The 129,515-nt window shown below is 47.4% G+C and overlaps 3 protein-coding genes and 2 pseudogenes across 3 annotated transcripts; 2 read left to right on the top strand and 3 right to left on the bottom strand.

Annotated features, from left to right (window-relative positions):
- Nucleotides 1-13,223: 13,223 nt before the first annotated feature.
- Nucleotides 13,224-57,579, bottom strand: LOC144603083 (zinc-binding protein A33-like; annotated as a pseudogene).
- On the top strand, nucleotides 28,610-35,666 carry LOC144602522 (zinc-binding protein A33-like). The gene is made up of 4 exons (XM_078415649.1): nucleotides 28,610-29,020; nucleotides 29,100-29,195; nucleotides 30,122-30,355; nucleotides 35,142-35,666. Exons 1-4 carry the CDS (start codon nucleotides 28,610-28,612, stop codon nucleotides 35,664-35,666), a joined length of 1,266 nt encoding a protein of 421 aa, XP_078271775.1.
- A 10,669-nt stretch (nucleotides 57,580-68,248) lies between the features above and the next one.
- On the top strand, nucleotides 68,249-74,087 carry LOC144602622 (zinc-binding protein A33 pseudogene; annotated as a pseudogene).
- Nucleotides 74,088-110,315: 36,228 nt separating this feature from the next.
- On the bottom strand, nucleotides 110,316-120,396 carry LOC144603078 (zinc-binding protein A33-like). The gene is made up of 6 exons (XM_078416212.1): nucleotides 119,839-120,396; nucleotides 116,718-116,813; nucleotides 116,394-116,627; nucleotides 114,521-114,543; nucleotides 114,319-114,437; nucleotides 110,316-111,034 (listed from the first exon to the last, which is right to left on the bottom strand). The coding sequence occupies exons 1-6, from the start codon at nucleotides 120,247-120,249 to the stop codon at nucleotides 110,502-110,504; spliced, it is 1,416 nt and encodes a 471-aa protein (XP_078272338.1). The 5' UTR covers nucleotides 120,250-120,396; the 3' UTR covers nucleotides 110,316-110,501.
- A 444-nt stretch (nucleotides 120,397-120,840) lies between these two features.
- LOC144603082 (galectin-2-like) lies at nucleotides 120,841-121,406 on the bottom strand. The gene has a single exon (XM_078416216.1). It carries the CDS (start codon nucleotides 121,325-121,327, stop codon nucleotides 120,926-120,928), a length of 402 nt encoding a protein of 133 aa, XP_078272342.1. The 5' UTR covers nucleotides 121,328-121,406; the 3' UTR covers nucleotides 120,841-120,925.
- Between the last annotated feature and the right edge of the window lie 8,109 nt (nucleotides 121,407-129,515).

Here is a 129,515-nt window from a genome sequence, read left to right as displayed (position 1 = left end):
TAGAGGCACGAAACATGTTCCCAATTTTGGGGGAGTCCAGAACGAGGGGCCACAGTTTAAGAATAAGGGGTAGGCCATTTAGAATGGAGATAAGGAAAAACATTTTCAGTCGGAGAGTTGGAAATCTGTGGAGTTTTCTGCCTCAGAAGTCAGTGGAGGCCAATTCTCAGAGTGCATTCAAGAGAGAGCTAGATAGAGCTCTTAAGGATAGCGGAGTCAGGGGGTATGGGGAGAAGGCAGGAACGGGGTACTGATTGAGAATGATCAGCCATGATCATATTGAATGGTGGTGGTGGCTCGAAGGGCCGAATGGCCTACTCGTGTGTCTATTGTCTATGTTCTATATTAAAGAGAAAGTGAGGAGATCTCAGTGAAACACAAAGTTCTACTCGACTTAACAGGCATGATGGGAGGATCTTTCCCTTTCCTGAGGTGTCCAGAGCAGAGGTTATCGTCTCAGAATAGGGAGTAGGTTATATAGGACAGAGATAAGAAGATAGTTCTGCACTCAGAGGATGGTAGACCTTTGGGATTCTCTGCATCGGATGGCAGTGAAGGCTCAGTGATTCACTTCATTCAGTCCCAGTCTACTGCAGGGAAATGGAACCTTCGACCCACTATCTCTATTCCGATCATTTTGCACACCTACATCAATCCCATTGGTTCACAACACGTCAACGCCCTTATATACCTCGCGTGTACAACTGTCTGTCTAAATGACTCTTGAAGTTAGTGATTCCACCTCCTCCAATGGGAGCACGTTCCAGGTATCAACTACTCTCTGTGCAAGAGATTTATCCCTCACATCTATATACTAAAACTCTCGCCTGTTTGTTTGTTTGTTCCTGAACTACAGCCAAAACGGTTCACGATAGCACAACAATTTTAGGCCCAGCTTACTCACCGTCGTCCCTTTGGTGCTAATGGAAGGAGTTTCATTGAAATCAGTGTTATATTTTTAAAGTTATTCACATTTTAAAGTTTAAATCTATCTCCTAGGGAGGGAGGGAGGGTGGAGGAGGGAGGATAAGGGGGTTCAAGGGGATGGAGAAGGATTGAGGGGAAGCTGGAAGGGGAGGTTGTGTGGAAGGAGTGGGGTGGGGGGATGGAGGATTAGAGGAGGGGAGTGGGTAGGGTGAGGGGGGGGGAGGTGGAAGGAGAGGGTGCTACACCAATGCAGTAGAGGTTTGGGCCCACTTGGTCTAGTCTTCTTTAAAACTCCATCCTCCATCCTCTCACTTTAAACCAATAACCTTGTTTTTGGTACCATTAAGATGGGGAACTTAATCTGACTAACTACCCCCTCTCTGTGTCTCGTAAACTTGTAAACTTCTCCGATGTCTCCAAATCAGCATTATTCGAGTCCTTCAATGGAGGCAACTTCCCGGTGAATCTCCTTTGGACTCTCTCCAGCACAGTCACATCTTTCCTCATTTTTAATTACCTCCAGTAAACATTTAACTCCTCAACTGCCCCGCCAATCTAGCCCCCATTTTCACCACCATAAGCAAAAGCACTCAATATCACGCCCGCACACCCATCCGCCCACCATTTCTCCTATCTCCTCTCTCCCAATTCCGTCTGCTTGCCCACGACATATCAGCATGGAGGCAACCAATGGAGGCAACTTCCCGGTGAATCTCCTTTGCAATCTCTCCAGCACAGTCACACCTTTCCCCCTGTATTACCAAAATATAACGACCTCATTTTTAATTACCTCCAGTAGACATTTAACTCCTCAACTGTCCCGCCAATCAAGTCTCCATTTTCACTCAATATCACGCCCGCACACCCATCCGCCCACCATTTCTCCTACCTCCTCTCTCCCAATTGCATCTGCTTGCCCACGACATACCACAACTCTCGCCTCTACCTCGGGAGAAATTATCCGGGAAGGATTTCTGTTGTCCATCTTACGTGGTAGGGGGAGGGGGAAAGAAAACTCCGGGCAAGGTTTCAGTTGTCCGCCCGCCTGTGCCTGAGGCCGAGCGGCCTCTCCCCCGGTCCCGGGGCCGCGCTGCCCGAGTCTCCCCCCGACCCCCGGGGACTCTCTGATTCTCTGCTTCTCCCCCCAGTCTCCGTCACCCTGGATGTGGAAACAGCGCATGCGCTGCTCGAGGTGTCTGAGGATCGGAAGAGGGTGAGACTGACCGGGACCCGGAGGAGTCTCCCTGACACCGGGAAGAGGTTTACAGGCAGTCTGTGTGTGCTGGGATCGGAGGGATTTACATCGGGGAGACATTACTGGGAGGTGGAGGTGGCGGGGAGTGAGCGCTGGAGTCTGGGAGTCGCCGCAGAGTCTGTGGAGAGGAAGGGAGAGCTCACACTGACCCCGGAGACTGGAGTCTGGAGCATCTGGCGGGTGGATGACGTGTTTGTTGCATTCACCTCCCCTCCATCCCGTCTCCCCGCCCGTCCCATCCCCGGGAGGGTGGGAGTTTATCTCAGTTACGAGTCCGGGAAAGTTTCATTTTACGACGCGGACACCAAGTCCCATCTCCACACCTTCACCGGGAATAAATTCACGGAGAAACTTTATCCTTTCTTCGGGCTCTGGGATGAAAACCAGTGGCTGAGAATCTGCTCCGGTTCCGCTCCGTGTCAGTAATTAAGAAATTCTATCAATCCTTCACCAGCACCGGGAATATAGTTAAATCACCTCGGTTCTTTTAGATGTTAAACAAGTCTGTTCTGGGAATCGATGACCATAAAATTCCTAGACTGCCGCCTGTGATGATAATAATAATAATGATAATAAATAAATTCATTTAATTGTCCCACACCGTGGAAATTTACAGTGTTGCAGCAGCAAAGTGGATAACAGGAGACATTCATTATAAATAAAAATAAAGACGTATAAATTGTGATCAGTTTACTGTGTATTCCTTAACTGTTACTGTTGACTGGTCTGGTGGGAGCAGTGCTGTTTGTGCAGTCTCACAGCAGCGGGAAGGAAGGACCTCCGATATCTCTCCTTCACTTAAATATACCTGGACTATCTCCGACATCTCCCTCCTGTTTCTGGACCTCACCATCTCCATCACAGGAGACAGACTAGTGACTGACATTTACTATATACCCACCGACTCGCACAGCTATCTGGACTACATTTCTTCCCACCCGGTCCCCTGCAAAAAGTCTATCCCCTACTCCCAATTCCTCCGTCTACGCCGCATCTACACCCGGGATGAGGTGTTTCACACTAGGGCATCAGAGATGTCCTCGTTCTTCAGGAAACGGGGCTTCCGCTCCTCCACTATCGATGAGGCTTTCACTAGGGTCTCTTCTACATCCCGCAGCTCCGCTCTTGCTCCCCCTCCCCCCACTCGCAACAAGGACAGAATCCCCCTCGTTCTCACCTTCCACCCCACAGCCAGCGGATCCAACATATCATCCACCAACATTTCCGTCACCTACAATGGGACCCCACCACTGGCCATATCTTCCCATCCCCTCCCCTCTCTGCGTTCCGCAGAGACCGTCCCCTCTGTAACTCCCTGGTCCACTCGTCCCTTCCTACCCAAACCACCCCAACCCCAGGCACTTTCCCCTGCAACCGCACGAGATGCAACACCTGTCCCTTTACCTCCCCCCTCAACTCCATCCTAGGACCCAAACAGTCTTTCCAGGTGAGACAAAGGTTCACCTGCACCTCCTCCAACCTCATCTATTGCATCCGCTGCTCTAGATGTCAACTTATTTACATTGGCGAAATCAAGCGCAGGCTCGGCGATCGCTTCGCTGAACACCTGCGCTTGGTCCGCATTAACCAAACTGATCTCCCGGTGGCCGAGCACTTCAACTCCCCCTCCCATTCCCAGTCTGACCTTTCTGTCATGGGCCTCCTCCAGTGCCATAGTGGGGCCCACCGGAAATTGGACGAACAGCACCTCATATTTCGCCTGGGCAGTTTGCAGCCCAGTGGTATGAACGTCGACTTATAACCATATAACCATATAACCATAATAACAACTACAGCACGGAAACAGGCCCGTTCGGCCCTACCAGTCCACCCCGACCACTCTCTCTGACCTAGTCTCATCTACCTGCTCTCAGACTATAACCCTCTAATCCCCTCTTATCCATATACCTATCCAATTTACTCTTAAATAATAAAATCGAGCCTGCCTCCACCACTTCCACCGGAAGCCCATTCCATACAGCCACCACCCTCTGAGTAAAGAAGTTACCCCTCATGTTACCCCTAAACTTTTGTCCCTCAATTCTGAAGCTATGTCCCCTTGTTGGAATCTTCCCCACTCTCAAAGGGAAAAGCCTACCCACGTCAACTCTGTCCGTCCCTCTTAAAATTTTAAAAACCTCTATCAAGTCCCCCCCTCAACCTTCTACGCTCCAAAGAATAAAGGCCCAACCTGTTCAACCTCTCTCTGTAGCTTAAGTGCTGAAACCCAGGCAACATTCTAGTAAATCTCCTCTGTACCCTCTCCATTTTGTCGACATCCTTCCTATAATTTGGCCACCAGAACTGCACACCATACTCCAGATTCGGCATAACCAATGCCCTGTACAATTTTAACATTACATCTCCAACTTTAGATAGTCCCTCTGTCCCTCACTTCCCCTCCCCCTTCCCAGATCTCCCTCTATCTTCCTGTCTCCACCTATATCCTTCATTTGTCCCGCCCCCCTGACATCAGTCTGAAGAAGGGTCTCGACCTGAAACGTCACCCATTCCTTCTCTCCCGAGATGCTGCCTGACCTGCTGAGTTACTCCAGTATTTTGTGAAAAAATCGATTTGTACCAGCATCTGCAGTTATTTTCTTATATTATCTTGCAATACAATACAATATATCTTTGCAGTCATTGTACAGGGGTACAACGAGATTGGGAATGCGCCTCTCATACGATGAAATAATTTAATTAATTTAAACAACAACCGCCCAACGAGACAAATTGTAACAGTTTTAAAACAGAATAAAGTGCAAGTAGATCTGTGCCGGTTCACTGTGCGATGTGACCATCCGGCTTAGCAGGGCCGGTTCATAGCAGCTCTGGCCCTGGGGATGAAGCTGTTCCTGAGTCTGGAGGTGCGGGCGTAGAAGGCCTTGTATCGTCTGCCCGATGGTAGAAGTTCGAACAGACTTTTGCAGGGGTGTGAAGAGTCTTTGTGGATGCTGGTGGCTTTTCTGAGGCATCGTATGTTGTAGATGCCCTCCAAGGCTGGTAGCTGTGTTCCGATGGTCCTCTGAGCACTATGGACTACTCGCTGAAGAGCTTTCCTTTCTGCCTCCGTGCAGCTGAGGTACCACACAGGGATGCCATGTGTTAGGATGCTCTCTATGGTGCAGCGGTAGAATGTCATCAGCAGCTGTTGGGGTAGACCAGACGTCCTCAGTGTTCTTAGGTAAAGACTGCACATGATTACAATCGAGCAATTCACAGTGCACACGTAAACGATAAAGGGAATAACGTTTAGTGGAAGATAAAGTCCAGTAAAGTCCGATTAAAGATAGTCCGAGGGTCTCCAAAGAGGCAAATGGTCGTTCAGGGCCGCTTTCCAGTTGGTGAGAGGCTGGTTCAGTTGCAGATGAACATGATAATGGAATAACCATTTAGTCCAAGTTAAAGCCAACAAAGTCCGATCAAGTGTAGGAAATAAAAACTGCAGATGCTGTTTTAAATCGAATGTAAACACAAAATGCTAGAGTAACTCAGCGGGTCAGGCAGCATCTTGGGAGAGAAGGAATGGGTGACGTTTCGGGTCGAGACCCTTCTTCAGATTGGATCAAGTCCGATCAAGGATCGTCCGAGCGTCACCAATGAGATAGGGCAGTAGTTCAGCGCGGCTTTCGATCTGAAAGGATAATTAACGCTAATATCAAAAGCATTTATTATCCCAAGTTAAAGAGGAAATCGGAGCTCGGTGTCTTTGTAGTCACAAGAGACTGCAGATGCTGGAATCTTCAACAAAAGACAAAGTGCTGGAGTAACTCAGTGAGTCAGACAGCGTCTGTAGAGGGAACTGGACAGACGAGGTTTCAGATTGCGACCCTTCTTCAGCTTGTCCGCCTCCTTGTTTCTTTCGCCTTTTCCTCGTCCTCCTAGATTGCGTTCTTGTCACCGGCGCTGCTCTCCGGACGGTGTCCAAATCTGCTCGTTCTCTCGACCTAAGCCCCCGACCACGACCCCTCCCCCTCACCACCTCGCCCCGCTACGCCCCGGTAACTGTCCAACAACCAATAAGAAAGGCAATGGGATGTTGCCTTCATTACGAGAGGATTTGAGTTGAGCAAGGAGGTCCTGCTGCAGTTGTACAGGGCCCTGGCGAGACCACACCTGGAGGAGTATTGTGTGCAAGTTTGGTCTCCTAATTTGAGGAAGGACATTATTGCTATTGCCAGAGTGCTGCGTAGGTTCACCAGGTTAATTTCCGGGATGGCGGGACAGACGTATGATGAAAGACTGGGACTTATGATGAAAGACTGGGACTTCCGGTTGAACGAGCCACGAGATGGCAGATTAGGGTAAGAGCTCCCGACATTTTGAGTTAATATTTACCCACTACAACTCGAATATTTCCAAAACTTTTGTGGCAGTTTCGTAAATATTGTGGGTCAGGATTATGCCTAGAGGAAAGAGTAAAAAGTCGACGCGGATGGAGTTTTTCGACGGTGAGGGGGAGGGGGCCTAGCCGAGCCTCCTCGGCTAGCAGTGCAAGGGAGGACGATGATAAGCAAATGCACCCAGATAAGGAACGAGAGAGAGCGGACCTCAGCCTCATATTGAAAGAGTTGAGAGAGTTTAGAAAGGACAATAGTGAGCAGCTGAACGGAATTCGGGAAGAAATTACTAAGACGAACACCAGAATCGGGGAGGCAGAAGAGAGGATTGACGCGGCTGAAAACAGGCTACAGGTGGCAGAGGACGTGGTGACGGAGTTGCTGCAACTCCAAATATACCTAGATGCCAAATTGACGGATATAGAGAGCCGCTCCAGACGTGAAAATATCCGAATTCATGGAGTTAAAGAGGGAGCAGAGGAGAACTCCCCGTCAATGGTGGATTTTGTGGAAAGTTTGTTGAGGGAAGGACTGGGGCTTCCGGCCGCCTTTAAACTATGGGTAGAGAGAGCGCACCGATCTCTGATGTCGAAGCCACCCGGGGATGCCCGACCGAGGTCCATGGTGGCCAAGTTGTCAAGTTACAGGATGAAAGAGGAGCTGCTTGGACTGGCCTGGCAGAATAGAGGATTTCAATACCTCGAGAAGAGAGTTAACCTGGATCACGATTATGCGCCAGATGTGTTAAAAAAACGGAGGGAATACACTGAAGCGAAAAGAATCCTGAAGGAGAAGAAAATCAGATTTCAAACTCCATTTCCGGCCAAGTTAAGAGTTTTCTACCAGGAGGGAACAGTGGTATATGGATCGGCGGAGGAGGCGACGGAGGATATGGCGAAGAGGGGACTCCCAGTGTCGGTCATCAAACACCCGGAGTCCCTTTTGGAGCGGATCCAGCATCTCATGTGGCGTAGTGCCGGGAGACCGGGGAACCGGGAGAGAACGGTCAGGAAAGTGGATTTCAAGGAAAAGTTACAGGCTTTTAGACGCCAGGACTCGGGAAAATGACTGAACCGAAAGGTTCGAACGGCAGAGGTGACCAATGGAAGCGGGTGAGTCGAGTTTTGATGTTGGGGAGTTTCAGGACCCGTCTCCCATCGGAGGACAGACTTTAAGGCCTTGTTTTTACTCGTTACATTAAACGAGCATGGTATAGGCTATGAACACGGATATTACGTATATGTCGGGTGGACTCTTCTAACCGGGTAGCCGGATAGATGGACAGCTTTGGAACGGAAGAGCCACCGTTAGAAGACGGCCCTCTCCCACCTGTCAGGGGGAGAGGCAACATCTCAAAGCCCTCTCACCATCAGGGCTTTAATAGGATCAAAATCAGGACCCCACAGTTGGAAGTCCGTTTATTTACTTTAGTGTTATTATTGTGTTTTTGTCCTGTAGTTGTTTTTTGGAGGCTGTTTCGTGAATGGATACTGGAGCTGGTATGGTTTATATACTTTTATTTCTTCTACTTATTGGACACTAAATGCAAGCAGTTAAAATAGTAACTTATAATGTGAATGGCCTTATCAATCCTATTAAGAGAAGCAAGATATTAACCAAAATAAAGAGAGATAGAGTCGAGGTGGCCTTTCTACAAGAAACACCTGTCTGAAACAGAGCATGCTAAACTAAAACGACTGGGCCTTAAACATCAGTACTCCTCATCATATAGTGCTGGTCATAGGAGGGGGGTGGCAATATTAATCTCTAGCAATATAAGTTTTGATCCCACCTTTGAAAAGAGAGATCCAGAGGGGAGATATATCTTCATGAGAGGTAATTTAGGCGGCTCATTGGTTACTCTGTTAAATATTTACGCTCCTCCCAACTCGGATTGGAAATTTTTTAAACAAGTGTTTGATTTGATAATATCTGAAACCCAGGGTGTATTAATCTGTGGGGGGGGATCTTAATGTTAGATTAAATCCTAAACTGGACTCTTCAAATGTTCATATAGCTCAGCCGAAATTGATAAATTAAAAAATTAATTTGGCAATGAATGATATTGGATTAATTGATGTATGGAGAGAACTAAATTTGTCAAAACGAGACTACACATATTTTTCTAATCCACATTTGGCATATTCTCGGATTGATTATTTTCTTACCTTTGGAAAAGACCTTCATAGGGTTGTAAGCTGCGAGGTGGGGAGCATGGACCTTTCAGATCATAGTCCTGTGTATTTAAAACTACTTCTTGATCGGTATCAAAGAGACACTTTATGGAGATTAAATACATATGTAATGACTCATATGAAAGAACAGACTAAGAACGATATTACAGAGTATCTGGAACTAAATGACAATGACGAAGTTTCACCTCTGATACTGTGGGATGCATGTAAAGCGGTGCTTCGGGGCAAGATAATAGGATACAGTGCTCACATAAAGAAAGCTAGACATGAAAAGTTAGATCGGCTGCAAGTGGAACTGAAACAACTGGAACAAAACCATAAGGATACAAATGATCAAAAAATCCGAGAACTACTTGTGAAGAAGAAGAATGAAATAAATGATATTTATACAAAAGATATAGAAAAAAAGTTGATTTTTGTAAAACAGAAATATTATGATGGGGGAGGAAAAGCCAGTAAATTATTAGTCAATAAACTAAAAAAACAACAGGCAGAGAACACAATTCATAAAATAAAACACCCTGTAACTAATTTTAGACACTATAAATTGAAGGAAATACAAAATTGTTTTGATATATATTTCAAAAGATTATATTTACAACCTCAAATCAGTGGGGAGAAAATGGAGGATTTCTTTAATGAGATTCATTTGCCAAAATTGACCAGTGAACAGAGTAAGTCCCTTGTAGCTGAAATAACAGAGAAAGAAGTTAGGTCTGCTATAGTACATCTTAAACCAAATAAGGCCCCGGGCCCAGACGGGTTCCCTTCAGAATGGTACCGGGTAATGGTGGACTCATTGGTCCCTACGTTACAACGCACTTTCAATTGGGTTCTCAAAGAGAACATAATACCCTCCTCCTGGAAGGAGGCAGTAATCTCATTGATTCCGAAAGAGGGAAAAGATAAATCTGTATGCAGTAATTTTAGGCCAGTGAGCGTACTCAATCAGGATTACAAAATTTTTACTCACATACTAGCCAAACGATTAGAGTGTTTGCTACCACAAATTATTAGCCTGGATCAGACAGGGTTTGTTCGAGGGAGACAAACCCAAGACAACATTAGAAGGACATTGCACATAATTGACCACATAACAAAATTTAACTTAGAAGCAGTCCTAGTGGGGTTAGATGCTGAAAAAGCTTTTGATTGTGTAAATTGGTCTTTTTTGCTTAGATATGGGAAAGGGAAGGTAATCTGGTTCTAACGGAAGAAACCTGGGAGAGCTTATGTGAGATACACGTTACTTCCTCTGGACTTTAACACTGACTTTGTGGCGACTCCCAAGGGTTGGGCCATGTCACTATCGAACCCCTCGGCAGGGGAATGGACCAGTCCGTGGCGGCCATCAGCTACAGGGATAAAGGGCAGGGGTTTAGAAATGTAGAAACATAGAAAATAGGTGCAGGAGTAGGCCATTCGGCCCTTCGAGCCTGCACCGCCATTCAATATGATCATGGCTGATCATTCAGCTCAGTATCCTGTACCTGCCTTCTCTCCATACCCCCTGATCCCTTTAGCCACAAGGGCCATATCTAACTCCCTCTTAAATATAGCCAATGAACTGGCCTCATCTACCTTCTGTGGCAGAGAATTCCACAGATTCACCACTCCCTGTGTGAAAAAAAACTTTCTCATCTCGGTCCTAAAAGACTTCCCCCTTATCCTTAAACTGTGACCCCCCCTTGTTCTGGACTTCCCCAACATCGGGAACAATCTTCCTGCATCGTTTAGGTGCGATCGTTCTCTTCCAGACCCGACTGGACAAGAGAACAAGGCCTAATACAATATAATACAATACAATCTATCTTTATTGTCATTGTACAGGGGTACAACGAGATTGGGAATGCGCCTCCCATTCGATGCAATAAATTAATTAGCTAATCAGTATGAATTTAAACAACCCAATGAAACAAATTAGAACAGTTTTAAAACAGAATAAAGTTCAAGTAGATCTGTGCCGGTTCGCTGTGCGATAATGGACAATAGACAATAGACAATAGGTGCAGGAGTAGGCCATTCAGCCCTTCGAGCCAGCACCGCCATTCAATGCGATCATGGCTGATCACTCTCAATCAGTACCCCGTTCCTGCCTTCTCCCCATACCCCCTCACTCCGCTATCCTTAAGAGTTCTATCCAGCTCTCTCTTGAAAGCATCTAACGAACTGGCCTCCACTGCCTTCTGAGGCAGAGAATTCCACACCTTCACCACTCTCTGACTGAAAAAGTTCTTCCTCATCTCCGTTCTAAATGGCCTACCCCTTATTCTTAAACTGTGGCCCCTTGTTCTGGACTCCCCCAACATTGGGAACATGTTTCCTGCCTGCTATGGCCCTGGGGATGAAGCTGTTCCTGAGTCTGGAGGTGCGGGCGTAGAAGGCCTTGTATCGTCTGCCCGATGGTCGAAGTTCGAACAGGTTGTTGCAGGGGTGTGAGGTGTCTTTGTGGATGCTGGTTGCTTTTCTGAGGCATCGTGTGTTGTAGATGCCCTCCAAGGCTGGTAGCTGTGTTCCGATAGACCCGCCGAAACACTTCATTTCGGGCTCCTCGCCTTCATTTCGGGCTTATCGACGCGCCACATTGGTGACCCCGACGCTCCATTGGTGTCGTAATGGAGTAAAAACGCAGAGCCACCCCTCCGTCCGCCTCACAGGCCGACCAGGCCCTGTCTCTCGACGCGGTCTCCCGTCAAACTACTGATGTTCTGGACCACCCGGCCTCCGGTCTGGTTTCAGCAGGCGGAGGCTCAATTTCACCTGCGGGGCATCACGGTGGACGACACCCGCTATTTCTACCGCCGGCACCTGCATCCCTCCTGCACGTGGACATTGTGGGGCCTCTCCCGCGGTCCCGGGGCATCACCCACCTCCTCACGGTGGTGGACAGCTCCACACGGTGGCCGGAGGCCATACCGCTGGCCGACACATCCACAGCTACATGCGCTCGTGTGTTATCCGCGCACTGGATTGCTCGCTTTGGGGTGCCGGTGGTCATCTCGTCAGACCGGAGGAGGCCACAGTTCACCTCTCAACTGTGGGCGGCCATGGCTCACCTGTTGGGCGTGCGGCTGCACCACACCACGGCCTATCACCCGCAGGCAAACGGCCTGGTGGAGAGGTTCCTCCGGCAGCTGAAGGCGCGACTCTCCGGCCCGGACTGGATGGTCGCACTGCCGTGGGTCTGGCTGGGAATCCGGAGGACCTGTCCTCATCTTCGGCGGAGCTGGTGTACTGGTCGCCGCTCACGGTGCCCGGGGAGTTCGTGCCCTCGGCGCCAGGGCAGCAGGGACCGCCCTCATCCGCCCTACAGCGCCTTCGCGAGTTGGCAAGCTCGCACCCGTGCCGACATCCCGCCATGGGGCATTCCGCCCACACGGGCTATCGGCCCTCCGGGTTTGCCCCTATGCTTTCCAGCGCCGTGACGCGCACCGGGCGCCGCTCCAGAGGCCGTATCGGGGCCCGTACCGGGTGCTGGAGCACGGGCAGACAACCTGTGTGCTGGACATGGGGGGGTCGTGTCGACTGACCGCGTAAAGCGGGCACATTTGGACATTGACCAGCCTGGGCTGATTGCCCAGCCTCGGCCGCGAGGTCGCCCCCCTTCGCGGCTCCCTCAACCTGTGCCTCCGCCGGCCGACATCCGTACGCGGTCCGGTCGGGTTCTGCGCCCGCCGGTGCGTTTGGTGCCTCCTGTTCTGTGGGGGAGGAGGGGGGGGCTCCCAAGGATCGGGCCATATCACTATCGAACACCTCGGTACGGGAAGGGACCAGTCCGGGAGCGGCCCTTAGCGACAGGGATAAAGGCCAGGGGGTTTAGGGCGCGATCGTTCCCTTGCAGACCCGACTGGACAAGAGAACAACAGCTAATAAAGTCCCTCCCGAAACACCTGGCTCCTCGCCTTCATTTCGGGCTTGTCGACGCGCCACAACTTCCAATATTTTCTGCACCTTCCCATTGCCAACGTTCATCCTTATTCTTCTCACTCCATGTAATTTCTAGCTCCGTTCGTCCTTCCAATCTACACCTCGAAGGTATCACAAAATGCTGGAGTAACTCAGCAGGTCAGGCAGCATCTCAGGAGAGAAGGAATGGGTGATGTTTCGGGTCGAGACCCCACTACAGACTGAAGAAGGGTCTCAACCCAAAAGGTCACCCATTCCTTCTCTCCTGAGATGCTGCCTGACCTGCTGAGTTACTCCAGCATTTTGTGATACCTTCGATTTGTCCCAGCATCTGCAGTTATTTTCCTATTTACACCTGGTCAGTCGGACCTATACCGCCCTCACCCGGATAAAATTAGCGCCACTTCATTATACCACAGACGGGCATTAGAATCAGGGGGAGCCCGGAGCTCAGGTCCCGCCGCCCGCGGCCGCTGCCGAACCCGCTGGAAGGGCGATTGTTTCAATCTTTATATTTTCACAAAAGTAATTTCTGTTCCGTTGCCGGACGCGGTCAACGCGTTAAAATGAACGGATCGACAGCTCTGATTTCTGTAGCAGTTTATTTCTCTCTTCCCACATTTACATTCCCCCTGGTTTTATTTCCGCGCTCACTGGTGTTTTTACGACGCGGAATTTGGGGATTAAATGGGAGCCGTTCAGCGCCGACCTGTTGTCCACCGGGTTTCTGCCCCACAGCCCCTGAGCCCCGCTCCTGACGCCGGTCCCGGGACCCGACCCCCTTCACACACCCGGAGCGGAACCGGAGCAGATTCTCAGGCACTGGTTTCCAACCCACGTCCAGAAAAAAGGATACAGTTTCTCCGTGAATTTATTTCCAGTGAAGGTGTGGAGATGGGACTTGGTGTCCGCGTCGTAAAATGAAACTGTCCCGGACTCGTAACTGAGATAAACTCCCACCCTCCCGGGGATGGGCCGGACGGGGAGACGGGATGGAGGGGAGGTGCCTACATTAACGTCGTTACCATCTCGCCTGATGTTCCAGACTCCAGTCTCTGGGGTCAGGACGCCCGCACCCTTCCTGTCTACAGACTCTGCGGCGACTCCCAGACTACAGCCCTGATTTGACCCGATCCCCACCTCCCAGTAATATCTCCCCGATGTGAATCCTTCCGATCCCAGGACGCACATATTTTGCATAAACCTCTTCCCGGTGTCAGGGAGTCTTCGCCTGCCACCGACATATTGCATGCTCTTACGATCATCAGACACGTGGAGCTGCCAATGCGCTGTTTCCACATCCAGGGCGACGGAGACTGGGGGGAGAAGCAGAGAATCAGAGAGTTCCCGGGGGGGGGGTCGGGAGACTCGGCCTCGGACACAAACGGTCGGCCAACTGAAAGATTGCGCGGGGTTTTAACGTCGAGTGGAGAAGAAAGCCCTTTTCCGACGTGGTGGAGTTGCATTTGTGCAGAGGTGGGAGAAGACGATGGGGACAGCGAGATGTGGTGACGCCCTCAGAGCAACAGAGCCCGGTTCTTGGTTCTTTGTTCCTCCGAAATATTCCAAACGGAATTTATACTGGAGGTGGCGGGGTATGGACTTAAGGTAGAAGGGCCTCTTGGAGAAGAAGAGCTGCCTTAAATTTAGTTGTGTCTGGTTGAGTAACTACAGTAGGGTGAAGACTATTCCATGCTTTAATTGTGCGAGGGAAGAATGAATTGCTATACTCATCTGTCTTGGTAGCTGGTATCTCAAATTGAAGAAAGCCAATGGAATGTTGGCCTTCATAACAAGGGGAGTTAAGTATAGGAGCAAAGAGGTCCTCCTGCAGTTGTACTGGGCCCAAGTGAAACCGCACCTGGGGTACTATGTGCAGTTGTGGTCTCCAAATTTGAGGAAGAATATTCTTGCTATTGAGGGCGTGCAGCAAAGGTTTACTAGGTTAATTCCTGGAATGGCGGGACTGTCCTATGTTGAAAGACTGGAGCGGCTAGGCTTGTATACACCGGAATTTAGAAGGATGAGAGGGAATCTTATCGAAACATATAAGATTGTTAAGGGGTTGGACACGTTAGAGGCAGGAAACATGTTCCCAATGTTGGGGGAGTCCAGAACCAGGGGCCACAGTTTAAGAATAAGGGGTAGGCCATTTAGAACGGAGACGAGGAAAAACTCTTTCAGTCATAAAGTTGTTAATCCGTGGAATTCTCAGCCTCAGAAGGCAGTGGAGGCCAATTCTCTCAATGCATTCAAGAGAGAGCTAGATAGAGCTCTTAAGGATAGCGGAGTCAGGGGTTATGGGGAGAAGGCAGGAACAGGGTACTGATTGAGAATGATCTGCCATGATCACATTGAATGATGGTGCTGGCTCGAAGGGCCGAAAGGCCAACACCTGCACCTATTGTCTATTGAATCGAATGCCCTCGTCTACACCCGATGGGTTTGTGTTTGGTGTAGATGTGGTAATCTATGTCGAGCCGACCATAAAACATTATGTAAAAACAGGTCAAACGGTGGGCTTTACGTCTGTCTTGGAGAGTGTTCCCCCCCAATGAATTTAGAAGTTCGGTAACACTCGCTTCTCTCTCATAGGTATTTGTAACAAAACGAGCTGCCTGTACCTTTGGACACGTTCGATGGAAGAAATGTTTTTATTTGTGTATGGGTCCCATGCTATTCACGTTGTTCCCTTTATCACGCATCTGTTCATTAGTGCTGCTCGATTGTAATCGTGTATTGTCTTTCTGCCGACTGGTTGGCACACAACATAGGCTTTTCATTGTACCTCGGTGAGCCCGGTGATGGGGGACAATGAGCCATATTCGGATGAAGTGGAAGGAACTGAGTGGGATAGAAAGACGAGGAGGAGGAGTTTCGGGATTGCGGGAAGGAGAATCAGGGATGGGAATAATGGACTGCGTTGACTACAAATTGGCATCAAGAACTCCAACAACATCAAACCAGCATTCGGATCGAGCGGATGTGGAGTGGATGTTTACCTAGCAGGACAGTCTGGGATTAGAGCCGAAAGCTTCGGAATAAAAGGACAAATATTTCTAATGTCTTCAGTCACAGGGTGGCGAATCTGTGGAATTCATGGAAGCAAAAAGCTGTGGAGGCCAAATCGATGGATATTTTTAAGGCAGAGAACGACAAAGTCTTGATTAGTAACTTAGTCCTGATAAGGCGTGGAAAAAGGACCTTCGGCTCAACTTGCCCATAGCATCCGCCATGTCCCAGCTACACCAGTCCCACCTGCCTGCGTTTGACCCATATCCTTCCAAACCTGTCCTATCCATCTACCTGTCTAACTTTCTTGAACGTTAGGATAGTCCGTGCACCAACTACCTCCTCTGGCAACCCGTTCCATACACCCACCACTCTTTGTTAGGACACAATAGACAATAGGTGCAGGAGTAGGCCATTTGGCCCTTCAAGCCAGCACCGCCATTCAATGTGATCATGGCTGATCATTCTCAATCAGTACCCCGTTCCTGCCTTCTCCCCATACCCCCTGACTCCGCTATTCTTAAGAGCTCTATCTACCTCTCTCTTGAATGCATTCAGAGAATTGGCCTCCACTGCTTTCTGGGGCAGAGAATTCCACAGGTTCACAACTCTATGACTGAAAAAGTTTTTCCTCATCTCCGTTTCTAAAGGACCTACCCCTTATTCTTAAACTGTGGCCCCTGGTTCTGGACTCCCCCAACATTGGGAACATGTTTCCTGCCTCTAATGTGTCCAACCCCTTAATAATCTTATACGTTTTGATAAGATCCCCACTCATCCTTCTAAATTCCAGTGTATATAAGCCTAGTCGCTCCAGTCTTTCAACATATGACAGTCCCGCCATTCCGGGATTTAACCTAGTAAACCTACGCTGCACGCCCTCAATAGCAAGAATATCCTTCCTCAAATATGGATACTGCACACAGTACTCCAGGTGCGGTCTCACTAGGGCCCTGTACAACTGCAGAAGGACCTTTTGCTCCTATATTCAACTCCCCTTGTTATGAAGGCCAACATTCCATTGGCTTTCTTCACTGCCTGCTGTACCCGCATGCTTCCTTTCAGTGACTGATGCACTAGAACACCCAGATATCGTTGTACATCCCCTTTTCCTAACTCAGATTCCTATTAAGTCCTTACCCCCTCATCTTAACCCGATGTCCTCTGGTCGCCGATTCACTCACTTTGTTTGTTGTTAAACAGGTTTCAAAAATGCAGTCAACGCTGCCGCAATCTCTTCGCTTGCCACGCCCAATATCCTGGAATATGTTGCAACAGACATGGCGAAATACCACTTGGGCATCTTACAACTCAGCGGTATGAATATTAATCTCAATAACTTCAAATAACCCTTGCGTAGGAAGGAACTGCAGATGCTGGTTTAAACCGAAGATAGACAGAAAATATTGGATTAGCTCAGCGTGAAAGGCGGCCTCTCTGGATAGAAGAAATGGGTGAGGATTCGGGTCGAGACCCTTCTTCAGACTGAAGTCAGGGGAGAGGGAGATACAGATATAAGGTAGTGTAAGGTGTGAAAACGAGACAAAGGGGTTGGAGATCAACGAATATGTGGAATCAAAGCAAACAGAGACGAAATGTAATCGGAGACAGTCAGACTGGTTGGAGAACTGGGAAGGGGGAGGGATGGAGAGAGAGGGAAAGCAAGGGTTACTTGAATTTAGCGAAGTCAATATTCATACCGCTGGGGTGTGAAATAGGATGTGCTGTTTCTCCAAACCCTCACTCTGACAGTGGAGGAGGCCCAGGACAGAAAGGTCAGAGTAGAAATGGGAGGGGGAGCTAAAGTGTTTAGCAACTGGGAGATCAGGTAGGCTGAGGCGGACTGAAGAAGGGTTTCGACCCGAAACGTCAGACATTCCTTCTGTCCAGTGATGCTGCCTGTCCCGCGAGTTACTCCAGCATTGTGTGTATATCTTCGGTTTAAAGCAGCATCTGTAGTTCCTTCCTCCACATCAGTTCAGATATTGAACCTTTGTTACCACCGTACACTATCCGTACTCTATTGCCTCGTCAGTCTAGGATAATCTCTCTCAATGCAGTTGCGACATTTTCTATCATCAGTGGCACAGTTCTTTAACATCCCTCCCTATCACATCGGAAACACCTGGATCCTGATTCTTTGAGCTATCTGTCCTTCGCCTCTTATCAACCATGTCTTTGCAATGCCTTCAACATCAGAGATCCCTTTAGTAATCGTGACCATACATTCACCCGCTTCACTGCATTGAAATCAGTAGCTTTTAGCAGATCAACCCCATTGTGTTCATGAAACCGGCCTTGCGTGTCCGTACTTTCAAATGCATTTGATCCACTCTCCACATTGTCCTCAATCTCCCCCTTGCTGACCTACAAGGTTCCTTGGCGAGTAGGGCTGAAGACAATTCGAAAGTGTGTTATACATACGTTGAATCAAGAGGGTATCAATGGAGAGAGGGTTACACCTGTTGGACAAAGGAAGTAATTCGTGTCTGAAGTGCCTCACCAGTCCGGTATTAAAGGTATCACAAAATGCTGGAGTAACTCAGCGGGTCAGGCAGCATCTCTGGAGAGAAGGAATGGGTGACGTTTCGGGTCGAGACCCTTCTTCAGACTGATGATTCCTTTCCCCTGCAACCGCAGGAGATGCAACACCTGTCCCTTTACCTCCCCCCTCAACTCCATCCAAGGACCCAAACAGTCTTTCCAGGTGAGAGAGAGGTTCACCTGCACCTCCTCCAATCGCATCTATTGTATCCGCTGCTTTAGATGTCAACTTCTTTACATCGACGAAACCAAACGCAGGCTCGGCAATCGTTTCGCTCAACACCTTCGCTCAGTCCGCCATAACCAACCTGATGTCCCGGTGGCTGAGCACTTCAACACCCCTTCCCACTCTCAGTCTGACCTTTCTGTCATGGGCCTCCTCCAGTGCAATATTGAGGCCCACCGGAAATTGGAGGAACAGCACCTCATATTTCGCATGGGCAGCATGCAGCCCAGCGGTATGAACATTGACCGCTGTCCCTCTGTCCCTCTCTTCCCCTCCCCCTTCCCAGTTCTCCCTCTAACTTCCTGTCTCCACCATTATCCTTCCTTTGTCCCGCCGCCCCTGACATCAGTCTGAAGAAGGGTCTTGACCCGAAACGTCACCCATTCCTTCTCTCCTGAGATGCTGCCTGACCCGCTGAGTTACTCCTGCATTTTGTGAACAAATACCTTTGATTCCGGTAGTAAATAGACCCTTTACATATAACTGATACTTCAATATCTCCAATGGGCTTTTTTTTTAGGTTTTACCTCTTGTAATGCCATCGGGCACTTCCATGAACACCGTGTTCAACAAAAATGGGTGATCGAACCTTTCAACGGCCAGGGCACCCTCTGCTACTGACAGCGCCAGGGCTTCATCACTCACACTGCATTAATTAAACAACCAGTTAGAAGACCAACGTCCAATGTTTCCTGAGTTATATTACAAAAACAACACAGCGAGCCTCACCTCCTCTTCCGAAGAGTTTCCTCCTGAAATACATAACAACAGAAAGACCAATTAATTTCCACATCGTGACAGCAGGAAGTTCAGCCAAATTGTTACAATTTGCCAACAGATCCCGGCTTCCACTGCTGGTGTAGGTTCTTGACCCAGAACATCTACCAACCTTTACCCCCACCTCTTTGTATTCACTGGAGTTTAGAAGAATGAGAGGGGATCTTATAGAAACATGTAAAATTATAAAAGGACTGGACAAGCTTGATGCAGGAAAAATGTTCCCAATGTTGGGTGAGTCCAGAACCAGGGGCCACAGTCTCAGAATAAAGGGGAGGCCATTTAATACTGAGGTGAGAAGAACTTTTTCACCCAGAGAGTTGTGAATTTGTGGAATTCTCTGCTTTTGCAGTTGCAGCTCCTGGACTGTGGAACAGCATCCCTCTCCCCATTAGAAATGTCCCCCTCCATCGACTCCTTTAAGTCCAGGCTCAAAACCTATTCCTACTCCCTAGCGTTTGAGGCCCTCTGAGGGGGCGCTGTGAACTGTTTATGTATGTGCTGTTATCTTTGTGTGCCATTGTATGTTCGTTTCTTAGTACCTGAACTGATGTGCGGCACTTTGGTCAATGTGGGTTCTTTTTAAATGTGCTATACAAATAAAATTGAATTGACTTGACTTGACCGAGGGCAGTAGAAGCCAAATCACTGGATGGATTTAAGAGAGAGTTTGATAGAGCTCTGGGGGTTAGTGGAATCAAGGGATATGGGGAGAAGGTAGGCACGGGTTATTGATTGTGGACAATCAGCCATGATCACAATGAATGGCGGTGCTGGCTCGAAAGGCTGAATGGCCTCCTCCTGCACATATTTTCCATGTTTCTATGCTTGCAAAAGTTATTTCGCCAGCTTGTGAGGAGATATTACGTGAGTCTGCGTGAGAATTAGGCCCAGTTAACATGGAAAAATATTACTAGCTCAGTGTCATACCTGCTGATCCAGAGTAGAGTGCAGCTGTGCTTGTGTAAGGAAAGCAGTAACTATGGCCCTGGAACAAACGCACCATTTATTCAGAGACACAAGACATGGCGGATTCGGGAGCAGGCATGTACCGATGATGCTTCGGTACCGGAGCCTTCTTGTGTCTTGTGGAGTAGAGGGGGTAGAGCTGGAAAAGAGGGGCAAGGGGAAGGACTCAGGGCATGTCTTGGCAATTGACAGGTGGATTCGGCTGAGGAAGGACGTTGGTGAGATGGGCGGAGATATCCACCGCCGTGGAGATGGGGACAAAGATGGCCTCAGGATTGGAATATGTTCAGGATGAAAGATGGTGAATAGAACAAAATGCTTGTCAAAATTACCGTTGGAATCACTCCCATTCTTGACTGAAATGGCACAGAGGAGGCTGAGGGTGGGTAATGACTGGATCAAGGGAACATTGAAAATATGGTCAGAAGTAGGAAAGAAATTAAAACTGGCGAATTCCATTTGTACGGCCCCTAAAATAGCGATAAACCCAGATTTTTTACCATCTACTATGGACTCAGGGTATAACAATTGGTCAAACAAGGGGTTATTATATATCGCACAAGTGTTTAATGGACAGATCATGAAGTCATTCGAACAACTTGCACAGGAATTTAATCTACCAGCTCATGACTTTTTTATAAATTCCTACAACTACGACATTACCTTCAGAAACATAAGGAATGGGAGAATATTTGTAAAAAACCATCCAAATTAGAGGAACTGTTACGTATAAGAAAATAACTGCAGATGCCGGTACAAATCGAAGGTATTTATTCACAAAATGCTGCAGTAACTCAGCAGGTCGGGCAGCATCTCAGGAGAGAAGGAATGGGTGACGTTTCGGGTCGAGACCCTTCTTCAGACCGATGTCACGGGGGGGCGGGACAAAGGAAGGATGTAGGTGGAGACAGGAAGATAGAGGGAGATCTGGGAAGGAGGAGGGGAAGGGAGGGACAGAGGAACTATTTAAAGTTGGAGAAGTCGATGTTCATACAACTGGGCTGCAAGCTGCCCAGGTGAAATATGAGGCGCTGTTCCTCCAATTTCCGGTGGGCCTTACTATGGCACTGGAGGAGGCCCATGACAGAAAGGTCAGACTGGGAATGGGACGGGGAGTTGAAATGCTCGGCCACCGGGAGATCAGTTTGGTCAATGCGGACCGAGCACAGGTGTTGAGCGAAGCGATCGCCGAGCCTGCGCTTGGTTTCGCCGATGTGAATAAGTTGACATCTGAGCAGCGGAAGCAATAGATGAGGTTGGAGGAGGTGCAGGTGAACCTTTGTCTCACCTGGAAAGACTGTTTGGGGCCTTGGATAGAGTTGAGGGGGGAGGTAAAGGGACAGGTGTTGCATCTCCTGCAGTTGCAGGGGAAAGTGCCCGGGGACGAGGTGGTTTGGTTAGGAAGGGACGAGTGGACCAGGGAGTTACGGAGGGAACGGTCTCTGCGGAACGCAGAAAGGGGAGGGGATGGGAAGATATGGCCAGTGGTGGGGTCCCGTTGTAAGTGACGGAAATGTTGGCGGATGATTTGTTGGATCCGCTGGCTGGTGGGGTGGAAGGTGAGGACGAGGGGGATTCTGTCCTTGTTGCGAGTTGGCGGAGGGGGAGCAAGAGCGGAGCTGCGGGATGTAGAAGAGACCCTAGTGAGAGCTTCATCTATAATGGAAGAGGGGAAGCCCCGTTTCCTGAAGAATGAGGACATCTCTGACGCCCTAGTGTGAAACACCTCACCCCGGGCGCAGATGCGGCGTAGACGGAGGAATTGGGGGTAGGGGATAGACTTTATACAGGGGACCGGGTGGGAAGAGGAACTGTTAATGTCATTTTCAGAGGAAGAGACAAAAAAAGGAGTTATATCAAAAATGTATAAAATAATACAACATGAATCAAATAACAATATGGATGTCAAAGAAAAATGGGGGTTGAAAAATGGGAGGAATCATTCAAAGGAGGACATAAATTAACCAACAGTCCAACATGGAGGGAATTTGATTGGAAGGTGAAAATGCGGTATTTTAACACTCCATCTATAACATCAAAATATAGTAACACATCTGAGCTATGTTGGAGGGACTGTGGAATGGTGGGGGTCTTCACACATATATTTTGGGATTGCCCAAAGCTCTTGGAGTTCTGGAAGAGTGTTCAAAAGGAGATTGAACAGATGTTGGCCATTAATTTCACTTTAGATCCAGCACTCTGTATACTGGCTATACTCCCTGACAATATGAAAGATGGAGAGTTAATTTATCCACTGAGAATTCTACTTTTGATAGCAAAAAAAATGATGACAGTTTTCTGGTAGAAGCCACAACCCCCCAGCATAACGCAATGGAGAGACAGGGTAAAAAAAATCTTTGTCATGGAGAAAATCACAGCAAAAATACAGTTGAAGACAGACGTTTGTTAAAAGATGGCCACCATTAATACAGGCGATGCCAGAACTCTAGTCACCTTTCACTTTTATTTTTATTTTTATTTTTTTTAATTATTTTTTTTTAAAAACTTATTGGTATTTATTTTTACTTATATTACACCTGTTCATCGTTGGGTTAATACCACAGTCTGAAGAAGGGTCTCGACCCGAAACGTCACCCATTCCTTCTCTCCCGAGATGCTGCCTGACCTGCTGAGTTACTCCAGCATTTTGTGAATAAATACCTTCGATTTGCACCAGCATCTGCAGTTATTTTCTTATAATAATAATAATAATAATGCATTACATTTATATAGCGCTTTTCAAACTCTCAAAGACGCTTTACAGGGATTTCTAGAACATACAGAAGTGAATAAATAGATAAATAAGTAAACAAACAGAGAAAGGAGACAGAAGGTGAGGTGATCTTCAGTGGTTGAAGGCAGTGCTGAAGAGGTGAGACTTCAGTGATGTTTTGAATGTGGTGAGTGAGGAGGAGTCTCTGACGGTTTGGGGTAGTGAGTTCCATAGGGTGGGAGCAGCGATGGAGAAAGCCTTGTCCCCCCAGGATCTGAGTTTGGTCCGGATGGGGGCGGACAGGAGATTGGCAGCAGCAGAGCGGAGGGTGCAGGTGGGAGTGTGCCTGTGGAGGAGGTCAGTCAGGTAGGATGGGGCCAGGTTATGGAGGGCTTTGTAGTTCATGAGGAGGATTTTGTACTGGATTCTCTGGGGGATGGGGACCCAGTGGAGTTTGTAAAGGACGGGGGTGATATGGTTACGGATCGGGGTGTGTGTGAGTAGACGGGCAGCGGAGTTTTGAATGTATTGAAGTTTACTGATGATTTTTGAGGGTGAGCCATAGAGGAGGCTGTTGCAGTAGTCCAGACGGGAGGTGATGAAGGCGTGGATGAGGGTTTCTGCAGCTGTGAAGGAGAGGGATGGACGGAGACGGGCAATGTTTTTGAGGTGGAAGAAGGCTGTCTTTGTGATGTGTTTGATGTGTTTGTCGAAGGAGAGGGTTTGATCAAAGATGATTCCAAGATTCCGGATGTGAGGGGAGGTGGATACTGGGAGACCATCAATATTGAGGATGAAGTTTTGGGTGGATTTGGTGAGCGTTTTTGGACCAATGATGATGATTTCAGATTTGCTGCAGTTGAGTTTGAGGAAATTTTTTGAAGCCAAGATTTTATTTCAGTCATGCAGTTTGTCAGTGTAGAGTGTGTGGTGGGAGAGATTGACTTGGTGGAGATGAGGAGCTGGATATCATCGGCGAAGCAGTGGAAGTTGAGACCATGACGGCGGATTAATTGACCAAGGGGGAACAGGTAGAGGATGAAGAGGAGGGGGCCAAGGACTGAGCCTTGGGGGACACCTTGGGGGAGGGGAGCGGTGGGGGATTTACAGTTGTTAATGGAGATGAACTGGTGCCTGTCAGAGAGGTAAGATTTGAACCAGGATAGGGCTGTGCCGGTGATGTGAAAGGAGGATTCAAGTCGGGTGAGGAGAATGGAGTGATTTATGGTGTCAAAGGCGGCGCTGAGGTCAAGTAGGATGAGGATGTTGAGGTTGCCAGCGTCGGAGGAGAGGAGAATGTCGTTTGTGATTTTGAGGAGCGCAGTTTCAGTACAGTGGTTGGAGCGGAATCCAGATTGGAAAGTTTCATACAGGTTAATGGTAGAGAGGTGGTTTTTGAGTTGGGAAGCTACAGCACGTTCCAAAACTTTGGACAGAAATGGTAGGTTGGAGATTGGTCTGAAGTTGTTTGGGATGTCAGGGTTGAGACCAGGTTTTTTCAGAATGGGGGTGACAGCAGCGATTTTGAGGGATGGCGGGACGATGCCAGTGGACAGGGAGGAGTTTATTGTTGCAGTGATAAGTGGAGAGAGAGCAGGAAGGCAGGCCTTGACAAAGCTGGAGGGGATGGGGTCCAGAGAGCAGGTGGCAGTTTTTATTCCTGTGAAGAGGTCAGAGAGGTCGGTGGTGGAGATTGGGGAGAACTGAGGCAGGGGCTGACAGGATAAGGGGGGGCAGGTGGTTTGAGGGGGAGCAGGTGCGTTGGTGGTTAAGGTGCTGTAGATGCTGTCTATTTTGCTTTGGAAGAATGAAAGGAAAGTGGTGCATTTGTCAACTGTGAATGATTGGGAGATGGTGTCCAGGGGGCTGAGGAGTTTGTTTATTGTAGAGAAGAGTGTTTTGGGGTTTCCGGAGCCAGAGTGAATTATTTGAGAGTAGTAGGTGGAGTGGGCATGGGAGAGGGCATCTTTATAGTGCTGTATGTGGTCTTTGTAGGCTTGGGAGTGAATTGTGAGACCTGTTTTGTTGCGGAGTCTTTCAAGTTGACGGGCATGAGCTTTCATCACGCGGAGTTCAGGGGTAAACCAGGGAGCAGAGTGGGTGAAGGAAACTGTTTTGGTTTTTATAGGTGCAAGCTGGTCGAGGCAGGAGGAGAGAGTGCGGTTGTAGTAGTCAGTGAGGTCAGAGGGGCTGTGGAGGTCAACGAAGGGAGAGGCGGACATTATTTCAGAGGGAGGATGAGAGCGAGGTAGGTGAAACAGAGTTCAGCTTGCGGAAGTTTATTTGACGATGATACAAAGCTGGGTGGTAGTGTGAACTGTGAGGAAGATGCTATGAGGTTGCAGGGTTACTTGGACAGGTTGTGTGAGTGGGCGGATGCATGGCAGATGCATTTTAATGTGGATAAGTGTGATGTTATCCATTTTGGTGGTAAGAATAGGAAGGCAGAGTATTATCTGAATGGTGTCAAGTTAGGAACAGGTGACGTACAACGAGATCTGAGTGTCCTAGTGCATCAGTCACTGAAAGGAAGCATGCAGGTACAGCAGGCAGTGAAGAAAGCCAATGGAATGTTGGCCTTCATAACAAGAGGAGTTGAGCATAGGAGCAAAGAGGTCCTTCTGCAGTTGTACAGGGCCATAGTGAGACCGCACCTGGAGTACTGTGTGCTCCATATTCTTGCTATTGAGGGCATGCAGCGTAGATTTACTAGGTTAATTCCCGGAATGGCGGGACTATCATATGTTGAAAGACTGGAGCGACTAGGCTTGTATACACTGGAATTTAGAAGGATGAGAGGAGATCTTATCGAAACGTATAAGATCATTAAGGGGTTGGACACGTTAGAGGCAGGAAACATGTTCCCAATGTTGGGGGATTCCAGAACAAGGGGCCACAGTATAAGAATAAGGGGTAGGCCATTTAGAACTGAGATGAAGAAAAACTTTTCCAGTCAGAGTGTTGTGAATCTGTGGAATTCTCTGCCTCTTGGCTCGAAGGGCCGAATGGCCTCCTCCTGCACCTATTGTCTATTGTCTATTGACCAGTGAGGCCCGTCTTGGAGTCGCGGTGCAGTATTAATGTAAACGGATGGTTAATGATTAGCCTTGACTCGATGGGCCGAAGGGCCACCTAGACTTGACACTGACATCTCCTGAAAAAGGAGGTGTAAAAATTCTGCCGGCAGGTCGCTTCTTTCCTAAAGCAACTTCAGATGGAAACTGAAATAGAGGGCAGTGGAAGCCAAATCACTGGATGGATTTAAGAAAGAGTTAGATAGAGCTCCAGGGGCTAGTGGCATCAGGGGATATGGGGAGAAGGCAGGCACGGGTTATTGATTGTGGATAATCAGCCATGACCACAATGAATGACGGTGCTGGCTCAAAGGGCCGAGTGGCCTCCTCCTGCACCTATTGTCTATTGCTTATTGTAAGAGCCACATACGATAAAGTTCAGATGCGGCACGGTAGTGCAGCGGTAGAGTTGCTGCTTTACAGTGAATGCAGCGCCGGAGACTCGGGTTCGATCCTGACTACGGGTGCTGCAGTGTAAGAAGTTTGTACGTTCTCCCCGTGACCTGCGTGGGTTTTCTCCGAGATCTTCGGTTTCCTCCCACACTCCAAAGACGTACAGGTATGTAGGTTAATTGGCTAGGTAAATGTAAAAATTGTCCCTAGTGGGTGTAGGATACTGTTAGTGTGCGGGGATCGCTGGGCGGCACGGAATTGGTGGGCCGAAAAGGCCTGTTTCCGGCCGAAGGCAGCTGTCCTCCACTATCACCCTGAGTACCGGCACACCACAGGGCTGTGTTCTGAGCCCCATGCTATACTCCCTCTTCACACACGACTGTGTTCCTGCATTCGACACCAACACCATTGTCAAGTTTGCAGATGACACAACGGTGATCGGGCTGATCACCAACGGGGATGAAACAAACTATAGAATGGAGGTGCAGAACCTGGCGGACTGGTGCTCGGATAACAACCTGTCCCTAAATACCACCAAGACCAAGGAGCTGATCATCAACTTCCGTAGGTCACTTAACGGGGAATATGCCCCGATCTCTATCAACGGGGACAGTGTGGAGAGAGTGTCCAGCTTCAAGTTTCTGGGCACTCACATTTCGGAGGACCTAACATGGTCCAATAACACTGCTGCACTGGTCAAGAAGGCACAACAAAGACTGTTCTACTTAAGAACACTGAAAAAGTCTGGTCTACCCCAACAGCTGCTGACGACCTTCTACCGCTGCACCATAGAGAGCATCCTAACGCATGGCATCCCTGTGTGGTACCTCAGCTGCACGGAGGCAGAAAGGAAAGCTCTACAGCGGGTAGTCCATAGAGCTCAGAGGGCCATCGGAACACAGCTACCAGACTTGGAGGGCATCTACAACACACGATGCCTCAGAAAAGCCACCAGCATCCACAAAGACTCTTCACACCCCTGCAACAGTCTGTTCGAACTCCTTCCATCGGGCAGACGATACAAGGCCTTCTATGCCCGCACCTCCAGACTCAGGACAGCTTCATCCCCAGGGCCATAGCTGCTATGAACCGGTCCTGCTGAGCCGGATGGCCACAACGCATAGATCAACTTGCACTTTACCCTGTCCAAAACTGTTTCGTTTCGTTGGGTTGCTGCTGTCTAAATTACCTAAATTATTGCATCGTATGGGAGGCGCATTCCCAATCTCGTTGTACCCCTGGGTACAATGACAATAAAGATATATTGTATTGTATTGTATTGTATTGTATTGTATTGTATATATATGATATGATATGAGATGTTTGAGCGCCGCAAGACATGAACAAAATGTACACATACGTTTTTATTGTTACATACACATTTTGTTACAATTTTTTTATATACATATTAAGAAATGCATGTAAGCAATAATATTTATTCATGTATGCAGTTTTTTAAACTGTTAATTTGTATTAGTTTCAGTAATCACAAAGTACACATATATACCAAATGTTTTCAAAATCTTGACTGATGATTGTTTTAACTATATTGAGCGTATATACGGTAATGAACTACGGGAAATACGGTAATGAACTACGGGAACCTCTAAGAAAAATGTGCGAATTTGCATTTCAGTAACATAAAATGAGACTGCCAAAACTAAAACTAAAAAGGAAAACATTATATTTTTAATGATATTTATTTGTCTTAGTAAATATCAGGTCAAAACATGGAGGAAAATATGAGGAAAAAAGGCAAACCAATAAAATTAGATATTTTAATCAGATACCACCTTACAAAATTAGTCTTATCATAATATTTTTATGACAAACAGACAATGCTACAATCTTTAATATCAGGCTATTAAAGCCGCTATTTACTGCTAGTAGTGGTCTTGTGGGTAACCCCCTTACCCATGACCTCAGTCTTCTGACATTCCTCTGTAACCCTTGCTGACCTGAAATTTATTTAATCCCTCTGCCTCCCACCATTCCCTCCCCCAGCACTAAAGAACAATGCCTCACTCAGATTTAGCATTAAAATCAGGATTTAAATTCTTCAATATTTTTACTAACCATGAACATTAAACTTACGTTTTGTTCCAATGGGGTCTCAATTCATACCCAGTAAATAATTATAAAGCTTGACATTTTTTCTTATTTACCTTTTCTTATTTCTTATTTGTAGACTCTATTGTCTACAAATAACATTCATTCCCCAGACGGCAGCGTGCGCAGTGGACACTCCCATTTTGAACCAGGAAGTGCCGGAGTAAAGATGGCTGCGAAAGACCAGGTCGAGAGTTTGACCGAGGAGGCAGTTTGTCCCATTTGCTTGGATTTCTTCACCGATCCGGTGGCACTGGAGTGTGGCCACTACTTCTGCCGCTCCTGCATCACGCAGAGTTGGGACCGGGAGGCGAGAAACTCCTGCCCGGAATGTAGAGAGGAGTTTGTAGACCGCACCCTCAGGGTGAGTCGGGCCTTGGCGAGACTGGCTGAGAAAGCTCGAACACTGAGCCTGAATCCGCCTCGCAAAGAAAGTAAACTTCGCTGCGAGGAACATGAGGAAGAACTGAAGCTGTTTTGTGAAACGGACCAGAAACTGATCTGCCTGATCTGCAGAGACGCGCGGGAACACAAGTCTCACAACTTCATGCCGATTCGGGAAGCTGTTGAAATGCGCAAGGTAAAATAAAACGCACAATGGCCACTCGTTCACCTGCTTGATTCGTCATTGTCTAACCCCCTTTGCTCTCTGATCCCAGGATCAGGTTAAATCTTCCGTACAATCTCTCACCAAAAAGAAGTCAGAGTTGGAGGAAATGGAGCGGCTGCAGAAGGGGAAGATTTCCGGAGTTCGGGTAAGGCCACTCTGTGCGGAGTTTCTGGTATTGTGTAGTTTTCCCCCCATTTAATGCATAAGGGATAGACTGGATAAATTTGCTGCTGTAATAGACAATAGACAATAGGTGCAGGAAGCCCTTCGAGCCAGCACCGTCATCCAATGTGATCATGGCTGATCATTCACAATCAGTAGCCCGTTCCTGCCTTCGCCGAGCCTGATTTTTTTAGAGGTTTTTAAAATTTTAAGAGGGACGGACAGAGTTGACGTGGGTAGGCTTTTCACTTTGAGAGTGGGGAAGATTCCAACAAGGGGACATAACTTCAGAAATAAGGGACAAAAGTTTAGGGGTAACATAAGGGGTAACTTCTTTACTCAGAGGGTGGTGGCTGTGTGGAATGAGCTTCCGGTGGAAGTGGTGGAGGCAGGCTTGGTTTTATTATTTAAGAGTAAATTGGATAGGTATATGGATGGGAGGGGATTGGAGGGTTATGGTCTGAGAGCAGGTAGATGAAATTAGGTCAGAGAAAGTGGTCGGCGTGGACTGGTAGGGCCGAACGGGCCTGTTTCCGTGCTGTAATTGTGATATGGTTATATGGTTTCGTCGATGTAAATAGGTTGCCATCTGGAGCGGCGGAGAAAATAGCTGAAATTTTGTGAAATTTCGCCTGGGCAGCCTGCAGCCCAGTGGTATGAACATTGACTTCTCCAACTTTAGATAATTCCCCTGTCCCTCTCTTCCCCTCCCCCTTCCCAGATCTCCTTCTGTCTTCCTGTCTCCACCTATATCCTTCCTTTGTCCCATTTGTTTCAGGAAAATGGGAGAGAATTTGATTGATTAGATAATTCTGAGAACCGGGCGCTGATGGGCTATATGGCCACTTATTCTGTAAGCAAACACAAAACAGAAATATATTATGTTAATCTTCAGCATTCATTTGACAGGAAGAGTCACACAGCCTTCAGTCCCATGTCACATCCCAGTTTGCTGAACTGCACCAGATTATCACTGAGAAAGAAAAGTACTTCCTCAAAGATATCCGCAAAGATGAGGAGCGTATTCTAAATCTAATGGAGAAAAATCTTCGGGATATTCAAGAGAATTTAAATTCTAACCAGGAGGAACTCCTGCGTTTACAGGAATGGATGGAACAAAAAGACAGCATGAAATTTCTAGAGGTAAGGAAGTCTATTTAAATTTGCTTATATAAATGTGCACCATCACAAAATGACATCTGATATATTTGAAACAAATTCAACTATGTTGTCTATTGTCTGCATCTGCTGTTCCTTCCTACACATCACTAACATCATATTCAATAGACAAGAGATAACAAGTGCAGAAGTAGACCATGCTGCCCTTCGAGCCAGCAACTCCATTCAATGTGATCATGGCTGATCATTCTCAATCAGTACCCTGTTCCTGCCTTCTCCCCATACCCCCTGACTCCGCTATCCTTAAGAGCTCTATCTTGCTCTCTCTTGAAAGCATCCAGAGAAATGGCCTCCACTGCCTTCTGAGGCAGAGAATTCCACAGATTCACAACTCTCTGGCTGAAAAAGTTTCTCCTCATCTCCGTTCTAAATGGTCTACCCCTTATTCGGCTGAAACGCACACCCTGTCCAGACTATCCTGTCAGCATCGTGTAATTTTTAGAATAATTTTTATACTTCCTTCATCGGTTCTATGTCTGCAATATCATTATTCTTCTCTGTGTGTCAGTGGGGGTGAGAGTGGAGAAATGGGAATTTTTAACAGGTAATAATCTGGGTGAAATTTGTGCTCTCAGTAGTTCTGTCTCGGTCAATTCAGTCTTGTGTTTTATTTATTTCAGGAGGAAGCTGTTCGCAAGCGAAGGTAGGGCATGTTCTTCACTGAAACTCTGCATGTAACATATTTCCTCATAAACATCAATGCACAATTTGTAATCAGCTATTTAATATTTGCAGGATTAGTGATGATGTGAATTCATTGTCAGTGACAGATGGTGCCATAACGGCTGAAAAATTCAACCACCTCTTTTTGTTGAAGGCAGAGTTGATAGAAACGTTTGACTCCTTTAAACAAGGTAAAACATATGGACTTATTTCACTTGGTTTGTGGGACACATTGATGTTTTTATGTGATGCAAATATTGGTCAGGATAAGCATTGAATTGTAATTGGAGTTTCATTCCTGCACCAACCCACTGACTGAGAAGCCTCACGCACACATGGTCAGCTGGAGATGTTAGATCCTGGTACACAGGTAACACAGGAGCACAATAGACAATAGGTGCAGGAGGAGGCCATTCGGCCCTTCGAGCGAGCACCGCCATTCAATGTGATCATGGCTGATCATTCTCAATCAGTACCCCGTCCCTGCCTTCTCCCCATACCCCCTGACTCCGCTATCCTTAAGAGCTCAATCTAGCTCTCTCTTGAATGCATTCAGAGAATTGGCCTCCACTGCCTTCTGAGGCAGAGAATTCCACAGATTCACAACTCTGACTGGTTTTTCCTCATCTGTTCGAAATGGCCTACCCCTTATTGTTAAACTGTGGCCCCTTGTTCTGGACTCCCCCAACATTGGGAACATGTTTCCCACCTCTAACGTGTCCAACCCCTTAATAATCTTAAAAGTTTCAATAAGATCCCCTCTCATCCTTATTAAGGCCAACATTCCATTGGCCTTCTTCACTGCCTTGTACGTCCCCTTTTTATAACATGACACCATTCAGATAATACTCTGCCTTCCTATTTTTACCACCAAAGTGGATATCCTCACACGTATCCACATTAAACTGCATCTGCCATGCATCCGCCCACTCACACAACCTGTCCAAGTCACCCTGCAACCTCATAGCATCTTCCTCACAGTTCACACTACCACCCAGCTTTGTATCATCCGCAAATTTGCTAATAGTACTTTTAATCCCTTCATCCAAGTCATTAATGTATATTGTAAATAGCTGCGGTCCCAGCACCGAACCTTGCGGTATCCCACTTGTTACTGCCTGCCATTCTGAAAGGGACCCATTTATCCCCACTCTTTGCTTTCTTTCTGTCAACCAATTTTCTAACCATGTTAGTACCCTACCTCCAATACCTTGCGCTCTAATTTTGCTCACTATTGTCCTATGTGGGACCTTGTTGAAGGCTTTCTGAAAGTCAAGGTACACCACATCCACCGGCTCTCCCCTGTCCATTTTCCTAGTTACATCCTCAAAGAATTCCAGAAGATTAGTCAAGCATGATTTCCCCTTCGTGAATCCATGCTGACTCTGAACGATCCTGTTACTGCTATCCAAATGCTCCGCAATTTTGTCTTTTATAATTTACTCCAACATCTTCCCCACCACTGATGTAAGATGAACTGGTCTATAATTTCCCGTTGTCTCTCTCCCTCCTTTCTTAAAATTTGGACAACATTAGCTACCCTCCAATCCACAGGAGCGGCACGGTAGCGCAGCGGTAGAGTTGCTGCTTTACAGCGAATGCAGCGCCGGAGACTCAGGTTCGATCCTGACTATGGGTGCTGCACTGTAAGGAGTTTGTACGTTCTCCCCGTGACCTGCGTGGGTTTACTCCGAGATCTTCGGTTTCCTCCCACACTCCAAAGACGTACAGGTATGTAGGTTAATTGGCTGGGTAAATGTAAAAATTGTCCCTAGTGGGTGTAGGATAATGTTAATGTACGGGGATCACTGGGCGGCACGGACTTGGAGGGCCGAAAAGGCCTGTTTCCGGCTGTATGTATATGATATGATGATATGATGATGAATCTATAGAACATTGGAAAATGATCACCAATGCGTCTGCAATTTCCAGCGCCACCTCCTTAAGTACTCTGGGATGCAGACCATCAGGACCTGGGGATTTATCAGCCTTCAGTCCCATCAGGCTACCCAACACCATTTCCTGCCTAATGTGGATTTCCTTCAGTTCCTCCGTCACCCAAGGATCTCTTGCCACTAGAACATCTGGGAGATTGCTTGTATCTTCCTTAGTGAAGACAGATCCAAAGTACCGGTTCAATTCGTCTGCCATTTCCTTGTTCCCCATAATAAATTCCCCTGCTTCTGTCTTCAAGGGACCCACGTTTGCCTTGGCTATTTTTTTTCCTCTTTACATACCTAAAAAGCTTTTACTATCGTCCTTTATATTATTGGCTAGTTTTCCCTCGTACCTCATCTTTTCTCCCCGTATTGCCTTCTTGGTCATCTTCTGTTGCTCTTTAAAAGAGTCCCAATCCTCTGGATTCCCACTCTTCTTTGCATGGTTGTACTTCCCTTTTATTTTTATGCTGTCCTTGACTTCCCTTGTCAGCCACCGGTGCCTCTTACTCCCCTTAGAATCTTACCTCCTCTTTGGGATAAATTAATCCTGCAATTTCTGCATTATTCCCAGGAATACCTGCCATTGCTGTTCCACCATCTTCCCTGCTAGGGCCTCATTCCAGTCAATTCTGGCCAGCTCCTGCCTCATGCCTCTGTAATCCCCTTTGCTATACTGTAATACTGACACTTCCGATTTTCCCTTCTCCCTCTCAATTTGTAGAGTAACTCTTATCATATTGTGATCACTGCCTCCTAATGGCTCTTTTACCTCGAGTCCCCTTATCAGATCAGGTTCATTACACAACACTAAATCCAGAATTGCCTTTTCCCTACTAGGCTCCAGTACAAGGTATATGGATAGGAGGGGATTGGAGGGTTATGGTCTGAGAGCAGGTAGATGAGACTAGGTCAGAGAAAGTGGTCGGCGTGGACTGGTAGGGCCGAACGGGCCTGTTTCCATGCTGTAATTGTTATATGGTTACATGGTTATAATTATTTTAAATTATGAGAGGCATAGACAGGGTTGACAGTCAGAACCCTTTTCGCAGAGTGGAATTGTATGGACAATAGACAATAGATGCCACCTCCTACAACGGGAGCATGTTCCAGGTATCAACTACTCTCTGTGCAAGAGATTTATCCCTCACATCTATATACTAAAACTCTCGCCTGTTTGTTTGTTTGTTCCTGAACTACAGCCAAAACGGTTCACGATAGCACAACAATTTTAGGCCCAGCTTACTCACCGTCGTCCCTTTGGTGCTAATGGAAGGAGTTTCATTGAAATCAGTGTTATATTTTTTGTTATTCACATTTTAAAGTTTAAATCTATCTCCTAGGGAGGGAGGGAGGGTGGAGGAGGGAGGATAAGAGGGGTTCAAGGGGATGGAGTAGGGTTGAGGGGAAGCTGGAAGGGGAGGTTGTGTGGAAGGAGTGGGGTGGGGGGATGGAGGATTAGAGGAGGGGAGCGGGGAGGGTGGAAGGAGAGGGTGCTGCACCAATGCAGTAGAGGTTTGGGCCCACTTGGTCTAGTCTTCTTTAAAACTCCATCCTCTTACTTTAAACCAATAACCTTGTTTTTGGTACCATTAAGATGGGGAACTGAATCTGACTAACTACCCCCTCTCTGTGTCTCGTAAACTTGTAAACTTCTCCTAGGTATCCAAATCAGCATTATTCAAGTCCTTCAATGGAGGCAACTTCCCGGTGAATCTCCTTTGGACTCTCTCCAGCACAGTCACATCTTTCCTCATTTTTAATTACCTCCAGTAAACATTTAACTCCTCAACTGCCCCGCCAATCTAGCCCCCATTTTCACCACCATAAGCAAAAGCACTCAATATCACGCCCGCACACCCATCGGCCCACCATTTCTCCTACCTCCTCTCTCCCAATTGCATCTGCTTGCCCACGACATACCACAACTCTCGCCTCTACCTCGGGAAAAAAGATCCGGCAAGGATTTCTGTTGTCCATCTTACGTGGTAGGGGGAGGGGGAAAGAAAACTCCGGACAAATTTTCAGTTGGCCGCCGGCCTGTGCCTGAGGCCGAGCGGCCTCTCCCCCGGTCCCGGGGCCGCGCTGCCCGAGTCTCCCCCCGACACCCGGGGACTCTCTGATTCTCTGCTTCTCCCCCAGTCTCCGTCACCCTGGATGTGGAAACAGCGCATGCGCTGCTCGAGGTGTCTGAGGATCGGAAGAGGGTGAGACGGACCGGGACCCGGAGGAGTCTCCCTGACACCGGGAAGAGGTTTACATACTGGCCGTGTGTGCTGGGATCGGAGGGATTTACATCGGGGAGACATTACTGGGAGGTGGAGGTGGCGGGGAGTCGGCGCTGGAGTCTGGGAGTCGCCGCAGAGTCTGTGGAGAGGAAGGGAGAGATCACACTGACCCCGGAGACTGGAGTCTGGAGGATCAGGCGGCGGGATGACGAGTTTGGTGCACGCACCTCCCCTCTGTCCCCTCTCCCCGCCCGTCCCATCCCCGGGAGGGTGGGAGTTTATCTCAGTTACGAGTCGGGGACAGTTTCATTTTATGACGCGGACACCAAGTCCCATCTCCACACCTTCACCGGGAATAAATTCACGGAGAAACTTTATCCTTTCTTCGGGATCTGGGATGAAAACCACTGGCTGAGAATCTGCTCCGGTTCTGCTCCGTGTCAGTAATTAAGAAATTCTATCAATCCTTCACCAGCACCGGGAATATAGTTAAATCACCTCGGTTCTTTTAGCTGTTAAACAAGTCTGTTCTGGGAATCGATGACCATAAAATTCCTAGACTGCCGCCTGTGATGATAATAATAATGATAATAAATAAATTCATTTAATTGTCCCACACCGTGGAAATTTACAGTGTTACAGCAGCAAAGTGGATAACAGGAGACATTCATTATAAATAAAAATAAAGACGTATAAATTGTGATCAGTTTACTGTGTATTCCTTAACTGTTACTGTTGACTGGTCTGTTGGGAGCAGTGCTGTTTGTGCAGTCTCACAGCAGCGGGAAGGAAGGACCTCCGATATCTCTCCTTCACTTAAATATACCTGGACTATCTCCGACATCTCCCTCCTGTTTCTGGACCTCACCATCTCCATCACAGGAGACAGACTAGTGACTGACATTTACTATATACCCACCGACTCGCACAGCTATCTGGACTACATTTCTTCCCACCCGGTCCCCTGCAAAAAGTCTATCCCCTACTCCCAATTCCTCCGTCTACGCCGCATCTACGCCCGGGATGAGGTGTTTCACACTAGGGCATCAGAGATGTCCTCGTTCTTCAGGAAACGGGGCTTCCCCTCCTCCACTATCGATGAGGCTTTCACTAGGGTCTCTTCTACATCCCGCAGCTCCGCTCTTGCTCCCCCTCCCCCCACTCGCAACAAGGACAGAATCCCCCTCGTTCTCACCTTCCACCCCACAGCCAGCGGATCCAACATATCATCCACCAACATTTCCGTCACCTACAATGGGACCCCACCACTGGCCATATCTTCCCATCCCCTCCCCTCTCTGCGTTCCGCAGAGACCGTTCCCTCCGTAACTCCCTGGTCCACTCGTCCCTTCCTACCCAAACCACCCCAACCCCAGGCACTTTCCCCTGCAACCGCACGAGATGCAACACCTGTCCCTTTACCTCCCCCCTCAACTCCATCCTAGGACCCAAACAGTCTTTCCAGGTGAGACAAAGGTTCACCTGCACCTCCTCCAACCTCATCTATTGCATCAGCTGCTCTAGATGTCAACTTATTTACATCGGCGAAACCAAGCGCAGGCTCTGCGATCGCTTCGCTGAACACCTGCGCTTGGTCCGCATTAACAAAACTGATCTCCCGGTGGCCGAGCACTTCAACTCCCCCTCCCATTCCCAGTCTGACCTTTCTGTCATGGGCCTCCTCCAGTGCCATAGTGGGGCCCACCGGAAATTGGACGAACAGCACCTCATATTTCGCCTGGGCAGTTTGCAGCCCAGTGGTATGAACGTCGACTTATAACCATATAACCATAATAACAACTACAGCAAGGAAACAGGCCCGTTTGGACTTACCAGTCCACGCCGACCACTCTCTCTGACCTAGTCTCATCTACCTGCTCTCAGACTATAACCCTCTAATCCCCTCTTATCCATATACCTATCCAATTTACTCTTAAATAATAAAATCGAGCCTGCCTCCACCACTTCCACCGGAAGCCCATTCCATACAGCCACCACCCTCTGAGTAAAGAAGTTACCCCTCATGTTACCCCTAAACTTTTGTCCCTCAATTCTGAAGCTATGTCCCCTTGTTGGAATCTTCCCCACTCTCAAAGGGAAAAGCCTACCCACGTCAACTCTGTCCGTCCCTCTTAAAATTTTAAAAACCTCTATCAAGTCCCCCCTCAACCTTCTACGCTCCAAAGAATAAAGACCCAACCTGTTCAACCTCTCTCTGTAGCTTAAGTGCTGAAACCCAGGCAACATTCTAGTAAATCTCCTCTGTACCCTCTCCATTTTGTCGACATCCTTCCTATAATTTGGCGACCAGAACTGCACACCATACTCCATATTCGGCCTCACCAATGCCCTGTACAATTTTAACATTACATCTCCAACTTTAGATAGTCCGTCTGTCCCTCACTTCCCCTCCCCTTTCCCAGATCTCCCTCTATCTTCCTGTCTCCACCTATATCCTTCATTTGTCCCGCCCCCCTGACATCAGTCTGAAGAAGGGTCTCGACCCGAAACGTCACCCATTCCTCTCCCGAGATGCTGCCTGACCTGCTGAGTTACTCCAGCATTTTGTGAAAAAATCGATTTGTACCAGCATCTGCAGTTTTTTTCTTATATTATCTTGCAATACAATACAATATATCTTTGCAGTCATCGTACAGGGGTACAACGAGATTGGGAATGCGCCTCTCATACGATGAAATAATTTAATTAATTTAAACAACAACCGCCCAACGAGACAAATTGTAACAGTTTTAAAACAGAATAAAGTGCAAGTAGATCTGTGCCGGTTCACTGTGCGATGTGACCATCCGGCTCAGCAGGGCCGGTTCATAGCAGTATGGCCCTGGGAATGAAGCTGTTCCTGAGTCTGGAGGTGCAGGCGTAGAAGGCCTTGTATCGTCTGCCCGATGGTAGAAGTTCGAACAGACTGTTGCAGGGGAGTGAAGAGCCTTTGTGGATGCTGGTGGCTTTTCTGAGGCATCGTATGTTGTAGATGCCCTCCAAGGCTGGTAGCTGTGTTCCGGTGGTCCTCTGAGCACTATGGACTACTCGCTGAAGAGCTTTCCTTTCTGCCTCCGTGCAGCTGAGGTACCACACAGGGATGCCTTGTGTTAGGATGCTCTCTATGGTGCAGCAGTAGAATGTCGTCAGCAGCTGTTGGGGTAGACCAGACGTCCTCAGTGTTCTTAGGTAAAGACTGCACATGATTACAATCGAGCAATTCACTGTGCACACGTAAACGATAAAGAGAATAACGTTTAGTGCAAGATAAAGTCCAGTAAAGTTCGATTAAAGATAGTCCGAGGGTCTCCAAAGAGGCAAATGGTCGTTCAGGGCCGCTTTCCATTTGGTGAGAGGCTGGTTCAGTTGCAGATGAACACGATAAGGGAATAACCATTTAGTCCAAGTTAAAGCCAACAAAGTCCGATCAAGTGTAGGAAATAAAAACTGCAGATGCTGGTTTAAATCGAATGTAAACACAAAATGCTGGAGTAACTCAGCGGGTCAGGCAGCATCTCGGGAGAGAAGGAATGGGTGACGTTTCAGGTCGAGACCCTTCTTCAGACTGGATCAAGTCCGATCAAAAGCATTTATTATCCCAAGTTAAAGAGGAAATCGGAGCTTGCTGTCTCTGTAGTCACAAGAGACTGCAGATGCTGGAATCTTCAACAAAAGACAAAGTGCTGGAGTAACTCAGTGAGTCGGACAGCGTCTGTGGGGGGAACTGGAGAGACGAGGTTTCAGATTGGGACCCTTCTTCAGCTTGTCTGCCCCCTTGTTCTCCGCCTTTTCCTCGTCCTCCTAGATTGCGTTATTGTCACCGGCGCTGCTCTCTGGACGGTGTCCAAATCTGCTTGTTCTCTCGACCTAAGCCCCCGACCAAGACCCCTCCCCCTCACCCCGCTACGCCCCGGTAACTGTCCAACAACCAATAAGAAAAGCAATGGGATGTTGCCTTCATTACGAGAGGATTTGAGTTGAGCAAGGAGGTCCTGCTGCAGTTGTATAGGGCCCTGGCGAGACCACACCTGGAGGAGTATTGTGTGCAAGTTTGTTCTCCTAATTTGAGGAAGGACATTATTGCTATTGCCAGAGTGCAGCGTAGGTTCACCAGGTTAATTTCCGGGATGGCGGGACAGACGTATGATGAAAGACTGGGACTTATGATGAAAGACTGGGACTTCCGGTTGAACGAGCCACGAGATGGCAGATTAGGGTAAGAGCTCCCGACATTTTGAGTTAATATTTACCCACTACAACTCGAATATTTCCAAAACTTTTGTGGCAGTTTCGTAAATATTGTGTGTCAGGATTATGCCTAGAGGAAAGAGTAAAAAGTCGACGCAGATGGAGTTTTTTGACGGTGAGGGGGAGGGGTCTAGCCGAGCCTCCTCAGCTAGCAGTGCAAGGGAGGACGATGATAAGCAAATGCACCCAGATAAGGAACGAGAGAGAGCGGACCTCAACCTCATATTGAAAGAGTTGAGAGAGTTTAGAAAGGACAATAGTGAGCAGCTGAACGGAATTCGGGAAGAAATTACTAAGACGAACACCAGAATCGGGGAGGCGGAAGAGAGGATTGACGCGGCTGAAAACAGGCTACAGGTGGCAGAGGACGTGGTGACGGAGTTGCTGCAACTCCAAATATACCTAGATGCCAAATTGACGGATATAGAGAGCCGCTCCAGACGTGAAAATATCCGAATTCATGGAGTTAAAGAGGGAGCAGAGGAGAACTCCCCGTCAATGGTGGATTTTGTGGAAAGTTTGTTGAGGGAAGGACTGGGGCTTCCGGCCGCCTTTAAACTACGGGTAGAGAGAGCGCACCGAGCTCTGATGTCGAAGCCACCCGGGGATGCCCGACCGAGGTCCATGGTGGCCAAGTTGTCAAGTTACAGGATGAAAGAGGAGCTGCTTAGACTGGCCTGGCAGAATAGAGGATTTCAATACCTCGAGAAGAGAGTTAACCTGGATCACGATTATGCGCCAGATGTGTTAAAGAAACGGAGGGAATACACCGAAGCGAAAAGAATCCTGAAGGAGAAGAAAATCAGATTTCAAACGCCATTTCCGGCCAAGTTAAGAGTTTTCTACCAGGAGGGAACAGTGGTATATGGATCGGCGGAGGAGGCGACGGAGGATATGGCGAAGAGGGGACTCCCAGTGTCGGTCATCAAACACCCGGAGTCCCTTTTGGAGCGGATCCAGCATCTCACGTGGCGTAGTGCCGGGAGACCGGGGAACCGGGAGAGAACGGTCAGGAAAGTGGATTTCAAGGAAAAGTTACAGGCTTTTAGACGCCAGGACTCGGGATAATGACTGAACCGAAAGGTTCGAACGGCAGAGGTGACCAAAGGAAGCGGATGAGTCGAGTTTTGATGTTGGGGAGTTTCAGGACCCATCTCCCATCGGAGGACAGACTTTAAGGCCTTGTTTTTACTCGTTACATTAAACGAGCATGGTATAGGCTCTGAACACGGATATTACGTATATGTCGGGTGGACTCTTCTAACCGGGTAGCCGGATAGATGGACAGCTTTGGAACGGAAGAGCCACCGTTAGAAGACGGCCCTCTCCCACCTGTCAGGGGGAGAGGCAACACCTCAAAGCCCTCTCACCATCAGGGCTTTAATAGGGTCAAAATCAGGACCCCACAGTTGGAAGTCCGTTTATTTACTTTAGTGTTATTATTGTGTTTTTGTCCTGTAGTTGTTTTTTGGGGGCTGTTTCGTGTATGGATACTGGAGCTGGTATGGTTTATATACTTTTATTTCTTCTACTTATTGGACACTAAATGCAAGCAGTTAAAATAGTAACTTATAATGTGAATGGCCTTATCAATCCTATTAAGAGAAGCAAGATATTAACCAAAATAAAGAGAGATAGAGTCGAGGTGGCCTTTCTACAAGAAACACCTGTCTGAAACAGAGCATGCTAAACTAAAACGACTGGGCTTTAAACATCAGTACTCCTCATCATATAGTGCTGGTCATAGGAGGGGGGTGGCAATATTAATCTCTAGCAATATAAGTTTTGATCCCACCTTTGAAAAGAGATCCAGAGGGGAGATATATCTTCATGAGAGGTAATTTAGGCGGCTCATTGGTTACTCTGTTAAATATTTACGCTCCTCCCAACTCGGATTGGAAATTTTTTAAACAAGTGTTTGATTTGATAATATCTGAAACCCAGGGAGTATTAATCTGTGGGGGGGATCTTAATGTTAGATTAAATCCTAAACTGGACTCTTCAAATGTTCATATAGCTCAGTCGAAATTGATCAATTAAAAAATTAATTTGGCAATGAATGATATTGGATTAATTGATGTATGGAGAGAACTAAATTTGTCAAAACGAGACTACACATATTTTTCAAATCCACATTTGGCATATTCTCGGATTGATTATTTTCTTACCTTTGGAAAAGACCTTCATAGGGTTGTAAGCTGCGAGGTGAGGAGCATGGACCTTTCAGATCATAGTCCTGTGTATTTAAAACTACTTCTTGATCGGTATCAAAGAGACACTTTATGGAGATTAAATACATATGTACTGACTCATATGAAAGAACAGATTAAGAACGATATTACAGAGTATCTGGAACTAAATGACAATGACGAAGTTTCACCTCTGATACTGTGGGATGCATGTAAAGCGATGTTTCGGCGCAAGATAATAGGATACAGTGCTCACATAAAGAAAGCTAGACATGAAAAGTTAGATCGGCTGCAAGTGGAACTGAAACAACTGGAACAAAACCATAAGGATACAAATGATCAAAAAATCCGAGAACTACTTGTGAAGAAGAAGAATGAAATAAATGATATTTATACAAAAGATATAGAAAAAAAGTTGATATTTGTAAAACAGAAATATTATGATGGGGGAGGAAAAGCCAGTAAATTATTAGCCAATAAACTAAAAAAACAACAGGCAGAGAACACAATTCATAAAATAAAACTCCCTGTAACTAATTTTACACACTATAAATTGAAGGAAATACAAAATTGTTTTGATATATATTTCAAAAGATTATATTTACAACCTCAAATCAGTGGGGAGAAAGTGGAGGATTTCTTTAATGAGATTCATTTGCCAAAATTGACCAGTGAACAGAGTAAGTCCCTTGTAGCTGAAATAACAGAGAAATAAGTTAGGTCTGCTATAGTACATCTTAAACCAAATAAGGCCCCGGGCCCAGACGGGTTCCCTTCAGAATGGTACCGGGTAATGGTGGACTCATTGCTCCCTACGTTACAACGTACTTTCAATTGGGTTCTCAAAGAGAACGTAATACCCCCCTCCTGGAAGGAGGCAGTAATCTCATTGATTCCGAAAGAGGGAAAAGATAAATCTGTATGCAGTAATTTTAGGCCAGTGAGCGTACTCAATCAGGATTACAAAATTTTTACTCACATACGAGCCAAACGATTAGAGTGTTTGCCACCACAAATTATTAGCCTGGATCAGACAGGGTTTGTTCGAGGGAGACAAACCCAAGACAACATTAGAAGGACATTGCACATAATTGACCACATAACAAAATTTAACTTAGAAGCAGTCCTAGTTGGGTTAGATGCTGAAAAAGCTTTTGATTGTGTAAATTGGTCTTTTTTGCTTAGAGTTTTAGATAGATTTGGATTTCACAATACTTTTATTAAAACAATACAGGCTCTTTATGATAGCCCAAGTGCAAGAATTAAAATTAACGGAGTAGTTTCAAAACCATTTTTGCTAGAAAGAGGAACAAGACAGGGATGTCCAATCAGCCCCCTTTTATTTGCGTTTTTATCGAACCTTTGAGTCAGTGGATTATCCAGAATAATAATATCAAAGGAATAGTAATGAAAGGAGGGGAACAAAAGATTTCTTTATTTGCCGATGACGTATTGGTGTATTTGTCAGACCCTGAACAGTCTTTGTTACAGTTATTTTATGTTTTGGAACGATATGGATCCTTCTCTGGCTATAAGTTAAATGTTATCAAAACACAAATTCTTAGTTTCAAATATAGCCCCTCAGTAAAAGTAAGGGAAAAGTTTAATTTGAGGTGGGATGCTGAATCCATGAGATATCTGGGAATAAACATTCCAATAGATCTGACTAAACTGCACTTGCTTAACTACCTCCCATGGAACAATAAGATCAGGGAAGACATTTGGAGGTGGGACCTAATACCTTATCTTAATTTTGGATCTCGTATTGAATCGGTCAAAATGGTTATGTTACCGAGGCTGTTGTATCTCTTTCAATCACTTCCACTAGATATATCAGACCAACAATTTTAAGAATGGGATAAACAAATCTCGAGGTATATTTGGCAGGGACAAAGACCAAGAATCAGATACCAGGGGTTACAACTGACCAAAAATAAAGGTGGGGTTGCACTCCCGTGCTTGAAAGACTATTATGCAGCTGCTCAGCTGAGAACATTAATTTATTGGTGCAACCCCGACTATTGTGCTAGATGGAAGGAGATTGAGATTGCTATAACAGAGGAATTTCCGATTCAGGCTGCAATCGGAGATAAGGAGTTAACAAATAAGTTAATTAATTTGGGAAACTCATGGATTCGATTATCACTTAAGGTATGGAATAAGGTCGTTACCCAAAATCATCTGAGGGATGCTGTGAAGGTTTTGAGATGGTGCACGTTTGATCCAGATTTTGTACCAAAAAGACAGGACACTAGTTTTAAAAGATGGAGTTCTCAAGGTTTGACATCATATTGCACATTTTTACATAAGGGGTCTATGAACAGCTTTGAGAATCTGAAGAGGCAATTTGTTTTGAATAATGATGATTTCTATAGATACCTTCAAATTCGCCATTATATAGATCAAATACAAAAGGAATGTGCAGAAGTAAAATGGGATAATATTTTGTTAAATGTATTTATTGATGCTTACCATGGAGGCTCAAAACAGAAAACCATCTCAAAATTATACAAGGGTTTACGGCAGAGAAAAGGCAACTCACTGTATGTAAAACAGAAATGGGAAAGGGAAGGTAATCTGGTTCTAAAGGAAGAAACCTGGGAGAGCTTATGTGAGATACAATGGAAAACTTCAAGTTCAAATGTTTGGCGGGTATTTTGCTGGAAAACCCTTATTAGGTTTTTTATTACACCAGTTCAAAAAAGGCATTACACAAATTCTTCTTCATGCTGGCGACAATGTGGGTGCCTTGAGGCAAACCATTTTCACATATTTTGGTCTTGTGTATCAGTGATCCCATTTTGGCAGGAGATTCGTAAAGTTTTACAAAAAGTTTTTTATATGGATATTCCTATTTAAATTTGAGTTTTTATATTTTGGTTTTACAAAAAGCTTCTATTAAAGATAAGTATCTTTTCCAGATCTTAAGTGCTGCCAGCAGGAAAGATATTACTAGGAAGTGGTTGAAACCTGGAAAACCTAATGTGGATGACTGGATTAACATTGTATATGATCTTTTTATAATGGAAAGGATAACTTTTGCTTTAAGATTGCAACAGGGAATATTTTTGAAAAGGTGGGAAAAATGGATGTTGTACATTATGCCCGTATGGCCATCATTTGTTTAAAGCGGATCTTTGTATCCTACTTCCGTGTCCTATCTCATTTTCCTTGATTTCATACCGCTCCAGAAGTAGTGATGAAATATTATAGAGGTATACCCCAAATGTTGGTTTTAGTTGTTTTTGTTTTTGTTTGTGTATGTAGTTAAGTTTTGGATATGATCAAATGTCCAGTAAGTCATTACCCATCCTTGTAGTGCTTCCAATACCTGTGGTATGATTTATTTTGGGATATGCAGTATTTGTTAACTACGGAGGGTTTAAGGTGAATGAGAATGTGTATCATTGTGGAATGTATGGAACTGGAAAATAAAAATAAAAATAGAATTATAAAAAAAAGAAAGACTGGGTCGGCTGGGCTTGTATTCGCTGGAATTTAGAAGAATGAGAGGGGATCTTGTAGAAACATATAAAATTCTTAGAGGATTGGACAGGGTAGATGCAGGAAAAATGTTCCCGATGTTGGAGGAGTCCAGAACCAGGGGTCAAAGTTTGAGAATAAGGGGTCGGCCATTTAGTACTGAGATGAGGAAAAACCTTTTCACCCAGAGAGTTGTGAATCTGTGGAATTCTCTGCCACAGAAGGCAGTGGAGGCCAGTTCACTAGATGTTTTCAAGAGAGAGTTAGATTTAGCTCTTTGGGCTAAGGGAAATAAGGGATATGGGGAAAAATCCAGAGTACTGATTTTGGATGATCAGCCATGATCATATTGAATGGTGGTGCTGGCTCGAAGGGCCGAATGACCTACTCCTGCACCTATTTTCTATGTTTCTATAATCGAGCAATTATTTCTTCATTGTCGCAAAGTTTCAAGAGTTTTATTGTCATGTGTCTAGCGACGGAATAAATACTTGCAGCAGGCCAACAGATATGTTGATATATTACCCTGTAAAAAACCCCACAATAAACCATGATGTACTTACTTCTGTGTTTATCTTCATCTTACCATCCGCCAAGAAGCAAATGGCCCTTCCTGATGGAGCAATGACTCACTTGTGACGTCTCCTAATTCAATGAGCTGCCAATAGACAATAGACAATAGGTCCCGGAGGAGTACATTCGGCCCTTCGAGCCAGCATCGCCATTCAATGTGATCATGGCTGATCATTCTCAATCAGTACCCCGTTCCTGCCTTCTCCCCATACCGCCTGACTCCGCTATCCTCAAGAGCTCTCTCTAGCTCTCTCTTGAATGCATTCAGAGAATTGGCCTCCACTGCCTTCTGAGGCAGAGAATTCCACAGATTCACAACTCTCTGACTGAAAAAGTTTTTCCTCCTCTCAGTTCTAAATGGCTTACCCCTTATTCTTAAACGGTGGCCCCTTGTTCTGGACTCCCCCAACATTGGGAACATGTTTCCTGCCTCTAACGTGTCCAACCCCTTAATAATCTTATACGTTTCGATAAGATCTCCTCTCATCCTTCTAAATTCCAGTGTATACAAGCCTAGTCGCTCCAGTCTTTCAATATATGACTGTCTCGCCATTCCGGGAATTAACGTAGTAAACCTACGCTGCACGCCCTCCATAGCAAGAATATCCTTCCTCAAATTTGGAGACCAAAACTGCACACAGTACTCCAGGTGCGGTCTCACTAGGGCCCTGTACAACTGCAGAAGGACCTCTTTGCTCCTAAACTCAACTCCTCTTGTTATGAAGGCCAACATTCCATTGGCTTTCTTCACTGCCTGCTGTACCTGCATGCTTCCTTTCAGTGACTGATGCACTAGGACACACAGATATCGTTGGAAGATCCCTTTTTCTAACTCAGATTCCTATTAAGTCCTTCCCCCATAATCTTAACCCTATGTCCTCTGGTCACCGATTCACTCACTGTTGTTAAACAGGTTTCAAAAATGCAGTCAACGCTGCCGCAATCTCTTCGCTTGCCACGCCCAATATCCTGGAATATGTTGCAACAGACATGGCGAAATACCACTTGGGCATCTTACAACTCAGCGGTATGAATATTAATCTCAATAACTTCAAGTAACCCTTGCGTAGGAAGGAACTGCAGATGCTGGTTTAAACCGAAGATAGACAGAAAATATTGGATTAGCTCAGCGGGACAGGCGGCCTCTCTGGATAGAAGAAATGGATGAGGATTCGGGTCTAGACCCTTCTTCAGACTGAAGTCAGGGGAGAGGGAGATACAGATATAAGGTAATGTAAGGTGTGAAAACGAGACAAAGGGGTTGGAGATCAAGGAATATGTGGAATCAAAGCAAACAGAGACAAAATGTAATCGGAGACAGTCAGACTGGTTGGAGAACTGGGAAGGGGGAGGGTTCGAGAGAGAGGGAAAGCAAGGGTTACTTGAATTTAGCGAAGTCAATATTCATACCGCTGGGGTGAAAGCTGCCCAAGCGAAATAGGAAGTGCTGTTCCTCCAAACCCTCACTCTGACAGTGGAGGAGGCCCAGGACAGAAAGGTCAGAGTGGGAATGGGAGGGGGAGCTAAAGTGTTTAGCAACTGGGAGATCAGGTAGGCAGAGGCGGACTGAAGAAGGGTCTCGACCCGAAACGTCAGACATTCCTTCTGTCCAGTGATGCTGCCTGTCCCGCTGAGTTACTCCAGCATTGTGTGTATATCTTCGGTTTAAAGCAGCATCTGTAGTTCCTTCCTCCACATCAGTTCAGATATTGAACCTTTATTACCACCGTACTCTATCCGTACTCTATTGCCTCGTCAGTCTAGGATAATCTCTCTCAGTGCAGTTGCGACATTTTCTATCATCAGTGGCAGTTCTTTAACATCCCTCCCTATCACATCGGAAACACCTGGATCCTGATTCGTTGAGCTATCTGACCTTCGCCTCTTATCAACCATATCTTTGCAATGCCTTCAACATCAGAGATCCCTTTACTAATCGTGACCATACATTCAACCGCTTCACTGCATTGAAATCAGTAGCTTTTAGCACATCAACCCCATTGTGTTCATGAAACCGGCCTTGCGTGTCCGTACTTTCAAATGCATTTGATCCACTCTCCACATTGTCCTCAATCTCCCCCTTGCTGACCTACAAGGTTCCTTGGCGAGTAGGGCTGGACAATTCGAAAGTGTGTTATACATACGTTGAATCAAGAGGGTATCAATGGAGAGAGGGTAACAGCTGTTGGACAAAGGAAGTAATTCGTGTCTGAAGTGCCTCACCAGTCCGGTATTAAAGGTATTACAAAATGCTGGAGTAACTCAGCGGGTCAGGCAGCATCTCTGGAAAGAAGGAATGGGTGACGTTTCGGGTCGAAACCCTTCTTCAGACTAATGATTCCTTTCGCCTGCAACCACAAGAGATGCAACACCTGTCTCTTTACCTCCCCCTTCAACTCCATCCAAGGACCCAAACAGTTTTTCCAGGTGAGACAGAGGTTCACCTGCACCTCCTCCAATCTCATCTATTGTATCCGCTGCTCTAGATGTCAACTTCTTTACATCGGCGAAACCAAACGCAGGCTCGGCAATCGTTTCGCTCAACACCTTCGCTCAGTCCGCCATAACCAACCTGATCTCCCGGTGGCTGAGCACTTCAACACCCCCTCCCACTCCCAGTCTGACCTTTCTGTCATGGGCCTCCTCCAGTGCCATAGTGAGGCCCACCGGAAATTGGAGGAACAGCACCTCATATTTCGCATGGGCAGCTTGCAGCCCAGCGGTATGAACATTGACTTCTCCAACTTTAGACAGTTCCTCTGTCCCTCTCTTCCCCTCCTCCTTCCCAGTTCTCCCTCTAACTTCCTGTCTCCACCTTTATCCTTCCTTTGTCCCGCGCCCCCGACATCAGTCTGAAGAAGGGTCTTGACTCGAAACGTCACCCATTCCTTCTCTCCTGAGATGCTGCCTGACACGCTGATTTACTCCTGCATTTTGTGAATAAATACCTTTGATTCCGGTAGTAAATAGACCCTTTCCATATAACTGATACTTCAATATCTCCAATGGGGTTTTTTTTTAGGTATTACCTCTTGTAATGCCATCGGGCACTTCCGTGAACACCGTGTTCAACAAAAATGGGTGATCGAACTTTTCAACGGCCAGGGCACCCTCTGCTACTGACAGCGTCAGGGCTTCATCACTCACCCTGCATTAATTAAACAACTAGTTAGAAGACCAACGTCCAATGTTTCCTGAGTTATATTACAAAAACAACACAGCGAGCCTCACCTCCTCTTCCGAAGAGTTTCCTCCTGAAATACATAACAACAGAAAGACCAATTAATTTCCACATCGTGACAGCAGGAAGTTCAGCCAAATTGTTACAATTTGCCAACAGATCCTGGCTTCCACTGCTGGTGTAGCTTCTCGACCCAGAACACCTACCAACCTTTACCCCCACCTCTTTGTATTCACTGGAGTTTAGAAGAATGAGAGGGGATCTTATAGAAACATGTAAAATTATAAAAGGACTGGACAAGCTAGATGCAGGAAAAATGTTCCCAATGTTGGGTGAGTCCAGAACCAGGGGCCACAATCTCAGAATAAAGGGGAGGCCATTTAATACTGAGGTGAGAAGAACTTTTTCACCCAGAGAGTTGTGAATTTGTGGAATTCTCTGCTTTTGCAGTTGCAGCTCCTGGACTGTGGAACAGCATCCCTCTCCCCATCAGAACTGTCCTCCTCCATCGACTCCTTTAAGTCCAGGCTCAAAACCTCTTTCTACTCCCTAGCGTTTGAGGCCCTCTGAGGGGGCGCTGTGAACTGTTTATGTATGTGCTGTTACCTTTGTGTTCCATTGTATGTTCGTTTCTTAGTACCTGAACTGATGTGCGGCACTTTGGTCAATGTGGGTTCTTTTTAAATGTGCTATACAAATAAAATTGAATTGACTTGACTTGACTTTACCGAGGGCAGTAGAAGCCAAATCACTGGATGGATTTAAGAGAGAGTTTGATAGAGCTCTGGGGGCTAGTGGAATCAAGGGATATGGGGAGAAGGTAGGCACGGGTTATTGATTGTGGACGATCAGCCATGATCACAATGAATGGCGATGCAGGCTCGAAAGGCTGAATGGCCTCCTCCTGCACATATTTTCCATGTTTCTATGGTTGCAAAAGTTATTTCGACAGCTTGTGAGGAGATATTACGTGAGTCTGCGTGAGAATTAGGCCCAGTTAACATGGAAAAATATTACTAGCTCAGTGTCATAACTGCTGATCCAGAGTAGAGTGCAGCTGTGCTTGTGTAAGGAAAGCAGTAACTATGGCCCTGGAACAAACGAACCATTTATTCGGAGACACAAGACATGGCAAAAGACTCTCGGAAGAATGGGAACAGAAGTTCTAGAGGGGAAAAGAAATTAAGGGCAGGGCCAATTGTGACCGATGTGAGAGGGGAGGTAAATACAGAAGTTAAAGTGTTGTATTTAAATGCGCGTAGTATAAAAAATAAAGTGGATGAGCTTGAGGCTCAGTTAGTCATGGGCAAGTATGATGTTGTAGGGATCACTGAGACATGGCTACAAGAGGACCAGGGCTGGGAACTGAATATTCAGGGGTACACAACGTATAGAAAAGACAGACAGGTGGGCAGAGGGGGTGGGATTGCTCTGATGGTAAGGAATGATATACATTCCCTTGCAAGGGGTGACATAGAATCAGGAGATGTTGAATCAGTATGGATAGAAATGAGAAATTGTAAGGGTAAAAGGACCCTAATGGGAGTTATCTATAGGCCCCCAAACAGTAGCCTCGACATAGGGTGCAAGTTGAATCAGGAGATAAAATTGGCGTGTCAAAAATGTAATGCTACGGTGGTTATGGGAGATTTCAACATGCAGGTAGACTGGGAAAATCAGGTTGGAAAGGGACCCCAGGAAAGAGAGTTTGTAGAGTGCCTTCGAGATGGATTCTTAGAACAGCTTGTACTGGAGCCTACCAGGGAGAAGGCAATTCTGGATTTAGTGTTGTGTAATGATCCTGATCTGATAAGGGGACTAGAGGTAAAAGAGCCATTAGGAGGCAGTGATCACAACATGATAAGTTTTACTCTGCAAATGGAAAGGCAGAAGGGAAAATCGGAAGTGTCAGTATTAGAGTATAGCAAAGGGGATTACAGAGGCATGAGGCAGGAGCTGGCCAAAATTGACTGGAAGGAGGCCCTAGCAGGGAAGACGGTAGAACAGCAATGGCAGGTATTCCTGGGAATAATGCAGAGGTTGCAGGATCAATTTATTCCAAAGAGGTGGAAAGACTCTAAGGGGAGTAAGAGACACCTGTGGCTGACGAGGGAAGTCAGGGACAGCATAAAAATTAAGGAGAGGAAGTATAACATAGCAAAGAAGAGTGGGAAGACAGAGAATTGGGACTCTTTTAAAGAGCAACAAAAGTTAACTAAAAAGGCAATACGGGGAGAAAAGATGAGGTACGAGGGTAAACTAGCCAATAATATAAAGGAGGATAGCAAAAGTTTTTTTAGGTACGTGAAGAGGAAAAAAATAGTCAAGGCAAATGTGGGTCCTTTGAAGACAGAAGCAGGGGAATTTATTATGGGGAACAAAGAAATGGCAGACGAGTTAAACCGTTACTTTGGATCTGTCTTCACTGAGGAAGATACACATAATCTCCCAAATGTTCTAGGGGCTGGAGAACCTAGGGTGATGGAGGAACTGAAGGAAATCCACATTAGGCAGGAAATGGTTTTGGGTAGACTGATGGGACTGAAGGCTGATAAATCCCCAGGGCCTGATGGTCTGCATCCCAGGGTACTTAAGGAGGTGGCTCTAGAAATAGTGGAAGCATTGGAGATCATTTTTCAATGTTCTATAGATTCAGGATCTGTTCCTGTGGATTGGAGGATAGCAAATGTTATCCCACTTTTTAAGAAAGGAGGGAGAGAGAAAACGGGTAACTATAGACCAGTTAGTCTGACATCAGTGGTGGGGAAGATGCTGGAGTCAATTATAAAAGACGAAATTGCTGAGCATTTGGATAGCAGTAACGGGATCATTCCGAGTCAGCATGGATTTACGAAGGGGAAATCATGCTTGACAAATCTACTGGAATTTTTTGAGGATGTAACTAGGAAAATTGACAGGGGAGAGTAAGTGGATGTGGTGTACCTCGACTTTCAGAAAGCCTTCGACAAGGTCCCACATAGATTAGTGGGCAAAATTAGGGCACATGGTATTGGAGGTAGGGTACTGACATGGATAGAAAATTGGTTGACAGACAGAAAGCAAAGAGTGGGGATAAATGGGTCCCTTTCGGAATGGCAGGCAGTGACCAGTGGGGTACCGCAAGGTTCGGTGCTGGGACCCCAGCTATTTACGATATACATTAATGACTTAGACGAAGGGATTAAAAGTACCATTAGCAAATTTGCAGATGATACTAAGCTGGGGGGTAGTGTGAATTGTGAGGAAGATGCAATAAGGCTGCAGGGTGACTTGGACAGGTTGTGTGAGTGGGCGGATACATGGCAGATGCAGTTTAATGTAGATAAGTGTGAGGTTATTCACTTTGGAAGTAAGAATAGAAAGGCAGATTATTATCTGAATGGTGTCAAGTTAGGAGGAGGGGGAGTTCAACGAGATCTGGGTGTCCTAGTGCATCAGTCAATGAAAGGAAGCATGCAGGTACAGCAGGCAGTGAAGAAAGCCAATGGAATGTTGGCCTTCGTAACAAGAGGAGTTGAGTATAGGAGCAAAGAGGTCCTTCTACAGTTGTACCGGGCCCTGGTGAGACCGCACCTGGAGTACTGTGTGCAGTTTTGGTCTCCAAATTTGAGGAAGGATATTCTTGCTATGGAGGGCGTGCAGCGTAGGTTCACTAGGTTAATTCCCGGAATGGCGGGACTGTCGTATGTTGAAATGCTGGAGCGATTGGGCTTGTATACACTGGAATTTAGAAGGATGAGGGGGGATCTTATTGAAACATATAAGATAATTAGGGGATTGGACACATTAGAGGCAGGAAACATGTTCCCAATGTTGGGGGAGTCCAGAACAAGGGGCCACAGTTTAAGAATAAGGGGTAGGCCATTTAGAACGGAGATGAGGAAGAACTTTTTCAGTCAGAGAGTGGTGAAGGTGTGGAATTCTCTGCCTCAGAAGGCAGTGGAGGCCAGTTCGTTGGATGCTTTCAAGAGAGAGCTGGATAGAGCTCTTAAGGATAGCGGAGTGAGGGGGTATGGGGAGAAGGCAGGAACGGGGTACTGATTGAGAGTGATCAGCCATGATCGCATTAAATGGCGGTGCTGGCTCGAAGGGCTGAATGGCCTACTCCTGCACCTATTGTTTATTGTCTGTGGCGGATTCTGGAGCAGGCGCATGTACCGATCACGCTTCGGTACCGGAGCCTTCTTGTGTCTTGTGGAGGAGAGGGGGTAGAGCTGGAAAAGAGGGGCAAGGGGAAGGACTCAGGGCAAGTATTGGCAATTGACAGGTGGATTCGGCTGAGGAAGGACGTTGGTGAGAGGGGCGTAGATATCCACCGCCGATGGAGATGGGGACAAAGATGGCCTCAGGATTGGAATATGTTCAGGATGAAAGATGGTGAATGGAACAAAATGCGTGTCAAAATGTACCGTTGGAATCACTCCCATTCTTGACTGAAATGGCACAGAGGAGGCTTAGGTTGGGTAATGACTGGATCAAGGGAACATTGAAAATATGGTCAGAAGTAGGAAAGAAATTAAAACTGTCGAAATCCATTTGTAGGGCCAATAAAATAGTGATAAACCCAGATTTTTTACCATCTACTATGGACTCAGGGTATAACAATTGGTCAAACAAGGGGTTAATATATATCGCACAAGTGTTTAATGGACAGACCACGAAGTCATTCGAACAACTTGCTCAGGAATTTAATCTACCAGCTCATGACCTTTTATAAATTCCTACAACTACGACATTACCTTCAGAAACATAAGGAATGGGAGAATATTTGTAAAAAAAACATCCAAACTAGAGGAACTGTTAATGTCATTTTCAGAGGAAGAGACAAAAAAAGGAGTTATATCAAAAATGTATAAAATAATACAACATGAATCAAATGATAACAATATGGATGTCAAAGAAAAATGGGAGTTGGAAACAAATATTATAACAACAGATGAAAAATGGGAGGAATTTAAATGAGCCCCGAATTAATGCACATTGCTGAATTTATTTCAGAAGTCGCCCACTATTTTGTGATGTTGGAAAATAACTGCAGATGCCGGTACAAATCGAAGGTATCACAAAATGCTGGAGTAACTCAGCAGGTCTGAAGAAGGGTCTCGACCCGAAACTTACTCTAAACCAAACTGAAAATGTAACCCCTTACCTTCAGAAACATCAAACTGTCCGTTAGGTTCAGCTGATCCTGTAGCTTCAAGCATTTTTCTGGCATAGAGTTTAACTCCTCTTGAATCGCTCGGAGATTCTTTTCCATTGGATTTAGAACGCTGTTCTCTTCTTCCAGAAGATCCTTGAGAAAGAGGAGCTCTTTCTCATTGAGAATCTGGCGCAGTTCAGCAAATACCGATGTGATGTAGGTCACCAGGTTCTAATACTGTTCCTGTCAAATGAAAGGTGAAGGTCAATATTATCGAGCCTGGAATCTAAGACAAATAGCACAAAATCAGAGAAGGGAAACTGGAAACCTTACCTGGACTCCAGAAATCTTCTCTTTCTGTTGCTGCTCCATTTCCTCCATCGCTGATTTATTTTTTGTGAGAGTTTCCAAAGATGTTTTAATCTTCTCCTGGGATTGAGGTTCAGATTCAGTGAGTAAAAGAATTACACCAGACGGAACCAATGGACTGCAGACACGGAACTGTACATGAACGTTTACAAAAAGACACAGACTGCTGAGGAACTTGGCGGGTCAGGAAGCGTATCGGTGGAGAGCCGTAGGCGACATTTTGGGTCAGAATCTTTCTTTGGACTGATTAGAGTAGGTGGGAAAGATGGGCCAGGAATACATCTGCCAGGTGATAGGTGGATACAAGTGAAGGGGGGGGGAGGGGGAGGGGTAGGGGTTTGGCAGCAGGTTGGCCAAAGGCCATACATGAAAAGACAAAAATAAGGGAAGTAAGGAGTAAGGAAACAAGAGGTACGAATTGTAAAGCCAGAGGAAAGAATATAGATGGGGAGGGGTTGGGGATGGGAAGGAGGAAATGGTTGCACTGCCAGGTGTGGCATCTCTATACTAAAACCCTCGTTTGTTTGATTGTTTGCTTGTTCCTGAACAACAGCCAAAGCGGAACACGATAGCGCGAAAATTTTAGGCCCATCTTACTCAACGTCGTCCCTTTGGTGCTAATGGAAGAAGTTTCATTGAAATCGGCGTTATATATTTAAAGTTATTCACATTTTAAAGTTTAAATCTATCTCCGAGAGAGGGAGGGGAGGGTGGAGGGAGGGAGAAGGATGGAGGATAAGGGGGATGCAGTGGGGGAGGGGAAGGTGGGATGGGGGAGGGGAAGGGGGGAGGGAAAGGGGGGACGGGAAGGGGGGAGGGGAAGGGGGAGGTGGACGGGGGAAGGGAAGGGAGGAGGGGGTGTGTAGGGGAGGGGGGATGCGAGGTGGGGGAGGGAGGGGGGAGGAGGGAGGGAGGGGGGAGATGAGAGGGGGAAGGGGGCAAGGGATGGAGGAGAGGGTGCTGCACCAATGCAGGAGAGGTTTGGGCCCAGTAACTTGGTCTAGAACAAGGAGAAAAGGTAGGAAAATACAAATAATAAGAGTAATAAGATAAATAAAAAAAGTTATAAGTAAGATTAATAGAGGAATGACTAATAGAGTAATAGTTGGGATGGGTGTGTGTGGGTGGTGTGGGTTTGTTATGTATGTATGTAGTTTGGTTACCTACAAACTGTGAATGTTAATGTTTATGCTGAAGGAATTACATGAGAAATTCCGAGCTTCACAAGCGGAATTTGAGGCGCTATTCCTTCAGTTTGCAATCAAGCAAAACATAAGCCCAGGGCAGAAAAGTCAGCGTAGGAATGCAAAGGAGAGTTGAAATGGTTCGCAACCGGTAGATCCATCGGGGCTTGGCAGGGGTACTCGCGGAACCAGTGGCTCAATCTACCCTCTCGCCTCGCCGGTGTAATGGAGGCCTCGCCGGGAACACGGGATGCAGTGGGTAGGGTCACAGGTGGTGCACGAAAACCCCTCTCTCTCTCTCTCTCTCTCTCTCACTGTCAGGGGTCCCTTGATGGGTGTAAGACAGACAGAAAGCAAAGAGTGGGGATAAATGGGTCCCTTTCAGAATGGCAGGCAGTAACTAGTGGGGTACCGCAAGGCTCGGTGCTGGGACCGCAGCTATTTATAATATACATTAATGACTTGGATGAAGGGATTAAAAGTACAATTAGTAAATTTGCAGATGATACAAAGCTGGGTGGCAGTGTGAACTGTGAGGAAGATGCTATGAGGTTGCAGGGTGACTTGGACAGGTTGTGTGAGTGGGCGGATGCATGGCAGATGCAGTTTAATGTCAATAAGTGTGAGGTTATCCACTTTGGTGGTAAGAATAGGAAGGCAGAGTATGATCTGAATGGTGTCAAGTTAGGAACAGGGGTCGTACAACGAGATCTGGGTGTCCTAGTGCATCAGTCACTGAAAGGAAGCAAGCAGGTACAGCAGGCAGTGAAGAAAGCCAATGGAATGTTGGCCTTCATAACAAGAGGAGTTGAGTATAGGAGCAAAGAGGTCCTTCTGCATTTGTGCAGGGCCCTAGGGAGACCGCACCTGGAGTACTGTGTGCAGTTTTGGTCTCCAAATTTGAGGAAGGATATTCTTGCTATTGAGGGCGTGCAGCGTAGGTTTACTAGGTTAATTCCCGGAATGGCGGGACTATCATATGTTGAAAGACTGGAGCGACTAGGCTTGTATACACTGGAATTTAGAAGGATGAGAGGACATCTTAATGAAACGTATAAAATTATTAAGGGGTTAGACACATTAGAGGCAGGAAACATGTTCCCAATGTTGGGGGAGTCCAGAACAAGGGGCCACAGTTTAAGAATAAGGGGTAGGCCATTTAGAACTGAAATGAGGAAAAACTTTTTCAGTCAGAGTGTTGTGAATCTGTGGAATTCTCTGCCTCAGAAGGCAGTGGAGGCAAATTCTCTGAATGCATTCAAGAGAGAGCTGGATCGAGCTCTTAAGGATAGCGGAGTCAGGGGGGATGGGGAGAAGGCAGGAACGGGGTACTGATTGAGAATGATCAGCCATGATCACATTGAATGGTGGTGCTGGCTCGAAGGGCCGAATGGCCTCCTCCTGCACCTATTGTCTATTGTAAGGGAGAAAGTATAGCCACAGGTGTCTCATGTCTTACTGTAGGTGGGGCGGGTACATGGGGATGGGGTTGTTCGTGTGGGAAACAGAGTGCAAAACTGCAGTCTCTGCGAAAGGCGGAAATGGAAAATCACCAGATGCTCTTTGTTTTTTTTACCTTGAAGATTTCCACTGCTTCTTTAATCGGCATGAAGAGGTGCTCTCTGTGTTCCCGCGCGTCTCGGCAGATCAGGCAGATTAGTTGTTTGTCTGTTTCGCAAAACAGCTTCAGTTCTTCCTGGTGTTCCTCGCAGTGAAGTTTACTTTTCTTGCTTTCCGTTTTCGGGCTGAGTGTTCGAGCTTTCTCGGTGATACTCACCAGGGCCCGATTCATCCTGAGGCTGCGGTCTGCAAACTCCTCTCTACACTCCGGGCAGGAGTTTCTCCCCTCCCTGTCCCAACTCTGCGTGATGCAGGAGCGGCAGAAGTTGTGCCCGCACTCCAGTGACACCGGATGGGTGAACAAATCCAGGCAGATGGGACAAACCACGTCCTCGGTCCAACACTCGGACTGAGCCATCGAAGCCATTTTCAATTCACACAACTTACTGGTTCACGCCGAGCCCTGGAGTATCGCGAGTGTTCAAATGTGCGCTGGCAGCAAAGGCTGAACAATACTAATAAACAACACCAAGTCAAGTCAAGTTTATTTGTCACATACACATACAAGATGTGCAGTGACATGAAAGTGGCAACGCCTGCGGATTGTACAAAAAAATTACAATTACAGCATAAAAATTAAAATTAATACAGGTTTTTAAAAATTCTTTGGAGATATAATAGTTAACAATCCCGATGGCCTGTGGGAAGAAACTCGATCGCATCTGAAGAAGCCTGAAGAAGGGTCTCGACCCGAAACGTCACCCATTACTTCTCTCCAGAGATCCTGCCTGACCCGTTGAGTTACTCCAGCATTTTGTGTCCACTAGCATCTCATATTTCGCTTGGGCAGCTTGCAGCCCAGTCGTATGAATATTGATTTCGGTAATTTCCAGTAACTCCAGCATTCCCTCTCTCTCTATCTCCCCCACTCAAGTTGCACTAGCTTCTCGTTTTCACTCAACAAACAGCTAATAATGGCCTGTTTCCTTTATAATCGTTACGTTTTTGCATATCTTTCATTCATTGTTCTTTAGCTCTAGGTTGGTGCAGCGTGTGGGCGGGGCCCAGGAGCAGTTGGAGCAGCGTGTGGGCGGGGCCCAGGAGCGGTTGGTGCAGCGTATGGGCGGGGCCCAGAAGCGGTTGGAGCAGCGTGTGGGCGGGGCCCAGGGGCGGTTTGAGCAGCGTGTGGGCGGGGCTCAGGAGCGGGTGGAGCAGCATGTGGGCGGGTTCCAGGAGCGGTTGGAGCAGCGTGTGGGCGGGTCCTGGAACGGTTTGAGCAGCGTGTGGGCGGGGCTCAGGAGCGGGTGGAGCAGCATGTGGGCTGGTTCCAGGAGCGGTTGGAGCAGCGTGTGGGCGGGTCCTGGAACGGTTGGAGCAGCGTGTGGGCGGGGCTCAGGAGCGGTTGGTGCAGCGTTGGTTTAAAATCGTTCCCTCACACTTCAAAAGAAGTGGTCTGGAGGAAGCCGCTGATTGGTGGAAGCGGACGAGAGGCAGCAGCTGATTGGTGGAAGTGGACCAGAGGCAGCAGTTGATTGGTGGAAGTGGACTAGAGGAAGCAGCTGATTGGGCGTAACCCCAGGGTTGTATTTCTGCTTTTTGTTCGTACTTTTAGTTCAGGGTTCAGTGAGTTCAGGGTTCAGTGATTTCAGGGTTCAATGAGTTCAGGGTTCAGTGCTTTTTAGTAAAGGTACAGTTTAAAGCAAGGGTGTCAAACTCATTTTCACCCCGGGCCACATCAGCATTATGGTTGCCCTCAAAGGGCCGGTTGTAACTGTAAGACTGTATAAATGTAACTAATCCTTAACATATTGTTAAATAACTGTCTGCATTTGATTATTATTTATTGAAATGAACAAATATTGTACATGCATTAACATAAATGTAAAAATATATGTAAGCACATTGACAAATTGGGCCCGTTCCTCGTAGGGTTTCCATTTCGACCTGGGGAAATCGCGTTTTTTCTTTAAAATAAATTGTCTCTTAAAAAAAAAAAAAAGAATCTCAAAGGGGGGGGGGGGGGGAGGTGGAGAGGGGAGGGTTGGGTGAGATGGGGAAAGGGATCCTCTGACACCGTCCTGCCAGCGGCCATCTTCTTTCTCCTTCACTGTGGTGCCGTGCTCCTCCAGAGGAGGGGGAGCGCAATTAAAGGCGGTACAGGGAAGGGGAGAGGGTGTGACCGAGGAGCCTTGGATCCAAAGCCTCTCCTGTATTGGTGTAGCATCCTCAACCCCCTACTCAATCCCCCTTATCCTTCCTCTCCCTACCCCGCACTCTCCCATTTTCCCTGACCCTCACTGTCCCCCTTCTCCCCACCCCACTCTCTCATCCCCCCACCAACACCCCCTCCTCCCCCCAACCCTGCTGTCCCCTTCCCCCCACCCCTCCTCCCCACCCCCACTCTTCTCTCCTCCCCACCCTCCTCCCTAGTAGCACTCTCCCTCCCACACCCACTCGCACTCTCCTCCACCCCCCATTCCCCACCACCTCCCTTTCCACCACTCTCTCCTCCCCCCACCCCCCAACTCTCTCCTCCCCCGCCCCACTCTCACTCTCCCCATCCCCCCTTTCCCCCACTCTCTCCTCCCCATCCCCAATCTCCCCTCCCCCCACATTCTCTCCTCCCCCAGCCCCTCTCCCCAGCCCCACTATCTCCTCCACCCCTCCTCACCCACCCCCGCCTCCCCCACTCTCTCCACCCCTCCCCTCCACCCACTCGCCCCACCTGCATTCTCACCGTCCCCCTCTCCCCCACCCCCACTGTCCCCCATCCCCCTACCCCCCATTCTCTTCCCCCACCACCACCCCCTTCCCACCGCACTCCCTCTCTCCTCCCCCCACCCTCCCCTCCTTTCACTCTCACTGTCCCCTTCCCCATCATCCACCTTTCCCTCCCTCCCCCCACTCTCCCCTCTTCCCTGACCCTCAGTCCCCCTTCCCTCCCACCCCACTCTCTCTTCCCCCCACCACCACCCCCGGCACTTACCGAACATGCAGGGAGGAGGAGGGAGCCCCGGACTACTCGAGTTGGGCGGCGGAGGTGGGACTACTCGAGTCGGGCGGCGGAGGTGGGACTACTCGGGGCGGACGGCCGCGGGTCTGGGAGAGTGGGGAGGGGAGAGAAGTGAGAGGAGAGAGGAGAGAGGCGCGGCGGGGGATGCGCACAAGATGGCGCAGCATGAAGAGGCCGCCATCTTTCTGAGGTCGCGACGGGGCCGTCGTTGGCAGCGACCGCTGAAGGAGGAGGAGAAGAAGCTGCCCGGTCCCGCTGGGTCCGGGCGGGAGGGGGGACTCCAGGACGCCGTGCCCGTGGATTGAAGGGACGGAAGGGAAGGATGAGGACCATCAGTCCGACCATCTCCCTCCTGCTCGGGAGTGTCCCCCGGATGAGGTAGAGTGAGGAGAGGCCGTGCCGTCAGACGCACAGCACTTTGAAAAATGTGTTTAGTAATGAGAGTTTGAAAGTTAAAAATGTCTGTAACTTAAAAGATATTCGACCAATGACAATTAAGCTCTCGCGGGCCACATAAAATGACGTGGCGGGCAGCATTCGGCCCGCGGGCCTTGTGTTTGACACATGTGCTGTAAGCAAACACAATACAGAAATATATTATGTTAATCTTCAACATTCATATGACAGGAAGAGTCACACAGCCTTCAGTCCCATGTCACATCCCAGTTTGCTAAACTGCACCAGATTATCACTGAGAAAGAAAAGTACTTCCTCAAAGACATCCGAGAAGATGAGGAGCGGATTCTAAATCTAATGGAGAAAAATCTTCGGGAGATTCAAGAGAATTTAAATTCTAATCAGGAGGAACTCCTGCGTTTACAGGAACGGATGGAACAAAAAGACTGCGTGAAATTTCTAATTTCGAAGGTGCCCTTCGAGCGAGCACCGCAATTCAATGTGATCATGGCTGATCATTCTCTATCAGTACCCCGTTCCTGCCTTCTCCACATACCCCCTGACTCCACTATCCTTAAGAGCTCTATCTAGCTCTCTCTTGAATGCATTCAGAGAATTGGCATCCACTGTCTTCTGAGGCTGAGAATTCCACAGATTCACAACTCTCTGACTGAAAAAGTTTTTCCTCATCTCTGTTCTAAATGGCCTACACCTTATTCTTAAACTGTGGCCACTTGTTCTGGACTCCCCCAACATTGGGAACATGTTTCCTGCCTCTAACGTGTCCAACCCCTTAATAATCTTATACGTTTTGATAAGATCTCCTTTCATCCTTCTAAATTCCAATGTATACAATCCGAGTCGCTCCAGTCTTTCAACACATGACGGTCCCACCATTCCGGGAATTAACCTCGTAAACCTACGCTGCACGTCCTCAATTGCAAGAATATCATTCCTCAAATTTGGAGACCAAAACTGCACACAGTACTCCAGTTGCAGTCTCACTAGAGCCCTGTACAACTGCAGAAGGGCCTCTTTTCTCCTATACTCAACTCCTCTTGTTATGAAGGCCAACATTCCATTGGCTTTCTTCACTGCCTGCTCTTCCTGCATGCTTCCTTTCAGTGACTGATGCACTAGGACATCCAGATCTCGTTGTTCCTAACTTGACACCATTCAGATAATACTCTGCCTTCCTATTCTTACCACCAAAGTGGATAACCTCACACTTATCCACATTAAACTGCATCTGCCATGCATCCGCCCACTCACACAACCTGTCCAAGGCAACCTGCAACCTCATAGCATCTTCCTCACAGTTCACACTGCCACCCATCTCCCGGTGACTCAGCACTTCAACTCCCCCTCCCATTCCCAATCTGTCCTTTCTGTCCTGGGCCTCCTCCATTGTCAGAGTGAAGGAACAGCAAATTGGAGGAAGAGCACCTCATATTTAGCGTGGGTAGTTTACACCCCAACGGTATGAACATTGACTTCTCTAACTTCAAATAGCCCTTGCTTTCCCTCCCTATCCCCTCCTCCTCCCCAGTTCTCCCACCAGTCTTTCTGTCTCCGACTACATTCCATCTCTGTCCCACCCACTCCCCTGCCAACAGTCTGAAGAAGGGTGAAGAAGGGTCTCGACTCGAAACGTCACCCATTCCTTCTCTCCAGAGATGCTGCCTGGCCCGCTGAGTTACTCCAGCATTTTGTGTCGACCAGTGAATTTATTCATTCGACTAGTCCACAGGCATACAGCACACACTCTCACCAACACACACCTTACATGTGGGGACACACCATGACTTACACAACCATCCATGAACACACTCACCAACGCAGGATACATGCACCCACTGATATTGAATACGGCCATTACATTAACTCAGTCTGACGCACACACGTACCCAGCCGCAACTTCGCCATCCTCGTCTCCCATTTCGCTCTCCCCGTCCGCGACAACCAAAACATTTCACTTCCACTTCCCGGAAGAAAATTAGCGGAAATGCATTTCTCTTTTCCATCTCGCGCAATTGTGGAAAATCCCCCGCGGGAAACTTTCATTGTCCGCCCGCCTGTGCCCGAGGCCGAGCGGCCTCTCCCCCGGTCCCGGGGCCGCGCGGCCCGAGTCTCCCCCCGACCCCCGGGGACTCTCTGATTCTCTGCTTCCCCCCCCCCAGTCTCCGTCACCCTGGATGTGGAAACAGCGCATCCGGGGCTCGAGGTGTCTGAGGATCGGAAGAGGGTGGGACAGACCGAGTCTCGGAGGAGTCTCTCTGACACAGAGAAGAGGTTCATAAACTGGCTGTGTGTGCTGGGATCGGAGGGATTCACATCGGGGAGACATTACTGGGAGGTGGATGTGGCGGGGAGTACGTACTGGAGTCTGGGAGTCGCCACAGAGTGTGTGGAGAGGAAGAGACAGGCCGAACTGATCCCGGAGACTGGAGTCTGGAGCATCGAGCGGGATAGTAATGAGCTTAATGCAGTCACCTCCCCTCCATCCCGTCTCCCCGCCGGTCCCATCCCCTGGAGGGTGGGAGTTTATCTCAGTTACGAGTCCGGGACAGTTTCCTTTTACGACGCGGGCACCAAGTCCCATCTCCACACCTTCACTGGGAATAAATTCACGGAGAAACTTTATCCTTTCTTTGGGCCTTGGCAAGAAACCCAGTGGCTGAGAATCTGCTCCGGTTCCTCTCCGGGTGTGTGAAAGGGTCGGGTCCCGGGACCGGCGTCAGGAGCGGGGCTCAGGGGCTGTGGGGCAGAAACCCGGTGGACAACAGGTCGGCGCTGAACGGCTTCCATTTAATTCCCAAATTCCGCGTCGTAAACCCCCAGTGAGCGCGGAAATAAAACCAGGGGGAATGTAAATGTGGGAAGAGAGAAATAAACAGCCAATGCGTTTAGAAGTGTTGATCCGCCTCTTTTTTAAACGTGTTATCGGATCCCGTCAACTGAACTTTTATAAAAATCTAAGGATTGATACACTCGGCCTCCCCACTCATACTTGACCCATGGGATCCCGATCTCATCAGGATCATAAATGGTCGGAAATCTTCATCGGGACACGGAAAAGTTGGACATTGAACAAATTTGACATTGCAGTCGAACTTATTAGAAGTGGAGAGAATCATAGGTGATAGAAGCAGGATTAAGCCATTCGGCCCTTCAAGTCTACTCCGCCATTCTAACATGGCTGATCTATCTCTCCCTCCGAACTCCATTCTCCTGCCTTCTCCCCATAACCCCTGACACCCGTACGAATCAAGAATCTGTCTAGCTCTGCCTTAAAAATATCCATTGACTTGGCCTCCACAGCACTCTGTGGCAAAGAAATCCACAGATCCACTACCCTTTGACTCAAGATATTCCTCCTCAATTGCCGAAAGGAACATCCGTTAAATCTGGGGCTGTGACCTCGGGTCCTAGATTCCCACGAGTGGGAACATCCTCTCCACATCCACTCTATCCAAGCCTTTTTCACTTATCGGTAAGTTTCATATCACCGGGCAGGTCACGGGTGCAACCGACGGGAATGTGAATAACACGAATGGGGTTTTATGTGGGCAGGAAGAACGTGGCAATGGTGAGCCTGGGAACAATTTCAGAAGGAGATGGTAACTGCACAATTACCAATAGCGATACGATACGATAAATCTGTATTTATCCCCGGAGGGAAATTGGTCTGCCAATTGGTCACGACAAACAACAAGGTACACGGAAAACATGAAATTAAAATTTAAATGTTGAAAGGGGAAAAGGGGACGTACAACGAGATCTGGGTGCCTCAGTGCATCAGTCACTGAAAGTAAGCATGCAGGTACAGCAGGCAGTGAAGAAAGCCAATGGAATGTTGGACTTCATGGCAAGAGGAGTTGACACGTTGGAGGCAGGAAACATGTTCCCAATGTTGCGGGAGTCCAGAACCAGGCGCCATAGTTTAAGAACAAGGGGTAGGCCATTGACAACGGAGATGAGGAAAAACGTTTTCACTCAGAGAGTTGTAAATCTGTGCCTCGCTTCCCCTCCCCTTCCCTGATCTCCCATTTTCTTCCTGTCTCCATCTATATCCTTCCTTTGTCCCGCCCCCTGACATCAGTCTGAAGAAGGGTCTCTCCTGAGATGCTGCCTGACCTGCTGAGTTACTCCAGCATTTTGTGAATAAATACCTTCGATTTGTACCAGCATTCGCAGTTATTTTCTTACACATTGAATGGTGGTGCTGGCTCGAAGGTCTGAATGGCCTCCTCCTGCGTCTATTATCTATTGTCTATTGCAGTCAATTACCATTCATTATACGACGTGGCAGGGTGCAGAGTGGATAACGCGATGCTGCAGGAATTCAGCCGCTCCCAAAAGCAAATAGACTTCGAACCGTGCAACCTCATAGCATCTTCCTCACAGTTCACACTACCACCCAGCTTTGTATCATCTGCAAATTTGCTAATGGTACTTTTAATCCCTTCATCCAAGTCATTAATGTATATTGTAAATAGCTGCTGTCCGAGCACCGAGCCTTGCGGTACCCCACTAGTTACTGCCTGCCATTCTGAATAGGGCACATTTATCCCCACTCTTTGCTTTCTTTCTGTCAACCAATTTTCTATCCATGTCAGTACGCTACCTCCAATACCTTGTGCTCTAATTTTGCCCACTAATCTCCTATGTGGAACCTTGCCGAATGCTTTCTGAAAGTCAAGGTACAGGGTGATGGGAGCATGAGCAGAGGGGTATAAAATGAGGGTAGAAACAATAGGTAACAAGGTGAAAAGTAAAAGTGGCAGGCAGACAAATCCAGGGCAAAAATCAAAAAGGACCACTATGCAACATAATTATATAAGGGGCAAGAGTGTTATAAATACAAGCCTGAAGGATTTGTGTCTCAATGCAAGGAGTATACGTAATATGGTGGATGAATTAAATGTGGAGATAGTTATTAATGATTATGATATAGTTGGGATTACGGAGACATGGCTCCAGGGTGACCAAGGCTGAGAGCTCAACATCCAGGGATATTCAATATTCAGGCGGGATAGACAGAAAGGAAAAGGAGGTGGTGTAGCGTTGCTGGTTAGAGAGGAGATTAACGCAGTGGAAAGGAAGTACATTAGCTCGGAGGATGTGGAATCGATATGGGTAGAACTGCGAAACACTAAGGGGCAGAAAATGCTATTGGGAGTTGTGTACAGGCCACCTAACAGCAGTAGTGAGGTTGGGGATGGCATCAAACAGGAAATTAGAAATGCGTGCACTAAAGGTGCAGCAGTTATAATGGGTGACTTCAATCTACATATAGATTGGGTGAACCAAATTGGCAGGGATGCTGAGGAAGAGGATTTCTTGGAATGTTTGCGAGATGGTTTTCTAAACCAACATGTCGAGGAACCAACGAGAGAGCAGGCCATTCTAGACTGGGTATTAAGTAATGAGGAAGGGTTAGTTAGCAGTCTTTTTGTGCGAGGCCACTTGGGCAAGAGTGACCATAATATGGTGGAGTTCTTCATCGAAACATATAAACATGGAAAATAGGTGCAGGAATAGGCCATTCGGCCCTTCGAGCCTGCACCGCCATTCAATATGATCATGGCTGATCATCCAACTCAGTACCCCGTACGTGCATTCTCTCCATACCCCCTGATCCCTTTAGACACAAGGGCCACATCTAACTCCCTCTAAATATAGCCAATGAACTGGCCTCAACTACCTTCTGTAGCAGAGAATTTCACAGATTCACCACTCTCTGTGTGAAAAAAAACGTTCTCATCTCGGTCCTAAAAGAATTCCCCCTTATCCTTAAACTGTGACCCCTTGTTCTGGACTTCCCCAACATCGGGAACAATCTTCCTGCATCTAGCCTGTCCAACCCCTTAAGAATTTGTTAACTGTAAATGTTAATGTTTATGCTGAAGGAATTACACGAGAAATTCCGAGCTTCACAAGCGGAATTTGAGGCGCTATTCCTTCAGTTTGCAATCAAGCAAACCACAAGCCCAGGGCAGAAAAGTCAGTGTAGGAATGCAAAGGAGAGTTGAACTGGTTAGCAACCGGTAGATCTATCGGGTCTTGGCAGGGGTACTCGCGGAAACGGTGGCTCAATCTACCCTCTCGCCTCGCCGGTGTAATGGAGGCCTCGCCGGGAACACGGGATGCAATGGGTGAGGGTCACAGGTGGTGCACGAAAACCCCCCTCTCTCTCTCTCTCTCACTGTCAGGGGTCCCTTGATGGGTGTAAGACAGACAGAAAGCAAAGAGTGGGGATAAATGGGTCCCTTTCAGAATGGCAGGCAGTGACTAGTGGGGTACCGCAAGGCTCGGTGCTGGGAACGCAACTATTTGCAATATACATTAATGAATTGGATGAAGGGATTAAAAGTACCATTAGCAAATTTGCAGATGATATAAAGCTGGGTGGTAGTGTGAACTGCGAGGAAGATGCTATGAGGTTGCACGGTGACTTGGACAGGTTGTGTGAGTGGGCGGATGCATGGCAGATGCAGTTTAATGTGAATAAGTGTGAGGTTATCCACTTTGGTGGTAAGAATAGGAAGGCAGAGTATTATCTGAATGGTGTCAAGTTAGGAACACGGGACGTACAACGAGATCTGGGTGTCCTAGTGCGTCAGTCACTGAAAGGAAGCAAGCAGGTACAGCAGGCAGTGAAGAAAGCCAATGGAATGTTGGCCTTCATAACAAGAGGAGTTGAGTATAGGAGCAAAGAGGTCCTTCTGCAGTTGTACAGGGCCCTAGTGAGACCGCACCTGGAGTACTGTGTGCAGTTTTGGTCTCCAAATTTGAGGAAGGATATTCTTGCTATTGAGGGCGTACAGTAGGTTTACGAGGTTAATTCCCGGAATGGCGGGACTATCATATGTTGAAAGACTGGAGCGACTAGGCTTGTATGCATTGGAATTTAGAAGGATGAGAGGAGATCTTATCGAAACGTATAAGATTATTAAGGGGTTGAACACGTTAGAGGCAGGAAACATGTTCCCAATGTTGGGGGAGTCCAGAACAAGGGGCCACAGTTTAAGAATAAGGTGTAGGCCATTTAGAACTGAAATGAGGAAAAACTTTTTCAGTCAGAGAGTTGTGAATCTGTGGAATTCTCTGCCTCAGAAGGCAGTGGATGCCAATTCTCGGAATGCATTCAAGAGAGAGCTAGATAGAGCTCTTAAGGATAGCGGAGTCAGGGGTTATGGGGAGAAGGCAGGAACGGGCTACTGATTGAGAATGATCAGCCATGATCACATTGAATGGCGGTGCTGGCTCGAAGGGCCGAATGGCCTCCTCCTGCACCTATTGTCTATTGTCTATTGTCTATTATGTTGCTGGACTTGCCGAGGCAGCTTGAGTTATGAAGTGAGCATGTGTGTGCAGGGTGGTTATTTGGCCCGAGTGTAGGTGTGTTGTATTAGGAATCTGGTGGCAACGCGATGAGAAATGGGAGAGATGATTTGCCTCCCCGATGCTCCTGTGGAAGTTGGAGGCGTGCTTTATAACACTGTTTTCTATCTGCACAGCAGGGTTCCCTTCTCCCCCAATCAACCTCCCAGCCTGAACTTAACTCTTTCTCTTCTCGTTTCAGGACCAAGCGGATGAGCAGATCAGGTACGAGGCGCTGTTCGCCGAGACTCTCGCGGTTCACACACCGCCTGCGGCATTTTAATTGCGATCGCACACTGAACGTAACATGCATCATCTGTCTTTTGCCAGCGAGGACCCTGGGCAACTATTGTTGGCGATCGATCGACTACCTCTGGGGATATTTCGAGGACCTTTACAGTACGCTGCCTGGAAGGAAATGGCCGAAAGCATCTCACCTTGTGAGAGACCTACTATGTATTCTCCCTTACCCGTGTCCACGTAATCAACGAACAGGCCCTTTGGCCCACCACGTCTATACTGTCCGTAGTACCTATTAAACATAGTTCAAAGAGTGTAAGAAAATAACTGCAGATGCTGGTACAAATCGAAGGTATTTATTCACAAAATGCTGGAGTAACTCAGCAGGTCAGGCAGCATCTCAGGAGAGAAGGAATGAATGGGTGACGTTTCGGGTCGAGACCCTTCTTCTGACTGATGTCAGGGGGCGGGACAAAGGAAGGATATAGGTGGAGACAGGAAGACAGAGGGAGAACTGGGAAGGGGAGGGGAAGAGAGGGACAGAGGAACTATCTAAAGTTGGAGAAGTCAATGTTCATACGGCTGGGCTGCAAGCTGCCCAAGCGAAATATGAGGTGCTGTTCCTCCAATTTCCGGTGGGCCTCACTATGGCACTGGGTGAGGCCCATAACAGAAAGGTCAGACTGGGAGTCGGAGGGGGAGTTGGTGTTCAGCCACCGGGAGATCAGGTTGATTAAGGTGGACTGAGCGAAGGTGTTGAGCGAAGCGATCGCCGAGCCTGCATTTGGTTTCGCCGATGTAAATAAGTTGACATCTGGAGCAGCGGATACAATAGATGAGGTTGGAGGAGGTGCAGGTGAACCTCTGTCTCACCTGGAAAGACTGTTTGGGTCCTTGCATGGAGTTGAGGGAGGAGGTAAAGGGACAGGTGTTGCATCTCCTGCGGTTGCAGGGGAAAGTGCCCGGGGATGGGGTGGTTTGGGGAGGAAGGGACGAGTGGACCAGTGAGTTACGGAGGGAACGGTCTCTGCAGAACGCAGATAGGGGAGGGGATGGGAAGATGTGGCCAGTGGTGGGGTCCCGTTGTAGGTGACGGAAATGTTGGTAGATGATTTGTTGGATACACTGGCTGATGGGGTGGAAGGTGAGAACGAAAACATAGTTCAAAGATCTCCATTGAAGTTGAGGAGACTTCTACTTCTCCGGCTGATGAGTGGACGATACAGTTGCCTGATAACAGCTGGGAAGAAACTGTCCCTGAAATGTTTACTAATTTTGTGCCTCAGAATCACCTTCCCCTCAGTTAACAATGATCCATTCCGCATTTCCTTGAACTGCGTCCCCTTTGATCTCTCGTTTTCACACCTTGCCCTCCCGTATCTCTATGCCTCCCTCTCCTCTGGCTGTCAGTAGAAAGAAGGGTCTCGACCGGAAACATCACCCATTCCTTCCGAACAGGTGAAGTCTTGGGTCGAGACCCTTCTTCGGACTCGGGACCCGCCTCCAGAGATGCTGTCTGGCCCGCCGAGTTACTCCAGCGTTTTGTGTCTGTCTTCTAACCAGCATCTGCAGTTCCTTCCTGCACAAGTAACTCCATTCTGATGGGTTATACCTAACCCCAGTCTGAAGAAGGGCCCCGACCCCAAACGTCACCTATCCATTTTCTCCAGAGATGCTGCCTGACCCGCTGAGTTACTCCGGCACTCTGTGAAATATCACCTATCCATGTTCTCCACAGATGCTGCCTGACCCGCTGAGTTACTCCAGCACTCTGTGAAACGTCACCTGTTGATGTTCTCCACAGATGCTGCCTGGCCCGCTGAGTTACTCCAGCACTCTGTGAAACGTCACCCATCCATGTTCTCCAGAGATGCTGCCTGACCCGCTGAGTTACTCCAGCAGTCTGCGAAACGTTACCTATCCATGTTCTCCACAGATGCTGCCTGACCCGCTGAGTTACTCCAGCACTCTGTGAAACGTCACCTATCCATGTTCTCCACAGATGCTGCCTGACCCGCTGAGTTACTCCAGCATTTTGTTCCTGCCTTCAGACGGATTTGGTATTGGTTATTGAAAAGACCCCACACATAAGAATGGGTGTTTGTTTTTTAGTCATCCATTATTTTAGAACAGCGTGTACTTTCAAATCGCGCTCACCGCACTTTCAAATACATTGTTACGTGCTCTGTAAATCAGTTTTATGTACATATAGGATGTTACAGCTGGTTAAAATGTAACAGTTACGAAGCAAGTGCAGACGAAGCAAGTTGTGTTGAGAGAAGCAAGTTCTGTGTTCTTGGGTTGGATAGCGAAGAAGAAAATTGTTACCATTGAATTGTCCGGGGGTGATAACTAAAAGTCTTGTATTTTTAAAATCAGTATTAACGATTTGCTGCTAACAGTTGGGGGCGTAATGAACTAAAACTGCAGGTAATATCAATAATTCACTGGAAGGAGGAGGTTTTTAGGAAGCAGGGGGCGGATTCCATGGGACAATAGGTGCAGGAGTAGGCCATTCGGCCCCTCGAGCCAGCACCGCCATTCAATGTGATCATGGCTGATCATTCTCAATCAGTACCCCGTTCCTGCCTTCTCCATTTGACCAGTGACCCAGTGGTGTGCCTCGGGGTCCGGTGCTGGGCCCGTTACTGTTTGTCGTCTATGTCAATGGTTTGGGTGTGATCTGTGGAATTCTCTGCCTCAGAAGGCAGTGGAGGCCAATTCTCTGAAAGCATTCAAGAGAGAGCTAGATAGAGAGTTGTGAATCTGTGGAATTCTCTGCCTCAGAAGGCAGTGGAGGCCAATTCTCTGAATGCATTCAAGAGAGAGCTAGATAGAGCTCTTAAGGATAGCGGAGTCAGGGGGTATGGGGAGAAGGCAGGAACGGGGTACTGATTGAGAATGATCAGCCATGATCACATTGAATGGCGTGCTGACTCGAGGGGCCGAATGGCCTATTCCTGCACCTATTGTCTATTGTCTATTGAGAAGATGCACAGCAAGACTTGGTTCTTGGTGCTCCAAAATATTCCAAATGGAATTTAAACTGGAGGTGGCGGGGTATGGACTTTAGCAAGAAGGGCTTCTTGGAGAATAAGAGCTGCCTTTAATGTAGTTGCGTCTGGTTGAGGAACTATAGTAGGGTGAAGACTATTCCATGCGTTAATTGTGCGAGGGAAAAATGAATTGCTATACACATTTGTCTTGATAGCTGGTATCTCAAATTGAATGGAATGCCCTCGTCTACACCTGATAGGTTTGGGTTTGGTGTAGATGTGGTAATCTATGTCGAGCTGACCATTTAACATTTTGTAAAAACAGGTCAAACGGTGGGCTTTCCGTCTGACTAGCAAGCTTGCAGATGATACGAAAGTGGGTGGTTTTGCAGACAGTGAAGATGGTTGAGAAATATTGCTGTGGGATCTTGATCAAATGGCCAGCTGCGGATCTAGGAGCGCAGGTGCATAGGTCACTGAAGGTAGATCGGGTGGTCAAAAAGGACATTGGCACATTGTCTTTCGTCAGTCAGAGTATTGAGTATAAAAGTTGGAAGGTCATGTTGCAGTTGTAAAAGGCGTTGGTAAGGCCGCATTTAGAGTATTGTGTTCAGCTCTGGGCACCGTGGTATTGAAAAGTTGTTGTCAAGATTGATAGGGCGCAGAGAAGGTTTACGAGGATGTTGCCAGGGTTAGAGGGTCAGAGCTATAGGCAGAGGTTGAGTAGGCTGGGACTCTGTTTCTTGGAGCGCAGGAGGATGAGGGGCAGTATTCTAGAGACGTATATAATGATGAGAGGAATAGATCGGGTAGATGCACAGAGTCTCTTGCCCAGAGTAGGTGTATCGGCGACCAGAGGACAGAGAATTAAGGTGAAGGGGAAACGATTTAATAGGAATCTGAGGGGTAACGTTTTCGCACAAAAGGTGGTGGGTGTATGGAACAAGCTGCCAGAGGAGGTAGTTGAGGCTGGGACTATCCCAACGTTTAAGAAGCAGTTGGACAGGTACATGGAAAGGACAGGTTTGGGGGGATATGGACCAAACGCAGGCAGGTGGGACTAGTGTAGCTGGGACATGTTGCCCGGCGTGGGTAAGAACGGCACGAAGGTCCTGAGAAAGTTTTTTTTCACACAGAGAGTGGTGAATCTGTGGAATTCTCTGCCACAGAAGGTAGTTGAGGCCAGTACATTGGCTATATTCAAGAGGGAGTTAGATGTGGCCCTTGTGGCTAAAAGGATCAGGGGGTATGGATGGAAGGCAGGTACGGGATACTGAGTTGGATGAGCAGCCATGATCATATTGAATGGCGGTGAAGGGCCGAATGGCCTACTCCTGCACCTAATTTCCAAAGACGTGCAGGTATGTAGGTTAATTGACTGGGTAAAATGTAAAAAAATTGCCCCTAGTGTGTGTAGGATAGTGTTAATGTGTAATGTGCGGGGATCGCTGGGCGGCGCGGACTCGGTGGGCCGAAGGGCCTGTTTCCGCGCTGTATCTCCAAATCTAAATCTAAAAATTGTCAATTGTCTATTAGATAATAATAGACAATAGGTGCAGGAGAAGGCCATTCGGCCCTTCGAGCCAGCACCGCCATTCAATGTGATCATGGCTGACTTTTCGCGTCGAGGGAAGGAGGGTCTCGACCCGAAACGTCACCCTTTCCTTCTCTCCAGAGATGCTGCCCGCCCCGCTGAGTTACTCCAACATTTTGTGTCTCTCTTCGGTTTAAACCTGCATCTGCAGTTCCTTCTGACACACCACCAACTGCAGTGCGTAACTTTCAACCGTTCAATAGACAACAGGTGCAGGAGTAGGCCATTCAGCCCTTCGAGCCAGCACCGCCATTCACTGCGATCATGGCTGATCACTCTCAATCAGTACCCCGTTCCTGCCTTCTCCCCATACCCCCTCACTCCGCTATCCTTAAGAGCTCTATCCAGCTCTCTCTTGAAAGCATCCAACGAACTGGCCTCCACTGCCTTCTGAGGCAGAGAATTCCACACCTTCACCACTCTCTGACTGAAAAAGATCTTCCTCATCTCCGTTCTAAATGGCCTACCCCTTATTCTTAAACTGTGGCCCCTTGTTCTGGACTCCCCCAACATTGGGAACATGTTTCCTGCCTCTAATGTGTCCAATCCCCTAATTATCTTATATGTTTCAATAAGATCCCCCCTCATCCTTCTAAATTCCAGTGTATACAAGCCTAACTCGGTGCGTTAAAAGCAAAAAACATGTCCTGCACACCCCCATTAAAATGGCCGGTAACTACAAGTATAATATAGTAACTACAATATTTATTCCCTGTTGTGTTTTTTTTGCTCTCTCTCTCTCTCTCCCACATTCGGCATCAGTCCCGGCTTCCGTGAAGTTGAACCCGAAGACGGCGCACTCTTGGCTAATCGTCTCGGACGACCTGACCAGCGTGTGCTACGCCAACAAGCAACAGCAACTACCCGACACACCAGAGAGGTTCAATCCCTCTCTCTGTGTTCTGGGCTCGGAAGGATTCGTGTCGGGGAGGCACTACTGGGAGATAGGGGTTGGGGAGAGCACGGAGTGGGACGTCGGGGTGGTGAAGGAGTCCGTCAACAGGAAAGGGGATATCACCGCCGTCCCGCAGGCCGGCTACTGGATCGTCTGGCTCAGGAACGGCAACGATTACAAAGCTGGCTCTCTGCCCCGCACCCGCCTCCGCCCGGGCGCCAAGCCCAGGAAGATCGGGGTGTACCTGGACTACGAGGGCGGCCAGGTGTCGTTCTACAACGCGGACAACATGTCCCACCTCCACACCTTCACCGACCTTTTCACCGAGAAACTCTACCCTTTCTTCAGCCCCTGCTTGAGTGGCCACGGGGAGAGCTCCGAGCCGCTGAAGATTTGCCAGTCCAAACTGTATTGGCGTTGAGCACCCAGGTCTTGCCTCTGTAGTAGCCTGCCTTTCAAGTTTTCCACACCTTCATTAACTTACAGGCAGGCATGGGCAAAGGGGGGGATGGGGGGGGGGGGGGGGGGGGAGATAAACCAAAATGGACTCGCCTGTTACGTTATGTGACCACTTCCTTTTGTATCGACATCAAAGAATTGCAAATGCAATGTGTTAATGTCAATGTCAAATTGTTAATGTCAGTGCCTGTATCTTGGTCGGACCATTTAATTTTTCACCTCTTGCCCGTGCCCTGTACATTAATCTGCTACCCAAATTTAAGAGTCCAGAAGAGGGTATACATTTGGGACTTCAAATCTAATTGGACTGTGGCCCAATTGTTCGTCTCATTCGTATCATGTCCCGGCTTTGACGATACCTCCTGACTTCTGCGCACGCATAGATCTTGAGCTCAACTCTAAATTGATCCTAAAATAAGTTATACATGAGCCCAACCGTAGGTTCATAGGAGCTGAATTAGGCCATTCGGCCCATCAAGTCTACCCCGCCATCCAATCATGGCTGATCTACCTTACCCCCTCAACCCCGTTCTTCTGCTTGCTCCTCATGGCCTCTGACACCTTTAGTAATTAGGAATCTATCAATCTATGCCTTAGAAAGAAAAGATTCATTGACTTGGCCACCACAGGCGCCTGTGGCAATGAATTCCACAGATTCGCCGCCCTCTGGCTGAAGAAATTCCTCCTCGTCTCATTCCCAATGGTACGTCCTTTTATTCTGAGGCCATGGCGTCTGGTCCTGGACTCTCCCGCTGGTGGAAACATCCTCTCCGCATCCACTCTATCCGGGAATCACAAACGATGCTTGTACTTAGTCTGCAGGAAGTACAGCAAGGAGATGCCACGAAGTTCAATAACAATCATCACCTCCCAACCCCCAGTGTGTTTACTTCGAATCTCTATTAAAAACGGCATGAAAACACCTTCATCACGGGTTGATCTTTCATATGTTGTCTCTTCAATTCTGTTTAAGAATAAGGGGTTTAAGAATAAGCCACAGTTTAAGAATAAAGGGTAGGCCATTTAGAACGGAGATGAGGAAGAACCTTTTCGGCCAGAGAGTTGTGAATCTGTGGAATTCTCTGCCTCAGAAGGCAGTGGAGGCCAATTCCCTGGATGCTTTCAAGAGAGAATTAGATAGAGCTCTTACAGATAGTGGAGTCAGGGGGCATGGGGAGAAGGGAGGAATGGGGTACTGATTATGGATGATCAGCCATGATCACAGTGAATGGCAGTGCTGGCGCGAAGGGCCGGATGGACTAGTCCTGCACATATTGTCTATTGTCTATTGGTTGGTCCTTCTCTTTAACCAATAATACAACAACAACAAAAAACCACGAACAACGCAGCACATCCCATGCTGGGAATGTTCTAACGGTGGGCAAGGAAGGGGATAAACCAGAAGGGAGGAATGATGGACGAGCAGCAATCTATAGATGCCGGAAGCCTTAATATATAAAAAATATATACACTGGTGGGCAGGTACGACAACATCGAGAGAGAGAGAGAGAGAGAGAGAGAGAGAGAGAGAGAGAGAGAGAGAGGGAGAGAGGGAGAGAGGGAGGGAGGGAGGGAGGGAGGGAGGGAGGGAGGGAGGGAGGGAGGGAGAGAGGGAGAGAGAGAGAGAGAGAGAGAGAGAGAGAGAGAGAGAGAGAGAGAGAGAGAGAGAGAGAGAGAGAGAGAGAGAGAGAAAACGTTCCAACTAAACGACCCTCGTCAAATCTGGGAGACATTGGGAAATTACCATGTCCTAGGTCGTAGAGTCACAGGGAAGTGTAGAGTGAGGACCAGCACAAATTGGAGGAACAACACCTCATATTTCGCTTGGGCAGCTTACACCCCAGCGGTATGAACATTGACTGCTCTAACTACAGATAGCAGCATCTCAGGAGAGAAGGATTGGGTAACCCAAACCACCCCATCCCCGGGCACTTTCCCCTGCAACCGCACGAGATGCAACACCTGTCCCTTTACCTCCCCCGTCAACTCCATCCAAGGACCCAAACAGTCTTTCCAGGTGAGACAGAGGTTCACCTGCACCTCCTCCAACCTCATCTATTGTATACGCTGCTCTAGATGTCAACTTCTTTACATCGGCGAAACCAAACGCTGGCTCGGCGATCGTTTCGCTCAACACCTTCGCTCAGTCTGCCTTAACCAACCTGATCTCCCGGTGGCTGAGCACTTCAACTCCCCTCCCTCTCCCAGTCTGACCTTTCTGTCATAGGCTTCCTCCAGTGCCATAGTGAGGCCCACCGGAAATTGGAGGAACAGCACCTCATATTTCGCTTGGGCAGCTTGCAGTCAAGCGGTATGAACATTGACTTCTCCAACTTTAGATAGTTCCTCTGTTTCTCTCTTCCCCTCCCCTTCCCAGTTCTCCCTCTATCTTCCTGTCTCCACCTGTATCCTTCCTTTGTCCCGCCCCCCTGACATCAGTCTGAAGAAGGCTCGACCCGAAACGTCACCCAATTCCTTCTCTCCAGAGATGCTGCCTTGACCCGCTGAGTTACTCCAGCATTTTGTGTCTACCTTCGATTTAAACCAACATCTGCAGTTTTTTCCTACACATTCTGCTGCAGCTGGAGAACGCATTGGCGAGTTCTCGCTTGACGTGTTATGTTTAGTTTTTGATCAATCTGATTTCGGTAAGGCGCCCTTAAATGGAAAGCACGTAGAGAATATTTAAGAGGAATAATTTGGGCCAACTTGGATAGACCGGGCACTATTTCTTGGAGCAAAACGTTGAGGAGAGATAATATAGAGGCATATAAAATCACGAGGGGCATCGAAAGGGTGAATGAACAGTCTTTATCCCATTGTTGGGCAATCTAGTACTAGTGGGGTTACCAGGTTTAAGGTGAGATGGGGAGATTTAAAGGGAATCCTAGGGTCATCGTTTTCGCACATATATGGTATATGGAACGAGCTGTCAAGGGAGGTAGTTGAAACGACATCGAAAACGGGTGGCGCGCAGCGCAGAACAGAACTGCTCAGCAGGTCAGGCAGCATCTCTGGAGAGAAGGAATGGGCGGCGTTTCGGGTCGAGACCCTTCGTTCCCCAAGGCCATTTCGAAGGACGTAGAAGGACCAATCATATTGAACGATCGTAAACAACAGTCTTGGAGTTTTGTGCCCTTCAATGCTCCGTGCAGATTTCCTAAGTATGTAAAGATTTGAGGCAGGGCCGTTTTTACAGCATTATGGGCCCCCGGGCAAAGCAGTGTACTGGGGCCCCTACCGTTACTCTCCCCCACCCCCCCTTTCCCTACCAGCCCCCCCCTATCGTGCCGGCGAAAAGCACTTACCGAAAAGCACTTAGCGATGGACTTAGGGTGCTACATTGTTGCGAAAAGCACCTGCAGATCGCTGTGAGAAGCACTTAGTGACCGAAAATGTTGCGAAAAAAGCACTTATTGAACCTACATTTTTAAAGTAGTATTTATTTATTGCAAGTCACTTAACATACACAGACCAGCATGGGGCCCCTATGCTCGTGGGCCCCCGGGCAAGTGCCCATCAGGCCCATGCGTTAAGATGGCCCTGATTTGAGGTTCTTCTTCAGAAGAAGGGCCTTGAACCGAAACGTCGCCCATTCATGCTCTCCTGAGATGCTGCCTGACCTGCTGAGTTACTCCAGCATTTTGTGAATAAATACCTTCGATTTGTACCTGCATTCGCAGTTATTTTCTTACACATTGAATGGTGGTGCTGGCTCGAAGGGCTGAATGGCCTCCTCCTGCGTCTATTATCTATTGTCTATTGCAGTCAATTACCATTCATTATACGACGTGGCAGGGTGCGGAGTGGATAACGCGATACTGCAGGAATTCAGCCACTCCCAAAAGCAAATAGTATCTGCAGTTCCTTCCTACACATGTAGATTACACCGAGAGAGTGTGGAACGGCACATTTCACCGGTGTTCGCACGTTACCATTTAACAGTTGCTCGAAATTTATATTTCACCATCGTTTCCCATCCACGTATGGCACCATTTTGGCCTTGCTCCCCTTTGTTCTGCTTTACACTGTCCCAGGTCCATATCTCTGGTATATTCACTTTCAAGAACTAACGGCCCCTCCCTCCTGTGAGATTAGTTGGAGGTTTGCTCGGACAACTTCACAATGAACCCTTGCAGTTTCATGTGGATAAATGTGAGTTCCACTTTGGGGGTAAGAATAGGAAGACAGATTGTTATCTGAATGGTGTCAAATTAGGAAAAGGGGATGTACAACGAGATCTGGGTGTCCTAGTGCATCAGTCACTGAAAGGAAGCATGCAGGTACAGCAGGCAGTGAAGAAAGCCAATGGAATGTTGGCCTTCATAACAAGAGGAGTTGAGTATAGGAGCAAAGAGGTCCTTCTGCAGTTTGTCAGGGCCCTAGTGAGACTGCACCTGGAGTGCTGTGTGCAGTTTTGGTCTCCAAATTTGAGGAGGGATATTTTTGCTATTGAGGGCGTGCAGCGTAGGTTCACTAGGTTAATTCCTGGGATTCCGGGACTGTCGTATGTTGAACGACTGGAGCGACTAGGCTTGTATACACTGGAAATTAGAAGGATGAGAGGGGATCTTATTGAAACATATAAGATTATTAAGGGATTGGACACGTTAGAGGCAGGAAACATGTTCCCAATGTTGGGGGAGTCCAGAACCAGGCACCATAGTTTAAGAATAAGGGGTAGGCCATTGACAACGGAGATGAGGAAAAACTTTTCCACTCAGAGAGTTGCAAATCTGTGGAACTCTCTGCCTCAGAAGGCAGTGGAGGCCAATTCTCTGGATGCTTTCAAGAGAGAGCTAGATAGAGCTCTTAATGATAGCGGAGTGGGGGTGGGGGGGGGGGGGGGGGGGTGGGGGGGTTATGGGGAAAAGGCAGGAATGGGGTAGTGTTTGAGAATGATCAGCCATGATCACATTGAATGTTGTTTGACTTCATACACTTCACATCCAATTTCCATCCTGCCCTTAAATATACGTGGACTATCTCTGTTATCTCCCTCGCGTGTCTGGACCTCACCATCTCCATCACAGGAGACAGACTGGTGCATGACATCTACTATAAACCCACTGACTCGCACAGCTATCTGGACTACACTTCTTCCCACCCGGTCTCCTGCAAAAAGTCTATCCACTACTCCCAATTCCTCCGTCTACGCCGCATCTGCGCCCGGGATGAAGTCTTTTCACACTCGGGCATCAGAGATGACCTAATTCTTCAGGAAACGGGGCTTCCCCTCTTCCATTATAGATGAGGCTCTCACTAGGGTCTCTTCTACATCCCGCAGCTCCATTCTTGCTCCCCCTCCCCCAAACCGTAACAAGGACAGAATCCCCCTCGTTCTCACCTTCCACCCCACCAGGCAGCGGATCCAACAAATCGTCCTCCAACATTTCTGTCACCTACAACGGGACCCCACCACTGGCCATATCTTCCCATCCCCTCCCCTTTCTGCGTTCCGCAGAGACCATTCCCTCCTTGTCCCTTGTCCACTCGTCCCTTCCTACCCAAACCACCTCATCCCCGGGCACTTTCCCCTCAACCGCAGGAGATGCAACACCTGTCCCTTTACCTTCCCCCTCAACTCCATGCAAGGACCCAAACAGTCTTTCCAGGTGAGACAGAGGTTCACCTGTACCTCCTCCAACCGCATCTATTGCATCCGCTGCTCCAGGTGTCAACTTATTTACATCGGCGAAACCAAACGCAGGCTCGGCGAACGCTTCGCTCAAAACCTGCGCTCAGTCCGCATTAGACAATCTGATCTCCCGGTGGCTGAGCACTTCAACTTCCCCTCCCATTCCGAGTCTGACCTTTCTGTCATGGGCCTCCTCCAGTGCCATAGTGAGTCCCACCGGGAATTGGAGGAACAGCACCTCATATTTTGCCTGGGCAGCTTGCAGCCCAGCGGTATGAACATCGACTCTGTCCCTCGCTTCCCCTCCCCTTCCCAGATCTCCCATTGTCTTCCTGTCTCCATCTATATCCTTCCTTTGTCCCGCCCCCTGACATCAGTCTGAAGAAGGGTCTCGACCCGAAACGTCGCCCATTCCTTCTCTCCTGAGATGCTGCCTGACCTGCTGAGTTACTCCAGCATTTTGTGAATAAATACCTTCGATTTGTAGCAGCATTCGCAGTTATTTTCTTACACATTGAATGGTGGTGCTGGCTCGAAGGGCTGAATGGCCTCCTCCTACGTCTATTATCTATTGCAGTCAATTACCATTCATTATACGACGTGGCAGGGTGCAGAGTGGATAACGCGATACTGCAGGAATTCAGCCGCTCCCAAAAGCAAATAGACTTCGAACCTTTGTGCCGGGAATTAAAATGGCTTCGAAAGGCAAGGTCGAGAGTTGGTCCGAGGAGGCAGTTTGCCCCATCTGCCTGGATTTCTTCACCGACCCGGTTACACTGGAGTGCGGGCACAACTTCTGCCGCTCCTGTATCACACAGAGTTGGGGCAGGGAGGGGAGAATCTCCTGCCCGGAATGTAGAGAGGAGATTGCAGACCGCACCCTCAAAGTCAATCGGGCCTTGGCGAGACTGTCTGAGAAAGCTCGAGCACTGAGCCTGAATACAGAAGAGAAGGGAAGTAAACTTTTCTGCGAGGAACATCAGGAAGAAATGAAGCTGTTTTGTGAGAATGACAAGAAACTGATCTGTCTGGTTTGTCGAGATGCGCTGGAACACAGAAACCACAGCTTCAAGCCGATTAAAGAAGCTGTTGACATCTACAAGGTCAATGCAAACAGACTTGTATCTTTATTTACCTTGTTCATTCTTTGTTGTCTAACGCCTTTATTCTTTGATCTTAGGCTCGGGTAAAATCAGCCATAGAATCTGTCACGAAAAATAAATCTGATATCGAAGAAATAGAACAGCAACAACTACCAAAGATTTCCAAAGTTCGGGTGAGGCCTTTCTGTCTGGAATTTTTATGCAGCGTTGCTCATTTTAATGTGTAGTGGACATGTTGGAACAATTGACTGCTGAAATTAGGTGCGTTGGGAGGAACTGCAGATGCTGGTTTAAACCGAAGATAGGCACAAAAAGCTGGAGTAACTCAGCGGGACTGGCAGCATCTCTGGAGAGAATGAATGGGTGATGTTTCGGGACGAGACCCTTCTTCAGACTGGTTAGAGATAAGGGAAACGAGGGACAGGGAGTAGCTGATGATGCAGAGAAATAAAGAACAATGAATAAAAGATATGCAAAGAAGTAATGACGTTAAAGGAAACAGGCCATTGTTAGCTGTTGATGGGGTGAAAGCGAGAAGTTAGTGCGACTTGGGTGGGTGAGGGATAGAGAGGGGAAACCTGAAGTGAGAGAAGTCAATATTACTGGGCTGAAAGCTGCCCAAGCGAAATATGAAATGCTGTTCCTCCAATTTTGCAATTAGCCTCCCTCTGACAATGGAGGAGACATAGGACAGAAAGGTCAGTGTGGGAATGGGAAGGAGAATTAAAGGAGAATTAAACCTCTTTGTTTCAGGAAAATGTGAGAGAATTTGATTGATTAGATAATTCTGACAACCGGACGCTGATGGGCTATATGGTCACTTATTCTGTTAGCAAACACAATACAGAAATATATTATGTTAATCTTCAACATTCATTTGACAGGAAGAGTCACACAGCCTTCAGTCCCATGTCACATCCCAGTTTGCTGAACTGCACCAGATTATCACTGAGAAAGAAAAGTACTTCCTCAAAGATATCCGAGAAGACGAGGAGCGGATTCTAAATCCAATGGAGAAAAATCTTCGGGAGATTCAAGAGAATTTAAATTCTATTCAGGAGGAACTCCTGCGTTTACAGGAACGGATGGAACAAAAAGACAGCGTGAAATTTCTAAAGGTTAGGAAGTCTATTTAAATTTGCTTCTATAAATGGGCACCATCACAAAATGGCGTCTGATATATTTGAAACAAATTTAACCATGTTGTCTATTGTCTGCATCTGTTGTTCCTTCCTACACATCACTAACATAATATACAATAGACAAGAGACAACAAGTGCAGAAGTAGACCATGCAGCCCTTCGAGCCAGCAACTCCATTCAATGTGATCATGGCTGATCATTCTCAATCAGTACCCTGTTCCTGCCTTCTCCCCATACCCCCTGACTCCGATATCATTAAGAGCTCTATCTAGCTCTCTCTTGAAAGCATCCAGAAAATTGGCCTCCACTGCCTTCTGAGGCCGAGAATTCAACAGATTCACAACTCTCTGACTGAAAAAGTTTTTCCTCATCTCCGTTCTAAATGGCCTATCCCTTATTCGGCCGAAACGCACAGCCTGTCCAGACTATCCTGTCAACATCGTGTAATTTTCAGAATAATTTTTATACTTCCTCCATCGGTTCCATGTCTGCAATATCATTATTCTTCTCTGTGTGTCATTGGGGGTGAGAGTGGAGAAATGGGAATTTTTGACACCTCGTAATAATCTGGGTGAAATTCGTGCTCTGAGCAGTTCTGTCTTGGTCAATTCAGTCTTGTGTTTTATTTATTTCAGGAGGAAGCTGTTCACAAGCGAAGGTAGGGCATGTTCTTCACTGAAACTCTGCATGTAACATATTTCCTCATAAACATCAATGCACAATTTGTAATCAGCTATTTAATATTTGCAGGATTAGTGATGAGTCCCATACATTGTCAGTGACAGATGGTGCCATAACGGCGGAAAAATTCAACCACCTCTTTTTGTTGAAGGCAGCGCTGATAGAAACGTTTGACTCCATTAAACAAGGTAAAACATATGGACTTATTTCACTTGGTTTGTGGGACACATTGATGTTTTTATGTGGTGCAAAGATCGGCCAGGATAAGCACTGAATGGTAATTGGAGATTCATTCCTGCACCAACCCACTGACTGAGAATCCTCACGCACACATGGTCAGCTGGAGATGTTAGATCCTGGAACACATGCAACACAGGAGCACGATAGACAATAGACAAGAGGTGCAGGAGGAGGCCATTCGGCCCTTTGAGCGAGCACCGCCATTCAATGTGATCATGGCTGATCATTCTCAATAAATACTTCATTCCTGCCTTCTCCCCTGACTCCGCTATCCTTAAGAGCTCTAACTAGCTCTCTCTTGAATGTATTCAGAGAATTGGCCTCCACTGCCTTCTGAGGCAGAGAATTCCACAGATTCACAACTCTCTGACTGAAAAGGTTTTTCCTGATCTCAGTTCTAAATGGGCTATCCCTTATTCTTAAACTGTGGCCCCTTGTTCTGGACTCCCCCAACATTGGGAACATGTTTCCTGCCTCTAACGTGTCCAACCCCTTAATAATCTTATACGTTTCGATAAGAACCCCTCTCATCCTTCTAAATTCCAGTGTATACAAGCCTAGTCGCTCCAGTCTTTCAACATATGACAGTCCCGCCATTCCGGGAATTAACCTAGTAAACCTACGCTGCACACCCTCAATAGCAAGAATATCCTTCCTCAAATTTGGAGACCTAAACTGCACACAGTACTCCAGGGGCGGTCTCACTAGGGCCCTGTACAACTGCAGAAGGACCTCTTTGCTCCTATACTCAACTCCCCTTGTTATGAAGGCCAACATTCCATTGGCGTTCTTCACTGCCTCCTGTACCTGCATGCTTCCTTTCAGTGACTGATGCACTAGGACACCCGTTGTACATCCCCTTTTTCTAACTTGACACCATTCAGATAATACTCTGCCGTCCTATTCTTACCACCAAAGTGGATAACCTCACACTTATCCACATTAAACTGCATCTGCCATGCATCCGCCCACTCACACAACCTGTCCAAGTTACCCTGCAACCTCATAGCATCTTCCTCACAGTTCACACTACCACCGAACTTTGTATCATCTGCAAATTTGCTAATGGTACTTTTAATCCCTTCATCCAAGTCATGAATGTATATTGTAAATAGCTGCGGTCCCAGCACCGAGCCTTGCGGTACCACGCTAGTTACTGCCTGCCATTCTGAAAGGGTCCCATTTATCCCCATTCTTTGCTTTCTTCCTGTCAACCAATTGTCTATCCATGTCAGTACCCTACCTCCAATACCTTGTGCTCTAATTTTGCCCACTAATCCCCTATGTGGAACCTTGTCGAAGGCTTTCTGAAAGTCAAGGTACACCCCATCCACCGGCTCTCCCCTGTCTATTTTCCTAGTTAAATCCTCAAAGAATTCCAGCAGATTAGTCAAACAGGATTTCCCCTTCGTAAATCCATGGTGACTCGGAAAGATCCTGTTACTGCCATCCAAATGCTCTGCAATTTTGTCTTTTATAATTTACTCCAGCATCTTCCCCACCACTGATGTAAGACGAACTGGTCTATAATTCCCGTTTTCTCTCTCCCTCCTTTCTTAATAAGTGGGACAACATTAGCTACCCTTTAATCCACAGGAACTGATACTGAATCTATACAACATTGGTAAATGTTCACCAATGCGTCTACAATTTCTAGCGCCACCTCCTTAAGTACTCTGGGATGCAGACCATCAGGCCCTGGGGATTTATCAGCCTTCAGTCCCATCAGTCTACCCAACACCATTTCCTGCCTAATGTAGATTTCCTTCAGTTCCTCCGTCACCCTAGGATCTCTGGCCACTAGAACATCTGGGAGATTGCTTGTATCTTCCTTAGTGAAGACAGATCCAAAGTACCGGTTCAACTCGTCTGCCATTTCCTTGTTCCCCATAATAAATTTCCCCGCTTCTGTCTTCAAGGGACCCACATTTGCCTTGACTATTTTCTTCCTCTTTACATACCTAAAAAAGCTTTTACTATCCTCCTTTATATTATTGGCTAGTTTACCCTCGTACCTCATCTTTTCTCCCCGTATTGCCTTCTTAGTCATCTTCTGTTGCTCTTTAAAAGAGTCCCAATCCTCTGGCTTCTCACTCTTCTTTGCATGGTTGTACTTCTTCTCTTTTATTTTTATGCTGTCCTTGACTTCCCTTGTCAGCCACGGGTGCCTCTTACTCCCCTTAGAATTTTACCTCCTCTTTGGGATAAATTGATCCTGCAACTTCTGAATTATTCCCAGGAATACCTGCCATTGCTGTTCCACCGTCTTCCCTGCTAGGGCCTCCTTCCAGTCAATTCTGGCCAGCTCCTGCCTCATGCCTCTGTAATCCCCTTTGCTATACTGTAATACTCACACTTCCGATTTTCCCTTCTCCCTCTCAATTTGTAGAGTAAAACCTATCATATTGTGATCACTGCCTCCTAATGGCTCATTTACTTCGAGTCCCCTTATCAGATCAGGTTCATTACACAACACTAAATCCAGAATTGCCTTCTCCCGAGTAGGCTCCAGTACAAGCTGTTCTAAGAATCCATCTTGGAGACACTCCACAAACTCTCTTTCCTGGGGTCCATTACCAAACTGATTTTCCCAGTCTACCTGCATGTTGAAATCTCCCATAACCACTGTAGCATTACATTTGCGACATGCCAATTTTAGCTACTGATTCAACTTGCACCCGATGTCAAGGCTACTGTTCGGGGACCTGTAGATAACTCCCATTAGGGTCTTTTTATCCTTACAATTCCTCATTTCTATCCATACTGATTCTACATCTCCTGATTCTATGTCACCCCTTGCAAGGGAGTGAATATTATTCCTCACCAACAGAGCGACCCTACCCCCTCTGCCCACCTGTCTGTCTTTTCTATATGTTGCGTACACCTGAATATTCAGTTCCTAGCCCTGGCCCTCTTGTAGCCATGTCTCAGTGATTCCCACATAGAAACATAGAAAATAGGTGCAGAAGTAGGCCTTTCGGCCCTTCGAGCCTGCACCACCATTCAATATGATCATGGCTGATCATCCAGCTCAGTAGCCTGTACCTGCCTTCTCTCCATACCCCCTGATCCCTTTAGCAAAAAGGGCCACATCTAACTCCCTCTTAAATATAGCCAATGAACTGGCCTCAACTACCTTCTGTGGCAGAGAATTCCACAGACTCACCACTCTCTATGTGAAGAAATGTTTTCTCATCTCGGTCCTAAAAGACTTCCACCTTATCCTTAAGCTGTGACCCCTGGTTCTGGACTCCCCCAACATCGGGAACAATCTTCCCGCATCTAGCCTCTCCAACCCCTTAAGAATTTTATATGTTTCTATAAGATCCCCCCTCAGTCTTCTAAATTCCAGCGAGTACAAGCCCAGTCTATCCAGTCTTTCCTCATATGAAAGTCCTGCCATCCCAGGGATCAATCTGGTGAACCTTCTCTGTACTCCCTCTAAGGCAAGAACGTCTTTCCTCAGGTTAGGAGACCAAAACTGCACACAATACTCCAGGTGCGGTCTCACCAAGACCCTGTACAACTGCAGCAGAACCTCCCTGCTCCTAAACTCAAATCCTCTTGCTATGAATGCCAACATACCATTCGCTTTCTTCACTGCCTGCTGCACCTGCATGCTTGCTTTCAATGATTGGTGCACCATGACACCCAGGTCACGTTGCATCTCCCCTTCTCCCAATCGGTCACCATTCAGGTAATACTCTGCTTTCCTGTTCTTGCCGCCAAAGTGGATAACCTCACATTTATCCACATTATATTGCATCTGCCATGCATTTGCCCACTCGCCTAATCTATCCAAGTCACTCTGCAGCCTCCTAGCATCCTCCTCGCAGCTAACACTGCCACCCAGCTTCGTGTCATCCGCAAACTTAAAGATGTTGCATTCAATTCCCTCGTCCAAATCATTAATATACACTGTAAATAACTGGGGTCCCAGCACTGAGCCTTGCGGTACCCCACTAGTCACTGCCTGCCATTCCGAAAAGGACCCGTTTATTCCTACTCTTTGCTTCCTGTCCGCCAACCAATTTTCTATCCACCTCAACACTGAACCCTCAATACCGTGTGCTTTAAGTTTGTACACCAATCTCCTATATGGGACCTTGTCGAATGCCTTCTGAAAGTCCAGATATAACACATCGACTGGTTCTCCCTTATCCACTCTACTAGTTACATCCTCGAAAAATTCTATAAGATTTGTCAGACATGATTTGCCTTTGGTAAATCCATGCTGACTTTGTCCGATGATTTCACCACTTTCCAAATGTAATGCTATCACATCTTTAATAACTGACTCTAGCATTTTCCCCACTACCAATGTTAGGCTAACTGGTCTATAATTCCCCGTTTTCTCTCTCCCTCCCTTTTTAAAAAGTGGGGTTACATTAGCTACCCTCCAGAGCTCAGGAACTACTCCAGAATCTAAAGAGTTTTGAAAAATTATCACTAATGCATCCACTATTTCTGAGGCTACTTCCTTAAGCACTCTGGGATGCAGCCTATCTGGCCCTGGGGATTTATCTGCCTTTAATCCATTTAGTTTACCTACCACCACTTCCCGACTAACCTGGATTTCCCTCAGTTCCTCCATCTCTTTAGACCCCCGGTCCCCCGCTATTTCCGGCAGACGGTTTATGTCTTCCTTAGTGAAGACAGAACCAAAGTATTTGTTCAATTGGTCTGCCATCTCCTTGTTCCCTATGATCAATTCACCTGTTTCCGACTGCAAGGGACCTACATTTGCCTTAACTAATCTTTTTCTCTTGACATATCTATAAAAGCTTTTGCAGTCTGTTTTTATGTTCCTTGCCAGTTTTCCCTCATAATCTATTTTCCCTTTCCTAATTAAGCCCTTTGTCCTCCTCTGCTGGACTCTGAATTTCTCCCAGTCCTCTGGTATGCTACTTTTTCTGGCTAATCTGTATGCTTCATCTTTTGTTTTAATACTATCCTTGATTTCCCTTGTTAGCCACGGATGCACTACCTTTCCTGGTTTGTTCTTTTGCCAAACTGGGATGAACACTTGTTGTAGTTCATCCATGCGACCTTTAAATGCCTTCCATTGCATGTCCACCGTCAACCCTTTCAGCATCAATCGCCAGTCTATCTTGGACAATTCACGCCTCATACCCTCAAAGTTACCTTTCTTTAAGTTCAGAACACTTGTTTCTGTATCGACTTTGTCACTCTCCATCCTAATGAAGAACTCTACCATATTATGATCACTCTTGCCCAAGGGGCCTCGCACAACAAGACTGCTAACTAACCCTTCCTCATTACTCAATACCCAGTCTAGAATGGCCTGTTCTCTCGTTCCTCGACATGTTGGTTTAGAAAACCATCTCTCAAACATTCCAAGAAATCCTCTTCCTCAGCACCCCTGCCAGTTTGGTTCACCCAATCTATATGTAGATTGAAGTCACCCATTATAACTGCTGCGCCTTTAGTGCATGCATTTCTAATTTCCTGCTTGATGCCATCCCCAACCTCCCTACTGCTGTTAGGTGGCCTGTACACAACTCCCACTAGTGTTTTCTGCCCCTTAGTGTTTCGTAGCTCTACCCATATCGATTCCACTTCCTCCAAGCTAATGTCCTTCCTTTCCACTGCTTTAATCTCCTCTCTAACCAGTAACACTACCCCACCTCCTTTTCCTTTCTGTCTATCCCGCCTGAATATAGAATATCCCTGGATGTTGAGCTCCCAGCCTTGGTCACCCTGGAGCCATGTCTCCGTAATCCCAACTATATCATAATCATTAATAATTATCTCCACATTTAATTCATCCACCTTATTACGTATATTCCTTGCATTGAGACACAAAGCCTTCAGGCTTGTTTTTACAACACTCTTACCCCTTTTTGATTTTTGCCCTGGATTTGTCTGCCTGCCACTTTTACATTTCACCTTGCTACCTATTGCTTCCACCCTCATTTTACACCCCTCTGTCTCTCTGCTCCAGCTCCCATCCCCCTGCCACATTAGTTTAAATCCTCCCCGACAGCACTAGCAAACACTCCCCCTAGGACATTGGTTCCATTCCAGCTCAGGTGCAGACCATCCTGTTTGTACTGGTCCCACCTCTCCCAGAACTGGTTCCAATGTCCTAAAAATTTGAATCCCTCCCCCTTGCACCATTTTTCAAGCCACGTATTCATCTGAAATATCCTCCTATTCCTACTCTGGCTAGCACGTGGCACTGGTAGTAATCCAGAGATTATTACCTTTGAGGTCCTACTTGTTAGTTTATCTCCTAGCTCTCTAAATTCACCTTGTAGGACCTCATCCCGTTTTTTACCTAAATCGTTGGTGCCAACGTGCACCACGACAACTGGCTGCTCACCCTCCCCCTTCAGAATGTCCTGCAGCCGCTCAGAGATATCCCTGACCCTTGCACCAGGGAGGCAACATACCATCCTGAAGTCTCGTTTGCGGCCGCAGAAACGCCTATCTATTCCCCTTACAATTGAATCCCCTATCACTATAGCCCTTCCACTCTTTTTCCTCCCCTCTTTTGCCGCAGAGCCACCCACGGTACCATGAACTTGGATGCTGCTGCCTTCCCCTGATGAGGCATCTCCCCCAACAGTATCCAAAATGGCATATCTGTTTAGGAGGGAGATGACCGCAGGGGACTCCTGCACTACCTGCCTACTGCTACGCTGGCTAGTGGCCACCCGTTTCCTTTCTGTCCACTTATCTTTTACTTGTGGTGTGGCCAACTCACTGTACGTGCTATTCACGACCTTCTCAGCCTCGTGGATGCTCCAGTATGAATCCAACCGCAGCTCCAACCGTTCAATGCGGTTTGCCAGGAGCTGCAGCTGGACGCACTTCCTGCACACGTAGTCATCAGGGACACCGACAATATCCCTGATCTCCCACATGTTGCAGGATGAGCATTCCACGGGGCCGATCTCATCTGACATGTCTTACCCCCAAATTAAATCAAATCCCTCTTAATCCTTTAAACTGTACCTTTACTAAAAAGCACTGAACCCTTAACTCACTGAACCCTTAACTCACTGAACCCTTAACTCACTGAACCCTTAACTCACTGAACCCTGAACTCACTGAACCCTGAACTCACTGAACCCTGAACTCCCCGAACCCTTAACGAAAAGTACGAACAAAAAGCAGAATTACAACCCCGGGTTACGCCCAATCAGCTGCTTCCTTTAGTCCGCTTCCACCAATCAGCGGCTTCCTCCAGAACACTTCTTTTAAAGTGTGTGGGAACGTTTTTATCTCCAACCGCCTCCAACCGCTTCTGGGCCTCTGATACTTGCCAATGTCTAAATAAGCAACATCATACTTGCCAATGTCTAAATAAGCCTCGGGCTCATCCACTTCATTTTTTGTACTTTGCGCATTTAAATACAACACTTTAATTTCGGTTTTCACCTCCCCTCTCACACCGGTCACAACTGGCCCTGACCTTACTCTCTTACCCCTTCTCGAACTTCCCTTCCCATTCATTCGAGATTCCTTTGCAATTTCTCCTCTTTTCGCTTCCCCGTTAACTCCATCTTCATATTACCAGTTTGTCAACCCCTCCCTCCCCACTACTTAGTTTAAAGCCACACTTAGACAATAGACAATAGACAATAGGTGCAGGAGTAGGCCATTCAGCCCTTCGAGCCAGCACCGCCATTCAATGCGATCATGGCTGATCACTCTCAATCAGTACCCCGTTCCTGCCTTCTCCCCATGCCCCCTCACTCTGCTATCCTTAAGAGCTCTATCCAGCTCTCTCTTGAAAGCATCCAACGAATTGGCCTCCACTGCCTTCTGAGGCAGAGAATTCCACACCTTCACCACTCTCTGACTGAAAAAGTTCATCCTCATCTCCGTTCTAAATAGCCTACCCCTTATTCTTAAACTGTGGCTCCTTGTTCTGGACTCCCCCAACATTGGGAACATGTTTCCTGCCTCTAATGTGTCCAATCCCCTAATTATCTTATACGTTTCAATAAGATCCCCCCTCATCCTTCTAAATTCCAGTGTATACAAGCCCAATCGCTCCAGCCTTTCAACATACGACAGTCCCGCCATTCCGGGAATTAACCTAGTGAACCTACGCTGCACGCCCTCCATAGCAAGAATATCCTTCCTCAAATTTGGAGACCAAAACTGCACACAGTACTCCAGGTGCGGTCTCACCAGGGCCCGGTACAACTGTAGAAGGACCTCTTTGCTCCTATACTCAACTCCTCTTGTTATGAAGGCTAACATTCCATTGGCTTTCTTCACTGCCTGCTGTACGTGCATGCTTCCTTTCATTGACTGATGCACTAGGACACCCAGATCTCGTTGAACTCCCCCTCCTCCTAACTTGACACCATTCAGATAATAATCTGCCTTTCTATTCTTACTTCCAAAGTGAATAACCTCACACTTATCTACATTAAACTGCATCTGCCATGTATCCGCCCACTCACACAACCTGTCAAAGTCACCCTGCAGCCTTATTGCATCTTCCTCACAATTCACACTACCCCCCAGCTTAGTATCATCTGCAAATTTGCTAATGGTACTTTTAATCCCTTCGTCTAAGTCATTAATGTATATCGTAAATAGCTGGGGTCTCAGCACCGATCACTGCCCCACTGGTCACTGCCTGCCATTCCGAAAGGGGCCCATTTATCCCCACTCTTTGCTTTTTGTCTGTCAATCAATTTTCTATCCATGTCAGTACCCTACCCCCAATACCATGTGCCCTAATTTTGCCCACTAATCTCCTGTGTGGGACCTTGTCGAAGGCTTTCTGAAAGTCGAGGTACACCACATCCACTGACTCTCCCCTGTCAATTTTCCTAGTTACATCCTCAAAAAATTCCAGTAGATTTGTCAAGCATGATTTCCCCTTCGTAAATCCATGCTGACTCAGAATGATCCTGTTACTGCTATCCAAATGCTCAGCAATTTCGTCTTTTATAATTGACTCCAGCATCTTCCCCACCACTGATGTCAGACTAACTGGTCTATAATTACCCGTTTTCTCTCTCCCTCCTTTCTTAAAAAGTGGGATAACATTTGCTATCCTCCAATCCACAGGAACTGATCCTGAATCTATAGAACATTGAAAAATGATCTCCAATGCTTCCACTATTTCTAGAGCCACCTCCTTAAGTACCCTGGGATGCAGACCATCAGGCCCTGGGGATTTATCAGTCTTCAGTCCCATCAGTCTACCCAAAACCATTTCCTGCCTAATGTGGATTTCCTTCAGTTCCTCCATCACCCTAGGTTCTCCGGCCCCTAGAACATTTGGGAGATTGTGTGTATCTTCCTCAGTGAAGACAGATCCAAAGTAACGGTTTAACTCGTCTGCCATTTCTTTGTTCCCCATAATAAATTCCCCTGCTTCTGTCTTCAAGGGACCCACATTTGCCTTGACTATTTTTTTCCTCTTCACGTACCTAAAAAAACTTTTGCTATCCTCCTTTATATTATTGGCTAGTTTACCCTCGTACCTCATCTTTTCTCCCCATATTGCCTTGTAGCACTAGCAAACCTACCTGCCAGAATGTTGGTCCCCTGTTGTTAAGGGGTAACCCGTCCCTTTTGTACAGGTCACCCCTACCCCAGAAGAGATCCCAGTGGTCTAGAAATCTAAATCCCTGCTCCCTGCACCAGCCCCTCAGCCATACATTCATATCCCCGATCTCTCTGTTCCTGCCCTCACCAGCACGAGGTACAGGTAGCAGTCCAGAGACAACCACCTTTGACGTCCTACTTCTCAGTCTTCTTCCTAACTCTCTAAACTCACGTTGCAGTATCTCCTTCCTCTTCCTCCTGACGTCGTTCGTGCCCACGTGCACAACTATGTCCGGTTGATCACCTTCCCTCGCTAGGATGTTCTGAAGCCGCTCCGTGATGTCTTGAACCCTGGCACCAGGGAGGCAACAGTCCATCCTCGAGTCCCGCCATCCGCCAAAGAATCTACTGCCCGTACCTCGGTAGTCAGGAAATTGGAAGTAACGGAATTAAATTATAATGAACAACGAATGAGCAGTATTGTCATGGGGATACGAGGGCGTGCTGTGGAGATCTGTGCCATGGGCCCTGCCTAACCTGTGAGTGACTATCGTTGACTCTGGTTGACTCAGGTCTGCCCCCTGTTGGACCCTTGAGCCGCACAGACGTTCTCAAACCCCATACTGATGCATTGTAAGAACGAGACCGGATAGATCTCGGCCCAAGATCTAGTCTCGGAAAAGCACGCACAGTTTCATCGGCCTGACATAGATACCCTTAAACACATTCACAAGGAAAAACTCCTGTTCGTGGGCACAACCTCCTCAATATACGTTCCCACTGTAAATTGGAATTGATAATCATTAGACACCGTGAATATATTTACCTGAGTAACCCACAGACTCTGTAGTAACATACGCTAAGAGTCAGGAAATTATATTTCAGCTTTGCAGGACTTAGGCATAATTTGTAGTATTTTGTGCAGTTCTGGTCGTCCCTTTGCAGGAAGAATGTGGATGCCTTGGGAAATGTGCAGAAGAGGTTTAGCAGAATGCTGCCTGGATTAGAGGGCATTAGCTATTGGGAGAGGTCGGATACATTTGCTTGTTTTATGTGGACTGTCAAAGGCTGAAGGGAAACTGATAGAATTATTTTAAATTATGAGAAGGTGTAAATCGTAGAGGGCATATGTTCAAGGAAACAGAATGAAAATTTAACCGGGGATTGTAAGGCTTTTTAAAAGTACACCTAACTTCTCAGAATATGCTTCCAGGGGGCACTGCAGTAGCAGCGATTACACCAATGTTTAAGAGGTATTTACACAGCCAATACAGAGTACGTGGGATAGGCACGGGCAAGGAAAAGAGGAAAACGGGCCATGTGCAACCAAATGGGATTAGTTTATGTTCATAGGCATCATGGATGGCGCTGATATGCTGGGCCAAAGGGCGTGTACCTGTTCTGTATGTTTCTATTGGGGGAAGGATATTCATGCTATTGAGGGCGTGCAGCGTAGGTTTACTAGGTTAATTCCCGGAATGGCAGGACTGTCGTATGTTGAAAGACTGGAGTGTCTAGGCTTGTATACACTGGAATTTAGAAGGATGAGAGGGGATCTTATCGAAACATATAAGATTATTAAAGGGTTGGACACGTTAGAGGCAGGAAACATGTTCCCAATTTTGGGGGAGTCCAGAACAAGGGGCCACAGTTTAAGAATAAGGGGTAGGCCATTTAGAATGGAGATGAGGAAAAACATTTTCATTTGGAGAGTTGTAAATCTGTGGAGTTTTCTGCCTCAGAAGTCAGTGGAGGCCAATTCTCTGAGTGCATTCAAGAGAGAGCTAGATAGAGCTCTTAAGGATAGCGGAGTCAGGGGGTATGGGGAGAAGGCAGGAACGGGGTACTGATTGAGAATGATCAGCCATGATCATATTGAATGGTGGTGGTGGCTCGAAGGGCCGAATGGCCTACTCGTGTGTCTATTGTCTATGTTCTATATTAAAGAGAAAGTGAGGAGATCTCAGTGAAACACAAAGTTCTACTCGACTTAACAGGCAGCATGATGGGAGGATCTTTCCCTTTCCTGAGGTGTCCAGAACAGAGGTTATCGTCTCAGAATAGGCAGTAGGTTATATAGGACAGAGATAAGAAGATAGTTCTGCACTCAGAGGATGGTAGACCTTTGGGATTCTCTGTATCGGATGGCAGTGGAGGTTCAGTGATTCACTTCATTCAGTCCCAGTCTACTGCAGGGAAATGGACCCTTCGACCCACTATCTCTATTCCGATCATTTTGCACATCTACATCAATCCCATTGGTTCACAACACGTCAACGCCCTTATATACCTCGCGTGTACAAGTGTCTGTCTAAATGACTCTTGAAGTTAGTGACTCCACCTCCTCCAATGGGAGCATGTTCCAGGTATCCAGCCAAAATGGTACACGATAGCGCGACAATTTTAGGCCCAGCTTACTCACCGTCGTCCCTTTGGTGCTAATGGAAGGAGTTTCATTGAAATCAGTGTTGTCTTTTTTAAGTTATTCACATTTTAAAGTTTAAATCTATCTCCTAGGGAGGGAGGGAGGGAGGGAGAGAGGGTGGAGGAGGGAGGATAAGGGGGGTTCAAGGGGATGGAGTAGGGTTGAGGGGAAGCTGGAAGGAGCGGTTGTGTGGAAGGAGTGGGGTGGGGGGGTGGAGGTTTAGAGGAGGGGAGCGGGTAGGGGGAGGGGGAGGGGGGAGGGTGGAAGGAGAGGGTTCTGCACCAATGCAGTAGAGGTTTGGGCCCACTTGGTCTAGTCTTCTTTAAAACTCCATCCTCTCACTTTAAACCAATAACCTTGTTTTTGGTACCATTAAGATGGGGAACTGAATCTGACTAACTACCCCCTCTCTGTGTCTCGTAAACTTGTAAACTTCTCCTAGGTCTCCAAATCAGCATTATTCAAGTCCTTCAATGGAGGCAATTTCCTGGTGAATCTCCTTTGCACTCTCTCCAGCACAGTCACATCTTTCATCATTTTTAATTACCTCCAGTAAACATTTAACTCCTCAACTGCCCCGCCAATCTAGCCCCCATTTTCACCACCATAAGCAAAAGCACTCAATATCACGCCCGCACACCCATCCGCACACCATTTCTCCTACCTCCTCTCTCCCAATTGCATCTGCTTGCCCACGACATACCACAACTCTCGCCTCTACCTCGGGAGAAAATACCCGGGAAGGATTTCTGTTGTCCATCTTACGTGGTAGGGGGAGGGGGAAAGAAAACTCCGGGCAAGGTTTCAGTTGTCCGCCCGCCTGTGCCCGAGGCCGAGCGGCCTCTCCCCCGGTCCCGGGGCCGCGCTGCCCGAGTCTCCCCCCGACCCCCGGGGACTCTCTGATTCTCTGCTTCTCCCCCCAGTCTCCGTCACCCTGGATGTGGAAACAGCGCATGCGCAGCTCGAGGTGTCTGAGGATCGGAAGAGGGTGAGACGGACCGGGACCGGGAGGAGTCTCCCTGACACCGGGAAGTGGTTTACAGACAGTGTGTGTGTGCTGGGATCGGAGGGATTCACATCGGGGAGACATTACTGGGAGGTGGAGGTGGCGGGGAGTGAGGGCTGGAGTCTGGGAGTCGCCGCAGAGTCTATGGAGAGGAAGGGAGAGATCACACTGACCACGGAGACTGGAGTCTGGAGCATCGGGCGGTGGGATGACAAGTTTGTTGCATTCACCTCCCCTCAATCCCGTCTCCCCGCCCGTCCCATCCCCGGGAGGGTGGGAGTTTATCTCAGTTACGAGTCCGGGACAGTTTCATTTTACGATGCGGGCACCAAGTCCCATCTCCACACCTCCACCGGGAATAAATTCACGGAGAAACTTTATCCTTTCTTCGCGCTCTGGGATGCAGACCAGTGGCTGAGAATCTGCTCCGGTTCCGCTCCGTGTCAGTAATTAAGAAATTCTATCAATCCTTCACCAGCACCGGGAATATAGTTAAATCACCTCGGTTCTTTTAGATGTTAAACAAGTCTGTTCCGGGAATCGATGACCATAAAACTCCTAGACTGCCGCCTGTGATGATAATAATAATAATAATAATGATAATAAATAAATTCATTTAATTGTCCCACACCGTGGAAATTTACAGTGTTGCAGCAGCAAAGTGGATAACAGGAGACATTCATTATCAATAAAAATAAAGACGTATAAATTGTGATCAGTTTACTGTGTATTCCTTAACTGTTATTGTTGACTGGTCTGTTGGGAGCAGTGCTGTTTGTGCAGTCTCACAGCAACGGGAAGGAAGGACCTCCGATATCTCTCCTTCACTTAAATATACCTGGACTATCTCCGACATCTCCCTCCTGTTTCTGGACCTCACCATCTCCATCACAGGAGACAGACTAGTGACTGACATTTACTATATACCCACCGACTCGCACAGCTATCTGGACTACATTTCTTCCCACCCGGTCCCCTGCAAAAAGTCTATCCCCTACTCCCAATTCCTCCGTCTACGCCGCATCTACACCCGGGATGAGGTGTTTCACACTAGGGCATCAGAGATGTCCTCGTTCTTCAGGAAACGGGGCTTCCCCTCCTCCACTATCGATGAGGCTTTCACTAGGGTCTCTTCTACATCCCGCAGCTCCGATCTTGCTCCCCCTCCCCCCACTCGCAACAAGGACAGAATCCCCCTCGTTCTCACCTTCCACCCCACAGCCAGCGGATCCAACATATCATCCACCAACATTTCCGTCACCTACAATGGGACCCCACCACTGGCCATATCTTCCCATCCCCTCCCCTCTCTGCGTTCCGCAGAGACCGTTCCCTCCGTAACTCCCTGGTCCACTCGTCCCTTCCTACCCAAACCACCCCAACCCCAGGCACTTTCCCCTGCAACCGCACGAGATGCAACACCTGTCCCTTTACCTCCCCCCTCAACTGCATCCTAGGACCCAAACAGTCTTTCCAGGTGAGACAAAGGTTCACCTGCACCTCCTCCAACCTCATCTATTGCATCCGCTGCTCTAGATGTCAACTTATTTACATCGGCGAAATCAAGCGCAGGCTCGGCGATCGCTTCGCTGAACACCTGCGCTTGGTCCGCATTAACAAAACTGATCTCCCGGGGGCCGAGCACTTCAACTACCCCTCCCATTCCCAGTCTGACCTTTCTGTCATGGGCCTCCTCCAGTGCCATAGTGGGGCCCACCGGAAATTGGACGAACAGCACCTCATATTTCGCCTGGGCAGTTTGCAGCCCAGTGGTATGAACGTCGACTTATAACCATATAACCATAATAACAACTACAGCACGGAAACAGGCCCGTTCGGCCCTACCAGTCCACGCCGACCACTATCTCTGACCTAGTCTCATCTACCTGCTCTCAGACTATAACCCTCTAATCCCCTCTTATCCATATACCTATCCAATTTACTCTTAAATAATAAAATCGAGCCTGCCTCCACCACTTCCACCGGAAGCCCATTCCATACAGCCACCACCCTCTGAGTAAAGAAGTTACCCCTCATGTTACCCCTAAACTTTTGTCCCTCAATTCTGAAGCTATGTCCCCTTGTTGGAATCTTCCCCACTCTCAAAGGGAAAAGCCTACCCACGTCAACTCTGTCCGTCCCTCTTAAAATTTTAAAAACCTCTATCAAGTCCCCCCCTCAACCTACGCTCCAAAGAATAAAGGCCCAACCTGTTCAACCTCTCTCTGTAGCTTAAGTGCTGAAACCCAGGCAACATTCTAGTAAATCTCCTCTGTACCCTCTCCATTTTGTCGACATCCTTCCTATAATTTGGCCACCAGAACTGCACACCATACTCCAGATTCGGCATCACCAATGCCCTGTACAATTTTAACATTACATCTCCAACTTTAGATAGTCCCTCTGTCCCTCACTTCCCCTCCCCCTTCCCAGATCTCCCTCTATCTTCCTGTCTCCACCTATATCCTTCATTTGTCCCGCCCCCCTGACATCAGTCTGAAGAAGGGTCTCGACCTGAAACGTCACCCATTCCTTCTCTCCCGAGATGCTGCCTGACCTGCTGAGTTACTCCAGTATTTTGTGAAAAAATCGATTTGTACCAGCATCTGCAGTTATTTTCTTATATTATCTTGCAATACAATACAATATATCTTTACAGTCATTGTACAGGGGTACAACGAGATTGGGAATGCGCCTCTCATACGATGAAATAATTTAATTAATTTAAACAACAACCGCCCAACGAGACAAATTGTAACAGTTTTAAAACAGAATAAAGTGCAAGTAGATCTGTGCCGGTTCACTGTGCGATGTGACCATCCGGCTTAGCAGGGCCGGTTCATAGCAGCTCTGGCCCTGGGGATGAAGCTGTTCCTGAGTCTGGAGGTGCGGGCGTAGAAGGCCTTGTATCGTCTGCCCGATGGTAGAAGTTCGAACAGACTTTTGCAGGGGTGTGAAGAGTCTTTGTGGATGCTGGTGGCTTTTCTGAGGCATCGTATGTTGTAGATGCCCTCCAAGGCTGGTAGCTGTGTTCCGATGGTCCTCTGAGCACTATGGACTACTCGCTGAAGAGCTTTCCTTTCTGCCTCCGTGCAGCTGAGGTACCACACAGGGATGCCATGTGTTAGGATGCTCTCTATGGTGCAGCGGTAGAATGTCGTCAGCAGCTGTTGGGGTAGACCAGACGTCCTCAGTGTTCTTAGGTAAAGACTGCACATGATTACAATCGAGCAATTCACAGTGCACACGTAAACGATAAAGGGAATAACGTTTAGTGGAAGATAAAGTCCAGTAAAGTCCGATTAAAGATAGTCCGAGGGTCTCCAAAGAGGCAAATGGTCGTTCAGGGCCGCTTTCCAGTTGGTGAGAGGCTGGTTCAGTTGCAGATGAACATGATAATGGAATAACCATTTAGTCCAAGTTAAAGCCAACAAAGTCCGATCAAGTGTAGGAAATAAAAACTGCAGATGCTGTTTTAAATCGAATGTAAACACAAAATGCTAGAGTAACTCAGCGGGTCAGGCAGCATCTCGGGAGAGAAGGAATGGGTGACGTTTCGGGTCGAGACCCTTCTTCAGATTGGATCAAGTCCGATCAAGGATCGTCCGAGCGTCACCAATGAGATAGGGCAGTAGTTCAGCGCGGCTTTCGATCTGAAAGGATAATTAACGCTAATATCAAAAGCATTTATTATCCCAAGTTAAAGAGGAAATCGGAGCTCGGTGTCTTTGTAGTCACAAGAGACTGCAGATGCTGGAATCTTCAACAAAAGACAAAGTGCTGGAGTAACTCAGTGAGTCGGACAGCGTCTGTAGAGGGAACTGGACAGACGAGGTTTCAGATTGGGACCCTTCTTCAGCTTGTCCGCCTCCTTGTTTCTTTCGCCTTTTCCTCGTCCTCTTAGATTGCGTTCTTGTCACCGGCGCTGCTCTCCGGACGGTGTCCAAATCTGCTCATTCTCTCGACCTAAGCCCCCAACCACGACCCCTCCCCCTCACCCCCTCACCCCGCTACGCCCCGGTAACTGTCCAACAACCAATAAGAAAGGCAATGGGATGTTGCCTTCATTACGAAAGGATTTGAGTTGAGCAAGGAGGTCCTACTGCAGTTGTACAGGGCCCTGGCGAGACCACACCTGGAGGAGTATTGTGTGCAAGTTTGTTCTCCTAATTTGAGGAAGGACATTATTGCTATTGCCAGAGTGCAGCGTAGGTTCACCAGGTTAATTTCCGGGATGGCGGGACAGACGTATGATGAAAGACTGGGACTTATGATGAAAGACTGGGACTTCCGGTTGAACGAGCCACGAGATGGCAGATTAGGGTAAGAGCTCCCGACATTTTGAGTTAATATTTACCCACTACAACTCGAATATTTCCAAAACTTTTGTGGCAGTTTCGTAAATATTGTGGGTCAGGATTATGCCTAGAGGAAAGAGTAAAAAGTCGACGCAAATGGAGTTTTTCGACGGTGAGGGGGAGGGGGCTAGCCGAGCCTCCTCAGCTAGCAGTGCAAGGGAGGACGATGATAAGCAAATGCACCCAGATAAGGAACGAGAGAGAGCGGACCTCAGCCTCATATTGAAAGAGTTGAGAGAGTTTAGAAAGGACAATAGTGAGCAGCTGAATGGAATTTGGGAAGAAATTACTAAGACGAACACCAGAATCGGGGAGGCGGAAGAGAGGATTGACGCGGCTGAAAACAGGCTACAGGTGGCAGAGGACGTGGTGACGGAGCTGCTGCAACTCCAAATATACCTAGATGCCAAATTGACGGATATAGAGAGCCGCTCCAGACGTGAAAATATCCGAATTCATGGAGTTAAAGAGGGAGCAGAGGAGAACTCCCCGTCAATGGTGGATTTTGTGGAAAGTTTGTTGAGGGAAGGACTGGGGCTTCCGGCCGCCTTTAAACTACGGGTAGAGAGAGCGCACCGAGCTCTGATGTCAAAGCCACCCGGGGATGCCCGACCGAGGTCCATGGTGGCCAAGTTGTCAAGTTACAGGATGAAAGAGGAGCTGCTTAGACTGGCCTGGCAGAATAGAGGATTTCAATACCTCGAGAAGAGAGTTAACCTGGATCACGATTATGCGCCAGATGTGTTAAAAAAACGGAGGGAATACACCGAAGCGAAAAGAGTCCTGAAGGAGAAGAAAATCAGATTTCAAACTCCATTTCCGGCCAAGTTAAGAGTTTTCTACCAGGAGGGAACAGTGGTATATGGATCGGCGGAGGAGGCGACGGAGGATATGGCGAAGAGGGGACTCCCAGTGTCGGTCATCAAACACCCGGAGTCCCTTTTGGAGCGGATCCAGCATCTCACGTGGCGTAGTGCCGGGAGACCGGGGAACCGGGAGAGAACGGTCAGGAAAGTGGATTTCAAGGAAAAGTTACAGGCTTTTAGACGCCAGGACTCGGGATAATGACTGAACCGAAAGGTTCGAACGGGAGAGGTGACCAAAGGAAGCGGGTGAGTCGAGTTTTGATGTTGGGGAGTTTCAGGACCCGTCTCCCATCGGAGGACAGACTTTAAGGCCTTGTTTTTACTCGTTACATTAAACGAGCATGGTATAGGCTATGAACACGGATATTACGTATATGTCGGGTGGACTCTTCTAACCGGGTAGCCGGATAGATGGACAGCTTTGGAACGGAAGAGCCACCGTTAGAAGACGGCCCTCTCCCACCTGTCAGGGGGAGAGGCAACACCTCAAAGCCCTCTCACCATCAGGGCTTTAATAGGGTCAAAATCAGGACCCCACAGTTGGAAGTCCGTTTATTTACTTTAGTGTTATTATTGTGTTTTTGTCCTGTAGTTGTTTTTTGGGGGCTGTTTCGTGTATGGATACTGGAGCTGGTATGGTTTATATACTTTTATTTCTTCTACTTATTGGACACTAAATGCAAGCAGTTAAAATAGTAACTTATAATGTGAATGGCCTTATCAATCCTATTAAGAGAAGCAAGATATTAACCAAAATAAAGAGAGATAGAGTCGAGGTGGCCTTTCTACAAGAAACACCTGTCTGAAACAGAGCATGCTAAACTAAAACGACTGGGCTTTAAACATCAGTACTCCTCATCATATAGTGCTGGTCATAGGAGGGGGGTGGCAATATTAATCTCTAGCAATATAAGTTTTGATCCCACCTTTGAAAAGAGAGATCCATAGGGGAGATATATCTTCATGAGAGGTAATTTAGGCAGCTCATTGGTTACTCTGTTAAATATTTACGCTCCTCCCAACTCGGATTGGAAATTTTTTAAACAAGTGTTTGATTTGATAATATCTGAAACCCAGGGAGTATTAATCTGTGGGGGGGATCTTAATGTTAGATTAAATCCTAAACTGGACTCTTCGAATGTTCATATAGCTCAGCCGAAATTGATAAATAACAAAATTAATTTGGCAATGAAGGATATTGGATTAATTGATGTATGGAGAGAACTAAATTTGTCAAAACGAGACTACACATATTTTTCTAATCCACATTTGGCATATTCTCGGATTGATTATTTTCTTACCTTTGGAAAAGACCTTCATAGGGTTGTAAGCTGCGAGGTGGGGAGCATGGACCTTTCAGATCATAGTCCTGTGTATTTAAAACTACTTCTTGATCGGTATCAAAGAGACACTTTATGGAGATTAAATACATATGTACTGACTCATATGAAAGAACAGATTAAGAACGATATTACAGAGTATCTGGAACTAAATGACAATGACGAAGTTTCACCTCTGATACTGTGGGATGCATGTAAAGCGGTGCTTCGGGGCAAGATAATAGGATACAGTGCTCACATAAAGAAAGCTAGACATGAAAAGTTAGATCGGCTGCAAGTGGAACTGAAACAACTGGAACAAAACCATAGGGATACAAATGATCAAAAAATCCGAGAACTACTTGTGAAGAAGAAGAATGAAATAAATGATATTTTTACAAAAGATATAGAAAAAAAGTTGATTTTTGTAAAACAGAAATATTATGATGGGGGAGGAAAAGCCAGTAAATTATTAGCCAATAAACTAAAAAAACAACAGGCAGAGAACACAATTCATAAAATAAAACACCCTGTAACTAATTTTACACACTATAAATTGAAGGAAATACAAAATTGTTTTGATATATATTTCAAAAGATTATATTTACAACCTCAAATCAGTGGGGAGAAAATGGAGGATTTCTTTAATGAGATTCATTTGCCAAAATTGACCAGTGAACAGAGTAAGTCCCTTGTAGCTGAAATAACAGAGAAAGAAGTTAGGTCTGCTATAGTACATCTTAAACCAAATAAGGCCCCGGGCCCAGACGGGTTCCCTTCAGAATGGTACCGGGTAATGGTGGACTCATTGGTCCCTACGTTACAACGCACTTTCAATTGGGTTCTCAAAGAGAACGTAATACCCCCCTCCTGGAAGGAGGCAGTAATCTCATTGATTCCGAAAGAGGGAAAAGATAAATCTGTATGCAGTAATTTTAGGCCAGTGAGCGTACTCAATCAGGATTACAAAATCTTTACTCACATACTAGCCAAACGATTAGAGTGTTTGCTACCACAAATTATTAGCCTGGATCAGACAGGGTTTGTTCGAGGGAGACAAACCCAAGACAACATTAGAAGGACATTGCACATAATTGACCACATAACAAAATTTAACTTAGAAGCAGTCCTAGTGGGGTTAGATGCTGAAAAAGCTTTTGATTGTGTAAATTGGTCTTTTTTGCTTAGAGCTTTAGATAGATTTGGATTTCACAATACTTTTATTAAAATAATACAGGCTCTTTATGATAGCCCAAGTGCAAGAATTAAAATTAACGGAGTAGTTTCAAAACCATTTTTGCTAGAAAGAGGAACAAGACAGGGATGTCCAATCAGCCCCCTTTTATTTGCGGTTTTTATCGAACCTTTGAGTCAGTGGATTATCCAGAATAATAATATCAAAGGAATAGTAATGAAAGGAGGGGAACAAAAGATTTCTTTATTTACCGATGACGTATTGGTGTATTTGTCAGACCCTGAACAGTCTTTGTTACAGTTATTTTATGTTTTGGAACGATATGGATCCTTCTCTGGCTATAAGTTAAATGTTATCAAAACACAAATTCTTAGTTTCAAATATAACCCCTCAGTAAAAGTAAGAAAAAAGTTTAATTTGAAGTGGGATGCTGAATCCATGAGATATCTGGGAATAAACATTCCAATAGATCTGACTAAACTGCACTTGCTTAACTACCTCCCATTGAACAATAAGATCAGGGAAGACATTAGGAGGTGGGACCTAATACCTTATCTTAATTTTGGATCTCGTATTGAATCGGTCAAAATGGTTATGTTACCGAGGCTGTTGTATCTCTTTCAATCACTTCCACTAGATATATCAGACCAACAATTTCAAGAATGGGATAAACAAATCTCGAGGTATATTTGGCAGGGACAAAGACCAAGAATCAGATACCAGGGGTTACAACTGACCAAAAATAAAGGTGGGGTTGCACTCCCGTGCTTGAAAGACTATTATGCCGCTGCTCAGCTGAGAACATTAATTTATTGGTGCAACCCCGACTATTGTGCTAGATGGAAGGAGATTGAGATTGCTATAACAGAGGAATTTCCGATTCAGGCTGCAATCGGAGATAAGGAGTTAACAAATAAGTTAATTAATTTGGGAAACTCATGGATTCGATTATCACTTAAGGTATGGAATAAGGTCGTTACCCAAAATCATCTGAGGGATGCTGTGAAGGTTTTGAGATGGTGCACGTTTGATCCAGATTTTGTACCAAAAAGACAGGACACTAGTTTTAAAAGATGGAGTTCTCAAGGTTTGACATCATATTGCACATTTTTACATAAGGGGTCTATGAACAGCTTTGAGAATCTGAAGAGGCAATTTGGTTTGAATAATGATGATTTCTATAGATACCTTCAAATTCGCCATTATATAGATCAAATACAAAAGGAATGTGCAGAAGTAAAATGGGATAATATTTTGTTAAATGTATTTATTGATGCTTACCATGGAGGCTCAAAACAGAAAACCATCTCAAAATTATACAAGGGTTTACGGCAGAGAAAAGGCAACTCACTGTATGTAAAACAGAAATGGGAAAGGGAAGGTAATCTGGTTCTAAAGGAAGAAACCTGGGAGAGCTTATGTGAGATACAATGGAAAACTTCATGTTCAAATGTTTGGCGGGTGTTTTGCTGGAAAACCCTTATTAGGTTTTTTATTACACCAGTTCAAAAAAGGCATTACACAAATTCTTCTTCATGCTGGCGACAATGTGGGTGCCTTGAGGCAAACCATTTTCACATATTTTGGTCTTGTGTATCAGGGATCCCATTTTGGCAGGAGATTCATAAAGTTTTACAAAAAGTTTTTTATATGGATATTCCATTTAAATTTGAGTTTTTATATTTTGGTGCTTTACCAGTACAAAAAGCTTCTATTAAAGATAAGTATCTTTTCCAGATCTTAAGTGCTGCCAGCAGGAAAGCTATTACTAGGAAGTGGTTGAAACCTGGAAAACCTAATGTGGATGACTGGATTAACATTGTATATGATATTTTTATAATGGAAAGGATAACTTTTGCTTTAAGATTGCAACAGGGAATATTTTTGAAAAGGTGGGAAAAATGGATGTTGTACATTATGCCCGTACGGCCATCATTTGTTTAAAGCGGATCTTTGTATCCTACTTCCGTGTCCTATCTCATTTTCCTTGATTTCATACCGCTCCAGAAGTAGTGATGAAATATTATAGAGGTATACCCCAAATGTTGGTTTTAGTTGTTTTTGTTTGTGTATGTAGTTAAGTTTTGGATATGATCAAATGTCCAGTAAGTCATTACCCATCCTTGTAGTGCTTCCAATACCTGTGGTATGATTTATTTTGGGATATGCAGTATTTGTTAACTACCGAGGGTTTAAGGTGAATGAGAATGTGTATCATTGTGGAATGTATGGAACTGGAAAATCAAAATCAAAATAGAATTATAAAAAAAAGAAAGACTGGGTCGGCTGGGCTTGTATTCGCTGGAATTTAGAAGAATGAGAGGGGATCTTGTAGAAACATATAAAATTCTTAGAGGATTGGACAGGGTAGATGCAGGAAAAATGTTCCCGATGTTGGAGGAGTCCAGAACCAGGGGTCAAAGTTTGAGAATAAGGGGTCGGCCATTTAGTACTGAGATGAGGAAAAACCTTTTCACCCAGAGAGTTGTGAATCTGTGGAATTCTCTGCCACAGAAGACAGTGGAGGCCAGTTCACTAGATGTTTTCAAGAGAGAGTTAGATTTAGCTCTTAGGGCTAAGGGAATTAAGGGATATGGGGGAAAATCCAGAGTACTGATTTTGGATGATCAGCCATGATCATATTGAATGGTGGTGCTGGCTCAAAGGGCCGAATGACCTACTCCTGCACCTATTTTCTATGTTTCTATAATCAAGCAATTATTTCTTCATTGTCGCGAAGTTTCGAGAGTTTTATTGTCATGTGTCTAGTGACGGAATAAATATTTGCAGCAGGCCAACAGATATGTTGATATATTACCCTGTAAAAAAACCCATAATAAACCATGATGTACTTACTTCTGTGTTTATCTTCTTCTTACCATCCGCCAAGAAGCAAATGGCCCTTCCTGATGGAGCAATGACTCATTTGTGACGTCTCCTAATTCCGTGAGCTGCCAATAGACAATAGGTCCCGGAGGAGTACATTCGGCCCTTCGAGCCAGCACCGCCATTCAATGTGATCATGGCTGATCATTCTCAATCAGTACCCTGTTCCTGCCTTCTCCCCATACCCCCTGACCACCCCATGCTATCCTCAAGAGCTCTATCTAGCTCTCTCTTGAATGCATTCAGAGAATTGGCCTCCACTGCCTTCTGAGGCAGAGAATTCCACAGATTCACAACTCTCTGACCGAAAAAGTTTTTCATCGTCTCAGTTCTAAATGGCCTACCCCTTATTCTTAAACTGTGGCCCCTAGTTCTGGACTCCCCCTACATTGGGAACATGTTTCCTGCCTCTAACGTGTCCAACCCCTTAATAATCTTATACGTTTCGATAAGATCTCCTCTCATCCTTCTAAATTCCAGTGTATACAAGCCTAGTCGCTCCAGTCTTTCAACATATGACAGTCCCGCCATTCCGGGAATTAACCTAGTAAACCTACGCTGCACGCCCTCAATAACAAGAATATCCTTCCTCAAATTTGCTGTTTTGCTGCCTTTGCCTCTCACACTGTGGTCCACTCTCTACGTCGACACCAATCACAGATTGTGGGACCGCTTTGCGTTCTCTCCCGTCCGCTGCTCGCAGGAGACCCTGAGTCTCCGGCCGCCGCCACTGTGATTCCCCATCCCTCTCTCAGGCTGAATTCTACATTTAGTTTCCCGCACTTTCTCAGCCAACATCCCGAGGAACATCTGAACAGTCTATTGAACTGGACACGTTACTTCCTCTGGACTTTAACACTGACTTTGTGGCGACTCCCAAGGGTTGGGCCTTGTCACTATCGAACCCCTCGGCAGGGGAATGGACCAGTCCGTGGGGGCCATCAGCTACAGGGATAAAGGGCAGGGGTTTAGAAACATAGAAACATAGAAAATAGGTGCAGGAGTAGGCCATTCGGCCCTTCGAGCCTGCACCGCCATTCAATATGATCATGGCTGATCATTCAGCTCAGTATCCTGTACCTGCCTTCTCTCCATACCCCCTGATCCCTTTAGCCACAAGGGCCACATCTAACTCCCTCTTAAATATAGCCAATGAACTGGCCTCAACTACCTTCTGTGGCAGAGAATTCCACAGATTCACCACTCCCTGTGTGAAAAAAAACGTTCTCATCTCGGTCCTAAAAGACTTCCCCCTTATCCTTAAACTGTGACCCCCTTGTTGTGGACTTCCCCAACATCGGGAACAATCTTCCTGCATCGTTTAGGCGCGATCGTTCTCTTGCAGACCCGACTGGACAAGAGAACAAGACCTAATACAATACAATACAATACAATCTATCTTTATTGTCATTGTACAGGGGTACGACGAGATTGGGAATGCGTCTCCCATACGATGCAATAAATTAATTAGTTAATCAGTATTAATTTAAACAACCCAATGAAACAAATTAGAACAGTTTTAAAACAGAATAAAGTGCAAGTAGATCTGTGCCGGATCACTGTGTGATGTGACCATCCGGCTCAGCAGGACCGGTTCATAGCAGCTATGGCCCTGGGGATGAAGCTGTTCCTGAGTCTGGAGGTACGGACGTAGAAGGCCTTGTATCGTCTGCCCTATGGTCGAAGTTCGAACAGACTGTTGCAGGGGTGTGAGGTGTCTTTGTGGATGCTGGTGGCTTTTCTGAGGCATCGTGTGTTGTAGATGCCCTCCAAGGCTGGTAGCTGTGTTCCGATGGTCCCCGCCGAAACACTTCAATTCGGGCTCCCTGCCTTAATTTCGGGCTTATCGACGCGCCACATTGGTGACCCCGACGCTGCATTGGTGTCGTAATGGAGTCAAAACACAGAGCCGCCCCTCCGTCCGCCTCACAGGCCGACCAGGCCCTGTCTCTCGACGCGGTTTCCCGTCAAACTACCGACGTTCTGGACCGCCCGGCCTCCGGTCTGGTTTCAGCAGGTGGAGGCTCAATTTCAGCAGCTGGGCAACACGGTGGACGACACCCGCTATTTCTACCGCCGGCACTTGCATTCTGTGCCAGACGGCAAATATCCGGCCCCGCGTTCAGGAGTTCGGTCTACCCCGCCGGCGGTTCCACCTCCTGCATGTGGACATTGTGGGGCCTCTCCCGCCGTCCCGGGGCATCACCCACCTCCTCACGGTGGCCGGAGGCCATACCGCTGGCCGACACATCCACAGCTACATGCGCTCGTGTGTTATCCGCGCACTGGATTGCTCGTTTTGGGGTGCCGGTGGTCATCTCGTCAGACCGGGGGGGGGGGGGGGGCACAGTTCACCTCTGAGCTGTGGGCGGCCATGGCTCACCTGTTGGGCATGCGGCTGCACCTCACCACGGCCTATCACCTGCAGGCAAACGGCCTGGTGGAGAGGTTCCCCCGGCAGCTGAAGGCGCGACTCTCCGGCCCGGACTGGATGGACGCACTGCCGTGGGTCTGGCTGGGCATCCGGAGGACCTGTCCTCATCTTCGGCGGAGCTCGTGTACGGATCGCCGCTCACGGTGCCCGGGGATTTCGTGCCCTCGGCGCCGGGGCAGCAGGGACCGCCCTCGTCCGCCCTACAGCGCCTTCGCGAGTTGGCAAGCTCGCACCCGTGCCGACATCCCGCTACGGGGCATTCCGCCCGCACGGGCTATCGGCCCTCCGGGTTTGCCCCTATGCTTTCCAGCGCCGTGACGCCCACCGGGCGCCGCTCCAGAGGCCGTATTGGGGCCCGTACCGGGTGCTGGGGCACGGGCAGACAACCTTTGTGCTGGGCATGGGGGGTTCGTGTCGACTGACCGTGTAAAGCGGGCACATTTGGACATTGACCAGCCTGGGCTGGTTCCCCAGCCTCGGCCGCTCACTCTTCGCGGCTCCCTCAACCTGTGCCTCCGCCGGCCGACAACCGTACGGTGCATTTCCTGCCTCCTGTTCTGTGGGGGGGGGCTCCCAATGGTCGGGCCATATCACTATCGAACACCTCGGTACGGGAACGGACCAGTCCGGGAGTGGCCCTTAGCGACAGGGATAAAGGGCTGGGGGTTTAGGCGCGATCGTTCCCTTGCAGACCCGACTGGACAAGAGAACAACAGCTAATAAAGTCCCTTCCGAAACACCTGGCTCCTCGCCTTCATTTCGGGCTTATCGACGCGCCACAACTTCAAATATTTTCTGTACCTTCCCATTGCCAGCGTTCATCTTTATTCTTCTCACTCCATGTAATTTCTCGCTCCGTTCGTCCTTCCTATTTACACCTCGAATGTATCGCAAAATGCTCCAGTAACTCAGCAGGTCAGGCAGCATCTCAGGAGAGAGGGAATGGGTGACGTTTCGGGTCGACACCCCTCTTCAGACTGAAGAAGGGTCTCGACCCGAATGGTCACCCATTCCTTCTCTCCTGAGATGCTGCCTGACCTGCTGAGTTACTCCAGCATTTTTTGATACCTTCGATTTGTACCAGCATCTGCAGTTATTTTCCTATTTACACCTGGTCAGTCGGACCTATACCGCCCTCTCCCGGATAAAATCAGCGCCACTTCATTATACCACAGACGGGCATTAGAATCAGGGGGAGCCCGGAGCTCAGGTCCCGCCGCCCGCGGCCGCTGCCGAACCCACGGGAAGGGCGATTGTTTCAATCTTTATATTTTCACAAAAGTAATTTCTGTTCCGTTGCCGGACGCGGTTAACGCGTTAAAATGAATGGATCGACAGCTCTGATTTCTGTAGCAGTTTATTTCTCTCTTCCCACATTTACATTCCCCCTGGTTTTATTTCCGCGCTCACTGGGGGTTTTTACGACGCGGAATTTGGGGATTAAATGGGAGCCGTTCAGCGCCGACCTGTTGTCCACTGGGTTTCTTCCCCACAGCCCCTGAGCCTCGCTCCTGACGCCGGTCCCGGGACCTGACCCCCTTCACACACCCGGAGCGGACCCGGAGCAGATTCTCAGCCACTGGTGTCCAACCCACGTCCAGAAAAAAGGATAAAGTTTCTCCGTGAATTTATTCCCAGTGAAGGTGTGGAGATGGGACTTGGTGTCCGCGTCGTAAAATGAAACTGTCCCGGACTCGTAACTGAGATAAACTCCCACCCTCCCGGGGATGGGCCGGGCGGGGAGACGGGATGGAGGAGAGGTGCCTACGTTAACGTCATTACCATCTCGCCTGATGCTCCAGACTCCAGTCTCTGGGGTCAGGACGCCCGCACCCTTCCTGTCTACAGACTCTGCGGCGACTCCCAGACTCCAGCCCTGATTTGCCTCGATCCCCACCTCCCAGTAATATCTCCCCGATGTGAATCCTTCCGATCCCAGGACGCACATATTTTGCATAAACCTCTTCCTGGTGTCAGGGAGATTTCGCCAGCCACCGTCATATTGCATGCTCTTGCGATCATCAGACACTTGGAGATACCCATGCGCTGTTTCCACATCCAGCGTGACAGAGACTGGGGGGGAGAAACAGAGAATCAGAGAGTCCCCGGGGGTCGGGGGGAGACTCGCCTCGGGCACAAACGGTCGGCCAACTGAAAGATTGCGCAGGGCTTTAACGTCGAGTGGAGAAGAAAGCCCTTTTCCGACGTGGTGGAGTTGCATTTGTGCAGAGGTGAGAGAAGACGATGGGGACAGCGAGATGTGGTGACGCCCTCAGAGCAACAGAGCCCGGTTCTTGGTTCTTTGTTCCTCCGAAATATTCCAAACGGAATTTACACTGGAGGTGGCGGGGTATGGACTTAAGCAAGAAGGGCTTCTTGGAGAAGAAGTGCTGCCTTAAATTTAGTTGTGTCTCGTTGAGTAACTACAGTAGGGTGAAGACTATTCCATGCTTTAATTGTGCGAGGGAAGAATGAATTGCTATACTCATCTGTCTTGGTAACTGGTATCTCAAATTGAAGAAAGCCAATGGAATGTTGGCCTTCATAATGTTGGCATTCCCAATCTCGTTGTACCCCTGGGTACAATGACAATAAAGATATATTGTATTGTATTGTATTGTATAACAAGGGGAGTTAAGTATAGGAGCAAAGAGGTCCTCCTGCAGTTGTACAGGGCCCTCGTGAGACCGCACCTGGAGTACTGTGTGCAGGGAATTCCACAGATTCACAACTCTCTGACTGAAAAGGTTTTTCCTCATCTCCGTTCTAAATGACCTACCCCTTATTCTTAAACTGTGGCCCCTGGTTCTGGACTCCCCCAACATTGGGAACATGTTTCCTGCCTCTAATGTGTCCAACCCCTTAATAATATTAAACGTTTCGATAAGATTCCCTCTCATCCTTCTAAATTCCAGTGTATACAAGCCTAGTCGCTCCAGTCTTTCAACATATGACAGTCCCGCCATTCCGGGAATTAACCTAGTAAACCTACGCTGCACGCCCTCAATAGCAAGAACATCTATCCTCAAATTTGGAGACCAAAACTGCACACAGTACTACAGGTGCATGTCTCACTAGGGCCCTGTGCAACTGCAGAAGGACCTCTTTGCTCCTATACTCAACTCCTCTTGTTATGAAGGCCAACATTCCATTGGCTTTCTTCACTGCCTGCTGTACCTGCATGCTTCCTTTCAGTGACTGATGCACTAGGACACCCAGATATCGTTATACATCCCCTTTTCCTAACTCAGATTCCTATTAAGTCCTTCCCCCCTCATCTTAACCCGATGTCCTCTGGTTGCCGATTCACTCACTTTGTCTGTTGTTAGACATGTTTCAAAAATGCAGTCAATGCTGCCGCAATCTCTTCGCTTGCCTCGCCCAATATCCTGGATATGTTGCAACAGACATGGCGAAATACCACTTGGGCATCTTACAACTCAGCGGTATGAATATTAATCTCAATAACTTCAAGTAACCCTTGCGTAGGAAGGAACTGCAGATGCTGGTTTAAACCGACGATAGACAGAAAATATTGGATTAACTCAGTGAGACTGGCAGCCTCTATGGATAGAAGAAATGGGTGAGGATTCGGGTCAAGACCCTTCTTGAGACTGAAGTCAGGGGAGAAGGAGATACAGATATAAGGTTGTGTAAGGTGTGAAAACGAGACAAAGGGGGTGGAGATCAAGGAATATGTGGAATCAAAGCAAACAGAGACAAAATGTAATCGGAGACAGTCAGACTGGTTGGAGAACTGGGAAGGGGTAGGGATGGAGAGAGGGGGAAAGCAAGGGTTACTTGAATTTAGCGAAGTCAATATTCATACCGCTGGGGTATGAAATAGGATGTGCTGTTTCTCCAAACCCTCACTCTGACAGTGGAGGAGGCCCAGGACAGAAAGGTCAGAGTAGGAATGGGAGGGGGAGCTAAAGTGTTTAGCAACTGGGAGATCAGGTAGGCAGAAGCGGACTGAAGAAGGGTCTCGACCCGAAACGTCAGACATTCCTTCTGTCCAGTGATGCTGCCTGTCCCGCTGAGTTACTCCAGCATTGTGTGTATATCTTCGGTTTAAAGCAGCATCTGTAGTTCCTTCCTCCACATCAGTTCAGATATTGAACCTTTGTTACCACCGTACTCTATCCGTACTCTATTGCCTCGTCAGTCTAGGATAATCTCTCTCAGTGCAGTTGCGACATTTTCTATCATCAGTGGCACAGTTCTTTAACATCCCTCCCTATCACATCGGAAAGACCTGGATCCTGATTCGTTGAGCTATCTGTCCTTCACCTCTTATCAACCATGTCTTTGCAATGTCTTCAACATCAGAGATCCCTTTAGTAATCGTGACCATACATTCACCCGCTTCACTGCATTGAAATCAGTAGCTTTTAGCACATCAACCCCATTGTGTTCATGAAACCGGCCTTGCGTGTCCGTACTTTCAAATGCATTTGATCCACTCTCCACATTGTCCTCAATCGGGTATCAATGGAGAGAGGGTAACAGCTGTTGGACAAATGAAGTAATTCGTGTCTGAAGTGCCTCACCAGTCCGGTATTAAAGGTATCACAAAATGCTGGAGTAACTCAGCGGGTCAGGCAGCATCTCTGGAGAGAAGGAATGGGTGACGTTTCGGGTCGAGACCCTTCTTCAGACTAATGATTCCTTTCCCCTGCAACCGCAGGAGATGCAACACCTGTCTCTTTACCTCCCCCCTCAACTCCATCCAAGGACCCAAACAGTTTTTCCAGGTGAGACAGAGGTTCACCTGCACCTCCTCCAATCTCATCTATTGTATCCGCTGCTCTAGATGTCAACTTCTTTACATCGGCGAAACCAAACGCAGGCTCGGCAATCGTTTCGCTCAACACCTTCGCTCACTCCGCCATAACCAACCTGATCTCCTGGTGGCTGAGCGCTTCAACACCCCCTCCCACTCCCAGTCTGACCTTTCTGTCATGGGCCTCCTCCAGTGCCATAGTGAGGCCCACCGGAAATTGGAGGAACAGCACCTCATATTTCGCATGGGCAGCTTGCAGCCCAGCGGTATGAACATTGACTTCTCCAACTTTAGACAGTTCCTCTGTCCCTCTCTTCCCCTCCCCCTTCCCAGTTCTCCCTCCAACTTCCTGTCTCCACCTTTATCCTTCCTTTGTCCCGCCCCCCCTGACATCAGTCTGAAGAAGGGTCTTGACCCGAAACGTCACCCATTCCTTCTCTCCTGAGATGCTGCCTGATACGCTGAGTTACTCCTGCATTTTGTGAATAAATACCTTCGATTCCGGTAGTAAATAGACCCTTTACATATAACTGATACTTCAATATCTCCAATGGGTTTTTTTTTTAGGTTTTACCTCTTGTAATGCCATCGGGCACTTCCGTGAACACCGTGTTCAACAAAAATGGGTGATCGAACTTTTCAACGGCCAGGGCACCCTCTGCTACTGACAGCGTCAGGGCTTCATCACTCACACTGCATTAATTAAACAACTAGTTAGAAGACCAACGTCCAATGTTTCCTGAGTTATATTACAAAAACAACACAGCGAGCCTCACCTCCTCTTCCGAAGAGTTTCCTCCTGAAATACATAACAGAAAGACCAATTAATTTCCACATCATGACAGCAGGAAGTTCAGCCAAATTGTTACAATTTGCCAACAGATCCCGGCTTCCACTGCTGGTGTAGCTTCTCGACCCAGAACATCTACCAACCAATACCCCCACCTCTTTGTATTCACTGGAGTTTAGAAGAATGAGAGGGGATCTTATAGAAACATGTAAAATTATAAAAGGACTGGACAAGCTAGATGCAGGAAAAATGTTCCCAATGTTGGGTGAGTCCAGAACCAGTAAACCACAGTCTCAGAATAAAGGGGAGGCCATTTAATACTGAGGTGAGAAGAACTTTTTCACCCAGAGTTGTGAATTTGTGGAATTCTCTGCTTTTGCAGTTGCAGCTCCTGGACTGTGGAACAGCATCCCTCTCCCCATCAGAACTGTCCCCCTCCATCGACTCCTTTAAGTCCAGGCTCAAAACCTATTTCTACTCCCTAGCGTTTGAGGCCCTCTGGGGGGCGCTGTGAACTGTTTATGTATGTGCTGTTATCTTTGTGTGCCATTGTATGTTCGTTTCTTAGTACCTGAACTGATGTGCGGCACTTTGGTCAATGTGGGTTCTTTTTAAATGTGCTATACAAATAAAATTGAATTGACTTGACTTGACCGAGGGCAGTAGAAGCCAAATCACTGGATGGATTTAAGAGAGAGTTTGATAGAGCTCTGGGAGCTAGTGGAATCAAGGGATATGGGGAGAAGGCAGGCACGGGTTATTGATTGTGGACGATCAGCCATGATCACAATGAATGGCGGTGCTGGCTCGAAAGGCTGAATGGCCTCCTCCTGCACATATTTTCCATGTTTCTATGCTTGCAAAAGTTATTTCGCCAGCTTGTGAGGAGATATTACGTGAGTCTGCGTGAGAATTAGGCCCAGTTAACATGGAAAGATATTACTAGCTCAGTGTCATAACTGCTGATCCAGAGTAGAGTGCAGCTGTGCTTGTGTAAGGAAAGCAGTAACTATGGCCCTGGAACAAATGCACCATTTATTCAGAGACACAAGACATGGCGGATTTGGGAGCAGGCATGTACCGATGATGCTTCGGTACCGGAGCCTTCTTGTGTCTTGTGGAGTAGAGGGGGTAGAGCTGGAAAAGAGGGGCAAGGGGAAGGACTCAGGGCAAGTATTGGCAATTGACAGGTGGATTCGGCTGAGGAAGGACGTTGATGAGATGGGCGGAGATATCCACCGCCGATGGAGATAGGGACAAAGATGGCCTCAGGATTGGAATATGTTCAGGATGAAAGATGGTGAATGGAACAAAATGCTTGTCAAAATGTACCGTTGGAATCACTCCCATTCTTGACTGAAATGGCACAGAGGCTTAGGGTAGGTAATGACTGTGTCAAAGGAACATTGAAAATATGGTCAGAAGTACAAAAGAAATTAAAACTGTCGAATTCCATTCGTACGGCCACTAAAATAGTGATAAACCCAGATTTTTTACCTTCTACTATGGACTCAGGGTATAACAATTGGTCAAACAAGGGGTTAATATATATCGCACAAGTGTTTAATGGACAGATCACGAAGTCATTCGAACAACTTGCACAGGAATTTAATCTACCAGCTCATGACTTTTTATAAATTCCTACAACTACGACATTACCTTCAGAAACATAAGGAATGGGAGAATATTTGTAAAAAAACATCCTAATTAGAGGAACTGTTAAGTATAAGAAAATAACTGCAGATGCCGGTACAAATCGAAGGTATTTATTCACAAAATGCTGGAGTAACTCAGCAGGTCTGAAGAAGGGTCTCGACCCGAAACTTACTCTAAACCAAACTGAAAATGTAACCCCTTACCTTCAGAAACATCAAACTGTCCGTTAGGTTCAGCTGATCCTGTAGCTTCAAGCATTTCTCTGGCATAGAGTTTATCTCCTCTTGAATCGCTCGGAGATTCGTTTCCATTGGATTTAGAACGCTGTTCTCTTCTTCCAGAAGATCCTTGAGAAAGAGCAGCTCTTTCTCATTGAGAATCTGGCGCAGTTCAGCAAATACCGATGTGATGTAGGTCACCAGGTTCTGATACTGTTCCTGTCAAATGAAAGGTGAAGGTCAATATTATCGAGCCTGGAATCTAAGACAAATAGCACAAGATCAGTGAAGGGAAACTGGAAACCTTACCTGGACTCCAGAAATCTTCTCTTTCTGTTGCTGCTCCATTTCCTCCATCGCCGATTTATTTTTTGTGAGAGTTTCCAAAGATGTTTTAATCTTCTCCTGGGATTGAGGTTCAGATTCAGTGAGTAAAAGAATTAGACCAGACGGAACCAATGGACTGCAGACACGGAACTGTACATGAATATTTACAAAAAGACACAGACTGCTGGGGAACATGGCGCATCAGGAAGCGTATCGGTGGAGAGCCGTAGGTGACATTTTGGGTCAGAATCTTTCTTTGGACTGATTGGAGTAGGTGGGAAAGATGGGCCAGGAATACATCTGCCAGGTGATAGGTGGATACAAGTGAAGGGGGGGGGAGGGGAGGGGTAGGGGTTTGGCAGCAGGTTGGTCAAAGGCCATACATGAAAAGACAAAAATAAGGGAAGGAAGGAGTAAGGAAACAAGAGGTGCGAATTGTAAAGCCAGAGGAAAGAATATAGATGGGGAGGGGTTGGGGATGGGAAGGAGGAAATGGTTGCACTGCCAGGTGTGGCATCTCTATACTAAAACCCTCGCTTGTTTGTTTGTTTGTTCCTGAACTACAGCCAAAGCAGAACACGATAGCGCGACAATTTTAGGCCCATCTTACTCAACGTCGTCCCTTTGGTGCTAATGGAAGAAGTTTCATTGAAATCGGTGTTATATTTTTAAAGTTATTCACATTTTAAAGTTTAAATCTATCTCCGAGGGACGGAGGGCGGGTGGAGGGAGGGAGAAGGATGGAGGATAAGGGGGATGCAGTGGGGGAGGGGAAGGGGGGATGGAGGAGGGGAAGGGGGGAGGGAAAGGGGGGGACGGGAAGGGGGGAGGGGAAGGGGGAGGTGGACGGGGGAAGGGAAGGGAGGAGGGGGTGTGTAGGGGAGGGGGGATGCGAGGTGGGGGAGGGAGGGGGGAGGAGGGAGGGAGGGGGGAGATGAGAGGGGGAACGGGGCGAGGGATGGAGGAGAGGGTGCTGCACCAATGCAGGAGAGGTTTGGGCCCAGTAACTTGGTCTAGAACAAGGAGAAAAGGTAGGAAAATACAAATAATAAGAGTAATAAGATAAATAAAAAAGTTATAAGTAAGATTAATAGAGGAATGACTAATAGAGTAATAGTTGGGAATTAAAGTGTTGTGGGTGGTGTGGGTTTGTTATGTATGTATGTAGTTTGGTTACCTACAAACTGTAAATGTTAATGTTTATGCTGAAGGAATTACACGAGAAATTCCGAGCTTCACAAGCGGAATTTGAGGCGCTATTCCTTCAGTTTGCAATCAAGCAAAAACAGAAGCCCAGGGCAGAAAAGTCAGTGTAGGAATGCAAAGGAGAGTTGAACTGGTTAGCAACCGGTAGACCCATCGGGGCTTGGCAGGAGTACTCGCGGAAACAGTGGCTCAATCTACCCTCTCGCCTCGCCGGTGTAATGGAGGCCTCGCCGGGAACACGGGATGCAGTGGGTGAGGGTCACAGGTGGTGCACGAAAACCCCCCTCTCTCTCTCTCACTGTCAGGGGTCCCTTGATGGGTGTAAGACAGACAGAAAGCAAAGAGTGGGGATAAATGGGTCCCTTTCAGAATGGCAGGCAGTAACTGGTGGGGTACCGCAAGGCTCGGTGCTGGGACCGCAGCTATTTACAATATACATTAATGACTTGGATGAAGGGATTAAAAGTACCATTAGCAAATTTGCAGATGATACAAAGCTGGGTGGCAGTGTGAACTGTGAGGAAGATGCTATGAGGTTGCAGGGTGACTTGGACAGGTTGTGTGAGTGGGCGGATGCATGGCAGATGCAGTTTAATGTGAATAAGTGTGAGGTTATCCACTTTGGTGGTAAGAATAGGAAGGCAGAGTATTATCTGAATGGTGTCAAGTTAGGAACAGGGGACGTACAACGAGATCTGGGTGTCCTAGTGCATCAGTCACTGAAAGGAAGCAAGCAGGTACAGCAGGCAGTGAAGAAAGCCAATGGAATGTTTGCCTTCATAACAAGAGGAGTTGAGTATAGGAGCAAAGAGGTCCTTCTGCAGTTGTACAGGGCCCTAGTGAGACTGCACCTGTGTGCAGTTTTGGTCTCCAAATTTGAGGAAGGATATTCTTGCTATTGAGGGCGGCACGGTAGCGCAGCGGTAGAGTTGCTGCTTTACAGCGAATGCAGCGCCGGAGACTCAGGTTCGATCCTGACTACGGGTGCTGCACTATAAGGAGTTTGTACGTCCTCCCCGTGACCTGCGTGGGTTTTCTCCGAGATCTTCGGTTTCCTCCCACACTCCAAAGACGTACAGGTATGTAGGTTAATTGGCTGGGTAAATGTAAAAATTGTCCCTAGTGGGTGTAGGATAGTGTTAATGTACGTGGATCGCTGGGCGGCACGGACTTGGTGGGCCGAAAAGGCCTGTTTCCGGCTGTATATATATATGATATGATATATATATATATGAGGGCGTGCAGCGTAGGTTTACTAGGTTAATTCCCGGAATGGCGGGACTATCATATGTTGAAAGACTGGAGCGACTAGGCTTGTATACACCGGAATTTAGAAGGATGGGAGATCTTATCGAAACGTATAAGATTATTAAGGGGTTAGACACGTTAGAGGCAGGAAACATGTTCCCAATGTTGGGGGAGTCCAGAACAAGGGGCCACAGTTTAAGAATAAGGGGTAGGCCATTTAGAACTGAAATGAGGAAAAACTTTTTCAGTCAGAGAGTTGTGAATCTGTGGAATTCTCTGCCTCAGAAGGCAGTGGAGGCCAATTCTCTGAATGCATTCAAGAGAGAGCTGGATAGAGCTCTTAAGGATAGCGGAGTCAGGGGGGATGGGGAGAAGGCAGGAACGGGGTACAGATTGAGAATGATTAGCCATGATCACATTGAATGGCGGTGCTGGCTCGAAGGGCCGAATGGCCTCCTCCTGCACCTATTGTCTATTGTAAGGGAGAAGGTATAGCCACAGGTGTCTCGTGTCTAACTGTAGGTGGGGCGGGTACATGGGGAAGGGGTGGTTCGTGTGGGAAACTGAGTGCAAAACAGCAGTCGTCGAGGGTGCGGTCTCTGCGAAAGGCGGAAATGGAAAATCACCAGATGCTCTTTGTTTTTTTTACCTTGAAGATTTCCACTGCTTCTTTAATCGGCATGAAGAGGTGCTCTCTGTGTTCCCGCGCGTCTCGGCAGATCAGGCAGATTAGTTGTTTGTCTGTTTCGCAAAACAGCTTCAGTTCTTCCTGGTGTTCCTCGCAGTGAAGTTTACTTTGCTTGCTTTCCGTTTTCGGGCTGAGTGTTCGAGCTTTCTCGGTGATACTCACCAGGGCCCGATTCATCCTGAGGCTGCGGTCTGCAAACTCCTCTCTACACTCCGGGCAGGAGTTTCTCCCCTCCCTGTCCCAACTCTGCGTGATGCAGGAGCGGCAGAAGTTGTGCCCGCACTCCAGTGACACCGGATGGGTGAACAAATCCAGGCAGATGGGACAAACCACGTCCTCGGTCCAACACTCGGACTGAGCCATCGAAGCCATTTTCAATTCACACAACGTCCTGGTTCACGCCGAGCCCTGGAGTATCGCGAGTGTTCAAATGTGCGCTGGCAGCAAAGGCTGAACAATACTAATAAACAACACCAAGTCAAGTCAAGTTTATTTGTCACATACACATACAAGATGTGCAGTGACATGAAAGTGGCAACGCCTGCGGATTGTGCCATTTTTTTTTACAATTACGGCATAAAAATTAAAATTAATGCAGATTTTTAAAAATTCTTTGGAGATATAATAGTTAACAGTCCCGATGGCCTGTGGGAAGAAACTCCATCGCATCTGAAGAAGCCTGAAGAAGGGTCTCGACCCGAAACGTCACCCATTCCTTCTCTCCAGAGATCCTGCCTGACCCGTTGAGTTACTCCAGCATTTTGTGTCCACTAGCATCTCATAATTTATTCTTGGGATGTCAAGTGAACAATTACCACTGAGCAAGGAAATCACAAGTGGTCAAATTAATTTTGTGCATTCTCACATCAGAAGGATCACCAAGAACGGTTGGACTCAAAATCTAGAATCCCGGAGGTAATTAAACTATTTATGTAGCGTCTGCCTCGAGTCCGCCATCTTGCACCAAGTAAACCATTCTTCGTCAAGAGAACAGACGGGACATTTTCCATTCAGCGTCCACGTTTGACACTTCCTCTCAAAACCTCTCTCATCTGCAGCCGAACGAGACCAACTTGAAATCTCCGGACACAGAGACAAAGCTGATGGTCTCCAGGGAGAAGCGATTGGGGAACTCAATCACGGATTCATTGGGGAGCTTAATCTCAAAGACGTCTCCCTTGAACGTGATGCTCATTTTGAACTTCTCGCCCTTGCTGAAGGGGAAGTCGTGCTCTCGTTGCTCGGAGTCCCAGCCGTCAGCACACTTGGAGTTGCAGACGATCACGGTCCCGTCGTCCCCATCGTGGAAGCGGGGCTGGAAGTGGAGGCCGATGTGGTCAGCGTCACTCCCCAGATTCACCGTAAACCTGTCGGCTTCCTCTGAAATCTTCCCTTTAATCTTCAAGGTATTTCCCACTTTCATTTCAACATTGCGGATTTCAAGCGCCATCGCCCGCTGTCCTTGTCCCAGCGCTTGTATCTGTATCTGTCCTTGTATCCGCGTTGAATGCCGAATCTCTCTCTATCTCCCCCACTCAAGTTGCACTAGCTTCTCGTTTTCACTCAACAAACAGCTAATAATGGCCTGTTTCCTTTATAATCGTTACGTTTTTGCATATCTTTCATTCATTGTTCTTTATCTCTTGGTTGGTGCAGCGTGTGGGCGGGGCCCAGGAGCGGTTGGAGCAGCGTGTGGGCGGGGCCCAGGAGCGGTGGGAGCAGCGTGTGGGCGGGGCCCAGGAGCGGTGGGTGCAGCGTGTGGGCGGGGCCCAGGAGCGGTTGGTGCAGCGTGTGGGCGGGGCCCAGGAGCGGTTGGTGCAGCGTTGGTTTAAAAATGTTCCCTCACACTTCTTTAGGAAGCCGCTGATTGGTGGAAGCAGACTAGAAGAAGCAGCTGATTGGGCGTAACCCCAGGGTTGTATTTCTGCTTTTTGTTCGTACTTTTAGTTCAGGGTTCAGTGAGTTCAGGGTTCAGTGAGTTCAGGGTTCAGTGAGTTCAGGGTTCAGTGAGTTCAGGGTTCAGTGAGTTCAGGGTTCAGTGAGTTCAGGGTTCCGAGAGTTCAGGGTTCCGTGAGTTCAGTGAGTTCAGGGTTCAGTGAGTTCAGGGTTTAATGAGTTGAGGGTTCAGTGCTTTTTAGTAAAGGTACAGTTTAAAGCAAGGGTGTCAAACTCATTTTCACCCCGGGCCACATCAGCATTATGGTTGCCCTCAAAGGACCGGTTGTAACTGTAAGACTGTATAAATGTAACTAATCCTTAACATATTGTTAAATAACTGTCTGCATTTGATTATTATTTATTGAAATGAACAAATATTGTACATGCATTAACATAAATGTAAAAATATATGTAAGAACATTGACAAATTGGGCCCGTTCTTCGTAGGGTTTCCATTTCGACCTGGGGAAATCGCGTTTTTTCTTTAAAATATATTGTCTCTTAAAAAAATAAAAATGAATCTCAAAGGGGGGGGGGGGAGGTGGAGAGGGGAGGGTTGGGTGAGATGGGGAAAGGGGAGAGGGATCGTCTGACACCGTCCTGCCAGCGGCCATCTTCTTTCTCCTTCACAGTGGTGCCGTGCTCCTCCAGGGGAGGGGGAGCGCAATTAAACGCGGTACAGGGAAGGGGAGAGGGTGTGACCGAGGAGCCTTGGACCCAAAGCCTCTCCTGTATTGGTGTAGCATCCTCAACCCCCTACTCAATCCCCCTTATCCCTCCTCTACCTACCCCCCACATAGGAGATTAGTGGGCAAAATTAGGGCACATGGTATTGGGGGTAGGGTACTGACATGGATAGAAAATTGGTTGACAGACAGAAAGCAAAGAGTGGGGATAAATGGGTCCCTTTCGGAATGGCAGGCAGTGACCAGTGGGGTACCGCAAGGTTCGGTGCTGGGACCCCAGCTATTTACGATATACATTAATGACTTAGACGAAGGGATTAAAAGTACCATTAGCAAATTTGCAGATGATACTAAGTTGGGGGGTAGTGTGAATTGTGAGGAAGATGCAATAAGGCTGCAGGGTGACTTGGACAGGTTGTGTGAGTGGGCGAATACATGGCAGATGCAGTTTAATGTAGGTAAGTGTGAGGTTATTCACTTTGGAAGTAAGAATAGAAAGGCAGATTATTATCTGAATGGTGTCAAGTTAGGAGGAGGGGGAGTTCAACGAGATCTGGGTGTCCTAGTGCATCAGTCAATGAAAGGAAGCATGCAGGTTCAGCAGGCAGTGAAGAAAGCCAATGGAATGTTGGCCTTCGTAACAAGAGGAGTTGAGTATAGGAGCAAAGAGGTCCTTCTACAGTTGTACCGGGCCCTGGTGAGACCGCACCTGGAGTACTGTGTGCAGTTTTGGTCTCCAAATTTGAGGAAGGATATTCTTGCTATGGAGGGCGTGCAGCGTAGGTTCACTAGGTTAATTCCCGGAATGGCGGGACTGTCGTATGTTGAAAGGCTGGAGCGATTGGGCTTGTATACACTGGAATTTAGAAGGATGAGGGGGGATCTTATTGAAACATATAAGATAATTAGGGGATTGGACACATTAGAGGCAGATAACATGTTCCCAATGTTGGGGGAGTCCAGAACAAGGGGCCACAGTTTGAGAATAAGTGGTAGGCCATTTAGAACGGAGATGAGGAAGAACTTTTTCAGTCAGAGGGTGGTGAAGGTGTGGAATTCTCTGCCTCAGAAGGCAGTGGAGGCCAGTTCGTTGGATGCTTTCAAGAGAGAGCTGGATAGAGCTCTTAAGGATAGCGGAGTGAGGGGGTATGGGGAGAAGGCAGGAACGGGGTACTGATTGAGAGTGATCAGCCATGATCGCATTGAATGGCGGTGCTGGCTCGAAGGGCTGAATGGCCTACTCCTGCACCTATTGTCTATTGTCTATTGTCTATTGTCTCCCATTTTCCCTGACCCCCACTGTCCCACTTCTCCCCCACCCCACTCTCTCATCCCCCCATCAACACCCCCTCCTCCCCCCACCCCTGCTGTCCCCTTCCCCCCACCCCTCCTCCCCACCCGCACTCTTCTCTCCTCCCCACCCCACCCTCCTCCCCAGTAGCACTCTCCCTCCAACCCCCACTCGCACTCTCCCCCACCCCCCATTCCCCACCACCTCCCTTTCCACCTCTCTCTCCTCCCCCCACCCCCCCACTCTCTCCTCCCCCGCCCCACTCTCACTCTCCCCATCCCCCCTTTCCCCCACTCTCTCCTCCCCCCATCCCCCCTTTCCCCACTCTCCCCTCCCCCCACATTCTCTCCTCCCCAGCCCCACTCTCCACAGCCCCACTTTCTCCTCCACCCCTCCTCCCCCACTCTCTCCTCCCCTCACCCCCCTCCCACCCCTCCCCTCCACCCACTCGCCCCACCTGCATTCTCACCGTCCCCCTCTCCCCCACCCCCACTGTCCCCCATCACGCTATTCTCTTCCCCCACCACCACCCCCTTCCCCCCGCACTCCCTCTCTCCTCCCCCCACCCTCCCCCTCCTTTCACTCACTGTCCCCTTCCCCATCATCCACGTTTCCCTCCCTCCCCCACTCCCTCCCCCCACTCTCCCCTCTTCCCTGACCCTCAGTCCCCCTTCCCTCCCACCCCTACTCTCTCTTCCCCCCACCACCACCACCCCTCCCCCCACCACCACCCCCCTCTCCCCACACCCCCTCTCCTCCCCACCCCTCCCACCTCCTCCACCACCTCCTCCCCCTTTCACTCTCACTGTCCCCTTCCCCCCCACCCACCTTCTCCCTCTTTGCTTCCCCCCACTCTTCCCTGACCCCCACTATCCCCCTTCCCCCACCCTCACTCTCTCTTCCCCCCACCCTCCCCCCAACTCTCCCCTCTTCCCTGACCCCCACTGTTCCCCTTCCCCCCACCCCCACTCTCTCTTCCCCCAACCACCCCCGCTGTCCCCCTCCCCAGTCCCACTCTCCCTCTACTCTCTCCTCACCCACTCTCCCCCCCTTTCCCCACCACCCCTTTCCCCCACTCTCTTCTCCCCCCACCCCCCCCCATTCTCTCCTCCACCCCCCCCTCCTACCCCCCGCCCCCTCGCCCCCCCCCCTCCTACCGCCCCCCGCGTCCCCTCCCCTCCGTGGAGCCGTTGGCGGTGAAAGGCACTTACCGAACGTGCAGGGAGGAGGAGGGAGCCCCGGACTACTCGAGTCGGGGGGCGGAGGTGGGACTACTCGAGTCGGGCGGTGGAGGTGGGACTACTCGGGGCGGACGGCCGCGGGTCTGGGAGAGTGGGGAGTGGAGAGAAGTGAGAGGAGAGAGGAGAGAGGCGCGGCGGGGGATGCGCACAAGATGGCGGAGCATGAGGAGGCCGCCATCTTTCTGAGGTCGCGACGGGGCCGTCGGTGGCAGCGACCGCTGAAGGAGGAGGAGAAGAAGCTGCCCGGTCCCGCTGGGTCCGGGCGGGAGGGGGGACTCCAGGACGCCGTGCCCGTGGATTGAAGGGACGGAAGGGAAGGATGAGGACCATCAGTGCGACCATCTCCCTCCTGCTCGGGAGTGTCCCCCAGATGAGGTAGAGTGAGGAGAGGCCGTGCCGTCAGACGCACAGCACTTTGAAAAATGTGTTTAGTAATGAGAGTTTGAAAGTTAAAAATGTCTGTAACTTAAAAGATATTCGACCAATGACAATTAAGCTCCCGCGGGCCACATAAAATGACGTGGCGGGCCGCATTCGGCCCGCGGGCCTTGTGTTTGACACATGTGCTGTAAACAAACACAATACAGAAATATATTATGTTAATCTTCAACATTCATTTGACAGGAAGAGTCACACAGCCTTCAGTCCCATGTCACATCCCAGTTTGCTAAACTGCACCAGATTATCACTGAGAAAGAAAAGGACTTCCTCAAAGATATCCGAGAAGATGAGGAGCGGATTTCTAAATCTAATGGAGAAAAATCTTCGGGAGATTCAAGAGAATTTAAATTCTAATCAGGAGGAACTCCTGCGTTTACAGGAACGGATGGAACAAAAAGACAGCGTGAAATTTCTAATTTCGAAGGTGCCCTTCGAGCGAGCACCGCCATTCAATGCGATCATGGCTCATCACTCTCAATCAGTACCCCGTTCCTGCCTTCTCCCCATACCCCCTCACTCCGCTATACTTAAGAGCTCTATCCAGCTCTCTCTTGAAAGCATCCAACGAACTGACCTCCACTGCCTTCTGAGGCAGAGAATTCCACACCTTCACCACTCTCTGACTGAAAAAGTTCTTCCTCATCTCCGTTCTAAATGGCCTACCCCTTATTCTTAAACTGTGGCCCCTTGTTCTGGACTCCCCCAACATTGGGAACATGTTTCCTGCCTCTAATGTGTCCAATCCCCTAATTATCTTATATGTTTCAATAAGATCCCCCCTTATCCTTCTAAATTCCAGTGTATACAAGCCCAATCGCTCCAGCCTTTCAACATACGACAGTCCCGCCATTCCGGGAATTAACCTAGTGAACCTATGCTGCATGCCCTCCATAGCAAGAATATCCTTCCTCAAATTTGGAGACCAAAACTGCACACAGTACTCCAGGTGCGGTCTCACCAGGGACGGTACAACTGTAGAAGGACCTCTTTGCTCCTATACTCAACTACTCTTGTTACGAAGGCCAACATTCCATTGGCTTTCTTCACTGCCTGCTGTACCTGCATGCTTCCTTTCATTGACTGATGCACTAGGACACCCAGATCTCGTTGAACTCCCCCTCCTCCTAACTTGACACCATTCAGATAATAATCTGCCTTTCTATTCTTACTTCCAAAGTGAATAACCTCACACTTATCTACATTAAACTGCATCTGCCATGTATCCGCCCACTCACACAACCTGTCCAAGTCACCCTGCAGCCTTATTGCATCTTCCTCACAATTCACACTACCCCCCAGCTTAGTATCATCTGCAAATTTGCTAATGGTACTTTTAATCCCTTCGTCTAAGTCATTAATGTATATCGTAAATAGCTGGGGTCCCAGCACCGAACCTTGCGGTATCCCACTGGTCACTGCCTGCCATTCCGAAAGGGACCCATTTATCCCCACTCTTTGCTTTCTGTCTGTCAACCAATTTTCTATCCATGTCAGTACCCTACCCCCAATACCATGTGCCCTAATTTTGCCCACTAATCTATGTGGGACCTTGTCGAAGGCTTTCTGAAAGTCGAGGTACACCACATCCACTGACTCTGTTCTGTCAATTTTCCTAGTTACATCCTCAAAAAATTCCAGTAGATTTGTAAAGCATGATTTGCCCTTCGTAAATCCATGCTGACTCGGAATGATCCTGTTACTGCTATTTAAATGCTCAGCAATTTTGTCTTTTATAATTGATTCCAGCATCTTCCCCACCACTGATGTCAGATTAACTGGTCTATAATTACCCGTTTTCTCTCTCCCTCCTTTCTTAAAAAGTGGGATAACATTTGCTATCCTCCAATCCACAGGAACTGATCCTGAATCTATAGAACATTGAAAAATGATCTCCAATGCTTCCACTATTTCTAGAGCCACCTCCGTAAGTACCCTGGGATGTAGACCATCAGGCCCTGGGGATTTATCAGCCTTCAGTCCCATGAGTCTACCCAAAACCATTTCCTGCTTAATGTGGATACAAGCTAGATAGCTAGATAGATAGAGCTAGATAGAACTCTGAAGGATAGCCAGATCTCGTTGTACTTCCCCTTTTAAAATTTTAATTTTAACTTCGTGTTTTTCGTGTACCTTGTTGTTTGTCGTGACCAATTGGCAGACCAATTTTCCTCCGGGGATAAATACAGATTTATCGTATGGTATCACTATTGGTGATTGTGCAGTTACCATCTCCTTCTTCAATTGTTCCCAGGCTCACCATTGCCACCTTCTTCCTGCCAACATAAAACCCCATTCGTTTTATTCACATTCCCATGGGTTGCACCCGTCCGGCGATCCGAAACTTACCGATAAGTGAAAAAGGCTTGGATAGAGTGGACGTGGAGAGGATGTTCCCACTCGTGGGAATCTAAGACCAGAGGTCACAGCCCCAGATTTAAAGGATGTTCCTTTAGGCAATTGAGGAGGAATATCTTGAGTCAGAGGGTGGTGAATCTGTGGATTTCTTTGCCACAGAGTGCTGTGGAGGCCAAATCAATGGCTATTTTTAAGGCAGAGATGGACAGATTCTTAATTCGTACGGGTGTCAAGGGTTACGGGGAGAAGGCAGGAGAATGGGGTTAGGAGGGGGAGATAGATCAGCCATGATTGAATGGCGGAGTAGACTTGAAGGGCTGAATGGCTTAATCCTGCTCCTATCACCTATGATTCTCTCCACATCTAATAAGATTTATCAGCCTTCAGTCCCATCAGTCTACCCAAAACCATTTCCTGCCTAATGTGGATTTCCTTCAGTTCCTCCATCACCCTAGGTTCTCCGGCCCCTAGAACATTTGGGAGATTGTGTGTATCTTCCTCAGTGAAGACAGATCCAAAGTAACGGTTTAACTCGTCTGCCATTTCTTTGTTCCCCATAATAAATTCCCCTGCTTCTGTCTTCAAGGGACCCACATTTGCCTTGACTATTTTTTTCCTCTTCACGTACCTAAAAAAACTTTTGCTATCCTCCTTTATATTATTGGCTAGTTTCCCCTCGTACCTCATCTTTTCTCCCCGTATTGCCTTTTTAGTTAACTTTTGTTGCTGTTTAAAAGAGTCCCAATCCTCTGTCTTCCCACTCTTCTTTGCTATGTTATACTTCCTCTCCTTAATTTTTATGCTGTCCCTGACTTCCCTCGTCAGCCACAGGTGTCTCTTACTCCCCTTAGAGTCTTTCCACCTCTTTGGAATAAATTGATCCTGCAACCTCTGCATTATTCCCAGGAATACCTGCCATTGCTGTTCTACCGTCTTCCCTGCTTGGGCCTCCTTCCAGTCAATTTTGGCCAGCTCCTGCCTCATGCCTCTGTAATCCTCTTTGCTATACTGTAATACCGACACTTCCGATTTTCCCATCTGCCTTTCCATTTGCAGAGTAAAACTTATCATGTTGTGATCACTGCCTCCTAATGGCTCCTTTACCTCTAGTCCCCTTATCAGATCAGGATCATTACACAACACTAAATCCAGAATCGCCTTCTCCCTGGTAGGCTCCAGTACAAGCTGTTCTAAGAATCCATCTCGAAGGCACTCTACAAACTCTCTTTCCTGGGGTCCATTTCCAACCTGATTTTCCCAGTCTACCTGCATGTTGAAATCTCCCATAACCACCGTAGCATTACATTTTTGACACGCCAATTTTATCTCCTGATTCAACTTGCACCCTATGTCGAGGCTACTGTTTGGGGGCCTATAGATAACTCCCATTAGGGTCTTTTTACCCTTACAATTTCTCATTTCTATCCATACTGATTCAACATCTCCTGATTCTATGTCACCCCTTGCAAGGGAATGAATATCATTCCTTACCATCAGAGCAACCCCACCCCCTCTGCCCACCTGTCTGTCTTTTCTATACGTTGTGTACCCCTGAATATTCAGTTCCCAGCCCTGGTCCTCTTGTAGCCATGTCTCAGTGATCCCTACAACATCATACTTGCCCATGACCAACTGAGCCTCAAGCTCATCCACTTTATTTTTTATACTACGCGCATTTAAGTACAA

The sequence above is a fragment of the Rhinoraja longicauda genome, chromosome 19, assembly GCF_053455715.1.
Source record: "Rhinoraja longicauda isolate Sanriku21f chromosome 19, sRhiLon1.1, whole genome shotgun sequence".
NCBI classification, from domain to species: domain Eukaryota; kingdom Metazoa; phylum Chordata; class Chondrichthyes; order Rajiformes; family Arhynchobatidae; genus Rhinoraja; species Rhinoraja longicauda.
This window is presented reverse-complemented; position numbering and strand designations above follow the sequence as displayed.

Coding starts and splice junctions, on each gene's coding strand:
- LOC144602522 (XM_078415649.1), top strand. CDS start 28,610: ATGGCTGCGAAAGACCAGGTCGAGAGTTTGACCGAGGAGGCAGTTTGT. Junction 29,196..30,121: donor GGAAGATTTCCGGAGTTCGG/GTAAGGCCACTC, acceptor TTCATTTGACAG/GAAGAGTCACACAGCCTTCA. Junction 30,356..35,141: donor ACAGCATGAAATTTCTAGAG/GTAAGGAAGTCT, acceptor CCAGTCTCCGTC/ACCCTGGATGTGGAAACAGC.
- LOC144603078 (XM_078416212.1), bottom strand. CDS start 120,249: ATGGCTTCGATGGCTCAGTCCGAGTGTTGGACCGAGGACGTGGTTTGT. Junction 116,628..116,717: donor AGAAGATTTCTGGAGTCCAG/GTAAGGTTTCCA, acceptor TTCATTTGACAG/GAACAGTATCAGAACCTGGT. Junction 111,035..114,318: donor GCCCGATGGCATTACAAGAG/GTAAAACCTAAA, acceptor TCTCCCCCCCAG/TCTCTGTCACGCTGGATGTG.
- LOC144603082 (XM_078416216.1), bottom strand. CDS start 121,327: ATGGCGCTTGAAATCCGCAATGTTGAAATGAAAGTGGGAAATACCTTG.